The 125959-nt window shown below is 51.3% G+C and overlaps 4 protein-coding genes, 1 long non-coding RNA gene and 1 pseudogene across 8 annotated transcripts in view; 1 reads left to right on the top strand and 5 right to left on the bottom strand.

Moving 5' to 3' along the window:
- Positions 1-1068, bottom strand: part of LOC139599683 (vasotocin-neurophysin VT-like) — a 3478-nt gene extending 2410 nt beyond the window's left edge. The window contains exon 1 of the mRNA XM_071447186.1: positions 592-1068. Coding sequence (XP_071303287.1) covers positions 592-711 — 120 coding nt within the window. The 5' untranslated portion in view covers positions 712-1068. The remainder of the gene's footprint in view (positions 1-591) is intronic.
- Positions 1069-8346: 7278 nt separating this feature from the next.
- Positions 8347-26720, bottom strand: UBOX5 (U-box domain containing 5). Its single transcript, XM_071447222.1, has 5 exons — positions 26615-26720; positions 17259-17355; positions 14871-16047; positions 11657-11818; positions 8347-8705 (listed from the first exon to the last, which is right to left on the bottom strand). Exons 2-5 carry the CDS (start codon positions 17310-17312, stop codon positions 8494-8496), a joined length of 1605 nt encoding a protein of 534 aa, XP_071303323.1. The 5' UTR covers positions 17313-17355; positions 26615-26720; the 3' UTR covers positions 8347-8493.
- On the bottom strand, positions 19326-26691 carry FASTKD5 (FAST kinase domains 5). 2 transcript variants are annotated; one of them, XM_071447220.1, is made up of 2 exons: positions 26615-26691; positions 19326-21922 (listed from the first exon to the last, which is right to left on the bottom strand). In XM_071447220.1, the coding sequence occupies exon 2, from the start codon at positions 21881-21883 to the stop codon at positions 19514-19516; it is 2370 nt and encodes a 789-aa protein (XP_071303321.1). In that variant the 5' UTR covers positions 21884-21922; positions 26615-26691; the 3' UTR covers positions 19326-19513. The 2 variants fall into 2 exon arrangements, with proteins under 2 accessions (XP_071303321.1, XP_071303322.1); XM_071447221.1 differs by lacking the exon at positions 26615-26691 and adding an exon at positions 26488-26606.
- LOC139599830 (5S ribosomal RNA) lies at positions 26356-26464 on the bottom strand (annotated as a pseudogene).
- A 105-nt stretch (positions 26721-26825) lies between the features above and the next one.
- LOC139599822 (uncharacterized) lies at positions 26826-28147 on the top strand. The gene is made up of 2 exons (XR_011682313.1): positions 26826-27305; positions 27769-28147. It is a non-coding gene; the product is annotated as an uncharacterized lncRNA (long non-coding RNA).
- Positions 28148-29686: 1539 nt separating this feature from the next.
- Positions 29687-85152, bottom strand: LZTS3 (leucine zipper tumor suppressor family member 3). 3 transcript variants are annotated; one of them, XM_071447483.1, is made up of 4 exons: positions 84965-85152; positions 41664-42155; positions 39322-40152; positions 29687-37880 (listed from the first exon to the last, which is right to left on the bottom strand). In XM_071447483.1, the coding sequence occupies exons 2-4, from the start codon at positions 42114-42116 to the stop codon at positions 37167-37169; spliced, it is 1998 nt and encodes a 665-aa protein (XP_071303584.1). In that variant the 5' UTR covers positions 42117-42155; positions 84965-85152; the 3' UTR covers positions 29687-37166. The 3 variants fall into 3 exon arrangements, with proteins under 3 accessions (XP_071303584.1, XP_071303586.1, XP_071303585.1); XM_071447485.1 differs by having other exon boundaries at positions 39322-40083; XM_071447484.1 differs by lacking the exon at positions 84965-85152 and adding an exon at positions 53738-53864.
- Between the last annotated feature and the right edge of the window lie 40807 nt (positions 85153-125959).

Raw genomic sequence — 125959 nt, 5'->3', positions numbered from 1 at the left:
CTCTGCTGTGACCAAGCCTGAGCCTCGTCTCCAGGTGCCAGCAGCACTTTGGAGCTGCCACTCCTCCACCACTGCCCCATGGTGTGTCCCCAGCCACCCCAAAAACCCCTCTGCCCCTGAGAGGGTGGCACAGCCAGCGGTGACACAGAGCCAGCAGTGCCCAGAGGTGACAGGGACCCCCAGAGCCACTCTGGGTACAGAAAGCAGCTCCCCAGCAGCTCCTCTTCCTACTCCTGGAGGTGCCACGCTGCCACCAGCACTGGTGACCTCGTGTCCCTGCTTTGGGGTGCCCCCATGACCTCCCTGTCCCCATGACCAAGGTCCCCATGACCTCCCTGTCCCCTGTCCGTGCTCTGTCCTGTCCTGCTGCCCCCAGCCCAGCAGGATTCTCTGCTGTGGCCAAGCTTGACAAAAGGACATCAGCCTCCAGGTGCCAGCAGCACTTTGGAGCTGTCAGTTCCCTGCCACTGCCCCATGGTGTGTCCCCAGCCACCCCAAAAACCCCTCTGCTCCCGGTGATGGGGGGAGCACCCCCGAGCCCCCGTGTCCCTCCCGGAGCTCCACGCGTGTCCCCAGGCTCCCATCCCGTACCTGCCGCAGGGCTGTGTCCGCCAGCGCCCGCTTCCCGCCCCGGGGGCAGTTCTGGATGTAGCAGGCGGAGGACAGGGCGAGGAGGCAGAGGAAGGAGAGGGGCAGCGAAGGCTCGGCCATGGTGCCAGGGGAAGCTGCTCCGGCTGCGTCTGGCCCCGTGCTGAGAGAGCCGCTATTTATGCTGCCATCACCCCTTCCCAGGGGAGGAGGAGGAGGAAGAAGAGGGGTGGGTTGGGTTTTTTTGTTGTTTTTCCTTTTTTTTTTTTTTTTTTTAATCCCTCTCTTCTTCTTTTTTTTTTTTTTTTTTTTTTTTTCCTTCCCCAAATCGCATCCAAGCAAATCTGTAACTGAGATGATTCAGAGCAGCAGCACTGGGGGCTGGTGAATCCCACCCTTGGCTGCTCCAGGGGGCACGGGCCAGCCCTGGATGGGCTGGGGGAGAGTTCAGGGATTCAGGGAGAGGTGATCCTTCAGAAGGTCTGGTTTGGGGAGGGATGGGGGTTTGGAAGAGGCATTCTGGGGAGGGACGTGGATTTGGGGACAGATGTTCATTCAGGAGATGTGGGTTTGGGAAGGATGCAGATTTTGGGATGCAGTCTGGGGAGGGATGAGGGTTTTGGGGACAGATGTTCATTCAGGAGATGTGGTTTTGGGAAGGATGCAGATTTTGGGAAGGGTGCTGGTTTGGAGGTGATGCTGGCTTGGGATGGATGCAGATTTTGAGAGGTGCTGGTTTCAGAGGATGCTGCTCTGGGAGCAATGCTAATTTGGGGAGGGATGAGGGTTTGGAAGGTGCTGCTTTAGACAGGGTTGTTTATCTGGAGGATTCTGGTTTGGGATTGATGCTGGCTTGGCAGGAGGCAGATTTTGGGAGAGGTGCTGGTTTGGGAAGGGATGCTGCTCTGAAGGGGTGATGGTTTGGGAAATGGTGTTTGTTGGGAGCATGCTGGCCCAGGAAGGATGCTGCTCTGGGGAGGGATGCTGATTTGGGGATGCTGCTTTGGGGAGGGATGCTGCTCTGTGGGATGCTGGTTTGGGGAGAAATGCTGATTTTTGGGATGCTGCTTTGGGGAGAAATGCTGATTTTTGGGATGCTGCTTTGGGGAGGGATGCTGCTCTGTGGGATGCTGGTTTAGGGAGGGATGCTGCTTTTTGGGATGCTGCTCTGTGGGATGCTGGTTTAGGGAGAGATGATGATTTTGGGATGCTGCTCTGTGGGATGCTGATTTGGGGAGAAATGCTGATTTTTGGGATGCTGCTCTGTGGGATGCTGGTTTGGGGAGAAATGCTGATTTTTGGGATGCTGCTCTGTGGGATGCTGGTTCGGGGAGAAATGCTGATTTTTGGGATACTGCTCTGTGGGATGCTGCTTTGACTGATGCTGCTCTGGGAGGGGACACTGGAGGGCAGTGATGGTGTTGGGGATGGGAGAGAGCCCTGGGTGCACACAAACGCCCCAAAGCCAGGGGCTGGGCTGCAGCACTGGGGTGCAGGGCAGGACTCTGTGCCCAGAGTGATCCATCAGTGCCACCCACAGCTCTCCTGCCTCTTCCCCCTCCTCTCCAAGGAAGCAGAGGGCAGGGAAAGCACTGGGAGAGGGGGAGACCAAAAGAAAAGGCACCTCTGGGGTTGGCACCAGCACATCCACGTCACCCATGGGCTGTCAGAAACATCTGCACAGGAAAAACACCACCCACAGCCCCCTGCCCCACCCAGCCATGAACATCCCTGCTGTTCCCAGATCCCTTTTCCAGCTACACCCAGGGCAACCTCAGCAAAGTGGAATTAATGTGCAGAGAGGAATCTGGTGCCTGTGAGCATCCACCCTCTGCTTCTCCCCCCCTCCAAACAATGCTGGGACTGGCTCACAGGGGTCAGGAGGGTCTGTCTGGGGAGGCTGGGAGGGGCTGGACAATGTGGGGGTGCTGCCAGCTGTGGTCCCACCTCTGGAGCGGTTTCATCTTCATCTTCATCTTCACATAAGGTGGGGAATTGAGGCAGAGAACCATAAAAATCAGTCTGGACATCACTTGGGGTGGCTGAACATGTTTTCCCCCTTGCCCTCATTAGTTTCCCTCATTTTCTCCCCTCATTAACCTCCCTTTTCTGCTGGACAAACACCCCAGCCCCAATGAGAGGCGCTGCCCTGGGTGGGGAAGGGGCTGCTCTGCCAAAGGAAACGTTGATCCCACTGCAATCCTCCCTGGAAAACCTTGGTGTTTGTACCACAGGAAGCAATGCTGGAGGGGGCTGAACCCCAGAGCACCCCCCAGGGGAAACTGAGGCACACGGGGAAGCATTTAATGCATCAGTGCTGGGGCTCCCAGCTCCTGCCCGGTGATTTTAGAGCAGGGATCAACCCGGGGGGTGACAGTCCCGGGCTTTGGGGCTTTGCTGGGTGCCACCAGGGCCATTTCATTTTGTCCCCCTCATTAACCTCCCTTTTCTGCTGGCCAAACACCCCAGCCCCAATTAGAGGCGCTGCCCTTGGTGGGGAAGGGGCTGCTCTGCCTGAGCATCCCAAAGTTGATCCCACTGCAGTCCTCCCTGGAAAACCTTGGTGTTTGTCCCAAAGTGCTTTGAAAAGCTCCACAGGCAGCGATGCTGGAGGGGCTGAACCCCAAGGGAAACTGAGGCACGCAGGGAAGCATTTTCTGCATCGGTGCTGGGGCTCCCGGCTCCCGCCCCGTGATTTTGGAGCAGGGATCAGCCCGGGGGTGACAATCCCGGGCTCTGGGGCTCTGCTGGGTGACACCAGGGCCATTTCCTCGCCTCGAGGGGGCTGAGGGTGGCCACAGCCCCTGACTCAGCCCTCGCTGGGACCGAGGGAGCGGCGAGTTCCCAGATTTGCCCCGCGATGCTGAATCACCCCCGTGGGGGATTTAACACCGGCATCATCACCACCATCCTCATTTCCCCATCCAAACCCATCCCTGCACAGCGGGAGCCCAAACCCTCTTACGTTGCAGGGCCGAGCAGGACGCAAAAAGCCCCCGGCTGGGAAAACTTTTCTTTAAAAGAGCCCCAAATGTCAGCTCTAAATTGGGTGTTAGGGGCTCGTGCTCCGTCTCTTCATTACTGTATCGTAAAATTACATTAGCCGGGAACGATCTGCATTCAAATGACTCTGTGTCTGGAATGATAACGCAGGAATATGAGATTAAAATGTAATTATGCTCTTTAAAGTCAAGGAAGGTTAATAAAATGTTTTTTCCGAGTTGCAGAGGCTCCGCAGCCGCGGAATCACTTACGGGAATCAAGGGCGGGATGAGGTGGGAAAGGGGAGGGGGAAAGGGGTGGGAAACACAAAAAAGGGGCTTTGGGAGGAAAATATTGGGGTCACCTGGGGTGAGTGATGGGATTAGGGATGCCAGGGGTGGGCAGAGCCAGCCCTGCTGGGCTGTGATGCTCCCTGGTACCCTGGGTACTGCTGGGCCCCCGTCCCCATCCCCATCCCTGCTCCCAGATGGGACCTTGGGGGTGCTCAGAGTGTGACCCCAAATCCTCCAACAGCAGCCCCAGGGTCCCTGCTCTGTGTGTCCAGCGTGGATTTGCTCTGCCACGTCCCTGCTCTTGCCCAGAGGATGCTCCTGCTCCCCTAAGAGCCCCCAGAGGCTCAGAGTGACACAACAGGGTCAGTGGCTGCCATCCCCATCCCTCGGGAATGAGGGAAATCCCAAAGGGGTTGGGAATGGGGCAGCAGCCTCAAATCTGCCCCCTTGCTCAGCCAAAACACGGCCCCAGCTCTTGTCCACACCAGCAAAGGGGCTGGGGCTGCCAGGGGGGCTCAGCCATGGAGATCATGGAATCTTTGAGGCTGGAAAAGCTCTCCAAGATCATCCAGGCCAGCCATTCCCCCAGCACTGCCAAGGCCACCCTCCATGTCCCCAAGTGCCACATCCACAGGGCTTCTAAATCCCTCCAGGGATGGGGATTCACCCTGGGCAGCTGTGCCAGGGCTGGAAAACCCTTTCCATGAAGGAATCTTCCCAATTATCCAACCTGAACCTCCCCCTTCCTTCACAAACAGCAGGAGCTTCCCAGAGAGGTTTTGTCTCCCTTTTGGAGGCAGGAGAAGGGATGGAGGTGATGGAGCTTGGCTGCAGCAACCAGAGCTCCCAGGGCCAAAGTTTCACCAGGATAAATGAGAGTGACAAACCTGGATAAACCTGGAATGTTGGGAAATGGGGTGAATTTCACCGATTTTAGTGACAAACATTCCATCAGGATAAAGCAGAGAAATGATGGAAAATGGGGTGAATTTCACTGATTTTAGTGACAACATTCCATCAGGATAAGCCAGAGGAATGCTGGAAAATGGGGTGAATTTCACTGATTTTAGTGACAACATTCCATCAGGATAAGCCAGAGGAGCGTTGGAAAATGGGGTGAATTTCACTGATTTTAGTGACAAACATTCCATCAGGATAAAGCAGAGAAATGCTGGAAAATGGGATGAATGTCAGTGATTTGCAGTGACAACATTCAACCAGGATAAAGCAGAGAAATGCTGGAAAATGGGATGAATTTCACTGATTTTAGTGACAAACATTCCATCAGGATAAGCCAGAGGAATGCTGGAAGATGGGAAGTAGTGACAAACATTCCATCAGGATAAGCCAGAGGAGTGTTGGAAAATGGGATGAATTTCACTGATTTTTGCATTCCCTGCCTCTCTGTGGCTGGAGGGGGATGCAGCAGGGAAGGAGAAGCTTCTTGAAGGCGTCACATGGAGAGGGTCAGGCTGGCAAGGGAGAGCTCCCTGCCCCTGCCTGGGGCTCTAATGCTCCTCAAATACATCTGTCACTGTCACCCTGGCCCCGTGGCTGATGGAGGGGGGGATCCTGCCCCTCCTCCCCTCACAGCACAGCTCAAGATGCTCCTCTGCTGCCCTGACAGCTGGAAAACAGCTCTGATGCCTCTTTAAAGGCAGCACAGGCAAAGTCAAGATTGGCTGGGGCACTGCTTTGATCATTTCCAGGGCCAAATCCATCCTGCTGGGCTCTGGATGTCACACAGGGAGGTCACTGACCAACAAGGGATGGATTTGTCCAAAAAAAATGCTTGAAGGGACAGCATTAGAGGAAATTGCTCAGGCTGCAATCAGTTCTGTTCCCCAGCTCCCAGGGAGAGCACAGGCCTGGGGCTGGCAATAAAACTGCTGGTGGCATCCATGTGGGAGACCTGGGGAGGAATGCTGGGTTGGGGGATGCTGGTTTAGGGGATGCTGGTTTGGGGGATTCTGGTTTGGGGGATGCTGGTTTAGGGGATGCTGGTTTGGGGGATGCTGGTTTAGGGAAGGATGGTGAATTTTGGGATGCTGGTTTAGGGAGAGATGATGATTTGGGGGATGCTGCTTTGGGGGATGCTGGTTTAGGGAAGGATGATGATTTTGGGATGCTGCTCTGTGGGATGCTGGTTTGGGGAGGGATGCTGATTTGGGGGATGCTGGTTTAGGGAAGGATGATGATTTTTGGGATGCTGGTTTAGGGAATGCTGCTTTAGGGAGGGATGCTGCTTTGGGGGATGCTGGTTTACGGAAGGATGGTGAATTTTGGGATGCTGGTTTAGGGAGAGATGATGATTTTGGGATGCTGCTCTGTGGGATGCTGCTTTAGGGAAGGATAGTGATTTTTGGGATGCTGGTTTGGGGAGGGATGCTGCTTTAGGGGATGCTGCTTTGGGGGATGCTGGTTTAGGGAGAGATGATGATTTTGGGATGCTGCTCTGTGGGATGCTGCTTTGGGGAGGGATGCTAGTTTGGGGGATGCTGCTTTAGGGAGAAATGCTGATTTTTGGGATGCTGCTCTGTGGGATGCTGCTTTGACTGATGCTGCTCTGGGAGGGGACACTGGAGGGCAGTGATGGTGTTGGGATGGGAGAGAGCCCTGGGTGCACACCAAGACCCCAAAGCCAGGGGCTGGGCTGCAGCACTGGGGTGCAGGGCAGGACTCTGTGCCCAGAGTGATCCATCAGTGCCACCCACAGCTCTCCTGCCTCTTCCCCCTCCTCTCCAAGGAAGCAGAGGGCAGGGAAAGCACTGGGAGAGGGGGAGACCAAAAGAAAAGGCACCTCTGGGGTTGGCACCAGCACATCCACGTCACCCATGGGCTGTCAGAGCCAGGGCCTGCTGTGGGTCCAGGCAGAGCAAACTCCTGGCTCTGTGTCAGCACCACCCTGGGGTGCAGAGAGGTCCCTGCTGCCCACAGGGGTCTCAGTGCCCCAGGATCTGGGGGATTCACACCCAGCTGGGGCAGGTGATCCTTCCCTGAGCTCCAAAATGTGGGTGCAGAGGGAGAGTAAACCCTGGATCCCCTGCAAGGGGGGACACAGAGGGTGAAATGTGCTGCCAAGGGTGCCAGAGGGTTAAGGAGGAGGAGCTGGGGGATGAAGGCTCTGAGAACCTGCAGTGAGGGGGAGATGAGCCCTGCCCTGATGTCCCAGCACAGCCCTTCCCTTCATGTGGCTCCTGTCCCTCCCTGCAGAACAGAGGGAGGAAATTTGGGCTGGAGGAAGTTTGGGATGGCTCCACCTGGATCCCTGCCCACCTCGGGACACCACCAGGAACTTTTGGGCACTGCAGGAGCCTGTCAGAAGCGGTGGCTTTGGAAGCATCCAGGCTTTGCTGGCTCTGGGGATGCTCCCCCTTCCCTGGGGGAGGTGTGAGAGCTGAATCAGCCCGGGATGGCTCACAGCAAACACGGCACCAGCACTGCAATGGAGGGCATTTACTGCCTCTGAATCGTGGGGATTTTAGGAATTCTGTGCCTATTTTCTGACTGTTTATTATTTTAAGAAGTGTGATTTTCTATTTTTGCAGGGAATGGAGATGGGCTGTAAAGTCCTGCTGATGCAGACAGGGTCAGGATCAGCACAAAGCTGAGCCCCAGGCATGAGCAGCTCCTTCCCAACACCACAACTTTGCTCAGGTGCCTCTTGAGAGCAAATAAAGGTGTGCCCAAGGTGAGCTGAGCCAGCTGGAGGCTCGTTATGGCCCAGAACTTCAATTAAGTGGCACCAGCAGGGGGTTGTGGAGGTGACAAACCCTTTGATGTCGCCTTACCCCAGCATATCCAGAACAGAAAACATCCAAGTTGGTTTTTCCTGGCTTTTTTCTGAGCAGCTCTCTGAAGCCCCCACGGGTTCAGGTGTCTGAGTCTCATCCCTGTGATGAGGCTGCTGCCAGAACCCCTCTGAAACCCCCTGCCTGCAGCTGCCCCGTGCTGCTTTGGCTTTTTCCAGCCGATTTCCTCCTCTGCCAAGGGATTCACTCCATGACACCATTAAGGCTCAGGATGAAACCAATTAGGAGCCAGAGAGAGAGAGAGAGACAGAACCTGACTTTAAACATTTTATTAAGGCTTAAATGTCAATCAGCCAGCCAGGAGCTGGGCTGCTCACACGACATAAACCGAGTGGGTGGGATGGGATGGCTTTTCTACAAGAGTTGGATGAGCAGGGTGAGATCACTGCCAGCTCCTCCCACCTCAGCACGGCCCATTCCGGGGTGAGAGACGCTCCCGGCAGGGAGGGGAGGGCCGGGTGGGGAAGGGGAGGAGGTCAGAGGAGGGAATTTGTGTGTGCTGTCACTTTTACCTGCTCCACAACCGGCTGGCTGCTGGTCAGACGTGGCGTGAACTCGCAATGAGGGGGGGGAAGCTGAGCTGGTCCAAAAGGCACCTGTGCTAAACCTCTGAGCCCCGGGGCAGTGCTGCAGACCAGTCCTGCATAAATACATATTCCTCCATAAAGAAGCTATGGCTTTTGTCATCCTCGGGCTCGAACCCCCCCAAACCCCCTCTAGACCGAGTCCTCTCTCCTCTCCGCGGCTCCTGGGCGGCTCCTGGGCGGCTCCCTGTGGACGCGGGGCACAGCAGCAGCTCCTTCTCGTCCTGCTGGGGCTCAGAAATGAACCCTCCTGACGTCGTGAGTGGCTGCTGCCCTCTTGCAGCTCCCGCAGTGGATGGGGGATGCTGGAGCCCGGGGCTCGGCCAGGCAGGGCCGGCACAGGAGGTGCCCGCAGGGGAGCTGGTACACGGGCTCGGCCTTGAAGTAGCAGGAGAAGGATTTGCCACAGGAAGCACAGCCCTGGCTCTGGGGGCTCCTGCCGTGCTCTGCAAAGCCAGAATCACAGAATCAGAATCACAGCAGGCTGGGAAAATCACAGAGTCAGAATCAGAATCACAGCAGGTTGGAAAATCACAGAATCAGGATCAGAGCACGTTGGAAAATCACAGAATCAGAATCAGAGCAGGCTGGAAAATCACAGATTTAGAATGACAGCAGGTTGGAAAATCACAGAATCAGAATCGATTCAGAATAAGAATCAGACAGAATAGGTTGGAAAATCATAGAATCAGAATCAGAAACACAGCAGGCTGGAAAATCACAGAATCAGAATCGGATTCAGAATCAGAATCAGATAGAATAGGTTGGAAAATCATAGAATCAGAATAGGTTGGAAGATCATAGAATCAGAATCAGATCAGGTTGGAAAATCACAGAATCAGAATCACAGCAGGCTGGAAAATCACAGAATCAGAATCGGATTCAGAATCAGAATCAGACAGAATTGGTTGGAAAATCATAGAATCAGAATCAGAAGAGGTTGGAAAATCACAGAATCAAAGTCAGATCAGGTTGTAATATCACAGAATCAGAGTCAGAATCAGAATCAGAGCAAGGTGGAAAATCACAGAATCAGAATCAGAGCAGGTGGGAAAATCATAGAATCAGAATCAGAGCAGGTTGGAAAATCACAGATTTAGAATGACAGCAGACTGGAAAATCACAGAATCAGAATCGGATTCAGAATCAGAATCAGAATAGGTTGGAAAATCATAGAATCAGAACCTCAGCAGGTTGGAAAATCACAGAATCAGAATCAGAAGAGGTTGAAAAATCACAGAATCAGAGTCAGAATCAGAGCAAGGTGGAAAATCACAGAATCAGAATCAGAGCAGGTGGGAAAATCATAGAATCAGAATCAGAGCAGGTTGGAAAATCACAGATTTAGAATGACAGCCGGGAAAATCATAGAATCAGAATCAGAATAGGTTGAAAAATCACAGAATCAAAGTCAGATCAGGTTGTAATATCACAGAATCAGAGTCAGAATCAGATTCAGAGCAGGTGGGAAAATCATAGAATCAAAATCAGAATCAGAGCAGGTTGGAAAATCACAGATTTAGAATGACAGCAGGCTGGAAAATCACAGAATCAGAATCGGATTCAGAATCAGAATCAGACAGAATAGGTTGGAAAATCATAGAATCAGAATCAGATTCAGAGGAGGTTGGAAGAAACTTCACAGATTACTGAGTGAACCAACAGCACCATGTCCAGGCTTTCCTGGAGGTTGCAGCACCTCCCTGGGCGGCCCTTTCCAAAGTCTGATCCTGAAGCTTCCCTGGCACAGCTTTGAAACCAAGGGACAGGAGAAGTGGGTGAGGCAGGGAATGTGACAAGTCCAGGCTGTGCCCCAGGTGCTGCAGACTCAGGGCACAGCTGTGACTCAGGACTGTGTCACCTCCCTGTCATCACCACAAGGAAAGGGAATGCTCCAGCTTCCAGGGCAGGCTGTGCTCAGAAAGGGATGGATCACATCAGCACTGGCACCATCAGGCTTTTAATTGAGGACAGATGACTGTAAAAAAGGGCTTTTCACTTTTACTGAGATGAAATCAGCCTCCCTGCAGCTCCTGCACAGCCATTCCCAGGTGGAACAGCTGAGGGGTCACTTTGCATTCCTGTCACACAGCACCCAGCCAGGGCTGCTCAGCTCTCAAACAGCAGCAAAAAGCTCAGGAGCTGAATGTCACTGTGAAACAGCAAAAGCTGTTTGGGGAGGGAGAGAGAGGGAAAAACACACAGGCAGATGGATGGACAGACAGACACAGCCCTTCTCAGGGTCCCTCTGAAGCCCCCACTCAGCCATGGGCAGGCAGAGCCTCAGCCAGGGGAAGAGAAACCAGGACATCTGAAGGTTCAGAGCTTCCCTGCAGCCCAAATGCAGGAATTTGGGAATGCAGGCACAGCTGGAAGGGGGACAGGGCAGCAGCTGGGGGGGTGTGGCAGCCTGGATCAGGGACACCCAGTCCTGGTGGGATTCTGGGCACACACAGACCTGGCTGGCCTGGGCTGCTGCTGCTGCTGTGACCTGCTCCTGCTAAGGGTGGATGTCACAGCAGGTGTTTCCAAGAATCATGGGATGGTTTGGGTTGGAAGGGATCATAAAGCCCCCATCCCATCCCATCCCATCCCATCCCATCCCATCCCATCCCATCCCATCCCATCCCATCCCATCCCATCCCATCCCATCCCCTGCCATGGCAGGGACACCTTCCACCATCCCAGGCTGCTCCAAGCTCTGTCCAGCCTGGCCTTGGGCACTGCCAGGGATGCAGGGGCAGCCACAGCTGCTCTGGGCACCTGTGCCAGGGCCTGCCCACCCTGCCAGGGAACAATTCCTAATTCCCAATATCCAATCTCACCCTGCTCTTTTAGTTCACAAACATTCTCCCTTGTCCAGTCTGTATAAAAAGTGACTCTCCCTCTTTTTTCCAAGGCCCTGCAAGGCTGCAGCATTTGCTGGATTTCCAGCTCTCCTGCTGCATGCCCACACCAGACTCATTCTCCACCCACGTGCAGCTCCCCAGCTTGCTCCATCCACACAGCTCACAGGCACCACTGAACCTCTCAGCCCAAACTGCAGAGCTCTGAGAACTCTCTGAACTGAGCTGGAGCAGGCTGAGCTCTGTGTCCATCCCAGATCATCCTGGGGCAGCCAAGAACACAGGAACATCACAGCACTGCTGCCACAGCCTGCTCTGACCCTGGGCATGGGTCATCCCCCCCCTTGTGGGCTCAGCAAGGTCTAACCTGCCTCAGTGGGAGAATAAAGCAGCAAAACTGCCGAGACAGAGGCAAGGACTGTGAAGTGAAGCTTGCTGGGAGACAATGAAATATTTTTCTATGGAATAAATCATAGGCTGGGGTCTGAACAAGACTCCCTGTCATCCCAACCCCAGCTCCCACAGGTGCTCCAGGGGTGCCTGTTGCTCACCAAGGGCTGTGCCCAGGCTCCAGGAAGTGCTGCAGCCCCCCTCTCCTGGAGCCTGCTGCTGGCTCTTCATCAGCTTGGCTGTGAAGGAGGGCATGGAGCTGAGAGCTGAGGTCAGGGCAGTGTCCAAGCTCTCCGACAGCTTCTGCTCGTGGGACACCAGCTCTGCAAGGGAAACAGAGAAACCAGGTGTGCAAAGGGAAACAGAGAAACCAGGAGTGTAAAGGGAAACAGAGAAACCAGGTGTGCAAAGGGAAATAGAGACAAAATCTGCAAGGGAAACAGAGAAACCAGGTGTGCAAAGGGAAACAGAGAAACCAGGGGTGCAAAGGGAACACAGAGAAACCAGGTGTGCAAAGGGAACACAGAGACACCAGGTGTGCAAAGGGAACACAGAGACACCAGGAGTGCAAAGGGAAATAGAGACAAAATCTGCAAGGGAAACAGAGACACCAGGTGTGCAAAGGGAAACAGAGAAACCAGGGGTGCAAAGGGAAACAGAGAAACCAGGTGTGCAAAGGGAACACAGAGACCAAATCTGCAATGGGAAACACAGAGAAACCAGGTGTGCAAAGGGAACACAGAGAAACCAGGGGTGCAAAGGGAACACAGAGAAACCAGGTGTGCAAAGGGAACACAGAGAAACCAGGTGTGCAAAGGGAAACAGAGAAACCAGGAGTGCAAAGGGAACACAGAGAAACCAGGTGTGCTAAGGGAACACAGAGACACCAGGTGTGCAAAGGGAAACAGAGAAACCAGGGGTGCAAAGGGAACACAGAGACCAAATCTGCAAAGGGAAATGGAGACCAGGTCTGGAAAGGGAAACCCAGAGATCAGATCTGCAAAGGGAAACAACAAGGATCAGGTCTGCAAAGGAAAACAGAGACCATGTGTGCAAAGGGAAATGGAGACCAGGTGTGCAAAAGGAAACACAAACACCAGGTGTGCAAAGGGAAACATGGACCAGGTCTGCAAGAAAAAGATGGAGAAGCAGATGCTGGGAGAAAGGATCTGTGATGCAAACACAGCCTTGGCTCTGAACCTTGGAGAATTTTAGGAGCCCTGCCACTTGTTTTGTTGAGAGGTGTCTTTTCCCCACCAAGGGGCTGAGATTTGGGGTGGAGTGCCTCATCTCCTCTGGGTCCTGGAGGTGGGATGCCCTATGGATCACCACCATTCATGTGGTGTCCCAGAGCCAAGTTATACAGGACCAGAATCATTTAGGTTGGAAAAGTCTTCCAAGATCATGGAGTGCACCACTAAATCATGTCTCCATGTGCCACACCCTCGTGGCTTTCAAATTCCATGATGGTATTTAAATCAGGATGGGCAGCCTGTGCCAGGGCTGGAGAACCCTTTGCACAAAGGGATTTTCCCTGATCCCACCCCAAACCTCTCCTGGCACACCCTGAGGCCATTTCCTCTTGTTCCCTGGGAACAGAGCCTGACCCCCACCTGGCTGCACCTTCCTCCCATGGAGCTGTAGAAGTTGCAAGACTGAAAAAGGGCCAAACCCCAAATAACCCAGGAAGTTGTTTTTCCCTGAAACCCCTCAGCTGGATCCGAGGATGCCAGCCCAGCGCTCCCAGCCTTGCTCCATGCAGCTCACAGAGAACATTTAAACCATTAATAAAATCTGTGGGACTTGTTTTTCCCTCTCTGTCCCAGTTGTGAGGCACAGGGCAGGGCTGGACCCTCCCTGCAGGGCTGCCCTGTGCAGCACCGACGGCGCTAATTAAGATGAAGCATGAAGAGAATGTTGTCTGCATCACTAATTCTGTGAAATCCAGCTCCCAGAGGAAAAGCTCACAATTGGTGCTGCACATTTCCTCCACCAATCAAGGCTGATGATCCAGTGAAGCATGAGCTCCATGGGCTGAGCACTCTGCTTTTATTTATGTATGGACACGGCTGCCCCCGGAGCTCCAGGACCCACAGGGCAGCTCCTGCTTCTGTGGGGCTGGGGCACATCCTGGTGGGAGCTGGCACAGCCAAAATAACCAAAGATTCCTCCTAAAGCAGGGAATGAGCTCTAGGCCGAGGGATCAGAGCAGAAAGGTGCAGTCTGACTTCTCCCTACTCTTCCTGGTACCACCCCACACCAATTATTTTCAAGTGAAGAATTGATTTAAAATCAAACAGCCACCTAAGCTTTGTCCTCAAAATGTTTTTGGGCAGATTGAGAGAAGGGTGAAGGCAGTGACAGGTGCCAGCAGCTCTGGGTCACCTTTTGACATGTCACAGACCACACTGGCTTAGAGCAGAGCAGACTGAGCTTACCTGACCAGAGAGCCAACCATGAAATACCCACACCTGGATTTACACCCTTTGTCCTCAGCTGCCACATCCTCCTGGCTTTTAGATCCCTCCAGGGATGAGAACTCCACCACTGCCCTGGGCAGCTGTGCCAGGGCTGGACACCCCTTTCTGTGAAAGAATTGTTCCCAATATCCAACCTAACTCTCCCCTTGTTCCCTCTGTCCCTGATCCCTGGGAGCAGAGCCTGACCCCCACCTGGCTCCTCCCTTCTGTCAGGGAGGTGTTGACAACAAGGTCCCACCTGAGCCTCCTTGTCTCCAGATTTGCAGGACATTTGGCATTCCCAGCACCACTGAGAAAAGGATGGATGAAGGGAAAGCAGCACCCTTTCCCTTTCCCTGCAGCCATAAGTCTCATTTCTTGTCTCATTTAGCCTCTGAAGCAGGATTTCTGCTCTAACCACCCACAAATTCTGTGCAAGTCTCTCTCCCAGGCTGAGCTGTCCCTCCTCCCTGCAATTCCCTTGCTGTGGTTTGTTCTGTGTCCCATTCCTGTTTTCCTTCCCCCTCCCTCCTCATGATGAGCCAGGACTCCCTGTGCCATCACCACTGCAGCACCAGACATTTCTTTTCCTGTTTTTGCAGGACACAATAAATCCTCCTGGATAAAGAAACTTCAAACCAGGCTGGTGAGGAAAATATTGCTCCCACAGGGAAGGAAGAGAAAGGGAATCCAAACTAAAAGGGGAACAGGGTGACCTGAGCAAACAAGGGCTGTGAAACACTGAACAAGGAACATGGGAGGTGGATGAAATGACCCAGCTCCACCAGCCAAACCCAGCCTGGAAACTTTCTAGAGGTGTGATGGGAACTTGCACTGGATTTGTCCTGGTTTGAAACCCCAGCCTGGGGCTGTCCCAACACTCAAGGAACAGAGGTGACCTGGGGAGCCACCATACCTGTGGAACAGTCCATCTGGATCAAGTGGGAATCACTGTCAGTTTTCATTTTTTTAGCACTGTTCTCTGAGGTAGAAGTGACAAGTAAGTTTGTAGCAGAAAAATAGGGCGGCTGCAGGGAGCCCTGATCCATGCAGTCCATTTTCCTTTTCAGAGAGGACATGGTGATGGAGGAGGGCACCAGGCTCTCCGAGGAGTGAGCCCTGCCCAGCAGGTTGGTGCCAGGGATGCTGTGCTGCAGCAGGAAGTGGTCTATCCTGGCCTTGAGGGTGGGGTGAGGTAGGGGCTGGGAGTGCTGGCTGAAGGCCACGCCCGTGAAGGGATCGCTGGGGACGCGGCCCCAGGACGCCTCGCTGCGGTTGCACTTCTCCAGGGTGCTCTGGTCAATCACCTTCCCAGAGGGCAGGAGCATGGGTAGAGTCATGATCTCCAGAGTGATGGGGTCCAGGAATTCTTCAGGGATGTCTTGGACAACGTCCACCAGCTTGTGCAGGGTCTGCTGCTCGTTGGCACTGAAGGGGACGCAGTCGCTCTCCATCGGCGTCCACAGCTCCGGCTTGAGGCTGCCGACGTCCTGGGCCAGGAACTGGGAGGCCACCTGGAAGACCCCCTCGATGACCTCCTGTGGGCAGGACTTGGCAGGCTGTCCCCACACCTCCAGCCTCTTGATGCTGGGCAGGCCCCCCCCGGCCACGTGGGTGATGCAGATTTTCAGGTGGGACACGTTGCTGAGCGAGGCCGGCCCTTTGTTCCAGAGATCTTGGGACACCGAGCCGGGGTAGGAGAAGACATTTTCCATCTGATGGAAGGGAGGCCTGGGCTTGAAGCCTCTGTGGCCAAAAGTCACTTTGCTCTGATTTTTTAAGACAGCTTTGCCCACCAGGGTGAAGGTGTCCTTGTCCGACACAGGCTGCCCGGCCAGACCTGAGCACTGCCCCTCAGGGCTCTGCCAAGAGGTTTTGTTGCATGAGGTAGAGGTGTAAATTTCCAGGCCAGAGAAGGTCTGGTAGCCCCCAGAGGAGATGTCAATGTTGATCCTGCAGATCTCCACGTTGAAGGGGAAGGAGATGGTGACGTGCACCGGGGGTTTGATGAAGTACTCGCTGCGGAAACCGCGGTTCCTCCTGGCCAGGTCCTCGGAGATCAGGTTCTCCACCTCGTAGCCATCAGCAGAGATCTGTGTGCCAGAGCAAAACTGGGGTCAGGATGGAGCAAGGAAACACAAGGAAGGCAATTTCACTTCCAGAGATTCTCAGGATGACACTGACCAGGAGCCAAGGCTGAGGTTTCTGTGCAGCTCAGACCCTGCTGTAAGGCAGAGCAGACCCACCACTCCTTCCACTGCCACCCTCCTCCATCCCCTCTTCCTGCACCCTCTGTGTCCATGGGCAGACTTGACTTAACTGCTGGAAGAGTGGAAAATTCGGGAGAATTCGTGGTTTTGGTGAGATAAGTCAAGAAGGAGGGGGTGGCTGGGAGCAGAGGATGAGCGTGTCTCCTCTCTCAGTCTCCCTTTTCAGCTGGGAGTCTCCTGATTTTCTTTGTGCCAACTTATCCACGTGGAAATGCACTTGGAATCACAGTTACATGGTCCCAGAGGAACTCTGCATGTTAATCAGTCTCTGGGAGCCACCCCAGTCACCCCTGAGGGAGATCCATCAAACCAGGCTGGGTCTGGTTTGGAACATCCCATCCCACCCTCTGCTCTGCTCCTGGGCAGCCTGGTTCAATCCATTCCCTTTCCTGAATGCCCCAGACCCTGAGAAATCTGCAGCACTTGCTGAATGGACAAATACCAATGAGGAAAATCTATTTATTCCACCTGTTTAATATGGTCTTGATCATGACAATCACACCCAAACTCTGTGGCATGGCTGGGTCTCTCCACAAAAAACTTCCAGCACTGCTGCTTTTGCAGCACAGAACTTACAAAGCCAAGGCTGTCCTGCATTTTGGGCTGAATTGGTGTGGAAATTGACAACTGAAAACCAGATTTGAATGAAAACTGAGTTTCTTAAAGAGATTCTGATGTGCTGAGTGAAACCGGAAATACTTGGAAAGGAACTTCACCGAGTTATCATTTCACAATGTCACATTAATTGATAATTTCACATTATCAAGAGCTGTGAGTTCCAGTGGGCAGAGGGAAAGCTGGAATATTGCAGGGAAAAAGGGATCTCAAGCCAAAGGCACCTGGAAGCACATCATGCTGTCTGGTCATGAGATCCTGCAAAATTGGGGCTTTTCCCTCAGGTATTTAGTGTGTGCCACATCAGAGCAGTGATGCTGATTATCCCAGAGGAGCAGTGAACCAGCTCCTCCCCAGGATAATTCCACCTAATCCCTGCATCCCTCCCTCTCCCCAAAACCCCCTCCTCACTGTTTTACCTTGTTGCAGTGAATTCTTGGCTTGAACTGTGGGAGACAGACGTTTATTACCATCTTGGCAGCTGGAGAGAGGTCACTTGCTGAGCATCAGAGTCAGCTTGGAACAAAAAAAAATTAAAAACAAAGGAAGTGAATATCCATGAGCAGTGAAAGGATCTCATGTTTTGGGTGGGTTACAGGCTTAGGATTTCCTAAAATGCAGCTCAGATCTGAGTCCAGGAGGTGAAGCCAATATAAACCCAAATGAATGTGGTGGAGAGATGAGATTGAGGGGAAAAAAAAATCACATTAATATTAATTAGTGAACCTGTGGAGAAAAAGCAAAAAGAAAATGGCTATTTTAACTAAAACCACCTATGAACAGAGCAGCAATTAGACCTGAAGGTTTATCAAAGATTGCAGGAGTTCTGTAGGTGTAGGAAAGCACCAGCACAGCACAGGAGACTGTCACAGTGAGTCAAGATTAACCACAAATATTAATAATTGGTGTTAAATAACTCCAAGGAGCAGAGGGCACAGAATAGCTCTGAGGGAGATGTCAACACCAAATTCTCCTGCCAGCATTCATTAAAGAAACTGAACACACCTTCTTTCCCATTGAAAAATAAAAGTGACTGGAATTGGCTGTCTCAGATCCCTTTTAAGAATGAAATTATGTGTGAGGTGAGAGCTTTAACCTCATGTTAACCCCAGCTTTAAAATGTCACTGCCCTGGGCAACCTTGCAAATCAGGGACTCGCTGCCTCCTTCAAGAACAAGCAGCTCTTTAATGATTTTCCACTGCTCTCGTGGTTCAGCCCAAATGAAATTGGCCTTCTGGGGGCACATTGGAAAGGCAGAGTTAATGAGCTGCCTGTGCTGCATCTGCAAGGAGAAAGGTGGAATTCAAAGCACAAATCCCCCCAAAAAAACCCCAACCCAACATGGAATTGACACCTGCAGAGAGCAGGGCTTGGTTACAATGCCCTGAAAATGAAGCAGGTGTGAACCTTACAAGAGGAACAGGCACTTCTATCCCAAAATTTGGTCTGGCACCCATCAGGAGCAGGACAAGCACACACCACCTCTCCTCCAACATTACCTTCCTGCTTTTCTGAGTCTGAGAGGTTTCCAGAACTGGGCTGCCAGTGGGGAACTGTTTAAACTGGTCTGACTTTGGCACTCACATCCTGCAGGAGACTGAGTTCAACTACAGGCTGTGCCTCAAAGCTGCTCTTTCTGCCTCATTTTGAACCAAAAGTGGTAAATTCACTTGGCCCTCAGCACTGGTGCTGTGACAAGTGGCAAACCAACTCTCCTTGCTCCCTTCTTTGGGAAAACTCAAGATTCTCCCCCTGTTCTATCTCTCCTCTCTTTCCTGGGCTGAAGACTTCTCCTGCAACATGGAGAGCTCTGTATGGCTATTTTATAGGATTTGTGACCTTGAGAACTTAACTCAGGTTAATTTTTCCAGTCTCAATCCCTCAGTGAGAAAATGGATTATTCTGCATTTCCAAGTCACTGCACTCCCTTCTGCTGAAAGACTCTGCTACAAATCTCATGCCTAAAGCTGAGTCACTGAGTTGCTTTTACCCATGGCTGGGCTTTTTTTTCCTCCTCTATCTTCAGTGTGAGGATGAAAAAAAAAGCCCAGCCTTCCTTAAGGTGAACAAAGATCTTTGCACTGAAGCACTGAAACACAGACCTGAAAAAAATCCTCAGTGGTTTTGAGCAAGGAATTTTAAACCAGACTGTCTGGAATTTGTCACCACAACTCTTCCTGGTGTCCTGTGTGGGATTATGGAGCTGCTGCATTGTGGACACGAAATAAAGTCCTTGGAGCATGAAATGAATGTCCTGAGGTCAGAGCACCCCAAGCCTCAGTCCCACTCAGTATCCACATTCCATCCTAATGGAGAAACCCAGGCTGAGCCCTCAGCCCCAGCCCCATGGGGATGGAAACACGAGGAAACATCTCTGTGTGTGTTCCTGGCACCCAGCTCAGCCTCATGACTAAATACCCTCACAGAGGCACCAAATCCAACCACTGTAATTTAGGGCCAAGAAAGAAGCAACCACAGAGAAAAATGAATCATTAGGAGCTTTTATTTGTGGTGGAAGCATTTGAGGACCCAGGTACAAAAGGACAGCACGGGAAATACAGGTATCACCAGAGCAGAAGCGGCCTCACAGAGCACAACTGAGCCACCACCCAGAGACCATTTCATCCAGCACCCAGCCATGGAGATGCACTGGGGAGAGGCTTTTTTCCCCCACTAGGCAGCCCTGGTGAGCAGTGCTGGGCAGAAGACTTTGTAGTGGAGGTAGCTGAGCTTCTCGGAGCGCGTGCGCTTGAGCAGAGGGAACCACTCCCAGAAGGGCAGCTCCACCACGGCGTAGCCCAGCAGCCGCAGCTGCCGCCGCTTCAGGCAGTGCAGCCCCAGCAGCCGCCTGGAGCCGTAGCAGAAGTGGTTCCTGTTGGACACCTGCAGGGCCAGCCTCACCTCCCCAGGCTGCCAGAGCCCTGCTTTAGGCTCAGCCTGTGATGTGGCACCTGTAGGAAGGGCTCTGCCCATACCCGTTGTGTCCCCTCTCTCCTGACTGGGAATCCTGGATTCATTCCCCACCTCTGTGGGACTCTGGTTATGAGCTCTCCCCTGTATGAGCTGAGACATTAAATCATCTGTCAGATTAACTCCCATGTCTCTCAGCTTCCTGGCTGCCACAGGGTCCTTGAAGTTGAAAGGGATGGGACGTCCATCCACGGACAAGCGCACTTCCAGGTCGCTGGACCTGGTGTGGGGCAGGATCATGTGGTTCTTCACATACTCAGGGCCTCCCAACATGCTCTCCAGGAGGGATGTGGCTTCCACAATTTCAGGCCTGACGTAGATTTCCCTCTCTGCAAAGCTTGAGACCATCTCAGTGAACTCCTGACAAAGCTGAGGCGTGAGGTGGCTGCCTTGGTAGGTGGGGCACTCGATTTCAACGCTCTTACCAAGGGTGAACAGGTCCTTGTTGAGCTCATATTTGCTACCTCTGGTTTTCTGGACAAACTCCTCCCTCAAAGCAAAGTCTATCAGCTCCTCTGGGAAGCGTTTGACAAAAGCCAGGCCAAGCAGAGCAGTAAGGAGATGCTCTGGAAACTTGCTAAACTCGTGGAGTTTTGCATGCAATTGCTTTATCAGGCTGGAGTAAAACTCCTCCTCGTTGGGAGGTTCATAGTCCAGGCACCCAAACGACCACAGGAATTTGGCAGCGTCCTTGCTCCGGCAGTAGGACACCTTGGAAGGCAACGAGGTGGCAACAGCAGCCAAAACATCCTCATCAAAGAAGTGCAGGGATGAGTAGGTGAGAGTGATGTGCATGATGCCCTGGATGTTTGTGGCAGGGATCCGAGCAGGAATCACCCTGCCCAGCTCCCTCATCAGGGGCAGGTGGTCCATGCGGGTGTAGCGCAGCATCTTGAGCACGTTCACCAAGGCGTAGGTGCTCATCTCCTCCATCTGCAGGGACACCCTGTCTGCCATCCTCCTCATGACGTGCTCAGAAATCCCACTGAGGGACTTGAAGAGCCCCAAGCAGATGGCACCCAGCTCCTCCAAGGTGAAGGAGTCCAAGTGCTTCAGGATGGTGCTCTCCACTTTCTGTGCCAAGTCCGCGGGCGACCTCCGGCCTTCGCCGATGATGTAAAGGAGCTGCACAAACTGGGGCAGGGTGAGGTCCTTCCAGTGCAGGTTGGCATAGCTGAACAGAATGCCCAGGTAGGAGGGCACGCTGCGGTCCAGGCAGCGCCAGCAATCCGCCACCAGCAGCAGCTGCTCCAGGCCCATGTCCCACGCCCGCCGGCAGAACTCGGCCTCGCACGCGTTGAGCAGGGGGTGGGAGGCTGGCACGGCCAAAGGGACACAAGCCTTTAAAACGTGGATGAGATCTGGGGTGCTGAACAGCCTGATGGAGGTGACAGCTCGGCGACACAGGGCGCTGAACCCGGCGTCCGACCCCAGCGCTGCGCGGCGCTCCGCCGGCAAACGGCTCAGCTTGAGGAAATAATCTGTGAGAAGCCCAGGGCTGCCCTCACAGCCAGCCACACTCTGTAAAATCCAGTCCCCTTCCTCTGCAGGGAGGGGCTCTGCTGGCTCAGTGCTGTCACAGGTGAGAGCTCTGTACTCAGGCCTGCCCTTCTGGAACGTGCGCGGGTCCTCCTTGGAGTCGTGCACTTCCCGCTTCTCCTTCTCTGCTTCCTCCTTGTACAGCCTGCTCTGCTCCAGGAGCACGGACTTGGACTTGGGCAGGGCACTCCTGACAGGTGACAAAGCTTGGGAAGAGGCAGTGGGGAATGTCTGTGGAGCCTGTGCAGTGCCAGGGCTGGTGAACGTGTCACCCAGGGCCTGGCTGCTGTCCCTATCCCCGTGCTGCTGGGAGCCCGCCCTGCCTTTGGCATAGGCAGCTGGATTGTACAGCACTCTGTAGTCCTGTGGCTTCAGCAGCTGGATTGTAGCCCCTGATTGAGTCCCAGTCTTGCCTGCTCCTGGTTTATCTCTCTTTTCCTTCTTGCTTTTGCTGCTCCCACGCTTGGCTGTGGTGGAAATCGCTGTCACCCTGCTCAGCCTGGGCAATCTTCGGCACATTAGCACCGTAGCCATGGGTCTCAACTTAGTGGGGCTCAGAACTGCTTCCAGGTACTGAAAAAAGGGCAGACGGAGAGTCAGTGGCCTCCACTGAAATAGGGGTCTCCTTGAGCCAGCTCTCATAAGCTCTTGGAGATCTATTTCACACCCAAGAGAGCTCAGCTACCTTAGAAGGCATAAAATCAGCAGGATGGCTTCTGTGGCAGTGTTGGAAACAAAAAGGTTTTAATAAAAGGCAAAATAACAAAACTCTTTACAGAGAAAAACCGAGCCAGGTGCAAGAGGCCCTCCTTCCCCTGGTAAAACACCTCACAAAAGTGATTATTTCCTTTTATTCTCTTCTTTTTCTAGTAAATTGCCAGGTGAGACTTTCTGGCTCCTGTCCAATTGGCTATCCTTAAGTATGAGGTGAAATCCCTGGGTCCTATAAGATGCCTTTTTCACCTAATGGAACAGAGAAACTTCTAAGCTTATTTCCTTTTTAAGGAGACAAAAGATAGTTTTGTCAACAAAGGGCACATTCCTGCACTGCACCTCACAGGCAGCACCTTTTGATCAATCCTTCAGCTACCCAAAGGGAGCTGGCACTGCTCAGGGCAGCTGGTCCCTGCAAAGCCACCATGGAATGTCACCTCATGCAAAGGCAGCTCAGGATGAGCACCCAGGAGAGCTGGGCTTGGAGTAGAAGGCAGCCAGGCATGACCTGCTACTCAGCAGATACAAGAAACCTGGCACAGATTAGGAGAGTTAAGAAAAAAATCATTGTTTTTTTCATTTTTAAGAGAGCCAAGCTGCTTTTTCTTTCATTCTGATCAATGAAAATGTGTTTTTGTAGAAGAGCTGCAGCTTCAAGAGGCTTTGTGTGTTCAGACAGAGCATTCTGCTGCTTTGGTCATGGTGCTCTGAATCACTGACCACTTCAGAAGTTGTCCAAATATCCAGGGTCCCACACTGCCCTTTGCACCTGGAGACAGGATGTGGAGCAAAGCCTCCACAGAACCAGAGCAGAGAGTGAAAACTGGCCCAGAACCTGCAGATGGAGGTTGATGAGAAATGAAGAAATGTGGGAGAAGAGCAGGGGAGAAGTAACACAAATCATTACGTGATGCCACATCCCAGGAGCAGAGCTTTGAGCTTCAGATTTTGAGAGCATTTCCAAGAGTTTTAGGGTACAGGAGGTTTAAAAATGGCTGGTGCCTTCCTAACTCCTGCCTGAAACAGCTACAGCTTGGAGGGTGAGGATGAGAAATCCGTGGGAGTCCAGCTGGGTGCTGCCAGCCTGCACTGAGCCCTGTTTACCACCCTTGAAATGCTGATTAAAAAAAAATAAAATAGAGCACCAGGTGTCAGATTTTTCCCTCAGTTCCTTATCTCACCCAAATATCCATGACACAGGTGCTGGATAAAAACCCCTCAGTCCCACTTGGAGCTGGGCAATCAGGAAAGGCAAAGCCTGGCAGAGATGTTGCCACTGCAAAACATTTTGTGCTCCCCACACACAAATGGAGATGAATCCTCAGGGACACCCCTGGGAGCTCTGCTTGGATCCACAGCTTCCTGATCAGGGATGGAGCAAGATGTGGCATCAGTGCAGGCAAACTCAGATTTGCAGCAGCAAAATGGGCACTCTGGGGCACAAGAGGAGGGTTTGGGGTGTGTGAGCAGCACAGTGCAGCTCTGGCTGAGCAGAAACTGGGGTTTTTTGGTGTGTAAGGATCCCCACGTTCCCCATGATTCAGGGACAGCTTCCACTACCCCAGGCTGCTCCAAGCCCTGCTCAACCTGGCCTTGGACACTTCCAGGGATGGGACATCTGCTGCTTCTCTGTGCCACTGAAGCAGATGAGGACATTTTGCATCCTCTGCTCCATGGGCAGAGCTTGGAGGCAGCAAACAGCAGCCAAGAGGGAGGAGAAGCTGCTGGAGCAGAAACCACCTCAGCAGAGAGGTGAGAAAACCAACTGGGCTGGGGGGAAAGGAAAGGCAAACTGAAATGTGGATTTGTGGGGGGAGCCATGCAAGGAGGAGGGTACAAGAGAGGCCAATGTGTTTTTAGGATGATCTGTAAATATTGTGAGCTGCTCAACAACCCCCTGGGCACCTTCTCTGTACTTCCAAACACCCTGAGGCAGCCCCAGGAGCAGACCAGGCTCTGTCCCACAGCCCCCAGGCTGTTCCAAGGCTGTGACTGTCCCATTCCAGCATGAGGAGTCAAATCCTGCCAGGCAGGAGAGGCTCTGCCCCTTCCTGCCTGTCTGAGGGGCAGGAAATGGAAAAGCCTCCTCAGAAGCTGGGCAGGAAACACAAACCAAGAGCTGGATTTCAAAGCTCTCCTGCTCAGCTCAAGGAATGTCTGATCAAATGATCATTCCTGGCTGTGGTGTCCAGCCTGAAGTGGCCTCAGGGGACAGATGCTGGAGACAGGGGACAGATGCTGGAGACAGGGGACAAAGCTCAGACTGCACCTGCCTGGAGGAAGGAGAAATCCCTCCAACATCTCCTCCTCAGCACCTCACACAGCCTGGAGCATTAGAGAGGCTGGATCAAGCTCCAAAAATCATCTTGAACAAGAGGAGGTTGATCCAGGTGAGCCTTTCCCAGAGATTCCCAGAGATTTCCAGAGATTTCCTTGTCTGACTTGACTTTTGAGTGTCTTCATCCATTTTTCTGCTAACAAACCCCAGGTTATTGATATAAACCAACTCCTCCCTGCTGTCAAAGGTGATTTTCCCCAGGAAACCCAGCCCTGCTGCTCCCAGAGCCCCTCCCAACAACAACAGCCCCAGTTCAAAGCCAGGGAATCAATCAAAGGCCTGGGGAAGGCTCTCAAAGTGCTGCTAAGAATATCCTCCAGGGACTGACTGTGGAGCTGTGACACATTTGGGAATCCAGGCAGTGCAGAGGCTGCTCCTCTCCTCCTTTGCTCCAAATCCAGCCAAAAAGAGAAGACCACAAACAGCTGAGCCAGGCTGGGATGGGACAAGGCAGTTCCAAGGACCCTCAAGGGCAATGGGGCTGCTCCATGTGATTTTTCCATGATTTCTCCCACACCTGGGCAAATCTTTGTGATCTTTCCAGTTTCCAGCCCATTTCTCTTTCAGTTCCACCCACACTTCCATGGATTTACCTCTTTTCACCTTGAGCAGTCCTTTCCTTTTCTTCCCTTCCCTTCCTTTCCCCTTCCATTTTTATAGGCTGTTTTTTTTTTTTTTTTTTGTGAGAGTGTAGTTGGTTTTGGATTTTTTGTAGCTTTGACTTTAAAATTTTAAAGTCAAAGCTAAATTTTAAAATTTTGTTGGTTTCAAGTCTCCCCAGGTAATTTTTGTTAAAGGTTTTAGGATGAACTATGGTTTTTGGTTGTAGAGTAGATTTTTTATATTTGGTTTTGTTTTGATTGGGTTAAGAGTTATTGTATGAGTGATTCTTTTGTTTGATTTGGGTAAAGGTTTGTTGTTGTTTAGGGTTTTAGTGGAAAGTGGTTTTTTATGGGTGATTAGGTTTACAATTTGGTTGTATTTAGGAATGTCTACTCCTTCCTCCTCACATCCCAACTCCTCCCCAGCTCTGGGCAGGTCTCTGCAGAATTTTCCCTTCCAGCAGCCCCAAGGAGCCCAGGGAATTTTGGAGCTGGGCCCAGCAGGCTGGGAATGCCCCTGGAGGAGCTGCTCAGGCATGGAAACACCTCGAAGTGTCAGAGCTGGAAAAGAATATTGCCAGGGGAATGCCACCCAGCCCAGGGGCTCAGCTCTGTGCAAGGGGGGGTTGGTGCATCCCAAAAATTCCCTGTGTCCTGTCCCTCCATCCCTTGTCCCCAGTTCCTCTCCAGCCCTCCTGGAGCCCCTTTAGGCCCTGCAAGGGGTTCTGAAATCCCCCCTGGAGCCTTCTCCTCCCCAGGTGAGCACCCCCAGCTCTCCCAGCCTCACCCCAGAGCACAGGGGCTCCAGCCCTGGAGCATTTCCATGCAATTCCCTTCTCCCAGGGCAGGGCTGGAAGCCCCAGTGCTGTTGCTCACCCCTACAGCTGCAGCTACACACACATAACACACAAACACACACATAACACACAAACATTAGCACACAAACACAGATATATATACACATATCACAGAATAATCACAGAATGATGAGGTTGGAAGAGACCTCTAAGATCATCGAGTCCAACCTGTGCCCTCACACCTCAACCAGACTCTAGCCCCAAGTGCCATGGCCAGGCTTTTTTAAACACATCCAGAGATGGTGATTCTACCCCCTCCCTGGGAAGAGTATTCCAGTACTTTATTTTTCTTTTGGTGAAAATTTTTTTTCTAATACCAAACCTATACCTTCCCTGAAAAAGCTTGAGACTGTGTCCTCTGGCTCTGTCAGAGACCGACCCCAGCTGTCCACAGCCTCCCTTCAGGAAGGTGTAGAGAGCAATAAGGTCACCTCTGAGCCTCCTCTTCTCCAGGCTAAACAACCCCAGCTCTTTAAAACGGTCCTCTAAAACAAATGCCTACAGCCCCCGGTATTCCCAGGCGGTCTCCCATCCAAGTACTGCCCGGGCCCGACCCTGCTTAGCTTCCGAGATCAGACGTTCTCAGGGTGGTACGGCCACGGGCAATACACCTATATGAATACACACCTATAGCCATGTGGGGCCATGCAGCCCAGGGCAGGACGCGGGCGGCCCCGCCGGCTGAGGGGGCGGCTCGGGGAGAAGGGAAGGGGTCGGGGAGCGGGGATGAGCAGGAGAAGGGGCCGGGACTCACCGGGGCCGCTCCAGCGCCGCCGCCGCCGCCACCTCCTGCCCCCTTCGCCTCCTCCCGCCGCTTCCGGTCGCGCGGCGGTGACGCCACTTCCGGTTCCCGGCGCGGGCGCGCGCGCGGCCTGCGGGTGGCGCCAGTGGCGCGTGCCCCCCCGTCCCTTCATGGTCACGTGACGCAAAATAAATCACGTGACAGCCCCGAGTCACGTGGGGCACAGTGGGCGCCGCCATGACGGGCCTGGGGCCGCTCCGAGGCCCCGGGCGCGGCCCGAGAAGCTGTGGCTGCCCCTGGAGCCCTGGCAGTGTCCAAGGCCAGGTTGGACCGGGCTTGGAGCAGCCTGGGGCAGTGGAAGGTGTCCCTGCCATGGCAGGGGGGTGGGATTGGATGGGCTTTGCTGCCCCTTCCAACCCAGAGCGTTCTGTGGCTGGTGGCATTCACATTTTCTGGAAAAATCCCTTTATCCAGGATTTTTCTCCTGGGAAGCTGAGAAGCCTCAGAGAAAAAGGAAAACAATATTATCTGATTTGCTTCTCCTGGGTTTTGCTCCTTTGGAATGTGGGGATTGTTTACCCATTGGTGATTGTTTCATTGGTTTCACGTAAATTGTTTTGACTCATTGGCCAATCAGTGCCAAGCGCTGTGTTGGGACTCTGGAGAGAGTCAGGAGTTTTCATTATTATCTTTATACCCTTCTGTAAGTATCCTTTCTGTATTCTTTAGTATAGTTTAGTATAGCATTCTTTATTATAATATAGTATCATAAAGTAATAAATGAGCCTTCTGAGACCATGGAGTCAGATTCATCATTCCTTCCTTTGTATGGGGGCAACCCAAATACAGTACTGTCTCTGTGAGGCTGTGGTTGCAGAACACAGAAACTTGCTGGGTACCTGCACACCCAGAGATGTCCTTTCTGTGTTCCCAGTGTGAAAAATGCATATTTTATGATTGGCTTTTCGCAAATATGAAAATTAATACTATATGTGTTGTGTTAGAAAGTTATGCTGTATTAATTCTCTTAAGTGGTGTGTTAAATATAGTTTTAGGTTATAACATAGTGTTAAAATAGAAACTATGTTATGTAAGATACTTTTTTTAAAGAGGGGAATGAGGTACTTGTGCTGAGATAGCAGCCACAGGACACCTGAATCTTTCAGAGAAAAAGAATTTATTGCTCCCTTATCAGAAGAAACGAACTTCTTCCCACCTCACTCAGCCCTGAAGAGCTGTCAGGATTAAGAGGAAGAAGCTGACACTGACCTGACAGAATCCTGTGTTTGAATGGAATTTATGCATCATGTATGAGGTGTATGAATATGCAACAGGCTGTTGCTTTTAAGGGTTAATCCTCTGTTAACGTGGGTCCTTTTTTGGGCTTATTTTGCCCAGAAAGAGGTACCTGGACTGTCCATAACTCTTTGCTTTTATTGTCTTGTATTGTCCTAATTCAAATTATCCAAATTATTATTACTCTAATTATATTGCTATTTTAATAACCATTTTATTACTATTAAACTTTTAAAATTTTAAAAACAAGTGATTTGCATTTTTCACACCAGGGAGGCACCAGCCCCGTGCTGCTGTGGGTTGGGGCCATGTGTGGGGTGTGTGGGAGGCTCTGTGTGAGCTGACACCCTCACTGCAGCTGTCCTGAGAGAACAGGGGGATTCTGGAGCTGTGGAGCTCTGCCCTGAGCTCCTGCCCCAGCAGGGCCACCCACAGCCCCTTGGCCAGGGCTGTGTCCTCACAGATTTTGAGTATTTCCAATGATCACGGCTCCACTGCTGCCAGAAATCTTTCTCCTGCCCACTGCAGGCTTTCAGCACTGGCAAACTGTTTAAATATTGCCTTAAGCCTTGCTTAGCACTTGTGTACCTTCCTGATATTTCCACCAGCTTTGCTCCGTGTCCACCTCTTCCTTCAGATGAGGTTTTGTGCCCTGGCGAGGGAGAAAATGCCGTTTTCAGGAGAAAATGCCGTTTTCAGGAGGAAACGCCGTTTTCAGGAGGCCCCAGTGCTCTGGAGGAGAGCCACGCTGGCTGAGGGCACCTCTCAGGCTCTAAACCTGAAGGACCTCCTGGAATCCCTGCCTCACCTCTGTCACCAGAGGGCAGGAGACCTCTCTGATAAAGCTGCTGACATCGGGAAAGGGGCTGGAACTGCTGGGGTTTTAAAGAAAAACAGCGATTATCTGTTGCTTTTAGTGAGGCTGACAGAGTTGGGTGGGATTGAGTTGAGTAAAAACCTGCAGGAGGTTTTGGATGTGGTGTTTCCTCTCTGCTTGAGGGAAGGTGGATCGACCTTGGCCTGGGGTCCTCACCCCCAGCATCTGGGATCCAACATGAATTTGATGCATTTTGAGTTTGTCCCGCTCCTTCAGCCACGTGCTGGGGAAGTCGGGGATGCTCCAGTGGGGGATGTGGTTTTTCCAGGAGAGGGAAGGGGAATTGCCTTCCCACTACTGCAGCTGGGTTGGAATGTGCTGATTCACCCAGGGTGAAGCTTTCCCCCACAACTCCCCATCCCAGCTGTGGATCCATCCCAAAATCCCCCTGGCTCCTCTAGCTGTGGATCCATCCCAAAATCCCACTGGTTCTGCCCAATTCTTCAAGCTGTGGGTCAATCCCCAAATCCCCGTGGTTCTCCCAGCTGTGGATCCATCCTAAAGTCCCCCTGGTTCTCCCTCCTTCTCCCAGCTGTGGCTCCATCCCCAAATCCCCCTGGTTCTGTCCTCTTCTCCCAGCTGTGGATCCATCCCAGAAATCCCCCTGGTTCTCCCTGATTCTCCCAGCTGTAGATCCATCCCCCCAAATCCCCCTGGTTCTTCCAGCTGTGGATCCATCCCAAAATCCCCCTGGTTCTCCCCAATTCTTCCAGCTGTGGATCCATCCCCCCAAATCCCCCTGGTTCTCCCAGCTGTGGATCTATCCCTAAAATCCCCCTGGTTCTTCCAGCTGTGGATCCATCCCAAAATCCTCCTGGTTCTCCCCAATTCTTCCAGCTGTGGATCCATCCCAAAATCCCCCTGGTTTTCCCCAATTCTCCCAGCTGTGACACACACAAACCACGCAGTCCTGTTTTTAAAACGGGGCCTTTCTCCATTTTATTTTTGCCCAATAAAAATCCTTCACAGTCAGGTGGAGAGAGGAGAGCTGGAGATACGTATACATATAGATCTGCATGTCTATTTATATATATACATACCTCTGTACAGATATATTTATATATTTATTCACTGTAGAAAATGGCAAAGGCAGGAGCTCTTCACATCTGGATAACCCAATGGGAACAGACAACAGGCCAGCAGGGAATTGGGAATTGTGGTGGAGTTTTAACAAGAACCTCTGAAACAGATACACCTTTGCTGTACAAAAATCCCAGAATAGTGAGTGTTACCTCTTTTTTTCTTTTTATTTTATTTTATTTTTTTTTTTGTTCAACCTTTTGTCTTTAAACACACTTAACCAGAGGCAAAGTCAAGACAACAGTGTTTGGAAGTGACCAAGTGGACAGGAGAGACACCCGACTTTATGGAGTTCTTTTTTTTAAATATTTTTATTATTTTTTTCCAAGTATATATATATATATTTATAAATTTTAATTTTTTTTAGAATTTTTAATATAGTTTTTTAGATTTTTTTTTTAATTTTTAAATAATTTTTTTAGGTTTTTTTTTTTAGACTTTTAAAAATTTTTTTAAGAACTTTCTGAAGTTTTTTTTTCAGATTTCTTTTTTCGATTTTTTAAAGTTTTTTTTCAGGGTTTTTAAAAGATTTTTTTTATTTTTTAAAGAATTTTTTTTTTACCTTTTTCAGATTTTTTTTTTTTTAGATTTTTAAAAGAATTTTTTTACCTTTTTCGGATTTTTTTTTAGATTTTTTTTAAGATTTTTTTTTTTAGATTTTTTTTAAGGTTTTTTTTTTGAGGGTTTTTTTTAGATTTTTTTGGGTTTTTTTAATGCAAAATCCTGTTTAAACGCAGTTCGGAGAACCAGCAACAGTCGACGCAGAGACAGAACAGTAACAGAGTCGGGTTCAGAACACTTCTGGTTTGAATTCACAGTCAGAGAGAGAGAAAAAGAGAGAGGGGAAAAAAAAGACAGAGGGAGCCACCGAGGCATCAGAAAACGAGAGGGAAGAAAAGCACAAGGCTGGGGCTGGAGTGACACTCGGGGAGTGCGGGATGTGTCCCGCAGGAGCTGCTGCAGTGGGACACGGCCAGCAGAGCTCCTGTTATTGCTGGTGAGGTCGGACACCCCCCCGGGGCAGCTTTGGGGGGACAGCTCTGCATCTGCTGCACTCAGCCACGTCTAAAACGGGTTTGGGGTGAGGGAAAACCTCCCTGGGGTGGTGCCCAGTGCGGCTCCTCTGGGCTCACAGCGATTTCCAGGTCCTGGAGAGTGCAAACGAAGACACCTTGGAGGAACCCTGGGCTGGGCTCTGCCTGGGAAGGGACTGCATAGACACATCAGCCGGGGGTGCAGCATTGGGTGGTGCTGGGATGCTCCTGCCAGCTCTGCCAGCCCCTGTTCTGCTCCTTTCAGTCATGGGGTGAAGGCATCTTCTCCTCCCAGCTTGGCTCTCAGGAATGGCAGAGCCACAGTGTCCCACTGGTTGTCACCGAAGGTGGCTCCCACGTGGAGAAGACCTGCTGCAGGGACCCAGTGACAGGATGGGTCACACCTGCTGGATGTGGGAAGCTTTGGGCTCTCCGGGCCACCAAGTGGTTGTTTAGAGCCAGACTGGACCTTGCATCCCTTTCCAGAGGAGTTGAGGCCAGGGCTGGAGCTCTGAAGGTACTCATGGGAATGTTGGCTGGCCTGCAGGTGTCAGAGTTGGGAAAAGTCCCTTTGAAATCTCCCTGGAAATTCCTATTGCTTTGGGACAGAAAGCAGAGACTTCCTGCTGGAGAAAACAGATTTGTGAAAGAGCTGTGGGGACACAGCCTGGTGGTCCAGGCTCCAGAGCTGACACAATTCCCATCACTGGGAGAACCAGGGAGGAGGATTACCCTGAAAATACAGGAGCTTGGTGCTGCCAGCATGGAACATCCTCTTGGGTGTGATCCCAACCCCCTGATCCACTGCAGGGTCCTGTGTGCCCCTAAGGACCTCAGAAACCCCTCAGACCCCTGTTTTTCCAGAGGGTGGAAGGACCAGGGAGCTCCAGAGCTGGTGGTGAAGTTGTGAATCCCCGTGCAATGATCCCACAGGATTGCAGGCCATGGGAATGTCCTTCAGCAGGAAGCCAGATTGTCCTTGGAGGCAAAGCAGGGCTGATGGAGCTGCCATGGAGATGCCAGAGAGGAGAGGATCAGTGTTCTGGAAAGCTCCTGAGAGCAGGGTTGGGATCACCCATTCCCAGTGGGGGCTGTAGCTCCAGCTTGTCCAGATGCACCTGGGAGAGCACTGGGAGAGGCCCTGACTGCTCCAGTGGGATGGGGATGATCTGAAAGGAGGCAGGAGAGCCTGGAGAGCTGGGGCAGAGGAGCAGCAGGCCACACATGGACAGATCTTTACAAGGGGTCTTGGTGAACAGTAAATATAAAGGGGTTTCAAGGCTTAAACTGAAGGTTTGGGTTAAATTAACAGCGAGTTGGGTTCTCTTCCATCCCAGGGATGGAGTGGAGAAGGCTGAGAATGGCTGGGGAGCAGAGGCACAGTTGAGAGGCATCTGCCCAAGGCCCAGACCCACCTGAACACCCACCTGCAGGAGCACAGCTCTCCCAGTGGCCTCCTGCCAGGTCTAGGAGCCTTCCTGGAGCAAAGGTGGGTGGAGATGCCTTCAACACCCCAAGCAGGAGAAGTGAAGATCACTCTGCCTTCACCTGGGAGTTCAGTTCCTTGGTGAGGAGGGTGCTGAGAATGCCCTGGGGTGAGCTGTGGAGAGGACACCAAGGGGGCAGCCAGCAGGACCACCAGCTCTCAGGATGCTCCTTTTCCTGGACAATTCCCACTGAGCCAGAACAATTGACTGGACCCTGTAGTGGTGTCTGCTGCTGACCTATTGCTCTGAAGATGAGAGGCATGAAGTTGCCTGAAGACAAGAAGATGCATGACTTGGTGTGCATCCTCTCTTCTCCTCAAGAAGAAAGGGAATGGCATCCATCCCAACTCCTAGGGACAGCCCCTGGTCCATATTCTCCACGGGAAATGTGTGGAGCTAACTGGTATGGCTGTGAAGGATACTGGTGTCACCAACTGGGGATGATCACCTCACCCAGGAACTCCTTTCTATCCTGTCCAATCTCTCACAGAGAAGGCCCTTATAGACCTGCAGACATTCCTGGGTGGGACACAGGGAAATCAAGTCCCAGCTCTCATTCCCCTTTTCCAGCCCCCACCAGCCTCAGGTCTCTGCAGGAAAGCTGGGACACAGCCCCAGGCATGGAGCCCAGCGCTCTCCAGAGATCTTTGGTCATGTTGCTCGTGAGCTTGCTGCCTTGAGCGAGCTATAAAGTGCCACTGCAAGGGGCAGGAGGGAGCAGGATGGTCCTTGCCATGGGCAGAGCTCAGAGGGACACTCTGGCAACCATTGTCTGTGTGGAGTCTGGCTGTGACACCAGATGGGCACCCTTAACCGGGGGGCCATTGCAAACCTGGCTGAGGGTGACAGCAAGCATCAGAGCAGGACAGAGGGACACCAGGCTGAGCTAATCCCAAGTGGATTGCTCTCCTGGGAGGTGCTGCAGCCCAGATTGCCAGTGCAGCCAGGCCCAGGTCGGGGTGCTGAGCACCCTGTGTGCAGCGCTCGGCCCCGCTCGCCAACAGAGAAGCCACAGAGCCTTCTTGTCTCCTTTTAATCATCAACACACAGATCTGGGCTCTTATTTACATCCAAATACACTTCTCTCTGTTACAACAGTGTTAGAGCAACAATTCTGTTCCTCTCTGGAGTGTGGAAACCCAGAGGTGAGTGACCACCACCAGTGACAGCAGGATTGGGGCCACCAGCTGCCAGCAGACAGTGGTAGGAGCTGAGTAGGGCTGTGTGAGGCACAACAACGTGCCCTGGTTGTGGTGATCACCCTGGGGGTGAGAGGGGAGTGCTGGCATCAGCCCAGCTGGGTTGCTGGGACACTGGTAGCAGCCAGCCTTGGAATGGTGGTGGAGCAAAGCAGCCCTGCTCACTGCAGAGTGAGACCTTCCCTGGCACCAGGACAGCCTGCTTACCCACATCCTCATGGGTGGAAGCCTCTGGAGCTGATCAGTGTCCTCTGTTTGCTGTGTGGATGTGCCTGGAGCATGACTGGGCTCTCTACATGGGGGGCCTGTGACACCAGAGCTGCTCCAGGACTGCCACCACTGGCCTGGCTCTCCCAAAAATCTTTGCTCATGCATGTGTTGGGTATCCCAGATATCCCAGATACCCTTGTTGACCCCATGTGTGGGCAACTGAGCTGAGACCCTCACGGCCACAGCTTGTGGTGGTGGCCAGTGGCAGGTTAGAGAGGATTTTGGGGGCAGCACTTGGAGAATGACACGAGAGCCAGGATGTCAAACTGAATTCCACTAGCTCCAAGGTGCAGGAGACAGCTGGGGGATGATCAAGCCCAAGCTCTGGGTGGAATTCCATGGGACAGGAACAATTCATCAGCCCTGCCTGAGCCTCCAAGAACATGCTGCCAGCCTCCTTGGCCATTCCCAGGACATGTCACCCAAACACCAGCCTGGCACCCCTTGGCTGTCCTAACCCAGGGCTAAGACCCCAGAGCCTCAACGAAGCTTTTGATGGGAGATTTCATCAACTTGTGGAAGTGTAAAAGGAGCCAGGTGAGCTCCACCTGGGCACAAACAAGAGGAATCCAGGTGCCTCACCATCATTTTGCTGCATCTCTGTTGAGCAAAGGGCTGGCACAGGGGAGCAGCACATCCAATTGTGGGGAGGAATCCTGAAGCACAGGAATCCTTTGTGGCAGTTTGGCTTGCAAAACCATCTGTGTTTTCTGTCACCATTGCAAGGGTGGGATGGTTTCTGCAGGACAGCTGGGGGTGCTGCTTGGGGCATCCTGGGAGAATCCCAAGAGAGGGAAAACCAGCAGCAGAGTGTCTTAGTGGGTGTCTGGAAGGCTCTGTCATGCAGGGAATGTCCACAGTCGAGGTCTCAGATCTAGATTGAAGCTCTGGATCCATGTGATGCAGTGAGGAAGGTGGAGGGAGGGGGCCTTTCCTCCTCCAAGGTGAACAATCTTCACGAGAGCAGACACCAAACATCTGCTTTGGGAGGTGAGACACCAGATCTCCAACCCTGCCACTCTGGGGTGTTTGGTTCTGTCTGGAAGGCCTGGAGTAGGACATGGAGGAAGCTCTGGGATTTCCCTGGCCAGGTGCATGTGGATTTTGCCCTGCCATGGCAAAGTCTGCAGCTGTGTGGCACTGGCAGGCAGCTGCACTCCTTCCTCGCTGGGCTGATGTCCAAGAGTGCTGGAGATCTTCAGGGCTTGCAGGAGGACTCTTCCCCACACCCATCAGTGGTCAGACCTGACCTAACCTCCCTTTTATGGCTGGTCCAGGGAAAGGGGCTTAGCCTGAGCTGCCCTGGTGTTTTCCATGAGTTGTCTTCTTCCAGCTCCAAAGACACGGGCAGAAAGTGGTGGGAAAAGACAGGAGCTGTCAACTGGGATCTTGAAATGCCCTGATCTTGGCACTTTTCCATTTTCAATGGTTGCAGGGATGTCTGGCAGCCACCACCACCTCCTGGCTGGTAGCACTGTCCCATGCCTTGGGCTGGTGGGACTAACTGCAGTCTCCACTCTGCTCAGGCTGGAGCTTATCATAACAGTGTTTGTTCTCAAACTGAAGGTCACACCTGGTCGTGAACAGGAGAGCTTTGGGGAGACAGAACATGGAAAATGTGCAGCTTCAGGGCTTTTGTTTGGAAGGTCTTCGGTACCTCAATGCCTTCAGGTTCTTCCTTGGTGTGCACATGAAATTTAATCTGGCCAAATTCGCCCTGGAGTCACCTCACAGACATTTCAAGACATCCCAGTGCTAATCCTAACTTTTCTCTTCTAGCTGCTCCCCAGGGCAAAGAGCCAAAACCCCCACTCCTATTGATCCTTTGGCCAGTGCAAACTCCACTTTGAAACATTTTTCTTCTCTTTATTGTGACTTGTGGTAAAAAACTGTCCATGAAGGAAGAACTGAGCTCACCTTGCCCACCTCTTCAAGCAGAATGCCAGGTGTTGCTGCCTCAGTGACTGTGCACGTAGGATTTGGTTTATTATTCTGCCAGGGCATAAGCACTTGCGTGATCTTAAACATTTTCCCCCTCTTATGACTTCTTTCATGCTCAGAGTTAGTAGCTGAGTATTTTCTTGAGCTAGGCCTGTGAGTTGTTCTCTCCATCCCTGGGGTGTGGGATGGCTGTGAGTGCTGTTTGGAATGGCAGAACTGAAGGCTGACCGCTGCAATCCAGCTGTGATGCTGCTGTGCCCCCCCTGCAACTCCTGAGTGAGGCTCGAGTGCTGTTTTTAAGCAGACCCTGGCCCAAGAGAGTGCACCAAGGTGTCACTCGTTTGGGGACAGGGTGGCACAATTGCCCACTTCTGGGGCAGATTGCTAAAGCTTCAGTTTGCATAAACATCCCATGGGTTTGGAGGCTTCCCCAAACCTTGATTCCATTGACTTTGGGAAGTAAGAGGGCTGTTGGGAAGGGAAACTAGCTCGGATTTCCAAGCTTTTTTCTTGCTGTAGCCAGCTTGGGTACAGAGTAAGGGGGCCAAGGCAGAGGTGGGAGGGTGTTTCTGCTCCCAGGGTTGGTTACAGCCTGGGAGAGGAGTGGAACTGCAGGAGGAAACCACAAGGAAGTGAAAACGCAGCATTTGTTAAGCTCTGCTGAGCCTCCAGAGAGGCTCCTGCTGGGACATCATTCCTTGTTGGCTTCTCTTACCAGGACAGGCTCATCCTACTCCTCAAGGATGTCCTAACCTCTTGCAGCCAGGGCAAGAGGGAGTTGTCTGGTAGAGATATGTCTGGTTTCACTGAAATCAGTGGCCAAGCTCGCACTGACTTCACTAAGACCACCGTCTGGACAGGATACTTGATGCAGAACACTTGAGTTTGCTCATGATCCCAAGAGCTTCGCTCCATTAGCCAATGTGGCTAAAAATGTCCTGGAAAAAAAAAAAACAAACCCAGAAAACAACAAACCTGCCACTTTGAACTGTTTTGCTGCACGTAAATACTTGGAAAACCAAAGAAACCAAATACAACCCTCCAAAACAACCAACCAAAGAAGGGTGAATTGTAGGAGAGGGGGTGGCAGCCTCTAGTGAAGTAACAGTCAGGGCAGATTACAAAAGAGCCAATTGACCCTCACCAGCTGTACTAGGAAAAATCCCCAGCCGAGATGTGGCATTGCCGATAGAAAACCAACGCACATCCACAGTTATTGTACCTACAGAGCACAGAAATGGAGAGTGAGGGTGATGGAGCCTGGAGGGAGCACGCTCACACCGCTCCCACGGGAGCGCATTATCCTTCGGAAGATCTCTGGCTTGAGTAGGTAGTACATGCACAGCAATAAAAAATTCTGTCGTGTCACCTCGGCCCCCCTCAGATCTCGGTGGACTCTATCCTCTCGAGCCTGGAGGGAGTCCATGTCTTCTTCTCCTCGGTGTGCGGGGGGCTGGTGGCCTTGGTGTTCATCTCGTTGACCTTGTGCTCCAGGAGCTGGTTCTTCTGGTACATCTCCACGTAGTTCAGCTGCAGCTGCTTCTGGTACTTGATGACCTTCTCCTTCTCCTCCTGCCACGTGCGCCGCTCCTCCTCGAAGTCCATCACCTGCTGCTCCCGCTGCTGCCGCTCCAGCTTCAGCTCTGTCTGCAGCCTCTCCACCTCCCTCCTCAGGCTGTTCACGCTGTCCTCGCTCTGCCGCTGCATCTTGGCCTCGTCGCTCTCGCAGGCCAGCGGGTCTCCCCGCAGCTTGTCCCCGAGGTCCCCGCCAAAAGACCCCGCGGGCCCCATGCTGGCAAGTGTCCGCTTCAGGCCGGAGACCTCCAGCTCACAGTGGTTCAGTTTTTCCCTCAGCACCTGGACCTCGCTCATCTTCCTCTGCAGCTCGCCCTCGCAGATCTCCAGGTTGACACTCTTGGAGCTGTAGGAGTCCTTCAGGGTGAGGATCTGCTCCTCTTTCTCCCGTAGGAAGTTCTTGCCTTCCTTGAGCTGCGACCGCAGGCCCACAATCTCGTTGAGCTTCTGGGAGACGTCGGCTTGGGAGTCCTTCAGCTGCTGCTTGAGCAGGGAGATCTCACCTGCCTTCTGGCACACCTGTGGGGAGAGCACTCGTGAGGCTGTCGGGTGGCAGCGAGGAGCTGCTTGTCCCCTGAACTGCCCATGAAATGACCCTGCCCAAGGACCCAGCCTTCACCGTGCCACAGACCCTGCCCAAGGACCCAACCTTCACCGTGCCACAGACCCTGCCCAAGGACCCAGCCTTCACCATGCCACAGACCCTGCCCAAGGACCCAGCCTTCATTGTGCCACAGACCCTGCCCAAGGACCCAGCCTTCACCGTGCCACAGACCCTGCCCAAGGACCCAGCCTTCACCGTGCCACAGACCCTGCCCAAGGACCCAGCCTTCATTGTGCCACAGACCCTGCCCAAGGACCCAGCCTTCACCATGCCACAGACCCTGCCCAAGGACCCAGCCTTCACTGTGCCACAGACCCTGCCCAAGGACCCAGCCTTCACTGTGCTACAGACCTAGAAGTTGTCCCCACCTCTGTGTTTTTTCCCTCAGGGACCTGATGCTGTTCCCAGCTGGAGTTGCCCAAACAGCCAAGCCCTGTGCTGTGGTCCCCACCAGCGATGCTTTGCTCCTGCCTTCATCTTCCCCTCCCACCCACAAACCCGCGGGGCTCCATCCCAAACCTTCTGCTGAACATCTGCAAACGGCACATTTCAGAGCCTAATTAATCCCAGCTTCGTTGACTTTCCATCAGGATTAGCAGAATAAGGTCGTCTGGATTCTAGAACTATGTTTTGCCTCTGCACTCTTAATAAATTTAAAGTTTCTAGCCTGTGCATGGAAGGATTAAAATTCTTCACATGATCAAGCTGAAAAAACGGTATGTTAGCACTGGCTATACAAACAGACCTTGATAAAATGTTCTAAAAATAGAAACAGTAGGAAAAAGTTATGTAGGACTCAACAGGAGAACTAGAAAGAAGAATGTGTCTTTCAGCCTTTTAAGAGAGATCAACTTATTAACAACCAAATAAAGTATGTTACAATGGAAAATGTGAGGTAAACATGGCTCTATCAATGTCATTCTTAGCTCAGTTGCTTTTATATCTTCAATTTTAAAAAAATCAAATACCTGAAAACCGGTTTCAAGGTTTGCCCAAATGCAAATGGTAAAAGAATTTAATTAAAATAGACTTAAGCCCATTTTTGGCAGGCACAAGTACCTGTGTGGAAAGACCTGTATTCCGTGAAACTGGATTTGAATGTCACGACTTGGAGTGACCAGACTGTGAAGTCAAATTATTAACCAGCACAGGAGGGTGTGCACAAAAAAGTTGTGCTTATTTTAGCTTAATTGAAATCAGCAGGCCTGGGACTCAGAAAAGTGAGGTGACAAGTGTCACCTGTTACCTGGAGGTCACCAACCCACGGCTGTTATCTGTGGGCATGTGGGAGGAACTTTGGGTCACCAGATCCCACAATGGATCCACATTTATGGCCTGTTACAACAACACTCTTACCTCCCACTTGGTCTCTTCAATCTTTGGGAGAAACTCAGCCTGCTCCTTCTTGAAAGCCACAAATTTCTTCTCCAGCTCCTCTCGCTGCTGGAGGATTTGTCCCATGTCATCCTGGAGTTTTTTTTTCTCCTGCTGGAGCTTGAAGATTTGGAGCTGCAGAGCCTGCTGAGCCCGCTGCGCCTTTTTGGAGACCTGCTGCAACTTGTTGGCATAGTTCTGCCTCAGGTCCTCCATTTCCCTCTCCCAGATCTTCTGCTTCTCCTCGAACACCTGGAAGATGGCCGCCTCGCTCTTGTCCAGGTTCCTCCTCATCTGGAGCACCTCCTGCTCCTTCTCCCACAGCCTGTCCTCCAGGTCCTGGATGATGTCATCGGTCGAGGGCGAGTGGAAAGGCATGGTTTCGTTGAGATGGTTCAGCCTGCTGAAGGACGAGGTGCTCTTGCTCGAGGACCGCCCGCTGTCTGAGGTAGATATCCCGTTGTACCCCACGATGTTCTTCTCCACGTAGGTGGTCCCGATGCGGTTGATGTGGCTGGTGGAGGCGCTCATGGGGCCCACGTGCTGGCTGTAGCCCGTGCCGTAGGTGGGCAGGCTGGTCAGGGAGTTACGGCCCGAATCCGAGAGCCCCCCGCCCTGGTTTGTAGTCCTGTTAAGGCTGCTCTTGTCGAGCCCGCCCTTGGGCGCGGACGGGCTATTGCTGTTGGCGTGGTTCAAGCTCTTTCTGTTCTCTGCCATCCCGTTGCTCTGCGGCGGGCAGAGGTTCTGCATGGAATGGAAGTTTTTAGGAACTACTGGTTTAAAGGCTGAGGGTCTAACTAAGGGCTCATTGCTCTGCAAAAAGGAAAAAGGAGCAGGCATCAAACACGGCAGGAGGCTCGGTAGCAACACACAAAAGAGACACATCGGCTCAGGGCGGGGCTCATGCAGCTTGGGCTGGCTCCTTATCCCACCTTGTTACACATTTGGGGTTGCACATGAGGGACCTATGGTCACTCAAAGGGCAACACTGTCTTCCCTTCCTTCAGATGAAAAGAAACAATCTTTTCACCCCAAACCTGCATGACTCACCCCAAACCTGCATGATTTTTCTCTAGAATACTCCTTGGGTTCTCTTAGTGCTTGTCACAAGGAGGGCTGCCCCTTGCTTACCAGACCTGACCAAAATAACTCTAATTTTTGCTGATTATATTTCTAGCCTTGAGGTTGCATTGCCCTTTTGCTGAAAGCTGAATTGAACCCTTGGATTAGCAGCCCTCAGGAGAATCACATCTCCTTCCTGCCAGCAGTGACCTGTGCCTGTGGGGACCTCATGTCCTGCTTGTCCTCAGACAGGAGCAGGTAGGAGCTGTGACAGCAGTGACACCAGGCAAGGAACATGCTGGAGCTGCTCTTCATTTGAAATTTGTGTTTTCTGTGGCATAAGCAATGCTGGGGAACAATAGACCATCACTGTAAGGGATTTAGAAAGGATTTTAAAGCCTTGCACATTCCTCACCCCATCAATGCACCGTTAGAAACAAAATTGTCCTCAAAAGGGGATTGAGTCTCCCCCGTTGCAGATTGGATTTTAGGTGAAAATTAAACTGCAGGAAGCAAAGGTATTTTGAAAATGCCTTTTAGGAGAAACAGAATAAGCCCCACTGAACAGGTTGGAGGCTGGAGACCAAGTGTGAGCCTGAGATGGATTGCAGGGGCTCTTGGATTAACAACCCAGGAGAAAAGACCCCCAAATGCTGCACAAATAATACTGGACACAAATTGTGGAAGTCACTGGAGCAGAGCAGCAGGCAACATAAAGCACTGCTGGGGCTCTGTCCCTCCAGGCCTGGGAGATTTTGCTCCCTGAAGCCAGTATGAGCCATGAAGATGGGCTGGGCTGGGAATAATGTTCCCAAGCCTTTTCCCTCACAAGGGGCACTGGGATTGGGAACAGATGCTCGTGGCTGCTTTCAAACATCAGCTTTAGGTGTCAGTGGGTGGTTGGAAACTGCCTATAAAAGGCACAATACACACAAAAAAAAGAGTGGGACTCAGATGCTGGACCTACAAACAGGGGCCAACTCCAGCTCCCTCCCCATCCTTCAGGAAGGTAGGCACAACATCTCAGGGAAGCTGGAATAGCCAATGACTTAAATGAGCTGTGTGTGGAAGACCTGTGGTCATGCTCTTGGGTTCCTTGAGAACTAACAACACCCCTGAAAGATGTAAGAATTATCTCATCTCTACATTAAAATGTACAAAACAAAAACAAGACCATCAAGACTGCCCCATCACCCAAGGCCTCCTGGCCTGTGCTTCCAGACAAGTGCCACGGCCACCCAGCTGCTCCAGGAGGTGCTCACCTGGTCCAGTTTGCCAGAAATTGGCAAAATCTTTGGTGGGTTACCGGGCTCTCGGTACTGGGGCGGCGGCGGCGGCAGGTTCTTCTCGTTGTTGGCGGTCACGTTCCCGCAGATGTCCACCTTCACCTTCTCGCTCTTGCGCGCCTCGCCGTTGATGTAGAGCGAGTTGGAGACTTTCTCCGACTTGTAGGTCTTCTCCTCGCCCGAGTAGCGGTGGGGGATGTCCCGCCCGGAGTAGCCGTTGCGCGGCCCCTCGGCGGGGCGGCCGCCGCTCTGCGTGCGCGTGCCCACGCTCTTCATGGCGAACTCCTGGTCGTTGGCCACGCCGCTGCCCACGCTCCCCATGGCGCTCCGGGGGATGGTCTGGGAGTAGCGCGGGGCGAAGCCGTGGAAGCTCTCCGGGCTGGGGTAGGCCGGGTCACTGAGGACGGGCAGCGTCTCTAGCGTGGCCATGGCAGCGTAGGGGTGAGGTGGAGGCGCAGCTCAGTGGCACTGGGAGAAGGAGGGGGGGGAAAAAAAGGGTTGTTAGAGAGGTGGCTTTTGTCTGCCGTGCCCTTCTGCAGATCAAAATTAAGTCCTGGTGATTGTCCCTGTTTTCTGAAAAAAAAGTGCCGTGCCCTTTGCAGATCAAATTATGTCCTGCTGATTGTCACTGTCATATTTTCTGAAAAATCTCTTTGCCCAGGATTTTCTCCTGGGAAACTGAGAAGCCTCGGAGGAAAAGGAAAAAACAATATTATCTCATTTTTTCTCTCCTGTGTTTTTCTCCTTTGGAATGTAGTTTGGAGATTGTTTATCCAACATGTGAATTGGTTTTTACTTAATGACCAATCACAGCCAGCTGTGTTGGGACTCTGGAAGCAGTCAGGACTTTTTAATTAGTATCTTGCTAAGCCTTTTGTAAGATCCTTTCTGTATTTTTTAGTATAGTTTTAGTATAATATAATGTAATATAATGTAAATATAATATAATGTAAATATAATATAATATAATATAATATAATATAATATAATATAATATAATATAATATAATATAATATAATATAAATTAGCCTTCTAAGAACATGGAGTCAGATTCTCAATTCCTCCTTCGTCCTGGGGACCCAGCAAATACCACAGCTGGGGTTCTCCTCTTCTGTGGGAGCCCCAGATGCCTTGGAGGAGCAGCATTCCCCAAACTCCACCCACTGTTATCAAAGAGTTCCTAATCTCAATCCAAGGGTTGTGGTTCCCAGGGAAGTGAGTTGCATGGATTTTAACAGGCACAGCTCTATGGCACTGGTGAGACACAACCATTTGCTGTGCCCAAGCTTGAATTATTTCTGTCACTTTTCTGAGGTTTGAGTAAGTTTTTGTTCCCATAGGGATGGAAGGTCTCCTGGTCCTGGTTCATACATCACTCCCTCCAGCACATCCCTTAGGGATGACACCACAAGGTTTAAGCAACACAATTTCCATCTCTTTCTTGGGATTGTAGCTCACCTGAACTTGAGCTTTTAAAAAGATGCTTTTGAGCAGGTGTCATCCAAAATTTTCTTTGAAATCTTTATTCCCCTTCTCCATTTGATTCCTTCTTAGGCTGTGCCTTGGGTTGGCCAAAACTAGGCCATGGGACATGGATAACATGCAAATAATGGTTTCAAAAGTTGTCTTTCACTAGGGTTGTCCTGGGACCAGTCATCCTTGGGACCAATTCTCAGCTATCTAGATGCTCTTCATTAGCTTTTACACAAAGGTGTAAAATCTTATTTAAGGAAATAAAAGACCCACAACAACCTTTTTTTTTGTTGTTGCCTCATTGAATAATGGAGAATTTGAACCTGCACCAGCCAAGGATCTCATTACCTGAAGGAAGGGAGAAGGTGCATTTCAAATTTTGAGTGATTGAACCAAACCTGGAGGAGCAAGGCCAGTGGCTTGTGGACAGCTGTGGCCACTCAGCTGACCATTGTCCACCTGCCCTACTGAGTTCATTGACTCAGTCCCCATGGGCCAGAATTGATGCTTTTCTTTTGTCTCAGGCACCCTCAGTTCCAGGATTTCCAGGATAATCCATCCTGACAGCCTGGAGACTAAAGCAGGACTTAAGGGCAGCAGAAGCTGCAGGTTTCCCTGTGGATGGGATAAAAATAGTGATGCCCTTTGGAGAAAGGCTCAGGGATGGCAGCAGTCAGGCAGGACCAGCAGGAAGGGGAGATGGAGAAAATCCCCATTTCAGTGGGGTTCTCCCTCTCCTTGGGGTAGGGATGCTCATTCAGCCCTCCCTGAGTAAAGCAGAGCTGGGTTTATTTCCCTGGAGAGCAAGCTGAGGTCTGGAGCTCAGCTCCCACGTGGTGTCTCACAGGGCCTTGCTATTTGCACTAATAAAGGAATGGAAAAAGAATTAAAAAGGTTAAAGCACGGGGGCTGTGCTGCTCAACTTTGCTTTTATTAAACTGCATTTCTGGAGGCTTCTCCTCACCCTTTCCCAGCACCCTGCCCTGACCAAAGTACAGCCTGAGTGGCAGATGTGGTAACTGCTGTGCCAGAGGGAGAGGACACACAGCTGTTGAGATGGGATTTAAGGTCCCTTCCAACCCAACCCAGCCCATTCTGGGATTTTATGATTATTTGTAATCCCATTTCTGGGATTTTACGATCAACAAGCATTAAGTGGGCACTTTGTGGTCCCTGCTGAGGACACCCTGCATTTTGCACCTCTGTCCCCAGCAGATGATCTCATGTCATTCCCTGATCAAAGTCCAAAGACCAGGCAGTAAAGGAGGATCACACGAGCACGTGATCCCCCACAGCCAAAACGTGAGTATTTATTGGTAATAAGTGACAAAACCCCTGCCAGCAGCAAGGAGTGGCAAGGTCTGGTCGCGTATGAGACATGTGACATTTGGACACGTGCTCTGAGCAGCACTTAAAGGCTCATGAGCCCATCACACCCCTAAAGACACTTCCCAAAGAACATCAGCATAATTTATTATGATATGATGTGATATTATACTAAAACTATACTAAAGAATACAGAAAGGATCTTACAGAAGGCTTAACAAGATACTAATTAAAACTCGTGACTGCTTCCAGAGTCCTGACACAGCCTGACTGTGATCTGTTATTAAGTAGAAAAAATTCACATGTTAGATAAACAACCTCCAACCACATTCCAAAGCAGCAAAACACAGGAGAGAAAATGAGCACCTGGAGACTTGGTTGGGCTGTGGGGTGATGAGGAAGGATGGAGAGCACCCACCTGAAGCCACACTCAACTAACAGTGCCTTTGGATTTTGTGAGTCAAGGGAAGACTTGTTGTCCTCCTAATTTAGGAACAACCTGCTTTTCAGTGACTTTGGGAATCTTTATAGGCTGTGATTTCTTTTTATGGGACACCAGGCACCACGGGAGGGATGTGCTGGAAGGTCTCAGCTCCAGACAAGGAAGTGGCACTGTCTCCTTGCAGTGCTCCCCAGCCAGCCAGGGAGAAATCCAGGTTACTTTTCCCTCACTGGGTAAATTTCACGGTGACATTTGCACATTTACATTGACTCTCTGAGGGCAGGGATGAGGTCACTGGAAAGTTTGATCCTTCCAAAAGAAAAAAAAAAAAAAAAAAAAGGCCAACACAACAAGAAGCGTTTTCTTTTAACTGGGAATCATCCAAGAAAATATTCTGAAAAAAAAACCCCTTGTTCTTAGCTTGTGTTTACTGCAAACCCGGGATCTGATAAACAGAGCATACAGACAAGTGTTACAAATATGTTATTAGGGAGATTCCAGAAGTGCCAAGAGCTCCCTGACAGTACAGCTTTGTTTGCCAAAAAGGGCCATTTTTTGCCTGAGAACAACAACCCCTGGGTTTGTATCTTCTGGTCAGCTCCAGTTCCCAGTCAGGTTTTACATTGGTTGTTCCTCAGCTGAACTGTGAAATCAAATTTTGAGCACAGGAATAACATTGCCATGCTCCAGCACAGAACAGGAGAGTCTTTTTTTTCTCCTTCCAGGTATGGGGAAGTGTGTGACTAAAAACTTCCCCAGGACATTTCTTCTCCTTAAGTCTCATCATCTCTGGGGCAAGAGGACAAGGGGGAATGGCTTCAGACTGACAGGGCAGGGTTATGTGGGATATTGGGGAGAAATTCTTAACTGAGGGTGGGCAGGCCCTGGCACAGGGTGCCCAGAGCAGCTGTGGCTGCCCCTGGATCCCTGGAAGTGTCCAAGGCCAGGCTGGACAGGGCTTGGAGCCACCTGGGACAGTGGAAGGTGTCCCTGCCCATGGGAGGAGATTGGAACTGGATAATCTTTAAGGTCCCTTCCAAACCAAACTATTCCATGAGAACTGCCTCCCTCCCGTGGGAGCATGAACTGGCAGTTCATGTTTGAACTTTTCACAAACTTTGTTTGTGATTCCCAAGGGTGCTGAGCCTGTCCATGAGCACAGGGAGGCTGAGGGAAGCCAAGTGTTTGCCTTTACCTGTGACCGTGTTCACAGGGGTCTGAGGATGAGGCAAGAGATGAGGATCTCACTCCATGTTTCAGAAGGCTTGATTTATTATTTTATGATATATATTAGATTAAAACTATACTAAAAGAATAGAAGAGAGGATTTCATCAGAAGGCTGGCTAAGAATAGAAAAAGAAAGAATGATAACAAAGGCTTGTGGCTCGGAGTCTCTGTCTAAGCTAGCTCACTTTGATTGGCCATTAATTAGAAACAACTGCATGAGACCAATCACAAATTCACCTGTTGCATTCCACAGCAGCAGATAACCATTGTTCACATTTTATTTTTGAAGCTTCTCAGCTTCTCAAAAAGAAAAATCCTAAAAAAAAAGATTTTTCTTAAAAGATGTCTGTGACATTTACCAGCATTTCATTCCCAAGTCCATCCTTCAGGAGGAAAGCAGAGTCACCCTTGAGCATGGCTGGGTGACCTTCTCTGAGCAGGGACACTGGAATCCACACACTCCACATTGCAGCCCCTCCCCATCCCATCCAACTGCAGCTTTCCATGGCACCACCTCCCCATCTCATCCACCTGCTGTGGCCACTTGGCCTTTCCTCGCCTAGGAGGCAGCAATATTCTGATGCCTGATGCAGAAAATCTGGGCTGAAATGTCCTTTTCCCCAGCTGTGCCAGGCAAACTCTGCATGTCCAACTCTTACCAAGGTTTCCAGCCCTGCCTGCAGCTCCAGGACACTCCTGGATGTTATTGTAAATACAGAAATTTGTAAAATAACAACTTCACCTTCCAATTTGCTCTACCCAAACCATTCAGTGAATGCCTTCCAGTTAAGAAAGAAGAAAAATTGCTCTGAGATAAGCAGCTAAATGGTTAACCAAGACTAAATTATGGAGGCCTGGCTCTGTTGCTGCCTGAGGAGGTTAATTGTTAACACTCTCCTAACAAAGGCTTTGGGGAGGCAGACACACAGACACACCTCAGCACCATGCCAGGGGAGAAGGGAAGGGAGAAGGGAATCAGGGGAAGGAATCAGGGAAGGGAATCAGTCATGGCTCTTGGGCACCAGCAAAGGCCCCAGAGCAAAGCAGGGCTTGGCACCCGTGCCCATCCCAGGTGTGAGGTGCTGCCAGCACGGGCAACAAAGGCACCTGAAGGTCAAAACTTCCCTCTCTTGCCAACTTTGGTGACAGGTGTGCCCCTGACCTTCATTAGTCAGGTTTGTTTGTTTAACGAGGGAGCAATTAGTGACACTATGAACCCTGCTCTGTTGTTATTGTTGGGGTAGGGCTGCACCTGCCCTGTGTTTACAGCTCAGGTTGGCTCTGCCAGTTTGTTGGCAGCAGTGCCAAGGGGTTGGCTTGGTTTGGTTGGAGGAGAAAAAGTCAACATGTCCTGGGGTGGTGGAGCAGGTTGGAAAGGGTGGAAAAAGAATGGCTGTGATAATTTCACCTTGATCCAGGAGGAGATGTGGAATGGGAAGGGAGGGACAGGAATGGGTTAGCAGTGAGACAGACCCTGTAGGGAGCAAAGCCACCTGTGTCCAGTGAGGTGTTAACAAATAAACCCTGGGGCAAAACCACCACTGAAACCCAAGACTTGCACTTGTAGAATCATAGAATCACTGAATTACTCAGCTTAGAAAAACCCTCTAAGACTGTGGGGTCTAACTGCTCCCACAGCACTGCCAGGGCCGCCACTGACCGTGTCCCCAAATGCCACATCCCCATGGCTTTTAAATCCCTCCAGGGATGGGACTCCAACACTGGCCTGGACACCCTTTCCATGAAGAAATTTTTCTAAATATCCAATCTAAACCTCTCCTGTGTAGAGGCTGTTCCCTCTTGTCCTCTTAGTTTTTTCTCTTCCTCTCCCTCACCTTTTCTCGTACATCACATCCTCCAAAAAGGCCACTCAGCTGCTGCTCTGCCTCCCGTGTGTCACAGGCCATCACTTGCCACCTCCTTGTGGCTGTGCTGTCCCAAACCTGGCTGAGAGCTCCTCCACTGGGATTTATTCAGGAGGCAAGGACACCACAGCTCCCCTCCCACCTGGCTCCAGTGCCCAGCACCTCCTGTTCTCCTACACCCTTCTCAAGTTGCTCATTCTGAAGAGGGGAACAGAATGAGCTTTTCTTGTCTCTCACAGGCATTTTTTCCAGCCCTCAAGTAACTCTTGTGGCTCTTTTCTGCACCTCCTCCTACTCCTTTGCCCCCATCCTGGCTTGGTGGCTGCCAGGTTTTCCTCTGCCACAGGAACACACTTGAACCTGTCTGCAAAAACATGCAGATCTCCAGCTTTTCAACCACAAGCTTTTTCCACAACCAAAGGCCAAATGAACTCAGAAGAACAACTCCTGCTCCTTCCCCAGGTCACAGACCTCGCTTTTCCCATTTATCCCTGCACTGCAGATCTTTTTCTCCCCATTCAGAGCTAAAAATCAAACTCAGGAAGGCAGTTGGAGGGTCAAGTAGTGGCAGATCCTTGCAGCCACCCTCAGTCTCCTCTTGGGCTGTGGGGCTGCTGTGTATCTGCACATTTTCCATCTTTCTGTGCAAAGGATTTATGATTGGATTTACTTTTGGACACAATCCTGAGTAATGTGCCCTAGGGCACCCTGCTGGAGCACAGAGGTTGGACTTGAACTGCTCTGCATGGCAATCCTGCCTAGGAACATTTGGGAATGTGGGGACCCCCCCAGTTTCCAGCTGTGCCTGTCCCAGCACCTGAGAGCACTGAGGGGTCTGCACAGGGACCTGCAGCATCCTCTGGATAACTGGAAAGCTCCAAGTTCAAAGCCCTCAGCCCTCCCAGTACAATCCCATATCCCATATCCCAGTTCCTTGTTGCACTTTCTGACCAAAGGACATGGCGGGTACCAGACTGTCCCATCCCATATCCCATATTCCATATCCCATATCCCTTTTCCTTGTTGCACTTTCTGACCAAAGGACATGATGGGTACCAGACTGTCCCATCCCATATCCCATATTCCATATTCCATGTCCCATATCCCATACCCCATATCCCTTTCCCTGTTGCACTTTCTGACCAAAGGACATGGTGGGTACCAGACTGTCCCATCCCATATCCCATGTCCCATGTCCCATATCCCTTTTCCTTATTGCACTTTCTGACCAAAGGACATCCCATATCCCATATTCCATATCCCTGCTCCTTGCTCCACTTTCTGACCAAAGGACATGGTGGGTACCAGACTGTTCCATTCCTTATCCCATATCCCTTTCCCTGTTGCACTTTCTGACCAAAGGACATGGTGTGTATCAGACTGTCCCATCCCATATCCCATATCCCATTTCTGGGACAGGAGGATCACACTTTGCTTTTCTCTCCTGAAGAGAGGGGGTGGCAGCATTAGGGGCAGGCAGGTCCCGGTTTTGGGGGGGTTTTGGGGCGTTTTGGGGGCTGAGCTTCCTCGGGCTGCTGTGGGAAATAAAAGTGAGCCGGCTCAGAAGCATTTCCTTTCCTCCTGCTAATGAGATAATTACAGCCTTTTGTATTCTGGGAAACGACTTTCTCATTATGGGGGCCGCATCAGCTATTTACATAATAAGGCTGAAACAAAGGAGATGAGATGAAAAGGCCCAGGCAGCTCCTTCGGGGAGCTCTGTTGAGCTGCCAAGGGACAGCCTGGATGACAGATTCCTGCATCCCCAGAGCTCCTCTGGTCTGGAGTGGGTGGCAGCACTTGGTTCAGGATGTCCCCAGCATGGGATGCTCCTCACTCTCAGCTGTGAGGGTCCCCAGGGTCCTTCTTAAACCACTCACTGCAATTCTCGATGCCAGAGGGTTTGGGAGGGTGGCCAAGAACCCAGACCCACATCAAGGAGAGTCCTGGCAGGATTTGTGGGGCTCACAGAGGCACCTGGAGACCAGCAGAGGATGTCTGGTACCAAACTGGCCTGTCCCTTGTCCCATCTGCCGTGTCCCAGTTTCCTCCAGTTGTGGTCAAGGGACATTCTGGGTACCAGCCTGTCCCATTCCATATCCCATATCCCATATCCCTTTCTCACCAAAGGACATGATGGGTACCAGACTGTCCCATATCCCATATCCCTTTCCCTATTGCACTTGCTGACCAGAGGACATGATGAGTACCAGACTGTCCCATCCCATATCCCATATCCCCTATCCTCTATTCCCTATCCTCTATCCCCTATCCCATATCCTTGTTCCTTGTTGCACTTGCTGACCAAAGGACGTGATGGGTACCAGACTGTCCCATTCCATATCCCATATCCCCTATCCTCTATTCCCTATCCCATATCCTGTCCCACATCCCACATCCCATATCCCACATCCCATATCCCTGTTCCTTGCTCCACTTTCTGACCAAAGGACATGATGGGTACCAGACTGTCCCACACCCCTTTTCCCTGTCCCCCCAGCTGGCCAAGGGATGCATCGGTTACAAACCTGTCCCATCCCATTTCCATTTCCCATTTCCCATTATTTCCCATTTCCCCACCCCCACGGCTGTACCAACCTGTCCCACCCCCTGTCCCAGTTCCCAGCCCCCACAGCTGCCTAGGGGGACCCTGGCCACCAAACTGTCCCATCCCACACGCCAGGGCCCTGTCCCCCAGCTGGCCCAGGAACTCTCTGAGCACCAAACTGTCCCTGCCAGCCTCGCCACCTCTCTTCCCCAATAAAGGCCCCATTGTTCCTGACACAGCCTGAGCAGAGCAGCCTGCTCCACCTTCCCTGGCCCTCCCTCCCACTCTGCTATCAGTTTTCCTCCCCCAGTTGCTCGCTGTGTTTAAGGGACACAGTCCAGTGCCACCCTGTCCCCATCCCCCAGGACGTGGCAGGAGGGGGAATCGTGGCAAAGCACAGCCACAATCTGCACTGTGGCCTTGGCTCTGTGCCCTCCTGCTTGTCCCTCCTTCCCTCTCAGCTCCCTCAGGCTGTTCCTGGAATGGACACCCTGCCACAGCTTCCTGGAAACCTCTTTCTGACAGTAAAAAAAAATATCAGTAAATCAATCTGGGCATGGCTATTGCTCACCCTGAGCAAGCTGCTCCCCCTGTCCCAAGCCCACATCCTCCATCCCAGCTCCTCATCTCTGGGGGTTTTATCCCAGTTTTAACCCCCAGGATTTTCTGGATCTGAAAAAGCAGGCAGAGTGGAATGAAAAGCCAAGCACCTGGCAGACCATGCCTGTCTTGAGCTGTTTCAGTAAGGGAAGAAATCAAAAAGGGAAGAAATCAAAAAGGGAAGAAATCAAAATTATTCTGGAGGCTGCAGCAAGGTGGGCAAAGCCCCAGAGAAACCTCAGTAGGTGATGGGGAGGTGTCACAAGGCACATTTGTACAGTCCCAGGGAGGCTTTCCTGTCTCATCCTTGGAGGTTTTCAAGCCCTGAATGGACCAGGCAGGGTCCACCAGAAGCAGGATGGCCTGGAGGGCTCCTGGAGTCCTTTCCACCAGGAATTATCCTGCCATGGAGTTTTTTACAAGCCACACTGGACATCCACCAGCATTCCCCTGGCCAAAGTCCTCATTCTCAGGGGGATTTTCCTCCTTTTCCCCATCTGCTCTCAGAGCCCTGGGTTTGGATCCAGGCTGGCATCCTCCAGGATGCACCTGAGGGCAGATGGAAGGATTTTCCATGCCCTAGGGGCAGCAGGACAGGATGGTTTCAAGCTCAGCCCAAAGTGCCTTCCCAAATCCCATGTGTCCATCAGGAAGGGTTCATCCACGGCCTCATCTGTGACCCTTGTGACTGCCCCCAGAGGACACTCAGGGCCAGCTGTGTCATTGTCCCCAGTGAGGTCCTGATGGCAACCTCTGCCCAGGAAAGCACCAGCTTTGGTGACACAGGGAAAACTCCCTGGATTCCCTCAGGACAGGGGAAGGGCAGTTTGGTGGAGCAGCCTCAGTGCTGGCTGCAGCCCTGAGGGTCTGGGATGCCCCATTCCATGGGCTGGACTGCTTGGGGTCATCCCAGCCCCGTGTGCCTCAGTTTCCCCTTTGTTAAGGGGCTGCCAGTGGGAGCCAGGGTGAGATTTCCCCACCCTGAACAATCCATCTCTGTGCACCCCAGCTCTGCTCTGACCCCCTGGTGCAAAAACAGCAGGTACATCCCATCCCTAAAAAGCAACTGGAAAGCATCCCACCAGCTCAGCCCTGCCCTAATTACACTGAAGATCCTTTGGAAAGATGCCCTGGTGCAAAAACAGCCCAGCAGGTACATTCTATCCCTAAAAATCACCTGCAAAGCATCCCACCAGCTCAGCCCTGCCCTAATCCACTGAAGATCCTTTGGGAAGATCCCCTGGTGCAAACAGGGCCCAGCAGGTACATCCCATCCCTAAAAATCACCTGGAAAGGCTCCCAGCAGCTCAGCCCTGCACTAGTCCACTGAAGATCCTTTGGGAAGGTGGCTGGGGATGAGGTGATGCCATCTGAGCCTTTGGGACTCCCCAGCACCGAGATCATGGGGAAGCTCCTGGTGACCACTGGAAGTGTCCCAGCATGGAGCTACATCCCTTGCCTGGCTCCCCAGCACCTCCCTGAGCATCCTCACACATCCCCACGCCCCAAATCTCAGGGATCCCGATGTGATCCCCAGTTCCATGGCCCCAAACGCCAGGGGGGCCCCCCCTTTTTGCCACCAGCCCCCTGTAGATGGGATGTTGCAGGGGAGGGGGACCCAATCCTGCCCTTTGGGATGAGCCATCACCCCCAGATCGGTTCCACGGAGCCCTGCCTGACTCTGCCATCCCCAAACTCCACCCAAACCTCTGTCCCCGCAGGAAGGACGAAGTGGGGACCCATCCCCAGCCCGTGATTTATCATTAACTCGGCCCGAGGAATTTCTTGGGCGCGGAGCCAGCCCGGACACCGCGCTCGGAGCGAACCCCCCTGGCGGGTGCCTGGTCCCCACCGCTGAATGTGATCTGCTAAACCAGAGCGATGCCCTAAAATCCACCGGGCTGCAAGGTCTCGGTGCTGGGGGGGTCCCTGCTGGATCCAGGGGGGGTTTATAGAGGGGAAAATCGCAGTTTTCCCCACCCTCCCCATCCCTGACCCGCGCAGGAGCGCAGCCCGGTTATAGGAATGTGGTTTTGTTGACGGAGTGACGAAGCTGTTTTTTTGTCTCTTTAAAAAGGAAAGAAGCTTAGAGGTTTTTCTCTTCAATTAGGTGAAAAAGGCGTCTCATAGGCCTGAGAAACTTCACCTCAAACTTAAGGATACCTAATTGGACAGGAGCTGGGCAACTTCCTAGAAAAAGAAGTGAATAAAGAAACAAATAGCTTTTGTGAGGTGTTTTACCGAGAGCAAGAACTTCTTGCACCTGGCTCGCTTTTCCTCTGTTTATTTTGTCTTTCATTAAACCCTTTTGTTTCCAAGCGATCTTGCTGATTTTATGCCTCCAAAGGTAGCTGAGCTACCTTAAGTGTGAAATAGATCTCCAAGAGCTTATGAGACCCAGCTTAAAGAGGTTCCTACCTATATCACCCGGTGTGCCCCCCAAAAAATCACCTGCAAAGCGTCCCACCAGCTCGGCCCTGCCCTCATCCACCGCAAACCCTTCCCCAAACAAAGCCAGAGGGGGAAAGGAGAGGAAAAGAAAAATCCCACAAAAACCTGGGATTTACCTGGGCAACCCAGGGGTGCATCCTGCAGCTCCCCATCCTCCTCCGAGCGCGAAATTCATTGTTTCCCTGCGTGGTATCCCGGGAAAATTCCAAAATAATACCTGAGGAGAGCAACCTGCTGCTGGGCTGGGGCCAAGGGCTGCCCTTGGCTCGGTGGGATTGGCCACGGAGCCCGCAGGAGCTTTCACAATTAACTCTTTGTGCCCTCCTCCGGCTGGGCTTTGGGGACGGGATGGCTCCGTCCTCCGCCAAGGGGAATGAGGGGCTGAACTTAGCAGAAATGGGGACTTTGGAGTCAGACACTGGGTTTTCCAAAAGAAGGATTTGGAGTTTGCCTTTTTCTGTTTTCTGATGGGGATTTTGGGGTCTGATGGCTTGTTTCTGTACAAATACGGGTTTGTGGATTTGGGAGGTTTTGGGGTTTGCTCAAATAGAGATTTGTGGGTTTGGAAGGATTTGGGGTTTCCTGAAATAGGGATATGTGGATTTGGGAGGTTTTGGGGTTTGCTCAACCCCTGGCAGGGCTTTGGGGAAGGGATGGCTCCATCCTCCTCCAAGGTGAATTTAGGGCTGATGGTTTGTTTTAGCAGAAATGGGGACTTTGGAGTCAGACACTGGGTTTTCCAAAAGAAGGATTTGGAGTTTGCCTTTTTCTGTTTTCTGATGGGGATTTTGGGGTCTGATGGCTTGTTTCTGTACAAATAGGGATGTGTGGATTTGGGAGGTTTTGGGGTTTGCACAAATGGGGAATTGTGGATTTGGGAGGTTTTGGGGTTTGCTCAAATAGGGATTTGTGAATTTGGGAGGTTTTGGGGTCTGCATAAATGGGGATTTGTGGATTTGGGAGGTTTTGGGGTTTGCTCAAATAGGGATTTGTGAATTTGGGAGGTTTTGGGGTCTGCACAAATGGGGATTTGTGGATTTGGGAGGTTTTGGGGTTTGCTCAGCCCCTGCCCACCTCCAGCAGGGCTTTGGGGAAGGGATGTTCCCTCATCCTCAAAGGGGAATTTAGGGCTGATGGTTTGTTTTAGCAGAAATGGGGAATTTGGAGTCAGACGCTGGGTTTTCCAAAATAAGGATTTGGAGTTTGCCTTTTTCTGTTTTCTGATGGGGATTTTGGGATCTGATGACTTGTTTCTGCACAAATGGGGGTTTGTGGATTTTGGCGGTTTTGGGGTTTGCTCAAATAGGGGTTTGTTGATTTGGAAGGATTTGGGGTTTGCTCAAATAGAGATATGTGAATTTGGGAGGTTTTGGGGTCTGCATAAATGGGGATTTGTGGATTTGGGAGGTTTTGGGGTCTGCACAAATGGGGATTTGTGGATTTGGGAGGTTTTGGGGTTTGCTCAAATAGGGATTTGTGGATTTGGGGTTTGCTCAAATAGGGTTTTGTTGATTTGGAATGTTTTGGGGTTTGCTCAAATAGAGATATGTGAATTTGGGAGGTTTTGGGGATTGCTCAAATAGGGATTTGTGGATTTGGGAGGTTTTGGGGATTGCTCAAATAGGGATGTGTGGATTTGGGAGGTTTTGGGGTTTGCTCAAATAGGGATTTGTGGATTTGGGAGGTTTTGTGGTTTGCTCAGCCCCTGCCCACCTCCAGCAGGGCTTTGGGGAAGGGATGGCTCCCTGTTCCTCAAAGGGGAATTTGGGGCTGATGGTTTGTTTTAGCAGAAATGGGGACTTTGGAGTCAGACACTGGGTTTTCCAAAAGAAGGATTTGGAGTTTGCCTTTTTCTGTTTTCTGATGGGGATTTTGGGGTCTGATGGCTTGTTTCTGCACAAATGGGGATTTGTGGATTTGGGAGGTTTTGGGGTTTGCTCAAATAGGGGTTTGTTGATTTGGAATGTTTTGGGGTTTGCTCAGATAGAGATATGTGAATTTGGGAGGTTTGGGGGTTTGCTCAAATAGGGATTTGTGGATTTGGAAAGGTTTGGGGTTTGCTTAAATAAAGATATGTGGATTTGGGAGGTTTTGGGGATTGCTCAAATAGGGTTTTGTGGGTTTAGAAGGTTTTGGTGTTTGCTCAAATAGGAATTTGTTGTTTTGGGAGGTTTTGGGGTTTGCTCAAATAGGGATTTGTGGATTTGGGGTTTGCCCAAATAGGGATTTGTGGATTTGGGAGGTTTTGGGGTTTGCTCAAATAGGGATTTGTGGATTTGGGAGGTTTGGGGTTTAGTCAAATAGAGATTTGGGGTTCAGAGCTTGTTTTATCTCAGTCAGGGAATTTGGGGTCAGACCCTGTGTTTTTCTTCAAATGGGAATTTTGGGGTCTGACAGTTTGGTTTTGCACAGAGAAAGTTTTGAGGGTCTGACAGCTTGTTTTGCTTAACTGGAATTTTGGGATCTGACTGTTGGGTTCTCTTGATTTTATACTTTTTTTTTCTCAAATTGGGAATTTCAGGCTCTCAGAACTTGGTTTTTCTCAAATGAAGAGTTTGAGATTCAATTTGCTCAAACAGGGATTTCAGGATCAGACAGCTGGGGTTTGGGTTATTTATTACAAATATAGGGAATTTTGGGGTCTGATGACTTGGTTTTGATCAAATCAAGATTTTGGGATCAGGTAACTTATTTTGGCTAAAGGGGGATTTTGGGGTGTGGCAGCAGGGTTTTCCTCAAATAGGGATTTGGGGTCTGACTGCCTGCTTTGGTTTTTGTTTGTTTGTTTATTTGTTTTTCAAAAGGGGATTTCAGGGTCTGGGGGGGCTTGTTTGGGTACAAATAGAGATTTAGGGCTGGGCTTTTTTCAAATGGAATTTTGGGGCCTGACAAATTGGGCTTTTTTTTCAAGTGGGGATTGCTCAAAACACCTCATTTTCACTCAAATACCAATTTTGGGACCTTTCTATCAGGGGACCCAACTTTCCCATCCTTCTGGGGATGCTTCCCAGCTGTGTGGCTGAAATGAAGGCTGTGAAGAGCTCTGAAAGAAAGGCAGAGAATTGGACAGATGGAATCAATGGGATGATGCATCCCTAGAATGGATTGGTTTGGAAAGGACCTTAAACCCCATCTGATGGGGGTCTCACACCCACCATCCCAGGCTGCCCCAGGCTCCATCCACCTGGCCAAAAGCTGGCTGTGGATGCTGCCCTCTTTCCATTCCAGCATCCAGAGGATGGCCCAGAGCTCCTTTTCCCACTTTCCCAGTGGCAGGAGAGCAATCAGCCTTCCCTTGGGGGGCCATCCAGCCTCAGCACTTACTCTAGATTATTTGCAGTCGTGGAGGGAGGGAAATAAAAGCCACACAAAGCTAACCACTTATTGGAATGCATTTGCTGAGGTGAATTTTCTGTTGGCAGGATGTCTGGGGATCAAAGGAGTCGCCGGTCACGGGGCTGGTGTTGATGGGCAAACAACAGTGAGAGCAGTAAAACAGCAATAATGCCAAAATAATCACATTTGGGTTAATGTGCACTTAAAGCAGGGCAAAACACACTGCTGGGGTGCACTGGGAAGGTGTAAATTATACCAAAATGCATTCCTGTGGAGATTCAAACTCGCAATTTTGCCCTTAAGCTCCAGAAGCAGAGAATTCTGACAAATAGGTTGGGTTGGGGGAGTGTGTGCAGCTTGGAAGCAGCCACACAGACAGAGAGCCCTTTCCATCCCTGCTCTGGCAATGAGCAGAGGTGGCTGGGGGGCTCTGCTGGGACAGGGACCCTTCCACAGGGGTTTGGGGGAGCTGGCCCAGCACAGGAGGCTGAGGCTGCCCTGAGGGAGCTGCAGCAGTCGCGGTCTCACAGGAGACAGGCGGTTTCCTGACACTGCTCCTGCTGCCCTGGGGAGCTGAGCTATGTCTTAGCACTCCCCACAGATGAATAAATCATGAGAGGAGAGACTTTGGAGAAGGCTGGGAGATCCAGGATAACCCATGCTCTGAGGTGGGGTGTGAACTTTTGAACCCCCAGCTCTCATTTCTAGCCCAGGGCTTGGGTGGTTGAGCCAGGAACCTCTGTGCCCACCTCCAGCAAAGCCCCTCCATCACCTCTGGGAGCCAACAGAGACCCCCAGCTCTCACCCAGCACCCCTGTGTGCCAGGGCTCCTGCTGCACCCAGGCCGTGGTGCTTCCCTGTCCCCATGGGACACAGCCACCAGGAGCTGGCCCCAGCCCTTTGTGGGGTTTATCCTTCTCTGCTCTGCCCTTTTTGGGTGGCCATGGTCAAATTGTGTCACCCAGACCCAAGCAGCTGAGGTGACCTCCAGGGTTGGGTTTACCCACCTGAAAAACCTTCCCTACCCAGCATTTATGGCCTTGCTCTCTCTTGGGCTGAGGCTTTGAACATCCACCCAATGCCTTCTTTTTAAAATTTACTCTTCCAAAATCCAAACTCTTTGTTCCCATGTCCTTCTGTTTTCTTTTCCCTTTTCCTGGCAGCCCCCCTGGCTGGGTGATTTCCATTCCCTTGGAGCTGCTCCATTTCAAGATCCCCAAGCTCTCTGAGGTCCTTGGGGTGGTTCAGTGTTCTTTGCACTGATCAGAGAAGGAGCAAAACATCAGCTCAGTGAGGTCTGACGGAGCATTGAGGGGCCAGGACATTCCCCAGGGAACAGGGGTGGAAAGCCTTGATGGGAATGGGAGCAGAGACAGAGGCTCCCTGCACTGGGATTTCTTCCTGGAAACCTCTGGGAGCTCATTTTTGGTACAAGGCATCCCAATGTGAGCAAGAGCCTCCCTCCTCTCTTCACCCAGACTCCTTTATTTAGAGGGAAGATCATTTTCAAATTGAGGAGCAGAAAAAAACCCCTAAACAAGGATATCCTGGCTGTGGAACACACTTGGAGGCCATGAATGAAGTGGTGTCTCCATCCCAGCGTGTCTCAGTGCCTTGGCTGGGCAATGTCAAGGTCTGGTGATGGAGACAGTTCTGAATTTGTGCTGGAGGCCTCCAGAGCTTCCCAACCAGCACCACAACAACCTAAACCCAGCTCAGACCTCAGCTGTGAACTGGCTGTGCCTGTAAGTGCTTGACACCCTCAGGCTGGGCACTGAAAGCAGAATTCCTGCAGTACCTCCTTGCCAGGCTCTGCTTGAAGCTCTTCCCCCCTCGCTGCTGCTGAAGCAGAGATTTCCAGCCCTGTTTTCAGAGGAAATCCCCTGTTTTCTGTGACAATCAATAGGTGTGGAACATCCAAAGGCTTCCCTGTGTTTGTGGAGAGATTCTGCCTGGCCTGATTTGTTGTGAGTGATCTCAGGGACCACAGCCAAAGGTGCAGGATGGGGCTGGTAGGGGAGCATGACTGTGCCATGCCAGGAAATCCAACCTTTCTGCTGGGAATGCTGATGAAATCCCAGCCTGAGCAGGCTCCGTGGCTGAGCTCCCAGAAGAAATGAGCAGGATGGCACCCAGAGTTTGTTTCTCAGTTAACCAGAATAAACTGGTTGTGTGGTCAAACAAACCTTCTCTGCACCTGGGGGTCCACCAGCACAGGGACACCCCACTACTCTGCAAGTTAAACTGCTGGGAGAGGCTTTCCCTGCTCATTAAGTGGAATAATTTGAGCCTGTGTGAGACCCCCTCATAGCCACACAGAGCTGGGGATGGGAGAGCACCTTCTCCAGGCTGCCCCAGGGGGTCCTGAGGCTGGGTTGCCCCCAAAAAGCTGGGTTGAAGCCAGCTGCTGCAGTGGGGGACACTTCCCATCTCCAATCCATGACATCTGCCTGCTCAGCTGGAGCCAGCACGAGCGAGCCAAAGGACTCTGCTTGATGTCATCCAGAGGGATGGTTTCCTGTTCTGGGAAAAACATCCCTGCTGCTATAAGCTGTCTCCTCCTGTAGCAGCACAGAGCAGACAAAGCCTCACAGTGCTGGCAAGCCACAGCCTGGTGCATGGGCCAGCTCTTGCCATAAATCAGGAGAGGATCCAGCATCTCCACCTGTGGGTGCTGAAAGCCCAGAGTGGGTGCTGGGGGTCCTGGCCATGGGATTTGGGTCAGGTCTGAGGTGCCTGCAGGGAGGATGTGAATTCTCAGGTTTCCCAGAAAATGTCTATGCCAGAGAATTGTGGAATCTTAGAGTCATGGAATGGTTTGGATTGAAAGAGACCTTAAAGATCATCCAGTTCCAGCCCCCTGCCATGGGCAGAGACACCTTCCACTACCCCAGATTGCTCCAAACCCTCTCCAGCCTGGCCTTGGACATTTCCAGGGATCCAGAGGCAGCCACAGCTTCTCTGGGCACCCTGTGCCAGGGCTCCTCACCCTCACAGGGAAGAATTTCTTCCTAATATTTAGTCTAAATCTTTCATCTTTTAGTTTAAAACCATTCCTTATGCATCAGGTTGGATATTAGGAAAAAGTTTTTCACAGAAAGAGTGATAAAATATTGGAATGGCTGCCCAGGGAGGTGGTGGAGTCCCCATCCCTGGGTGTGTTTAACAAAGCCTGGATGTGGCACTGGGTGCCAGGGGTGAGTTGAGGTGCTGGGACTGGGTTGGACTCGATGATCTTGAAGGTCTCTTCCAACCTGGTCATTCATTCTGTGTGTCATTCATTCATTCATTCATTCATTCATTCATTCATTCATTCATTCATTCATCCTTGGGTGATTATCCAGAATGAAAGAAACAAATCTCCCATTCACAGTCCCAAAGCATCAGGCCAGGCCTAGCAAAAATAAATTGGAGCCTGCAGCCAGGAGAGCCAGATTAACACTGAAATCACCAGGTGCTCAAGGATCCTGCTTGGAAGTGTCCTTCTGTCCAAATCAGGAATTAGGGATTTGTCACAGCCCCCTTGGCTCAGGGTGGGAGGTGTTTTCCAGGAGGAACATCAGGCTCAGGGCTGAGTTGTGTGTGCTCATGTTGTCCCATCCACCTCCACCTCCATCTCCAATCTCCATTTCCATCTCCAATCTCCATCTATCTCCATCTCCACCTCCATCATCTCCATCTATCTCTATCTCCATTTCCATCTCATCTCCATCTCCACCTCCATCATCTCCATCTCCAATCTCCATTTATCTCCATCTCCAATCTCCATTTCCACCTCCATCATCTCCAATCTCCATCTCCATTTCCATCTCCAATCTCCATCTCCATCTCAAATTTTCATTTATCTCCATCTCCATCTCCATCATCTCCAATCTCCATCTCCAATTTCCATTTATCTCCATCTCCATCTCCATCTCCAATCTCCATCTCCATCATCTCCATCATGGCCAGCCCCTGCTCTGGGGAGGAATTGGTGGCTGAGTGGCCTCAGCAGAAGCAGAGGGATGAGAATCCTCAAGTTTTGGGGGAGATCTCCTGGAGGGGCAGTGGAACACGGAGCAGGAAGCCTGGAGCACCCCTGTGGTGGCTCCCAGGCCTCTCTGGGTAGGACACAAGGACCCAGGTGTCACAGGCCATGGAGCACAGGGAGGGATTGGGCTGAAATGCCCCCTGAATCCATGACCACCTGAAGGCCCTGGACTCCTGGGAATCTGGAATTTGCAGTTAATGAATGACCTGAGTGCCACAAACACATCCCCCAAGTCCTGCCTCCTGTGGCTGTTTGTCCTCAGAGGAATGTGGGCATTCCCAGCCCTGAGGACACATTCCTTGGCAGGCACTGGCACTGACCTGTGACTGGAAACCAGTTTCCCCAGTGGGTGAACCAGGATTTTGCCTCCAGTTCTGCTCCAGCCACCATCTCCCTGGCTTCCTTTCCTTTGGGCTGTGTTGCCAATTCCCCCATTTCCCAACTCTCTGGACTTCCCAGACACTGAGGGATTCAGCCTTGCTCATCTCCAGGCTCTTCCTCCTCAATCCATGCCCTGCCTCCAATGCCATGCAGGGAAAAAAAGAAAGAAAGGTCTTCAGAACCCAGATTTGCAACTTCAGTGGCATCAGCACATCACAGAGCACAGAATCACCCCTCTGCATCGCATATTAATCCTTCAAAACAGCAAGGAAGGATCCAGTTTGGCCAGGAAGAGGGATGGAAGAGGGTGGGACCACAGAGCCAAAATATGTGCTGCCTCCAGGCTGCTGACCAACCCTTTTCCCTGAATATTTGGGTATATATGGGTTTCCTGAACCCAAGGCAGGGTTTTCCTGGTCATGCCAGGGGATTGTGTCCCCCCTGAGCAGCACTGGTGGTGGGGGACACCTCTGTCCTGGAGATACCCATGGTTTGGAGCTCAGTGGGCTGTGGGACAGAGAGACTTTGAAGTGACAAAATGGAAAAGGTCAGACAGGATCCACAGGCAGAATGGAAATTCTTGGTAGGGATCCACAGGCAGAATGGAAAATCTTGGTAGGGATCCACAGGCAGAATGGAAAATCTCAGAAAGGATCCACAGGCAAAATGTAAAACCACAGAAAGGATCCACAGGCAAAATGGAAAATCTTGGTAAGGATCCACAGGCAGAATGGAAAACCTCAGAAAGGATCCACAGGCAAAAAGGGAAACCTCAGAAAGGATCCACAGGCAAAAATAGAAAACCTCAGAAAGGATCCATAGGCAAAATGGAAATCCTCAGAAAGGGTCCACAGGCAAAATGTAAAACCTCAGAAAGGATCCACAGGCAAAAAGGGAAACCTCAGAAAGGATCCAGAGGCAAAAATCCCTCTTGTGTTGGAAGCATTTTTGGCTGTGATGATGGTGTGGTTTTGCCTTGTCAGGAATTGCTTTGTAGGTCACCTGGGAGATCCTCCTGCATTCTGGAGCAAACTTTGGAGCACCTCAAGCATTTGTGACCCACCAAACCTTCCCCCTGCAGGGACAAACCAGCTTTCCTCAGCAGTTTCCTTGCATCCTCAGCATCCCCAGCCTGTTTTGGGGAGGGTGCTCCTCCTCATCAGGAGGATGGAGCTGTTGGCTCCTGGTCCAAGGCACAGGAGATGCCAGGGATGGGGGAAACCTGGCTCCAAGGTTTCCTTTTCCCAGCCCTGCCAATGCACAGCCATCAACTCCTTCTGCTCCTTCACGGAGGGATGATGGATGGGGAAACCCAGGAATGGCATTTCTCTGGAAGTGGTGGAGTCACAGCTGCCCTGTGGCCCTCACCTGCCACCTCCTGAAGGAACCACAGAGAATTTAGGGTGAGGAACAAAAAAAAAAAGGAGTTGAGGGGATGGGCCAGGGAGGGAAAATTTCCATAGCTGCATAATAAAGGTGATTACATAAGGGCATCCTGCGTCATCTGCGGCTGGCATCTCCGGAGAAGTAATTACATCTGCACCACACATCTAAAGAAAATATTATCACATTGCCTTCCAAATTCTATAATTAGCTCCTGCAAGATGTGTGTGCCAGGGGCTCGATCACTCCGTGTACGTTGGCTTCAGAGCCAGGCACAGACACGGGGAGGGGTTTTTTTTTTTCATTTGCCAGCTAGGAAAATATTTGGAGTTTAGTGAGGCAGCTGACCTGAGTCCCCCTGGAAAGGGCAGCTCTGAGGGTTGGTAAAGAGTGAAATATTTTCCTGGTCTCCCTCGGTGCCTGCCAGGCTGTGGGGATCCAGCAGAAGGGCAGGAATGGCAAAGCCAGAGCTTGGCTTTCCCTCCTCCTTCAAATACTCTTTGATTTCTGCCCTGATGCTCTGAACCCTTTTTTCCATCGTTTAATAAATGACCTGATTTGCAGGGAGGTGTTTGCCCTCACAGATTCCTGGGCTTTTCTGCTCTGTCACATAAAACAAACCCCAGCTTTGGACTTCAGAACCAACTCTGGGCTTTGAACACTTCCCCCTTCCCTCCAGATCCTCAGCAAAAGGAAAAAAAGAGGCTTTGAACTGGAAGCAGAGGCTGCAAAGCTCTTGGTTTGATGGAGGGCTTTTCATGTGGAGCTGGAGATGGCCACAGGACAAGCAGGCAGCACCAGGGACACAGCAAGGGCAGGGATGGATGGGAGGATGAATTTGGTTTCCTTCTGTTTCCTATTTGCTCATAACCAGCCTGGAAAGCACCAGCAGCTCTGCTGCAAACAAAACAGTCAGGAGATTTCTCCACATCTCCTCCAGCAACGACTTCAGCTGGGAAGTGGGGCTGTGCACGACCAGGAGAGTGGGAGGGAGTGCCAAAATCCCAAGGGCTTGGTGAGAAAACGGTTGTGTTGTGTGTGTGAGAGAGTGTGAGTGTGAGAGAGTGTGTGTGCAGCTTGGATAAAGCATCCCCAAGTGGGAAAACATCCTCTCTGTGCTGGCCTCGTGGGGTGGGGTGCTGACAGCTCCTCCCTGTTTCTCAGTTTGGTGTTGTTTCCACTCAGGAGATGCAGAGAACTGGAGGATGGGGAGAGAGGAGGAGTCCAAAGCTCAGCAGAGCCCTCGTTAGGGCCAGACCTAATGAAACCTGTGAGGAATGAATAACCCAGGGGACACGAGCTGAGACCTGCCCAAAACACCTTTTTGCTCCTGTTCATGACCAATCCCAGCAGCTGCTGGATGTGTCAGGGATCAGAAATGATCTTCCCAGGAGAGGAAAACCCAGAGTCAGAAAGCAAGCATGGGAAAAAAATCAATGGTGTCTCTGCTGAAATATCTCCAGCCCTTCTTCTGCTTTTCTCCAACCCCCTGTGATTAATACCAAACCTTTCTCCATGATTGATATCAAACCTTTCTCCATGATTGATATCAAACCTTTCTCCACTGCCCCAGTCAGCCTGAGGATCATCATCACCACTGAGTCACAGACTGGTTTGGGTTGGAAGGGACCTTAAAACTCACCCAGTCCCACCCCTGCCATGGGCAGGGACACTTTCCACAATCCCAGATTGCTCCAAGCCCCGTCCAACCCGGCCTTGGACACTTCCAGAGTTGTGACAGTCACAGCTTCTCTGGGCACCCTGTGCCAGGGCCTGCCCAGCCTCACAGGGAACAATTTATTCCCAATATCCCATCTAACCCTGCCTTCTGGCAGTTTGGACCCATTTCTCCACATCCAAAGTCCCTCTGCACCTCTCTTTTAGCTCCTTTAGGTGGAGAATTTGTGACTTTCACGGCTCACCTGAGGTTTTTTTTTTAAATTTTTTCGATGTGGCTCCCCAAAATGTGGAGCTCTGTTGTGTGGCTGCACCTTTGGGGACAAAAAGCTGCTGGCCTTGCCCTTCTGCCTTCACTCTGCTCATGTCTGGTTTTCACTGCTTCCCTCCCAGTGCTCCTGGAGAACCCTTAAAAAAAAACCCCAAAAAACAACAAAACAACCTCTTCTTTGGGAATTTTCCCTCTTCAGCAGAAGTGTCCCAGGGAGAAGGAGGGAGAAGTGGGACCTTGTGTGTGTCCATTCCCACCCCACAGGATTTTGGGTGGCTCTGGTTTGACTCCCACTCCCTCCTGCAGCTCCCAGTCCTCTCCCATCCCTTCCTGGCTGCCAGAGCTTTAACCCCACATGGGAACAATTCAAAATATCTCTCAAATACCCCAGTGACACAGCCCTGGGCAGGAGAGGGGTGGACAAGGGTGGTGTGGGAGCAGGGAGAAAGGGAAAACAGGTTGGTCAGGGATTTGCAGGAGAGAAAATGAGCTCCTCTGTGGTTTGGGTGGTTTCATGGTGAACATGGGGCTGCTGGGGAGGGGCTGGGAACACAAACCCTGAGAGGAACCCCTGAGGGAGCTGGGGGTGCTCAGCCTGGAGAAAAGGAGACTCAGGGCTGCCCCCATCACTCTGCACAGCTCCTGAAAGGTGCCTGTGCTCAGCTGGGGCTGGGCTCTTTCTCCAGGCAGCACTGACACAACCAGAGCACACAGCCTCGAGCTGCACCAAGGGAAATACAGGTTGGAGAGCAGGGAAAAGGTTTTTACAAAAAGGTGATAAAGTTCTGGAATGGCTGCCCAGGGAGGTGGTGGAGTCCCCATCCCTGGGTGTGTTTAACAAAGCCTGGATGTGGCACTGGGTGCCAGGGTTTGGGTGAGGGGTTGGGGCTGGGTTGGACTCGATGATCTTGGAGGTCTCTTCCAACCTGGTCATTCTGGGAATTCAGTGAATTCTGTGATTCTGTAAATTCTGTGATTCTGTGAATCCTGTGAATTCTATGAATTCTGTGATCCTGTGAATTCCTTGATTCTGTGAATTATGTGACTCTGATTCTCTGAATTCTGTGAATTCTGTGATTCTGTGAATTCTGTGAACTCTGTGCTGGGTTAATCCTTGGATGTGATGACCTTTAGAGATTCTTTTCAAGCTCCACCATTCTGTGATGTGATATTTCCAAAGGAATGCAGCAATTCCTAGTTGGGAAGGCCTTTTATTCCTCCTCCAAGCAATTCCTAGTTGGGAATTCCAAGTCCATCCACGCTGAGCCAGCCCAGAACCCGTGCCCCAAACCCAGGCAAAGATTCCTGGTGCTTTGTGCAAGGATTTGCCAGAGGAGGAGGCTGCAGCACCACCTGCTCTCTGCACTCCTCAGCTTTCCTCTCATCCCTACCTTGAGCTGGGGGAAGCAGAATTCCTCAGGCATGCATGGGAAATGGGCAGCACTTGTGAAACAAGCTCCAGAGGAGCTTGGCACATGTTCCAAGCTTGCACTTCATCTCTTTGGGACAGAGATCACCCTGGCACAGCATCCTCATTAATTTCTCTGAGCTGGGAGCAATCCCACAGCGTTCATCTCACCTGTGCTGCTGACAGGGGCTGCCCTGGGATCCGCCTGTGCACATTCCAGGAGGATTCCCAGCCTTTTTCCTCGGTAGTTTTGGGGTTTTTTTTAAATGAATCAGTGCTGACAAATTGCTCAGACATTCCCAGGGGGCTCTGCAGGAGCATCAGTGGCTTTGGGGCAGTGTTTCAACATGGCCAAATGACACACAGATGTGGAGCTGTATCCTTTTTTCATTTTTTAGCAAAAAAAAAAACAACCCATCAGGAAGAAGATGAAGGTGAAAATAAGGGAGAAAAGGAAGAACCCCCTTCCCCAGGCAGTGGTTGGTGGCCTGGAGAGCTCCCTGCCATTTGATGTTCAGTGTTTGAGGGGAAGCTTGGCAAGTTCATGGACCAGAAATCCATCAGGATGTGCTGTAAATTGCACAGGAGGCAGATTTGGGAGTGCATTGAGGGAATATAAAGCAGGCTGCCAGAGTGACCCTTTTCCACCTATCCCTGCCCATTGCTGATAGAATTGTTAAGGTTGGGAAAGACCAACCTGAGATCATTGAGCCCAAAAATTCCTATGGATTCTCATCCCTAAAACATTGAGTGCCCCCATTGTGTCCCAGGAATGCAACAGACTGTGCAGAAAGAGCTGTGAAAATTTGAATTGTTGTAATCTGAAGGTGCTTGGGTTCATGATTCCATAAAAAAAACCAAAACCTAACAGAAACACCCAAATCCCCAAAAAACCAACCAAAAAAACTTAAACAAAACCAAAACAAAAACAAAACAAAAAAAACCAAAAACCAAACCAAAACAAAAAACCCAAAAAAACCCCAAAATAAAACACCCAAAACCCCAAACAATAACCCCCAAATCCCCCCAAAAAAGCCAAACAAAAAAACTAAAACAAAACCAAAACAAAAACAAAAAAACCAAACCAAAACAAAAAACCCCAAAACCCCAAAAATAAAACACCCAAAACCCCCCAAAAATAAAACACCCAAAACCCCTCCACCCCTCCAAAACCCAACAAAAACCCCCAAATCCCCCCAAAAAAACCAAATAAAAAAACTAAATCAAAACCAAAACAAAATATAAACCAAACCAAAACAAAAAACCAAAAAAACCCCAAAAATAAAACACCCAAAACCCTCCAAAAACCAAAAAACCCCTCCACCCCCCCAAAACCCAACAAAAACCCCCAAATCCCCCCCAAAACAAACAAAAAACTAAAACAAAAACCAAAACCAAACCAAAACACAAAAACCCAAAAAAACCCCAAAATAAAACACCAAAAAAAACCCAAAAAACCCCCTACCCCCCAAAACCCAACAAAACCCCCCAAATCCCCCAAAAAACAACCAAACAAAAAAATAAAACAAAAACTAAAACAAAAACCAAACCAAAACACAAAAACCCAAAAAATTGCAAAATAAACCACCCAAAAACCATAAAAAAAATCCAAAATCCCCCCCCCTCCCCAAATAACAAAAACAAACCAAAAAAAGACCCAAAAAACCAAGTCCCCCTAACAATGCCAGCCACACAAACCACCAAACCCCTTCATATTTTGCTAAACTAAACAAAACTGTGGAGTTTTCCAGGCTGAGCATGGATCAGCTGTCAGGAAAGCAGCTAAATCTGCACGGTAGGACCAGAAATCCATCTCCAGCAGGAAGGTGGGATGGTGGGGAGGGGGAGATGGGGCTGATTTTTTGGGCAGGCTGTGGGAAGGAAGAGGCTGCACATCCCATGAGGAGATGCTGAAGGCCCCAATTTCTTGGTAAGGCCAGGAGCAGCAGCCTGGTGCATCCCAGGCCACCCCAAATGTGATTTCCCTGGACACAGGGAGGGGAAATGCTGTCCCTGGAAGCTGGAGGAGTCCCCTGGTGTCACTTTTGCAGGTGGAAGGGACGTGGCCACGCTGCTGTGCCCTTAAAGCCAGGAGGAAAGAAAACTCTGGGAAAGCTCTCCATGACTCGCTGAGGAGCTTTAAAGCTTGATCCATGTGCGTTTAGAGAAGGGGAATCACCCTGGGGCAGAGAGACCTCGGGGTGCCCGGAGAAGGAACAGGCAAAGCTTGGGAAAAACATCTGGAGGGGCTGGAGAGAGCCCAGGGGAGGGAACAGAGCTCTGGGGAAGGGTCTGGAGCTCCTGGAGGGGTTGAGGGAGCTGGGCAGGGGCTGAGCCTGGAGCAAAGGAGGCTCAGGGGGGCCCTTGTGGCTCTGCACAGCTCCTGACAGGAGGGGACAGCCAGGGAACAAGGATAGGATGAGAGGAAACAGCCTCAAGCTGGGCCAGGAGAGGTTTAAATTGGATATTTGGGGAATTTTCCACCCCAAAAGAGTGGTCAAGCATTGGCACAGCTGCCCAGGGCAGTGTTGGAGTGCCCATCCCTGGAGGGATTTAATGTGGATTTTGTCATGGACACATTTTATGAAAAATACTTTTGCTAGGATTGTTTCTCCTGAGAAGCTGAGAGGCCTCAGGAATGAAATGTAAACAATGGTTATCTGATTATCTGCTGCTGTGGAATGCAACAGGTGCATCTGTGATTGGTCTCATGTGGTTGTTTTTAATTAATGGCCAATCACAGTCCAGCTGTCTCAGACTCTGGTCAGTCACAAGATTTTATTATCATTCCATTCCTTCTTTTTCCTTCCCAGCCTTCTGATGAAATCCTTTCTTCTATTCTTTTAGTATAGTTTTAATACATCATTTTCTCTTAATATAATATATATCATAAAATAATAAATCAGCCTTCTGAAACGTGGAGTCAAGATTCTCATCTCTTCCCTCATCCTGAGGACCCTCAAACACCTCCACAGGAGGTGACACTTGGGGACATGGTCAGTGGTGGCCTTGGCAGTGCTGGGGGAATGGTTGGATGGATTATCCTGTTTTCCAAGCTGAACAATTCTGGGATTCTCTCTGGCCATGGCTTCTTGCTTTGTCTCTGTGGCTCTTGGCAGCCTCGTGCCGGTCCCCGTGATCCTCCCTCATCTCCTCATCCCAGGAAGCTCCACCCCGTGAGGCTGGCACCTGTTTGCCCTGGAAAAATTCTTTTATTCCTTCTTCAACCAAGGCACTGCTGAGATGCCTCTGGGGGAGGAGCAAGAGGGGTTAAACCCCTCCAAAATGTCACCAAGTGATCCTAAAAATAGCCAGGCTTTTCCTGCTCCCACTGACTCACCCATCACAGACCACAAAACCCTGAGGCACAGCAGGGCTCTGGGGGAACCATCCCTCCCTGCTGTGCTCCAAGCAGAGCTTGTCTGTGTCCAGGGTGACCCAGGGACTGCCCTGCCCTCCTGCAGGGACCAAGGGCTGTCCCCTCTCCAGCACCCAGATCCTCCTGATCCTCACCCAACATTCCTGATCCTCACCCAGCATTCCCAAAACTCTGCACCTCTCCCACCAAGAGGAAGGTGCACAAGGCTCTGCTCACACCTCCCTTGCTCAGTCCCATCAAAGCAGAGACCCCCATCCCACAGCTGGGCTCAGAGGAAAGGTTCCCACTGATATTTCCTCTCATCCCTTCCAGGTGCCAGAGCTTTAACCCACATGGGAGCAACTCCAAAAAACCTCTCAAAAAGCCTCACTCAGTGCTCCTGGCTAAAAAACAGAAATAAAAGGAAAAAAACCCTAAATTATTTTGGAGGTGTTGGGACTTGGGGTCTGTCCAGCTGCCTCTGGGGTCACAGCCAGGAGCAACACAACCTCTGAAAGCCACCAGGAGCCCTCACAGCCACCAGGGAAGCGGTGACCACAGGAAATGGGGCAGAGGAGGGGTCCCTGGTCCTTTGGTGCCAGCCAACCCCTTTTCCCTGCAGGAGCCATCCCACCAAGAGCTGTCCCCTCTCCAGCACCCAGATCCTCCTGATCCTAACCCAACATTCATGATCCTCACCCAACGTTCATGATCCTCACCCAGCATTCCCAAAACTCTGCCCTTTGGTCACCTCCCACCAAGAGGAAGGTGCACAAGGATCTGCTCACACCTCCCTTGCTCAGTCCCACCAGAGCAGAGACCCCCACCGCACAGCTGGGCTCAGAGGAAAGGTTCCCACTGATATTTCCTCTCCCATCCCTTCCAGGTGCCAGAGCTTTAACCCACATGGGAGCAACTCCAAAAAACCTCTCAAAAAGCCTCACTCAGTGCTCCCAGCTAAAAAACAGAAATAAAAGGAAAAAAACCCTAAATTATTTTGGAGGTGTTGGGACCTCGGGTCTGTCCAGCTGCCTCTGGGGTCACAGCCAGGAGCAACACAACCTCTGAAAGCCACCAGGAGCCCTCACAGCCACCAGGGAAGTGGTGACCACAGGAAATGGGGCAGAGGAGGGGTCCCTGATCCTTTGGTGCCAGCCAACCCCTTTTCCCTGCAGGAGCCATCCCACCAAGATCTGTCCCCTCTCCAGCACCCAGATCCTCATGATCCTCACCCAACATTCCCAAAACTCTGCACCTCTCCCACCAAGAGGAAGGTGCAGAAGGATCTGCTCACACCTGCCCTGCTCAGTCCCACCAGAGCAGAGACCCCCACCGCACAGCTGGGCTCAGAGGAAAGGTTCCCACTGATATTTTGGGAGCTGTTTCCTTCCCCTGCCCTCCTCCAGAATAGCTTTTTGTCTTGGGGTTTATTTTCTTTGTTGCCTCATAAAGGTTTGACCCTGGCGTGTTTTGAATGGAGCCGGAGGCAGCATTGAATTCCTCCTGGGATGTGGCTGCCTCGGGCAGGGCAGGGAGGAGGGAATTTCATTGTGTCCAAATTTCATTGTGTCCAACCCCGCAGACCTTCGGGGGAGGGGGGAAACAGAGAATTCTGAATTCTCCTTCTCCTGCTGCGGTTTCTGCCAGCTCCTCCCCGGGCTCAGCCCTTCCAGCCACCTCCACTTGTGTCACTTGTCACCCTCACTGGGTGACAGCTCCACAGCACAGCTCCTGTGCAGTGGGAAATTGGGATTTCCATCCCCTGGCCGGGTCTAACCCAGCCTCTTCACCCCTCTGATCAAAGTCACCACAAAATCCCCCCATGGACCCCACAGGTGGAACCAGCTGCTTCTTGTGTGTTTGCAATGTCTTAAAATAAAAAAATAAAATAAAATAAAGTAAAATAAAATAAAGTATAAAATAAAATAAAAATAAAATATAAAATAAAATAAATCAAAAATTAAAAAAATAAATTAAAAAATAAAATAAAATAATTAAAAAATAAAAATAAAAAATAAAATAAAATAAAGGATAAGATAAAATAAAAATAAAAAATAAAATATAAAATAAAATAAATCAAAAATGAAAAAAAAATAAAATAAATCAAAAATAAAAAAAAATTAAAAATAAAATAAAATAAAATAAAATAAAATAAAATAAAATCTCTGGTTGATCACAGAATCACAGAATGTCCAGGTTGGAAGAGACCTTCAAGACCTTCCAGTCCAACCCAGCCCCAACACCTCAACCAAACCCTGGCACCCAGTGCCACATCCAGGCTTTGTTAAACACACCCAGGAATGGTGACTCCACCACCTCTCCAGGCAGACAATTCCAGAACTTTATCACCCTTTCCATAAGAAACTTTTTCCCTGATATCCAACCTGATGTGGCCTCCTGACCCACCAAAGGGTCTTGCAGAGCTCAGTTTTCATTTGGGCTCTCTCTTTCCCACCCAAAATGCTTAAGAACCAACACTGGTAACCAAAACTAAACTTAGTGGCATTCTGGCTCAATAAAGCTCTGGAATTTACTCCACAATTCAGTTTGCAGTTGGCCATATCAGGTCTCTCCTGGACATTCACAGATGACAGGGAGGAAATTAATTTTAATTTGATTTTACAAAATTAAGAGGAGCAAAACAACAGCAGCAGCATTGCCTGTCCTCAAGCTGAGGATCAGAAAATCGCTGATACCAACGAAGGAAAAAAAAAAAAACAAAAAAAAAGCTCAATAATTTCTGTTCTGGCTTTGAAAAAAACAGGCTGATGTTCTCATATTGCACAGGGACAAGGAAGTGCTTTCTAGTCCATTAGTAACCCAGGAAGACACTAAATGGCATGGCCTGAGGAGAAACATTTTTAAACAGCAGGTTCAGATTAATTTGCTCCCAAGAGCCCCGTGGAAGCAGGACAAGGAGAGGTCTGGGCTGCTGCTCATCCTCTCTAAGAAGCCCTGGGATTTCTCTGAGATCCCAGAAGGGTGGAAAGATGATAATTACAGGGCAATATTAAAAAAAAAAAAAAGGGGGTGAGGAAAGGAGAATTGGGATGATGCAGCTTAGCCTGGCAGAAAGGGATGCAGGATTAGAGGGATGGAGCGTGGGAAGCTGTCAATATAAATAGATGGCTCCTAAAAAACCAGCATTTCACAGACTCCTTCAGCCTCACCAGGGGCAGGTTTGGAGCAGGGGACCCCAGCAGCAGCACAGATGGAAATGTGCCCCTGTGAGGAGCTTTGCTTTGGGGTGTTGTTTAAAAAATGAGTTATTCCAGAAGCATGGAATGGTTTGGGTGGGAAGGGACCTTAAATCTCATCCCATTTCCAACCCCCTGATGTGGGCAGGGACACCTCCCACTATCCCAGATTGCTCCAAGCCCTGTCCAGCCTGGCCTTGGACACTTCCAGGGATCAGGGGCAGCCACAGCTGCTCTGGGCACCTGTGCCAGGGCTCCTCACCCTCCCAGGGAAGGATTCCTCCCCAGGATTTAAGGTAAATCTGCCCTCTGGCAGTTTCAAGCCATTCCCTTTGTCCTGTCACTCCCTACCTGCCCTTCCTGTCCCTCTCCTTTTGTCACTGAATTTCACAATGGGCAGTGTTGGGTCCTGACTGGATCCCCTGGCACAGGGATGATCCTCCCTCCTCCCTGTGCAGCTGCTGCTTGAGGAAAAGGGCTGGGAGGATGAGAATCTCACTGCTCCCATCCCAGAGCTTCTCAGGGATGTCTCCCACCCAAAGTTGTCTTTGGATCCCCCCAAAGGTTTGCTGCCATCATTGGACACTGTCCCTGATACTGCCTGCTCTCTCCTTGCTCACTCGAATGCTGTTTCATCCTCCATGAATTTGTGGCAGGGAGTTTCCAGAAGGGAATTGTGACCTCTGAGAAAAGCTCCTTCACTCGGTTTGTCCTTAACCCAGCGTTTGAGTCATCCCCAGCTGCATTTTGAGGCAGAGTGGAGTCACATCCCCTCATCCCTTCACCCCAGGAACAGGAACTTTAACCCATTTTAGCTACTCTGGACGTTTTGGTGGCTCTGAGGCACTCCAGGAGTTAAAAACCCCAGCACCAGGCTGTGGTTCCCCTCTGGAAATTCCTCTGCAGCTCCAGGAATCCCCGGGCTATCTGCAAAAGGTGTTTCTGGAGCAGGAATCACCTCCCTGCTGCCATTCCCACCTCTTTGGGACATGTTGGCCACTGGCCACTCCCAGGGAAGCAGAATCCCCCAAGGTAATTCATGCCAATTACTGCAATCAGCTAATTAGCAAACAAGATCGATTCAAATGAAGTTGAGGTGTCAACAGCTATTATGCAAGCTTGTGTTTGCCGGAGGAAAGGCATCCAGAGAGTCAAAAAGCCCTCGGGACTGAGAATTGAGGAGAGGTAAAAGGGATGTGGGGGGGAGCAGGGAAATTAAGGGGGAAAAAAAACCCCAGCGCTGAGACAAATTAAGGAGGAAAAGTGTTGGGAATGGAAAGCGAGGCAGTAATGAATTACTTGTGAACACAAAAGGGGTGATGGAGAGGGGGGATTCCCAGCAGCCAGGCTGGGGTGAGAAGTCAGATTTTCACTGGGGAATTACCCGGGCTCCTCTCTAGGGATCCCCCAAAGGTGGGAAGCGGGGGAGCTTCTCCCTGCTGGAAAATTCCAGGGAAAAACCCCCTGTGACCGTGTTCACAGGGGTCTGAGGATGAGGGAAGAGACGAGGATCTGACTCCATGCTTCAGAAGGCTTGATTTATTATTTTATGATATATATTAGATTAAAACCATACTAAAAGAATAGAAGAAAGGATTTCATCAGAAGGCTGGCTAAGAATAGAATAGGAAAGAATGATAACAAAGGCTTGTGGCTCTGACTCTCTGTCCGAGCTAGCTGGACTGTGATTGGCCATTAATTAGAAACAACCACATGAACCTATCACAGATGCACCTGTTGCATTCCACAGCAGCAGATAATCATTGTTTGCATTTTGTTCCTGAGGCCTCTCAGCTTCTCAGGAGGAAAAAATCCTAAGGAAAGGATTTTTCATAAAAGATGTCTGTGACAACACCCTGGGAAGAGCTCTGTGCCACAGGACACCCACCAGAACCAGCTCTCCGGTGAAAACTGATGGCAAATTTTGGGAGCCAGTGGCCAGCCTGGGCTTGCCTGGGATGCAGCAATGTCCCGAGGGCAATTCCAGCCAGGCTGGCTCCATCCATCACTTCTCCTCCGGGAAGCCTGAAGCTGGATGAGGGTGGGACACCCTGGTGGGAAGCCTGCAGAGACATCTGCTAATCCTCCCCTAAGCCCCTGGGATGGATTTAAAGGGTGTTTTTGTCGCTCGCCCCGGGATCAAGATCCTTAGAGGATAAAGCATCAGAAGGAAATGAAGGGATTCTTATCCCCCAGCGGGGCATGAAAGGGAGACCCTGCTCCCGCTGGGATGTCCCCAGGAGGGGCGGGTGTCACCTCCCCCGTGCTGCCCCTCGGATGCTGCACCAAGAGAAATACAGGTTGGATAGCAGGGAAAAGCTTTTTACAGAAAGGGTGATAAAGTTCTGGAATGGCTGCCCAGGGAGGTGGTGGAGTCCCCATGCCTGGGTGTGTTTAACAAAGCCTGGATGTGGCACTGGGTGCCAGGGTTTGGGTGAGGGGTTGGGGCTGGGTTTGACTTGGTGATCTTGGAGGTCTCTTCCAACCTGATGGTGATTCTGTGATTTCTATGATCCTGTGAATTTGGTGATCCTGTGAATTTGGTGATTCTATGATTCTCTTATTCAGTGATCCTGTGAATCCTGTGAATTCGGTGATTCTGTGAGTTCTGCAAATTCTGTGAATTCTATGATTCTGCGAATTCTGTGAATTTTGTGATTCTCTGAATTCTGTGGATTCTTTGAATCCTGTGATCCTGTAGATTATGTGGTTCTGTAAATTCTGTGATCCTGTTTTTCTGTGATTCTGTGATCCTGTGAATTCTGCAGGTTCTGCAAATTCTGTGATTCTCTGAATTCTGTGACTCTGTGCATTCTAGGATCCTGTGATCCTGTAGATTTTGTGATTCCGTGAATTCTGTGATCCTGTTATTATGTGAATTCTGTGATTTCTGTAATTTCTCTGAATCCTGTGAATTCTGTGATTCTAAGGCCGTGCTGGAATTCAGGCAGGAGGTGGGCTGCCCGGCTCAGGAGCTGCCAGATGCCCTGGTTTTATCCCAGCAGCTGGCCCAGACAAACATTATCCAGCAGCCCAAATCTCTGCCTGCCTTTTAAACCCTGGAGGGGTGCAAAATCGCTTTGCACTCCAAAGGCAAGGGTGGAGAGCTGGAGGAAAGGGTTTCCCCTGCTTTTTTTCCTGGTCAAAGCTGGGATTGAGGCTGTAACACTGTGTCCTGCCTGTTCTTAGCTTTTCTTCCGAGGATGAGAGGGAAAGACAACAATGGATTGATGGGAAGCTCCATTAAAGAAGGAAAAATCGAGTTTTCCAGCTGTGAGGAATAAGCTCTGAGTGGTAGATGCATCCACACAAGGGCTGGGATGGCTGTGTCAGGAACGTGGGCACTCAGGGATCACCGGGGTGACTTGCAGGGCTTGTTTTTAAAACAAACAGATCCCTTTTATCGCCTGAAATGCCTCACCTCTGCCAGGAGGAAACGTGTGGAACAAAGAAACGCCACCATTAATCAGCTCTGGAGCTCGGGGCTTGGCTCAGGGAGCTCTTCCCAAAGCCAGGTACCCACCTCCCAGAGTGCTGGGCACAGCCCAGCCCTGCCTGGAGCCTGGCTGGCTGCTCCTGCTCACCCTGACATGGCACAGAGAGGGGAAGAATGGAATAATGGCTCCTTTCTTTTCCAGCTATCAGGAATGCACCACACCTGGTGCCCCTCGGGGAGTGTTTGCTGTCCCGGCGGGCGCCAAGGCCGGATTGTTTGCACGGGGATTTATTTATTTAATCTTTTTTTTCCTAATGAAATATTATTATTAAAAGCTAATTTGGGCCCCTGAGAGCGTGGAGGGGAAGGCAAAGCTCTTGGCTGGCACTGAGGAATGTCAACAGGCTGGGTTTGGCTGGTCCCAAAGCCCTCCTGAGCTGCAGCAGATGAGTTTGTCTGGGCTCTGCTGGGAAACAGACAGGGGGATTGCCCACCCCAAACACCTGCAGCCACAAGGTCTGGTTTGGAAATACCTCATCCTAGTCCCCAGATTGGCCCCCAGTCTGTACAAGCCCTTGGGAGGCTGCAGAGGGAAACTGAGGTTGAGGAATGCGCCAAGGATAGCACCAAGTGCCAGCAGCAGGGAACAAAACAGATTGAAAACTTTCCACTTGGGATTCAATGGCACTGAAACCACTCCTGCATGTTGGGGACACCCTGATCCCCAAAGAGAGCAGGTCCTGGGGTCTGGGAAAGCACCGGGAGGGAGGAAGAGTGGGGCAGGTGGGAGGAAGAGCACAGGAGAGGAACAAAGTCCTGCTGTGCAGGGGCTGGCTGGGCACCAGCTGGGCAGCAGTGATTTATTTATTTACATTGCTGGAGGAGCTGGGCCTCCCTGAGCCTGGCACTGTGCTCAGCCTGCTCCTGCAGACAGGTGTTTGTGTCCTTGCTGAGCTGCACTGAGTGGGGATGTGGATTTTCCTAGCAGAGACCTTTTGGGAAATGTGTTTGTTGGAGGAGGGAGAGATTTGAGCCAAGAACAAATCCAGGTCTTTCCATAGCCCCCCTCCCCTGGGCAGGGACCACCAGGAACCCCCTCCCCTGGGCAGGAGAGCCTTGGGGTGCAGGGGCCTGTGGGGATGCAGCTCTGCCCATCTCATCCCAGCATCCCTGATGATTTTGGGGGATGTTTTCATCCTCTCCTTTCTGCCCTGGTGTCTCTGAGCTACCTTGAGGAGCCAATCCCCACAATGGGAACAGCCTTTCCTGTCTTCCCATCCCACACTGGTGCACAGCCTGGCCAAAACAGTCACCAGCATGTGCCTGTCTACAGGAATGTTTCCATTCCTACAGCCAAAAATTAAACTTTTTCAAATCATATTCCTTTCTCCTCTTTCCATTTAGATACATAGAAAGGGTGAGATGTAGGAATGTACCCCCTGTTGATGGAGTGACAAAACTGTCCTTTGTCCCTGGAAAAAGGAAATAAGCCCAGAAGTTTCTCTCCTCAATTAAGTGAAAAGAAATCTCATAGGACCTGGGGAACTTCACCTCAAAGTTAAGGATAGCCAATTGGACAGAAGGCAAAAAGTCCCACCTGAGTAATTTACTAGAAAAAGAAGAGAACAAAAGGAAATAATGGCTTTTGTGAGGTGTTTTACCAGGAGCAAGAACCTCTCGCACCTGGCTCCGTTTTTCTCTGTAAAGAGTTTTGTTATTTTGCTTTTTATTAAAACCTTTTGTTCCAACACTGCCACAGAAGCCATCCTGCTGATTTTATATCTTCTAAGGTAGCTGAGCTCTCTTGGGTGTGAAATAGATCTCAAGAGCTTATGAGAGCTGGCTCAAGGAGACCCATATTTCACCTGTCCCTTGTCTCCTGTCCCCTGTCCCCTTGCCATTCCTGGCAGTGCTGGAGGCAGGGACTGCACTGCAGGGGAATGTCTGAGGTGAGGCAGCCACTCCTGCCATGCCAGATCTCCTCTGGGATGGCTTGGCTGCTCCTCCAAGAGCTTGCCAAGGGCAGAGCCAGGGCTGGAATGAAGGCAGCAGCCCGTGGGGAGTGAAGGAGCCTGTGCTAGATCAGCTGATATAATTAGAAAGCAGGGCCAAGGAGATGAGCTCCTGTGCCCAAAAAGCTGGGCTGCTTTTCCCAGCTCCAGCAGCTGGGCTAAGAAAAGCTCTGACCTCCTCCCCCGCTGTGCCTGGGGGCACTGCCATGGTTTGGGGTACAGGGAGGAGCTCCCACATCCCAGCTTTTCCAGGGATGGGGCATCTACAGCTGCTCTGGGTGGTGACAGCCACCACCATCACCTCAGCCAGTCAGGGTCATGTCACCCCCTCAGCTAGGCCCACAGGACTGGGCCCAGACAGGCCCACAGGACTGGGCCTAGCTGGGCCCACCAGGACTGGGCCTAGCTGGGCCCACCAGGACTGGGCCCAGACAAGCCCACAGGACTGGGCCTAGCTGGGCCCACCAGGACTGGGCCTAGCTGGGCTCACAGGACTGGGCCCAGACAGGCCCACAGGACTGGGCCTAGCTGGGCCCACCAGGACTGGGCAGTGTCTGCCCCCCAAAACCACTCTCCAAGCTGACTTGGCCAACCAGCTCCATGTCCAGGTTGTGTCTCCTCATGTTGTGGTTCAGGTAAGAACCCCTAAATTGCCCCCAAATTGCCCCCATATGGGCCCAAAATTACAACTTGCTTGCAAAACCCCCAGGCCAAGGCCTTGGTGGTGGTGGGGAGATGGTGGATTTGTATGGGAACATCTCCACCAAATGAGGTGACAGACTGGGAGAGCTGGGGGAGTTCAACTTGGAGAAGAGAAAACTCTGGGGAGATCTTCCAGCACCTTCCTGTGCCTAAAGGGCCTCCAACAGAGCTGGAGAGGGACTCAGATGGGATATTAGGGGAAAATTCCTCCCTGTGAGGGTGGGGAGGCCCTGGCACAGGGTGCCCAGAGAAGCCCCTGGATCCCTGGAAGTGTCCAAGGCCAGGCTGGACAGGGCTTGGAGCACCCTCGGATGGTGGGAGGTGTCCCTGCCCATGGCAAAGAGGTGGAATGAGATGGTTTTAAGGTCCAAACCATGAAATCCCAACCCCACAAGTCAGAGTTTCCCCATGGAAGAAGGAACTGAAAATCCATCTGTGAACCCACCTGGCCTCCTCTGGCAGCAGTGACCCTCCCCAAACAACTCCCAAAACCTCCAAACTGACCTCACAGCAGGGATTTAATAGGATTTAGCACCAGGGGAACCAAGGCTGGCTGTCTGGGCAGTGCAGAACACATCTGGGAAGGCAGAGAAATGTCAGCAGGCTGGGTTGGGCTGGTCCCAAAGCCCTCCTGAGCTGCAGGAGATGAGTTTGTCTGGACAGACAGGGGGATTGCCCACCCCAATATTCCTGCTGGATTTCTGGGACATACCCAGCTGCTAAGGAGAGGAAGGGATGGACTCCTTTCAAGGCTGGAGGGAACGTGGAGAACAACAACAAGATTATAGAAACAACCTTGTACAACAAGAAATCCTGAGCCTACAGAGAAGATGAGTCCTGTGGGTGTTCAGAGAGACACAGGGTGCAGGATGAGACCCAGCCTGGTGCACTGGGTTCATTCTCACCTCCCCTCCTAAATAAACCCCCCCAATCCCATCCTGCTCCCAACTTTTGGCATCGCTCCCCAGACCTTCCCAGCAGGAATTCCCTCCAGAGCTGGACAGACAGGCAGTCACTGCTTATCCCAGGTTTTCATTCCTGCTTTGGATCATTCTTTTTATTGCTGGTGCTGGGCTTCCAGAGGAAAGCAGCTCTTTGGGCCACACACCAAGGGATTTGGTTAATTCCTCACCCACAGAAGCACAGATATTTATTTAAAAGCTCCTCTTGTTATGTTACTTGGCAACTTCTGAGCCCGTGTGTGTTTCTCCAGCTGATAAATATTTGTGAGGTTGGTTGTGTGAAGAGCAGCATGTGTTAATGATCTGATTGCCTTTTTCCTGGGCTCCCTGCAAAGGGAACAGGCTCTGTTGCCCACTGGTGACACAGGAGCTGGAGGTGCTGGGGCTGGACATGAGTCCAGGTGTGCTCAGGTGGGCAGGAGGCCAATGGCACCTGGAATTTTTCAGGTTTGAGGTGTCAGGTGTCCCCTGTGCTGGCTTTGCTGGGGCACCTCCAGTGCTGGGGAAACTTCTGGGCCTCTCACAATAAGATCTTAAGGGGCTGGAGAATCCAGAGAACAGAGCTGGGGAAGGGTCTGGAGCCCCAGGAGCAGCTGAGAGAGCTGGGCAGGGGCTCAGCCTGGAGCAAAGGAGGCTCAGGGGGGCCCTTGTGGCTCTGCACAGCTCCTGACAGGAGGGGACAGCGAGGGGGGGTCAGGCTCTGCTCCAGGGAACAGGGACAGGAGCAGAGGGAACGGCCTCAGGCTGGGCCAGGGGAGGCTCAGGGTGGACACCAGGGAGAGTTTCTTCATGGAAAGGGTTGCTAAGCATTGGAAAGGGCTTTCCAGGGAGGTGGTGGAGTCACAGTCCCTGGAATTACCCAAGGAATGAGCAGATGTGGCACTCAGAGCTCTGGTTTAGTTGGGGTGGTGGGTGGTGGTGTTGGATCAAAGGCTGGTACTCAGTGATCCCAGAGGTGTTTTCCAGCCTGAGTCTGGGATTCTGGGATTACACCTGTCTGGACCTGGAGCATCCTGCTGGCTCTGGAGCCTCTCACTGGCCTGTGATGAGGATTTGGCCCTGAAGGAATAAGAGTGGCTCATAATGAGGCTCAGACAAAACTCATCCTTCTGCCTGAGGAAGCAGAAAAAGCCAACAGGACCCACATCTTCATGGCAAACCCCCCAGTTTTGTGAGCTGGAAACTCAGCCACAATCCCTGAGAACCTGATCCCCAGTCCTCCAGCTCCTGCATGGCTCAAGGGGACTTTCAGCTCCCTCTGCCAGGACAGCCCTTGGCTCCAGCCCAGATCACAAGGCAAGAGCCATCCCAATTTCCTGAGAGCTGCCTTACAGTTACCTTTGCTTTCCTTGCTCTTCAGGGAGCTCCCTGGACCTTCCTCCCACCCATGGTGGGGCTCAGCCTGGTCCTCTCTCCCCCATGGGGGTGCCTGGGGCTGTGGGGTGAGGAAGAGCTGAGTTTTGGATGCTTTGGGGAAGCACCTGGATTATTGCAGGATCTCAAGGTGCTTGATCCACCAGCACCTCCAGGATGGAGCATCCCAGCCTACCTATGGCTCCTGGTGCCACCTTGTCCTGCTGGAACCCTGGAATGGTTTGGGATGGGAGGGACCAGGGGTGCCACTCCCTAGACCTTGGAAACAGCTCCCACAACCAGAGGATGAATCCAGGGGCTTTACCCAGGATGGAGCAGAGGTGTGGGGGAGCCAGAGGGGCTGGGGGGTCCCTGTCTGCTCCCCAATCCCAGGGACAGGGATGTCTGGGCTCCTGGCCTCGTGCCTCCATTTCACTTTCAGATCCCTCAAATAATAACCGTGTTTGCCAGCTCCTGTGACAGGAATGACTAATGGGAAAGATCCTCTGTGAAGGGAAACAAGAAATCTCCTCATTTCACCCTTTGTTTGCTGGGTTTCTCTGACAGCCCCGGGAGAAAGCAGATTTTAAACCCTTCAACAGCTCCAGCAACACCCTCTTAACTCTTAACCTTCCCTGTCAGGCTGAACTCCCTTCAGAAACTTTTTTTGCAGCCAGTTTATCCACATTCCTGCTCCATCCACATGGAGCTCCGACAGCTGATGCAACGTGGTTTTCACAGTGCATGTGTGGAAAACACCCTCCCCATCTGCCTGGGTTTTTTTTTTTTGCAAGTCAGGGGACCTGTCTTTCTGTCTTTCTGCCTTTTTTCCCGTTTTTTCCCGGGATGGGTGATCAAAGGTGCTCTTTTCATGGTGATGGAAGCAGCAGGGGATGCCCGGGGCTGATGCTGCAGCCCCCAGGGACGGGGGGCTCTCCAATCCCCACTCTTTCAGGACAAGCTGCTGCTCTCTCCCAGATACCCACAGCCACATGTGGGACTTTCAGATGCTCATTTTCCATCTGAGGGGGCTGGGAGCTGATCCCTGGGGACGCCAGCAAGGAAGAGTTGGAGGAGGAGGAGGCAGAGGAGGAGGAGCGGATCCCTTCCCTTTATGGAGAACTGAATCCACACAGGCACCGCGCTGTGTTTAAATGCCCCAGCGAGCCAGCAGGGCCAATTTCAGCCCCTCCACCACCCCTCCTCTGCCCTGCTGCCATCACAAAGGCGACACCGGGGACAAGGTGCCCGCTGCCCTTGCAGCCAGGGCATCATCGCACGGCTCCGGCATTTCCACGCCTGTTCCCAGCCCGTTCGCCTCGCAGCCTTTGCAGAAAATAAATTCCCCAGCCAGGCTGAACTCGGATGACAGCATCGTTGCTATATTTAGCCACGCCAGATCGCCGCTCCAACCAGGGCCACACATAAACAAACCGAGCCCGCCCGGAGAGGGCACGGCCGGGGGATGGAGCAGCCTCCCGCTCCTGCCTGCCCCAAATTTGGGGTGCCCTGCGTTTCCCCGTCATGCCAGCACCTCCCTGGAGGGCTCAGCGCTCGCACAATCCGCTGCCCGAGCAGCTTTGAGGTGAAGGATGTGCCGGAGGGTGTTAGGAGCAGAGGGAGATGCCAAAGGTTATCCCGCGGGGCAAGCAGCATCCCCCGGCAGCGATTGCACCTCTGGCTCCCGGCTGGAATTCAGGGAGCTGTCGGCATCTCCCCCCCGTCCCTGGGATTGTGCTGTGGGGCAGAAAATGCCAGAAATGCCCCGCTAGAGCCGTGCCCGCCCTTCCCACCTCCACTGCTCATCTCCCTGCAGCCTTCCTGCCTGCTCCCCTCCCTGTCCGAGCCTCTGCCGTGGAGCACGGAGCTGCCCTGGGATCCACGGAGCTGCCCTGGGATCCACGGAGCTGCCTGGGTACCCACGGAGCTGCCCGGGATCCACAGAGCTGCCTGGGTACCCACGGAGCTGCCCGAGCATCCACGGAGCTGCCCAGGGGTCCACGGAGCTGCCCTGGGATCCACGGAGCTGCCCAGGGACCCACGGAACTGCCCTGGGATCCACGGAGCTGCCCGAGCATCCACGGAGCTGCCTGGGTACCCATGGAGCTGCCCTGGGGATCCACGGAGCTGCTCGGGGTCCGTGGAGCTGCCCGGGGGTTCATGGAGCTGCCTGGGGCTCCACGGGGTGTGGAGCAGAGGGAAGAGGTTGTGGATGGGCAGCAGGGTCTGTGCCTGGCTCACTGGCAAGGCCTTGTGCTCCCTCCCCAGCTCCACACGGGGGGAAGGGGATGGGGATGCTCAGGGGATGCTCAGGGGACGTTTAAGGGGATGCTCAGGTGGTACTCAGGGGATGCTCAGGGGACGTTCAAGGGGATGCTCAGGGGGGAATGCTCAGGGGGTACTCAGGGAATATCCAGGGGGATGCCCAGGGGATGTTCAGGGGGTGCTCAGGGGGTACTCAGGGAATGCTCAGGGGGTGCTCAGGGGGTACTGAGAGGATACTCAGGGAATGCCCAGGGGGATGACCAGGGGATACTCAGGGAATGCTCAGGAGATGCTCGGAGGGTACTCAGGGGGTGCTCAGGGGACGTTCAAGGGGATGCTCGGGGGGGAAAGCTCAGGGGGTGCTCAGGGAATGCTCAGAGGATACTCGGGGGATGCTCAGGGGATACTCAAGGAATGCCCAGGGGGATGCCCAGGAGGGTGTGGAGCATCCAGCAGCCCAACACCCTCCTCTGAAGCAGAGGAACCATGTGGCCCGGGGGGGCCGCTGGCAGCCACAGGTCCCCAGGCTCTCTCCTCTGCTCTGAGGAGGGCTCGGGGTGGCAAAGGGGGTCCCTGCTCGCCCCGGGCACACCCAGGGGCGCGGATGGGGCTCTGTGCTGCAGTGCAGCAGCTCCAGCCCCGCTGTCTCCCGGGGTGGGAGGTGGCAGAGGGGATGCCCACCTTCCCCTCCCCCTGCTCCGAGCGGGATGAGCCCCCGGGAGCGGCCACAACCCGGGGGATGGAGCCCGGGACCCCCAGGAGCAGCGGGGCGGGCGTGCACCCATGGCCTGGGGGCCGCTGTTGCATCCCTGCCAAGCCTCCTGGGGTGATGTCCCAAGCGGGGATGGGGAGGAACGCTGGGTGCCCGCCGAGCCGGGGTGAAGCCTCAGGCGGGGAGCCCCCTGCCATGACGTCCTCCCTCCGTCCCTCCCCACCGCCGCTGCTGGGCGAGGGCCACCCAGCACCGAGGCAGTGACATAATTCCCAGCAACTGCACGTTAATCACCCGGCCGCCAGCAACCCCTCCGTGCCTCCAATGCAACCCCCGGCCCCAGGCACCGCTCCCCTCCCCGACGGCAAAGAAATAAAGAAATAAATGAGAAAAGGCGAGGGAAAGGTGACGAGGGGGAAGAACCCGGCCCTGGCACTGGCACACGAGTCTGTCCCTCCTCCCCTCCCCTCGCCGCTCCTCCCCGCCTCGCACTCTATTTTTGGGTGCTGTCACATCCCGATGGCCCCGCGGGGCCAAATCCGGGCAGCTGCGACTTTAGGCACAAACACGGCTCCCTGGCCTCCATCACACCCGAAATCGGCGCTGCCAGCCCATCCTCCACCCCACCCCCTCCCCAAAATCCTCCTCCCCTCCCCCCTCCCCAAATCACATCTGGGTGGGTGGTTCGGGCGCGCCAAGCTCCAGCATCAGGTCCCCCAATAATAATCAGATCAAACCTCTCCCTCCGTGCACCCCACCCCCGGGAGACCCCCCCCCGCCCCTCATCATCACCCCGCACCCCATCCCACCTCCCCCCCTCTCCCAGTTCCTCCCAGTCTCTTCCCAGCGCCCAGCCTTACTCTTGGCGGGGATGCCGGGCAGCAGCGATGGGGCCGGGATCAGGGGTGGCAGCAGCCGGGCGGCCGCTCCCGTCCGAGGGGTCTCATTATCTCATTTCGTCCTGTGTCACCAACACACACTCACGCACACACTCACACACATTCGCAGCCACGTTTCCCCCCCCTTCTTGCGGCAAACGGCGGCCAGCCCCGACCCCACCCCCTGTCACAGCAGCAGCCTAACAGCGAGCACCGGCAGGATGGAGGAGGATCTGCTCGCCTTCCCTTTAACTCTTCCCTCGCCACCCCTCAGGACAGGGCTCTGTCCCCGCCGACCTGCCTGGGGATGCTGGGGGGATGCTCACACCTCGCTCGCCGCCTTGTCGCTGTTCCCCAACAGGGCTCCGGGATGTTTGGGGTGTGTTGGTGCCCTGGCTCTGTCCCCTGCAGGCTCCTGCCCCCCAAAAAAGAGCCCCCGAATAGAGCTGAGCCCCGGCAGTGGGGCAGGGGGTGTCTGGCTGGGGTTGGAGGGGCAGGAGAGCCCCGGGGTGGGAGCCAAGTCTGCCTGCCTCGATCCACCATGAAAATCCCATTTTCCCCCCATTTCCAGGAGCAGAGCCCTTTGGGGTGGAGGAGGCACAGCCTGGACCCCCGGGGGTCTCTGATGGGGATGTGAGGTCAGTGTGGGGGACAGGAAACAACTTCTCCCATCCCACGGAGAATCCAAGGACCTGAGCTCGCAGGGGGTGGGGAAAATCTCCCCAAATTCCCCCTTACAGGGATGAGCTGAGAAAGGGACATCCAAATGGGCAAGGGCTGAAGGCAGGGCAGCTCCTGACTGTGACACTGCACTGATTGTCTTCTCCAAGGAGAAATGAGAGGTGCCAGAAGGGAAAGGGAAAGGGAAAGGGGAAGGGAAAGGGGAAGGGAAAGGGAAAAGGGAAAAGGGAAAAGGGAAAGGGGAAAGGGGAAAGGGAAAGGGGAAGGAGAAGGGGAAAGGGAAAAGGGAAAAGGGAAGGGGAAGGGAAAAGGGAAAGGGAAAGGGGAAGGGAAAAGAGAAAGGGGAAAGGGAAAGGGGAAGGGAAAGGGAAAAGGGAAGAGAAAGGGAAAAGGGAAAGGGAAAAGGGGAAGGGGAAGGGAAAAGGGAAAGGGGAAGGGAAAAGAGAAAGGGGAAAGGGGAAAGGGGAAAGGGTAAGGGAAAGGGAAAAGGGAAGGGGAAGGGAAAAGGGAAAGGGTAAAGGAAAGGGAAAAGAGAAAGGGGAAAGGGAAAAGGGAAAGGGAAAGCAAAAAGGAAAGCTCATGGTGCTGCCCATGGAGGGGTTGGTGGCACAATCTCCCAGTTCAGGTCCTGTAGCACACTCTGCTTCCCCCCTCAGCTTTTCTATGGATAGATGGAGGTTAAACCCCTCCTGCTCATCTCTCAGGAGTCCCAGGAGGGAGGAAAGAGGCAGGAAATTGCTGCCACTGAATTCTGCAGCTTTCCAGTGAAATAGCAGGGCAGGTAATTAATTATTCCTGCTAATGGTGCTGGCCAGGCCCTCGGCTGCTCCCCCAGAACCTCAGGCTGTGAGTATCTCCCTGCACAGGTTGTTGCTGACAGCTCCAGGGGCTGTGTGTGATCCTGCTGGGATGGAAAGGGCAGCTGAGGCTCCCTGATTTACTTACAGCCTCTGAGGACCAGGATTAGACTGGCTGGGCAAAGCCACCTCTGCTGTGGGTGGGACTCTGCTGCTTCCCACCAGCACTGCCAGGCAATGGAGCAATTTAAATCCTGCATGGACAACTGGGGGGAGTCTGTCTTGGCCTTCCTGGGAAGCCTGGTCTGCTCTGAGCTTGGCAGTGCTGCCTCTTTTGGGAGTCATGCAAGGGTAGGAGGTGTCCTACAGGAAGCTCATGGAGGTTTTTGTGCTGCTCCAGATGAGCCCTGCTCCAATTGTCACCCCAGCCCACACCTCCAGGACTGAGCACCAACCTGGAGCTGCACCTGATGGGAGATGAGCTCCAGCTGCCCTCTGCAAGGGACACTGCAGTGCTCCTGGACACCCTGAGGGAGCCTGCACGTGTGCCCCTACCCAAAATGGGTCGTGCCTAGGCTGGGGCATGCCCACTTTTGTAGCTGAGAATCAGAATCACAGAATCATTTAGGTTGGAAAAGACCCCTAAGATCACTGAGTCCAAAAGTTAACCCAGCCCTGCTAAGAGGAGATGCTCTGGTGGTGTTACAGCTCCACCAGGCCAGCCCAGCATCCTGTCCCCAGCTGCAGCTGCCCATGGAAGACCAAAACAGGTCAATATTTCCTCTTGGCATTCTCCAGCACCTCCAAGGGAGAAGTTTTTGCCAGGTCCAGACATCCCTGGGAGCTGAGAAGCCTCAGGGTGCTGTGAGTCCATCCCCACTGCAAGGTGCTGCCTCCTTGGGTGGGTTGAAGTCCAGAGCCTGTAGGACACCCCCATTCCCTCCCATTCCAATCACTGAGCCTTTTCACAAGGATTATCCTGGGACCAGCACTGGGGCTGCAGGATTTTCACTCTCCTGCTCTATATCAATCCCTCTCCCAAATGCAGATTCCCTGTGGCAGGCTGGGATGAGCTCTCTCCCCAGGGGACAGCACTCTGCCCCCACTCCTCATCCTCATCCTCATCCTGGCCCTGCTAAAACCCCAAATTTGGACTTGGTTTTCCCTTATTTGCTGAATGTTTTGTGTGCAGGATTTTAATTCTCCTCCTTTACACCAATCCCTACAAGGGCTTGCAGATGCAGATTCCCTGTGGCAGGCTGGGATGAGCTCTCTCCCCAGAGGACAGCACTATGCCCCCACTCCTCATCCTCATCCTGGCCCTGCTAAAACCCTTAGTGGACTCTGTTTTCCCTTATTTGCTGAGTGTTTTGTATGAAGGATTTCCACTCTCCTCCTTTACTCCAATCCCTCCCCAAGTGCTTGCAGATGCAGATTCCCTGGGGCAGGCTGGGATGACCTCTCTCCCCAGGGGACAGCACTCTGTCCTCACTCCACATCCTCATCCTCATCCTCATCTTCATCCTGGCCCTGCTCAAATCCTGAGTGGACTTTGTTTTCCCTTATTTGCTGAGTCTTTTGTGTGCAGGATTTTAATTCTCCAACTTTACACCAATCCCTCCAAGAGCCTGCAGATGCAGCTTCCCCGTGGCAGGCTGGGATGAGCTCTCTCCCCAGGGGACAGCACTCTGCCCCCACTCCTCACCCTCATCCTGGCCCTGCTCAAACCCCGAGTGGACTCTGTTTTCCCTTATTTGCTGAGTGTTTTGTGTGCCTTGCTGTGGTGATCATGCTCCAGCCGTCAGCTTGCAGCGAGTCCCCGGGAGAAGGTGCCAACTTTAACATATGCCTGAACAGTTCTTTTCAGACATATACAAACTGGAACAATGCCTCGCTGGGAATATGCTTGTTGGTGCAATTTGCCAACTGTGGCTTCAGATCTGCTCTTTTCAGCACGCACCAACTATTTGTAGACGGTGCAAAAGCCGGGATCGCCGCGCACGGATGGATGGGGTCTCTTCTGGAAGGCTCTCTTCAGGCATGCAGGAACCAGCAGAGAGGAGAATCAAGGGCTGGGCAAAGACCTCTGAGTATAATAAATAATAATCAGATCAAACATTTGGCTTCTGAGAACCTCAGTCCTTTTTCCCTCTGCTGTAGCACTGATTTCTGCCCTCCCTGAGCCATGAGCTCGTTCTCACCTTGTGCAAGCAGGACTTTGCTCAGCTCACCCCATTTCCTGGGTTCACACATCTCCCAGTGCTTCCTCCATCACTGATGGTCACCTCCCAGGTAGGACATCATCAGGATGTGACTCTGGTGCCACTCAGGGTGCCACCACTCTGTTACACCCTCGGAGAAAAGGGCTGCCCAACCTTGGCTGGGCATTGCCCCAACTTCTTCCCATGGGTTTGTAGACACCACGGCAATGTTTGAAGGAAATCTGGGAAGATGATAACAAAGTGGGGCTGGGGTTGTGTCCAGGGAGATGGCCAGGCTTTCCAAGTGGGCAGTGAAGGCCCAGTGGTGATGAGGAGGAGGAGGAATTTTCTCGCCTGCGCTGATGAGGATGCAGCTCTGCCCTTGCCCACGTGCCAGCCTTCATCTTGCAAATTCCCAGGGCAGGGATCACTGTGTCCTGTTCCTTGCCCATGGCACAATGGATGTGGAGGGCAGTGCTGAACTGCCTGTTCCCCATGGAGCACTGCCAAAGGCAGAAGAGTTTGAGACAGCAAATCATCAAGGGACCATTGTTCATAGCAGCCTTGGTGGAAATATTTGTGTGTGTGTGTGTGTGTGTGTGTGTGTGTGTGTGTGCTGGCATCCAATTTGGCAATGGTTACTCAGCACAAGTGGGCGGCCTGTCCCTTTCTCTCAGCTGGAGCCTCCTCCTCCTCACAGGGACCCAGAAGAGGGATGAAAGGAGAGCAGATGGTTTGGGGGTGCTCAAAAATACCAGTGCCAAGGGCTGTCTCATCATGGCAGGCTGAACATGCTCAGGAGCAAGGAGGTCTCTCCAAGTATTGGGGAGATGCAGGAGGTCTGTGAACAATCCTTGGGAATATTGATGGTTTTGCTGGATTTTGAGGAGAAGGACCAAAAATTGAGATCTTTGGGGTGTCATGCAAAGAAGAAGAGATCCTTGGGGTATGGGGGTCTGTAAAGTTCTCTTTAATTCTTCTTCTCTAAAGGAATTTGAAGAACTGATGCTGGAGATGGATTTTGGGCAAGGGCCTGGAGTGACAGGGCACAGGGAATGGCTTCCCTCTGCCAGAGGGCAGGGATGGATGGGATATTGGGAAGGAATTCTTCCCTGTGAGGGTGGGCAGACCCTGGCACAGGGTGCCCAGAGCAGCTGTGGCTGCCCCTGGATCCCTGGAAGTGTCCAAGGCCAGGCTGGAGCCACCTGGACAAGTGGAAGGTATCCCTGCCCATGGCAGCAGTTGGATTAAATGACCTTTAAAAGACTCTTTGCAACCCAAACCAATCTGTGATTTTATGCTGGAGGGACACTGCTGGCTTTGCTAGGAAGAAGCCTCAGGGCTTCCTCCAAGTGAGGATGCAGGGCTATGAGCCTGGTGAGCTGGCCAAGGCAGGCAGGCTGCAGGTTATCTCCTCTTTCAGCACCACACCAGATCTGTCCCGCTCCTTTCATGGAAACATTCCCATTGAAAGCTTCACTGCTGCTCTCTCATCCCTGCAAAAGTGAATGGAGAGATTTGTCCTGACCTCCATCCCCCTCCACAGCTCCTGGCATTTCGCTTTTCTCCAAAGCAACGCTCTGCTGCTAGAATCAGCTGAGATGAAACTGAGCTGGCTCCTACACACCTTGGAGCTCAGGCAGGGCTGCTTCCCACACAGTGTCTTTCACCCAAATTAAACAGCTCCCAGCTGAGCCCTGCCATCCATCATGCCAGGCTGCAGGCACAGCTCGGGTTTGGCAGCTTTTACACCTCTGTGGGTTCATGTTTAGTGGGGAAAGAGCAGGGAACTTTTCTTTGGGAGTGTGTTCCATGGGGTGTGCAGCCCTGGAGGCTGCAGGGCATCCTTGGGATCATGCTGGAGTCAGTGGGAGCTGATTGTTGTTAAAGATAGCAGAGACCTGGGCACTGAGGGCTGCACTATTGGGAAGGAATCATTCCTTGTGAGGGTGGTGAGGCCCTGGCACAGGGTGCCCAGAGAAGCTGTGGCTGCCCCTGGATCCCTGGAAGTGCCCAAGGCCGGGTTGGACACTGGGCCTTGGAGCAACCTGGGATGGTGGAAGGTGGAAAGCCCCAGGTTGGGACTAGATGGTCTTTAAGGTCCTTTCCAGCTGTGACTCTATGATTCCCTGATGTCCCAGATTGCAAGGCAATGTGTGTGCTCTATTCCCATCTGTCAGAGGTGGGGCAGTTCTCTTCTGTTCATTGGGCAGTTTTCTTTATCTCTCTCACACCCAATCCTCCCTCCAGGAGATCTCTGCTGTTCATGGGCCATTCATTATTAATTACCTTCTGTCCATGGCCAGTGAGTGTCCCTGCAGGGCTGATCCAATTCCATCATCCCATGGGGAGATGCTCTGCCCAGGGGAGGAGCCAAGCATTCCTACCTGGATCCAATCTGAGGTTTGGGACAGCACAGCAGCCTTTGCCCAGTGCATTGCCAGAGGAGCAGCTTCTGCTGCCCTGCATGGCCAGAGGGAGCCCAGGCCCATCTCCAGCAGCCCTGGAGCTGCAGAGGAAAACTCCCCCCTTGTGCAGGATCCCTGCTCCAGCAGAGCCACAGCTGGCACTGCAGGAGGGCTGAGCCCCCATGGGATGGGGCTGTGCCACCCCCTGACACACAGGGGGGCAGGTTGTGTTCTGAATCTGTCAGTGTTTTGTATTTTTATTTTATTGCATTTTTATTTTATTTTTATTTTCTTCCCTAATTAAGAACTGTTATTCCTGGTCCCATATCTCTGCCTGAGAGCCCCTTAATTTAAAATTTATACCAATTCAGAGGGAGGGGGTTTACATTTTCCATTTCAGGGGAGGCTCCTGCCTTCCTTAGCACACACCTGTCTGTTCAAACCAAGACCCCTGACTTTCAGGCTGCAGTGCTGGACATTCCTGGCTGCAGCCTGCCCACTCCTGGGGCTGCCACTCCTCGAGGACACAGCGCTGACCACACCTTGGTGTCCACACCAGTGCCAGGGGAGCAGCAATCCCAGCTCCTTGTCTGTGTTGGTCTGAGCTCATTTCAGTTTTCCAAGTGGTGTCCAAGAGCTCTGTAGGTGTCCCAGAATATCTGAGACACCTACCAGGAGGAGGCAGCCACAGAACGGAGTCTCCATTGGCATCACCTTGCTGGAGATAACACTGCCTGTTTTGAGGTTGAGCTCAAAGCCTCACTGAGTTAAGGTTTTTGTTGGATATTAGGAAGAAATATCCTCACTGAAAGAGTGGTTAATCATTGGAACAGGCTCCTCAGGAAGTGGTGGAGTTGCCGTGCCTGGAAGTGTTCAAAAAATGAGATGTGGGGCAATGTCTAAGTGGGAGTGGTGGCAGTCAGGGCTTGATCTGGGAGGTCTTTTCCAGCCTGAATGATTCTGTGAGTCTAGGACAAGTCTAGGACAAGTGTTTCCATCTATTGAGGTGGGAAATGGAGTTGGGGCCATCTCAGCTCCCTGTGCCCATATCCACACTCATGCCAGATAGCCACAACCAGTTTTCCTGTGGACCCCCCTGCAGAGAGGATTTCTGGGGTCATTTTAGCACCTGTCCCCACACATCTGAGTGGCAGAAGAACATCTTCCAGCTCCTCTTAGTGTAGGCTCTGGGCTCTCCAGATCAGCCACTCCAGCAAGGTGGGAATCTCTGCCTCTTTGCCACAGAAAGGCTTCAGGGCCTTTGGTCCAAACATTTTGGTCCATCTGGGCCTTTGGTCCATCAACATTTTGGTCCAAAACCCAATCTTTACCCTGTTTCTCTGCAACATCTGTGTGTCGATTGCAGAGATGTTCACTCGTCTCTGCCGACATTGCTCAAACACTTTCAGATTTTATAAAGTTCTGTGTTTTAATTTCTGCCAATTTTTAGATAAGCTCTGATAAATCCAAACTGATTTCAAGTTACAAAGATGATTCAAACTTTGAAAGCACCCTAAAACACACTCCAACAAATAATTCCAACATTGTTATCCTGATTTTTACCTTGCTTCCTTGGCTGGCAGATCCTCCAGCCCCTCACAGTCTGCTTGCTGGAGAGCAGCCTGGGGGAATGACCTTGGCCTGAAATTCCACCAGGAAAGGTCCTTGTAGAACAAGGCTGTTCTCAGAGTCACAGTTTACAGGCGTCCTAGGCAACCGCCTTGGGCTTTTTCCAGTCCTCCAGGGAGAAGCACAGCCCCAGAAATCAATAACTGAGCTCTTTTGAAAGTCAGCAGGGCTCTAGAGGGATCCAAACCACCCTCTCCAGTGCTTTCTCTCTGCTGAAGGCAAAGGAGGGGTCCCTGAGTGAGAGCCCTGGGCTGAAGGGGAGCAGCCCTGGCCCCTGTCCCATCCCCAGGGGTTGCTTTGCTCAGTGCCCACTGTGTCCCATCCTCCTGGGCACCGGCTGCCCAGCTCCCCCCAGAATGGAGCCAGGCAAGGGGAGCCAGGCAGGCTTTGAGGGAAAAAAACTTCGTTTTTTAGTGGAAACAGCACTGTGAGGCTGTGCTGAAGCAGGGGGAGCCAACCCCTCCTTGTGAGCCCCCAACACTCATTTCACCTTCAGACATTCTCCCTCACTCCCTTTAAAACTGGGGTTTCTTTCCTGACTCCAACTGCTCCTTATTGAACATGCAATAACCACACAGACTCTCCCCCATCAGTGTTTTGCCCTCCCCCAAACACCCACAACTTGCTTTATATTAATTTTTATTTTATTAATTTTATTTTTATATTAATTTTATATTTTTATATTAATTTTATTTTATTAATTTTATTTTTATTTTATTAATTTAATTAAAAAAAATTATTTAAATTCCTCTCCCAGCAGTGCTTTCTCCACATACCTGGACTACAAGGCTTCGATTACTGAATTGGAAAGTCTCATTCTCCTGCCTCATTCCCATCCTGCATTTCCCAAAAAAACCCCACCATAAAACAGCAGCTGAGGACATCCCTTGGTGCAAAGGCACCTCCTGATGCTGGGGCACCACAAAATCAGAGCTTGGGCTGACACATTCTCCTGCCCAAGGACAGGAGCTGGGCTTGGAGCCCAGAGAAGATGTTTCCCTCCCATTAATGGGATGAATTCATGCAGAATTGTGTAGGATACACCTTGTGAACGAAGCCAACCAAGAGGCTGAGGGATGCACCAGCACAAGAGCTCCACATCCCACCAAAGGTCACTCCTGCATCCCCCTGCTGTGCCTGTGCTCCTGAAGGAGCAGAGAAAAACTGGGAGAAGCTCAGGAAAATGTCACATTTTTAATGAAAGAGGGAAAGCTGACTCATGGCCAGAGATGCAGAGAGGTCAGATGGGTTTGTGCAATAGGGGGGAAAGGGTGAGTGGCTCAAGGACTGACCCCATTTGTGCTGTGAAGACCTTTTGGGGGGTTCATGGCATTGCCAGAGGAGCTGGGAAAAGGCACAGGGAGAGAGGCAGGGATGGGGAGATGGAGCTGCCTGAATTCCCAAGTTCACCCGTTTTTTTAGCAGTGAGGGTGTTTTACCAGCTGGACAACTTACAATTGGATCCTCTCCCAGTCTTTAAACTGAGCCCATCTGTGTTTTTAAATACTAAGTTTAACCCCAGAAATGATGATACAGACAGAAAAAACCCAGCCTATTAGCCACTTTCTGGAAAGGTCTGCATCCCTTGCACTCCATGACCCCTTGGAAAACACAAGGAACCTCTGCACCTCTCAGAAACAAACTCCAGGATGTTTGAAAATCTGTTTGTGCTGCGTCCAGAGCGGGGTAGCAACAGCTGAAGGTCACAAGCAGTGCATAAATAGAAGGGAGGGTTTGTTGTGACATGTCCATCCGGAGCCATTGCTCCTGGGGATGCCATCTGGGATGGGAGCAGGAGCCTGTGCGTCCCCACTGCAGGAAAGAGGAAGGGATTCTGTCCTTGCAAGGATGATGCCATGGAAAAGGGGGGTGAGAACTATGAGGTTGTAACTTGGCTCCTAATTTTACTGATTTTGGAGAAAAATCAGAGGTGCGATGGAGCTTTGGAATGCAAATTCCTCCTGTGGGGTTTCAGTCAGGTACCCAAGCAGGGAGAAGGAAGTTTTTACCCAGGGAGAGCATTTTCTGCCTGGGGAGTGGTTTGCAGTGATTGTCCTCATTTGGGAACCTCAGTGTCCCCATCAGAAGGGGTGAGAGGGGCTCTCTGGCGCTGATAGGATTTTATTCCATGTGCTAAAGATCTTTTCTGGACAAAATCCTGCTTAATTCCATCTCCCAGTTCCATCCATCAGCTCCCTGTGCCTGACATTTGCCTCCCTCATGTATTTGGGTGATAAATTCTGCATGGTCTGGAGCTTGGTGCAGAACAAAACCACCAGGAGGTTGCCTGAAACCACGGGTCATGATGGCTCCAGCAACACCCTGTGGATGTCAGGAAAGAAGGGCAGAAAGCCATGGGGGAGAAACCTCTGGAATCTTGGTAAAACCAGAGGCAATGAGGCACTGGGATGGAAGAGCTTGAGCCAAGGAATGTGGCTGGCCAGGTGAAGGTGTTTGCTGATGCCATTCCTGCAGCTCTTGAGGCAATGAGAGAGGAGATTTTGGCTTTCAGCACTCAGAGATAACTCCTGGTGCTTCAGGAAAGCACTTGGAGAGGGACACAGTCTGTAAAGTTCAGACATCATGGCTGGATGGTGGCCAGAGAGTGTCTCAGCTCTGCTCCGAGGCTCATCTCATCAGGGAAGAGCAGTGTCCTGTCCTGTCCCAGCACAGGTGAACCCCAGTGAGACCCAGGCTGGGGACCAGAGAGCTGGGAGTGCTCGGTGAGGGCCCTTTTTTGGGGAACCTGACCCTCTCTTGGGGGCAGATCCTCTACAGCTGCCCAATTCTGCCTCCTGCTGCTCCATGATCCCACTCTTGGGAGGTCTCTTTTAGCCTCAAATACAGACCAGGAGCAGCACCCTGCCCCCAGGATTCCCCTTTCCCAAGATCCAGGTTTTCTACACCTCTTTGAGCAGGAAAAATGAGGATAACTCCCCAAATTACCAATTCCTGCTGCTGCTGGCTGGAAGGAATTTGCTGATCCAAGGAAGAGCTGGAGGTCAGGGATGCCAGAGCCATGGCAGGGTAAATACAGGGCTTCAGCAGCACAGATGTGCTCCAGCTTCTCCCACTCCAACACAGGCTTGCTGGGTCCATTGTTATCGCCCACAGGATCATTTTTACCAGGTGATAAGGATGGGATCTGGAAGTCTATTGAAGCACCTAAAAGTGGCTTGTTGGAAACCCATGGGAATGAAAGGAGGAGAATCCCAGCTTTCCTTCTCATCTTGGAGGGAATGAATGCTTCTCTCCCTCCTTGGAGGACAGCTGGGTGTGTGGCATTGTGACCACAGAGAGGAAAATCTTTTCTGTCCCGCTCTCAGTGCTGCTCTGGTATTGGATTGTGTGATGGGTCACACCTATTGATCACAGCAGGCTAAAAAAGACACAACCCATAAATAACTCCTGACGTCCCCAGCTGGGCCAGAAATCCTGAGCAAAGGGCTCTTGGGAGAGCTGCTGTTGGTATTTCTCTGTCCTTCTCCTCTGGGAAATGCTGGGGACAGGTTTGGCTTGAGCCAAAATGGGCTCAGAGCAATGTTTTTGCAGGAGTTTTCTTAGCAAGGCGTCTTGGTTTGGAAAGCCAGGTGTGTGCTAAGGAAGGCAGGAGCCTCCCCTGAAATGGAAAATGTAAACCCCCTCCCTCTAAATTGTTATAAATTTTAAATTTAGGGGCTCTCAGGCAAAAAATATAGGAGCAGGAAATAACAGTTATTTAATAGGGAAGAAAATAAAAAGATAAAATAAACAATGCAGTGAACTAAAACAACGTTGACAAGGTCAGAACTCAACCTGACGCCCTGTGGGTCAGGGTGTTGGTATCAGTCCCATTGGAATTGTGGCTGCAGCCCTCCTGGAGAGTCAGGGGTGGTTCTGCTGGAGCTGGGATCCTGGAGAAAAGGGTGCAGCCTTCCTCTTGTGAGAAACAACTGCTCACTTTGGAAAGTTAAAAGGTTTATTAAACCTTGACAAAAATACAACAAAGGACTACATAAGGAAAAATTTGCAGTGCTGGGAGCTGCCCCTCACAGATACCACGTGGCCAGTGCATCTTCAAGATGGATGCTCAGTCTTTTATACCCCTGGGGGCTGCATCAGCCAGCCCTGGCCCCTCCCAAGGTCTGTCAGTCAGCTCTTCTGTGCCATTTATCAGTGCAAACTGCTTTCTTGTCCCTGGATTGGAGCTCAGGTGTTGCCATGGCTCACCCCCTCAGCACCCCCAAGCTTTTCCATTCCCAACTGCCCCATGCCAGGGACGCCTGTGCAGCTTCTTTGTACCTGTCCTGGACAGCCCAGGCTGTCTGATGGCAACAATACAGGGGGGAAAGGGAGCTATGGGGAGAGCAGAGGACATCTAAACCACAATAACATAACCATGCATCACTAAAGCTTTTCTTAATAGTCACACAAAGTCATCCCTTAATTGTGAGAGCCAATCATCTCCTTATCCATCTGTAACACTCTGAAGATGCAGTGGAAGAAGAGGCAGCTGCTGTTCCTCTGGGAATCCAGTGGAGAAGCTGTGCTGCTGTTCCAGCATCTCCAGATTATATCCAGGTAGGAATGCTTGGCTCCTCCCCCCGGGCTCACATCTCCCAATGGGATGCTGTAGTTCTTATCAGCCATGCAGTGGCATTCAATGGCTGTTATCAGCAGGTGTCTCCCCTGGAGGGAGGAGTGATTGTGGAGGTGATAAGGAAAACTGCCCAATGAACAGAAGACAGCTGCCATGCAGATGCCAGAACACAAATAAAAATAGAATATAAAATAGAATACAATTTGCTTGGCAATCCAGGCCACAGGGACTGGGTTACCTCAGTCCCTGACCCAGCCCTGCTGGCAGAGCCTCAGCAGCCAGGCTGGAGTGGGGCACTGCTGCTGCCAGCACTGGGTTAAGGCAGGAAGGCAAAGGTGGCTCTGCTCTGCTCTCCCTTCCCCAAAATGAGTCATTGTGAAATAGAGATTTTTGGAGTTCACTTGAGGAAGCAATATGAATTAAGCATTTAAAGCTCAGCTTGTAGAATTATGTGAATTTTAACTTTTTTACTCAAGAAACTTCTTCCATGGTACGAAGGGCATAGGAAAATGCAAATTTCTGAAGCTTCTTGCATAAAGAAGGATACTAGGAGAAGACTAAAGGATGCAAGGAACACAGATAAAGGGGCTCTTTTGTGCTCAGCCTGCCCTCTGAACCATGGAATGCATAATTTTGGCACAAGGAGCTGTAAGAAACACACAGCAGGGAGACCAGAGTGGGGGGATCAGATTGTGCCCCCTCAAGGAAACAGCCCCACATGGTTCTGGGGTGGAGGAGCACAGCCTGGTCCCTGCAGGGCACCAGGAACCCACCCAAAATCCAGGCCAGCACCTGGCCACGGCCGGGGGGACAGCAGCAACCCCCTCCTTAAAGCTCTCCCTGATGCTCCACCAGGTCCCACGTGCTCTGTGTGGCCTGAGCACGGTGAGGGACACGTGAGGAGGGGAGAGGACACAGCCTGGCACCGTCCCTCTCCCTCCTCCCTCCCGTTCCCTTGTTTTTACACCGCTGAAAAACACAAAAAAGCATTCCCCACATAATGATGATTTGGCCAGCAGGTCAAACCAAGCATGACAGAGCTCATTCTGGAGCTGGGGTCAGGCAGTAAATTCCCTCAGTGCTGCTGGCACTGAGGAGCCATTGGGGTCCCCCCAGATCCTCTGGCTGCTCACACCCTGGGTTTTTGGGGGGCTGGGGGGATCCAGCCACTGTGAAAGAGACTTTGGGAGCAGCCCCGTGCTGGTAACTCCCAGCCTTGGGGCATTTCCCACTTTATCAGAGCCCATGGCAACATTTCTGCCTGATCCAAGAGTTTTCTCAGCTTCCAGCATTTTGCAGGGCACGCTGTGTCCTGCATTTTCCTGGCAGTGGGGAGGAGGAGGAGGAGGAGGAGGAGGTAGGACATGACTCTGCTGGAGCAGGAGAGCTCCAGGGGCAGCCAGGAGCTGCAGGTGCCTTGCAGGGAGCCAGGCTGGGGCTGAGAAAGCTCCAGAGGCCCTGATGCAGAGCCCAGGGAATAAAATCCATCCCGTTGCAGGGAGATGGAGAGCCAGGCAGGGAGGGGAAGGTTTATTTAGAGAAAGAGCCGTGGGCTGGCAGCCCACAGCAGGCTTTGAGCTGCTGATCTGCACGTGCCACGCTCGGGGGTGGCTGGGGGAAGGAGTCCACTATTAAAAGCCTGGCAGAAGCTCTGCTGAATCCTGCTGGAGCTCAAGGAGGGCCTGATCCAGCAGGATCCCACCTCCAGTGTCACCTCATCTGACCCCGGGACCGAAGCAGAGACAAATCCAAGCCCGTCCTCTTTTCTTCCAGGGGTGCACCTGGCGCTGGTGGGGAGCACCAGCAATTCCTGAGTTCTTTAAAGGATTATCTGAGATTTGAAAGGTGCTCAGAGATGCACATAAACCCTGAGCATCTCATGGGAGAGGCTGTGCTGAAGGGAAGGACGCCCTGGAGAGGATGGAGCTGTGCAGATTCCCACCCTCCTGAGCTGGGTGCAGCCTGGAACACCAATGATCCTTGGCATTAATGGTGATCCGGGCACTGAAGCCATCCCCTTTCCACTCCTCATCCCTCCAGACGCCTCCCAGCACAGGATAATCCATCTCCTTCCCTCTCCATTAACCAAGCCCTGCTCCAGGGAGGGCTCTGTCCGCAGTCATTAAGGTGGAAATTCCTCCTGCAGCCAAGGGCACTTCCCGGCTCATTAACACCCGGCAGGAGGGAAGGAGGGCACGGGAAAATCATGCTGGGTGTACCTGGGGGTGCCATGGATGGGGACACGGATGGGGACACAGTGCTCAGAGGTTTTGGGATCTCAGGGTTCGTGTTTTGGGGTCAGCCCCATCTGTTTGCATTGGAACAGGGGGGAATCAGCTCAGAATCGTGGATTGGTCACCCTAAAGGACTTTTGGTTCTGCCATGGGAAGGGAACATCCCCTGATGCCTTGGGAAGGCTGACCTAGAGCAGAGGCTGGACAGAGCTAAAGAATAAGCAGGGATTTATTAGGAGGCCTCAATGGATGCACCTTGGGCAGCACAAGAGCCTAGCCAGGGCTGCACCCAAGATGAACCACAATGGTCACAAAATGAACTCAGGATGAACCCCAAAATGGTCACAAAATGAACCCCAAGTGGTCACAAAGTGAACTCAAAATAAACCCAAAATAAACCCAAAATAATCAAAAAATTAACCCAAAATGGTCACAAAATTAACCCAAGATGCACCAAAATGGTCACAAAATGCACAACCAGTCACGGGGTCTCTCACTTTGATCAGTTCTGCTCCATTTGCATCTTGGAGTTCATTGTCCAATTCCAGCTTTAGCCCATGCAGTCCCATCCTTGTTTTTCTCTCTCCAGCCCATGATGTTTGTGCTCTTGGGCTGAGATTTGGATCATTTGTCCTTGGTGCCCAGCTGGAGCAGGAATTGTTTTGTCTCCCTGCTCTGTGCACAGAGCTCACCATCCCCTCATATGAAACCCAGACCCACACACTAAAGCAGCACAGAATCTGGAAAATAGGAAAGCCAAAACCTGAGGCATCACCCTTATCCCAGATTGCTCCAGGCCCTGTCCAAGCTGGCCTTGGGAAGCAAGATGAGATGTGAGGAAGGAATTAACACCCTCAGGGATGCCCAGCAGGGCCAGATGGGCTGCAGCAGGACCAGAGCAGGAGCCCACCTGAGCACATCAACCTCCCCTGGACAAGGAATTCTGACACAGCTCAAAGTGGCCATTTCTTGCCCCAGGCACTCACCTGGCACCTGCAAAACCCATCCCAGTGGTGCAGAAGCAGGGAGTGCTGCTGTCAGGGATCAGGCAGGTCCAGGGCTGTGTTTTTGTGTCTCTTGGAGCTGCTCCTCCTTTCTCCTCACAGCTCAGGTGTTGTATTGTGGGGTGCCCCATGGCAGGAAGGAATGATGAATCTGACTCCATGTTCTCAGAAGGCTAATTTATTATTTTATGATACTCTATTATATTAAAGAATACTAAACTAAACTATACTAAAGAATACAGAAAGGATACTTAAAGAAGGCTAAAAAGATAATAATGAAAACTCCTGACTCTCTCCAGAGTCCTGACACAGCTTGGCCCTGATTGGCCAAAGAGTGAAAACAACTCCCAGCAGAATCCAATGAAACAATCACCTGTGGGTGAACAATCTCCAAACACATTCCACACATGAGCACAACACAGGAGAAGCAAATGAGATAAGAATTGTTTTCTTTTTTCTCTGAGGCTTCTCAGCTTTCCAGGAGCCCAATCCTGAGCAAAGGGATTTTTCCAGAAAATGTGACAGTGACACGCTCAGGAGCTGGGGGGAGGATGATGAAGGACCTGCCAGCCTCACCCCACGGGGCTCTCTTGAATCCAGCAAGAAATCATTGGAAATTCATTAAAGGGACAGTTTGCCACAACCTTTCCTTCTCAGTAAGGATACAGGTGCTTTTCCTACTCTGAGTTTACCTGCAGGAGGTGACAAAAAGGAAAAAAATCCACCCAAATTTGTAGTGTTTTCCCTGAAAACACAAGCCCTGGTGCAAACCCCACATTCTGGATGGTCACTCCTATATCCACTGCACCAAAGAGCAAATCTGGTCCTTCAGCAGGGACTCAACCCCAGAATCTCAGACTTGTCTGGCTTGGAAGGGAGGGACCTTAAGGACCATGCAGTGCCACAGGCAGGGACCATCCCTGTCCTCCTGCCTCTCTCACTGTGATGTGCTGTGCCACAACCTCCCAGCAGCCACCTGGGATGGAGGAGGGGAATCCAGGGTCATTAGTGCAAAGAGGAATGAGGCCAGGAGGGCTCTCATGCCTCAGCATCTTAATTGAAATGGGTTTCCCATCCTCCTCCCCTGGCTCCCAAGCCCAGGCTCCTTCAAGGGCATCTCCTGGCTTGGTGCTGTGCACTCTGCATCCCCCATGAACCACTCACATCTCTTTAATTAAATGTCAAGATATTCAGGTTTTGTTTTTTTTTTTTTACCTTTTAAGCGCCCTCTGTTCAGAAAGATTAATGGAGAGCTCAGTTACTGTGTGGGTGGGAAAACTGTGGGGAAACTGTGATGACAGCCAGGCAGGATCCCTGAAATCCTTTGGGGTGGTTATTTGAAAGGCTGGGGATCAGTGAAAGATTCTTTCCCCAAGGAATGGGCACAGCCCTGAGGCTGCCAGAGCTCCAGGAGGCTTTGGACACCACTCCCAGGGGCAGGGTGGGATTGTTGGGGTGTCTGTGCAGGGCCAGGAGCTGCTGGATCAATGATCCTGGTGGGTTCCATCCAGCTCAGGAGGCTCCATGGTTCTGTGATGTACCAAACACAGCTTGGGGTGCAGCTCCTCCACCTCCAAAGCCAGGGCTGGTCCTGGGGCATCACTCCTGGGGGAAGCCAGTGCTGTCCTGAGCCACTGTGGGACATCCTGAAGGACCCAAACTGCTTCCCTGCAGCAAAGGGCAGCTTGGCATGACCCTCCATGTCTGGGGACATCATGGATTCCCAGAATCCCCAAATCCCAGACTGGTTTGGGGTGGAAACAACATTGAAATTCATCTCATTTTCCCTGCTGCTATGGGCAGGAACACCTTCCACAGTCCCAGGTAGCTCCAAGCTCTGTCCAGCCTGGATTTGGACACTTTCAGGGATGGGAATTGAGGTGCTTCCAGCCTTTTTTGTCTCCACACTGAGTCCTCTGGAGTCTCCTCCTCCCCTGTGTTCTTCCCTGTTCAGATCCCCCTGGGGGAAGCCAGTGCTGTCCTGAACCAGTGTGGGACATCCTGAAGGACCCAAACTGCTTCCCTGCAGCAAAGGGCAGCCTGGCATGACCCTCCAGGGGTCTGGGGACATCATGGATTCCCAGAATCCATAAATCCCAGGCTGGTTTGGGATGGAAATAACCTTGAAGCTCATCCCATTCCACCCCCTGCCATGGGCAGGGACACCTTCCACCATCCCATGTTGCTCCGAGCTCTGTCCAGCCTGGCTTTGGACATTCCAGGGATGGGAATTGCACAGCTGAGGTGCTTCCAGCCTTTTTTGAGTCTCCACACTGAGTCCCCTGTGTGCTTCCCTATTCAGATCTCCCTAGGAAAGGCGCAGTGTCTGACATGGAGAGCTGCCAGATGCTCTGCTTGCAGCTGATGGAGGGCTGCATGCCGAGTGCTGGCACTCCCAGAGGATGTTTCTGTACAGTTTGTCCTCCCAAGGAGAGCTGGAGATGAAGCAGGAGAGGAGGGAGCAGGGCAGGAAGCTGCAGGCAGGACACATTCATCACCTCCATCCTCCTTGGCCAAAAACCCAAAAATGGCTCCTGTCCCAGGCCACCCGCATCCTGACCTACCCTGGACCAACTCCCTCTGCTCCAGGTCCCTGTTCCAGCCTCAGACCTGGCCAGGGTCAGTGTTTCACCTGGGAAAAGCCTTTTTAAATCCCAATGAAGTTTTAAATCTCAGTGTAAATCCTGCAGAGGTGACAGCAGGATTTGGGATGAGATGTGGTTTTGTCACCTTCTAGGGAGCCCACAGTGGGAGCCAGCTTCAAATCAGAGAAATTTAGTGCTTCAAACCAACCATAATTTCTGCTGGAAAGCAATCAGGGAGGCTTCTCTGGTGGTGGTTGAGGAAGGTAATGAGGCTGCTGGGGGGCTGGGAACACAAACCCTGAGAGGAAGCCCTGAGGGAGCTGGGGGTGCTCAGCCTGGAGAAAAGGAGACTCAGGGCTGCCCCCATCACTCTCACAGCTCCTGAAAGGTGCCTGTGCTCAGCTGGGGCTGGGCTCTTTCTCCAGCAGCACTGACACAACCAGAGCACACAGCCTCGAGCTGTGCCAAGGGAATACAGGTTGGAGAGCAGGGAAAAGGTTTTTACGGAAAGGGTGATAAAGTTCTGGAATGTTCTGCCCAGGGAGGTGGTGGAGTCCCCATCCCTGGGTGTGTTTAACAAAGCCTGGATGTGGCTCTGGGTGCCAGGGTTCAGTTGAGGGGTTGGGGCTGGGTTGGACTCAATGATCTTGAAGGTCTCTTCCAACCTGGTATTCTGTGATTCTGTGAATTTTGTGAATTCTGTGAATCCTGTGAATTCTGTGATTATGAGCAGGCAGCTGACTCCAGCCTGGACTCCCATCCATATCCATAGTCTGCAGTGGGAGCTGACACATTCCATGTGCACAAACACCAGAATTCAGCTGAGGAGAGACCAAAATATGAGAAGAAATGGTGCCTGTGTCTGGGTGGGAGGCCCATGGCCTGGAGAGAAAGAGCCTGGAGGGAAACACATCCCATCTTTGGTGAAACCCTTCAAAATGCCCAAATGCTTGAAGATAAAAGTTTCAGATTCTAGAAACTGCTTAGGTGGGCTGCCAGAAGGACGTGGGCAGTGTCTGGACTCTCAACACTGGTGTGTTGGTGTCACCCCCGTGGGAACCACGAGCTCCCCTGGGATGCTCAGCCTCGGTGGGGCTGTTCCTTCTCCCCAGGGCAGTTTGGGGACTGGGTTGTCTGGGAGGCATCACAGTTCCTCTGGTGGTGGGATCTCATTATGTGATGAGCTGAACATCTGGATTAAAATAGATCAAATAGTCACTAAATCCTAAATAAGCCTGGGAGCTCAGTGGCAGCCATATGCTTCCTACTGACAAGCTCAAAAAAAAACCCCATCTCTCCTTGCCATTACCTCACACTGCAGCAGAGTTTTATCCTCCTCCAAGCCAGCTCAGGGACAAACCTCCCTGCTCTGGCCATCCTCTGGACCAGCAGCCTGAGGCTCCTTTAGGAAATGATGCCTGGAAATGGGAACTTACCCCTCTGTGCAAAAGGTCTGGTGATGGGAATGAAAGGAATAATATTCAAAGGAAGAAAAGCAGAGCTTTGTTGTTTAGCGTTCAAAGGGTGCTAAATGCCCCTTAATGTTTGGAAAATCCTGTAGGAGCACAGTGAATATTGATGTTTTGTTGTCTGCATCCTTCTGGGCCCAGAGGAAAGCGGAGGTCAGGTGGCCTCCAAGAGCTGGAGGGAGAGCATGGAGGGTGGGATGGACCCAGGGCTGCTGCAGGAGGATGCAGGACTCATGGAATGGTTTGTGTTGAAAAGGATCTTAAATCCCATCCCATTCCACCCCTGCCATGGGCAGGGACACCTTCCACCTTCCCAGGGTGCTCCCAGCCCTGTCCAGCCTGGCCTTGGGCACTTCCAGGGATCCAGGGGCAGCCACAGCTGCTCTGGGCAACCCAGAGCCTGCCCACCCTCACAGGGAAGAATTTATTCCCATTTATTCCCCTCTAAATCTTCCCTTTTCAGGGCAGGCTTGAGGGAGGACTCAGGGATAACAAATCACAGCACTGCCTTTACCCTCTGGGAGCACAAAAATAAAGGGTGGCCACTGCCTTTAGGTCATGCTCCACACTCAGCTAAGCAAGACAAGGGCCAAGGTCCTGGGAGGCCTTGGCAGGCTTGTCCTGGAGCTCTTTTTAGCCCTTTTCAGCTGATTTTAGCCAAAACAGCACATGGCTTAATGGTCAGATGAGCATTGCTGTGGCATTCACATTCCCTGAACGTGGTTGCTTCACCCAGGGTTTTTCTCCTGGGAAGCTGAAAGGCAGCAAGAGAGGCCTCAGAGAAAAGGAAAACAATTCTTATCTCATTTGCTTCTCCTGTGTTGTGCTCATGTGGAATGTGTTTGGAGATTGTTCACCCACAGGTGATTGTTTCATTGGATTCTGCTGGGAGTTGTTTTCACTCTTTGGCCAATCAGGGCCAAGCTGTGTTGGGACTCTGGAGAGAGTCAGGAGTTTTCATTATTATCTGTTTAGCCTTCTGTAAGTATCCTTGCTGTATTCTTTAGTATAGTTTAGTATAGCATTCTTTAATAGAATAAAGTATCATAAAATAATAAATTAACCTTCTGAGAACATGGAGTCAGATTCATCATTCCTGCCTTTGTCAGGGCTCCCTGCAAATACAAAACCACCCCTCTGTCACCATCACATTTTCTGGAAAAATCCCTTCACCAGGATTTCTTCTCCTGGGAAGCTGAGAAGCTTCAGAGAAAAAGCAAAACAATATTTATCTCATTTTGCTTTTCCCTGTGTTTTGCTGCTTTGGAATGTGGTTTGGAGGTTGTTTATCCAACAGGTGGTTGTTTGATTGGTTTCATGTGAATTGTTTTTATTTAATGACCAATCACAGCCAGCTGTGTCAGAACTCTGGAAGCAGTGAGGATCTTTTTAGCCTTTTGTAAGTATCCTTTCTGTATTCTTTAGTATAGTTTAGTATGGTATTCTTTAATATAATATAGTATAATAAAATAATAAATTAGCCTTCTGAGAACATGGAATCAGATTCATCATTCATTCCTTTGTTGGTGGCCCTGCCTTTACAATAAATTGCTGGTGTGGCAACCAGTCAGGTCACCAGATCTCACCAAGCCTTTTGCAACTGCATTGTTTCACCCTAAAAACATCCAACCAGCCAGTGAGGGCCTGACTAAAACTAGGGTGGGTTCTCTGAGCCAGCAGTGCTTCTGCAGGTTGTTGTGTGGGGTGTGAGAGTAGCACCAACCTCAACCCTCACCCCCTGCAGCAAAAAATCTGCACTGCTGCTTGTGGAAACCCAGGGCACACAGGGAATATTTCTGTGTCTGCTCTGGGGTGCCCTGACCCCCAGGGCAGCACTGACTCTGACCCTCATTCATGGAGAAAGTTTCCCAGGCTTCAAGATAGACTGGAACCCACAAAAGTGTGAAATTGATTATAGAGAGTAGTGCAGGTGTATCACTTGGTGAGAAATTGAGGTTTTGGGATTTTTAGTGTGTTGTGGATGGAAGCAAGATGGAGGGCACAGGGTGTCATCCTGGGCTTCTTTTTCCTCCTTCTCCATGGGTTTGGGTGGCATTTTGTAATTGGGCAGAAAAGTCTGCATTGTGGGCTCTTGGGGATCAGTTATTGGGTTAAAAGGGAAAATAATCCAGGTGTCAGCTCTTAATTGGATAGTTTAGCTTTAAAAGACCTTGTACCAAGAGATTGTTGGACATTTTGTGCCTTCTAATGAAAAGCTGCAGAACTCATGGTTGTAAGACCATGGGATTTTGGGGGGTTTTTTTTGTTTGGTTTTTTTTTTTGGGGGGGGGGGGGGGGCGTGTTTTGTTTTGTGGGTTTTTTTGGGTTTGTGGGGTTTTTTTTGTTGTTTTTGTTTTGGTTTTTTGGTTGTTTTTTTTGTTGTTTTGTTTTGGGGTTGTTTTTGCTTTTGGTTTTTTGTTTTTGTTTTTTTGTTTTTGTTTTTGTGGAAGGGGCTGGCTGTTTTACTGATAAGAAGTAATAAACGCCCGAGTCCAAACATGAAATATTATCTCAAGTGCCTTCAATCCCGACCCAGAGAAACCCACAACTGGTACCACCACAGCTGGTCACTTGCTGTGCTGACTCCTGAGCACAGGAGATGCTCAGAGGCCTGTGTGCACCCACCATAATTGCATTATTGATGGGAATTAGCAGTAATTGGATAATTGGGGAGCTGAGTGTTGGATTTGTTCGAGCAAACCCCGACAGAAATGTTGCGGCTCGTTGTGGTTTGCTGGTTAATGAGACCAAGCTCAAACTCCCTGCCCTGTGCACCAGGGCCTTGCTGCCTTTTTGCCTTCTAAATTGTAACACTTCAAAGATAATCATCTGGAAATGGCAGGGAGAAATCAGGGCAGGCCGTGACCTGAGCGAGCTGGAGAAATTCTCCTTCCTCCTCTGGCTGGAGGGAGAGGAGGGTGCTGGTGGCTGAGCTGGATCAACCTTTGATTATTGATTGATAATGAGATCAAATGGGAGCACAGAGGCGTCCCTGGGGTGTCCCCTTCTCTCCATCACCCACTGCTGTGCCCGGGTGAATGAGGCAGCCCAGGGGCAAGGATTCACAGAGCCCAGATCCTGCTGGGAAAGGTCCAAGGGCCCAGTTTGGGCTCCTTGGTGCCTCCCAGCAGAGGGAAGGACCAGACTGTCACCTCTGGGATGCACAGCCTGAAGGAACCAGCTCTCCATTTGCAGACACATCTCCCCAGATTCCTGGTTTTCCTCTGAAAAGTGTTGTGGTTTTTTTTTTTTTTTTTGTGTTTTTATTTTTTTTATAATTTTGGTGGGGGTTTTTTTGTTTGTTTGTTTGGGTTTTTGGAGGGTTTGGGTTTTTTGGGGTTTATTTTTGTTTGTTTTCTGGTTTATTTTTTTTTGGTTTGGTTTGGTTTTTGTGGGTTTTTTGGGTTTTTTTAGTTTTTAGGTTTTGTTTTCGCATTGGTTTTTTGTGGGTTTTTTGTTTTGTTTTTTGTTTGGTTTTTTTGGGTTGTTTGTTTGGGTTTTTGGAGGGTTTGGGTTTTTTGGGGTTTATTTTTGTTTGTTTTCTGGTTTGTTTTTTTTTTGGTTTGGTTTGGTTTTTGTGGGTTTTTTGGTTTTTTTTAGTTTTTAGGTTTTGTTTTCGCATTGGTTTTTTGTGGGTTTTTTGTTTTGTTTTTTGTTTGGTTTTTTTGGGTTTTTTAAAAGTTTTTTGGTTTGGTGTTTTTTGTGGTTTTTTTTTTGTTGTTGTTGTTTTTTTGTTTTTTGTTGGTTTGTTTGTTTCGGGTTTCTTTTAGGCTTTTTTTTTGTGGAAGGGGCTGTCTGTACCATGGCAATGTGTGATCCACACCCTCCTTTTCCCTCCTCTCCAACACCTCGTGATTTCCCACCTGATATCTCCCATTTCTTCCAGAAGGGAAACGAGTGGGCAGGGGTAGAAATCACACCCCCAGGAGGAAAACCACTCGCCGAACACCCCCCTCCGGCTTTATTCCAGCTGTGACACACCTGGTCCCCATTCCCCTGTCATTCCCCTGCCTCCTTTCCTCCCCGCACCCTGGGCAGAGGCGGAATTTGGGGCAGGGATGCTCCTCCCGCATCCCTGCTGCCCGTGGCGATCCGTGCCGTGCCGGGTGACGGTGATGAGCAGCGACACTCGGCCGTGCGAGCGGGGACACGGCAGCCCCCGCTGCCCCTCCCGCAGCCGCAGCCCCCGGCAGATGCTCCAGCAGCACCCGGTGCCCCCATCCAGCCCCCAGCCTGGGGCAGGGAGGGCTGGGCTGTGCTGCAGGGAGGGGTAAATGGGGAAAAGGCTCCAGGGAATTGCTGGGAGAGAATTCACCACACCCAGCCTCTATTTCTCCATCCCCAGCCTCCCCTTCCCCATCCCCATCCTCCCCATCCCCACCCTCCCTTTCCCCATCCCCATCTTCCTTTATCCACTCCCATCCTCTTTTTCTCCATACTCAGCCTCTATTTCTCCATCTCCATCCTCCCATTCCCATCCTCTCCCAGCCTCTATTTCTCCATCTCCCTCCTCCCCTTCCCCATTCCCATCCTCTCCCAGCCTGTATTTCTCCATCCCCATCTTCCCTTTCTTCACCTCCAGTCTCCTGTATTTATCCCGTCTCCGCTTCTCTATCCCCATCCTCCCTTTCCCCATCCCCATCTTCCTTTATCCACTCCCATCCTCTTTTTCTCCATACTCAGCCTCTATTTCTCCATCTCCAGCCTCCCCTTCCCCATCCCCATCCTCTCCCAGCCTCTATTTCTCCATCCCCATCTTCCCTTTCTTCACCTCCAGTCTCCTGTATTTATCCCGTCTCTGCTTCTCCATCCCCATCCTCCCTTTCCCCGTTCTCATCTTCCTTTATCCACTCCCAGCCTCTATTTCTCCATCCCCATCCTCTCTTTCTTCACCTCCAGCCTCCTGTATTCATCCCCATCCTCCCCCTCTCCAGCAGCACCCGGTGCCCCCATCCAGCCCCCCGGGCTGGGCTGTGCTGGAGGGAGGGGTAAATGGGCTGGGGAAAAGGCTCCAGGGACTTGCTGGGGGAGAATCCACCCTTGGATGGGGCTGGGTCAGGGGCAGGAGGATTTTTGGGGTCAGGGATTCAGCTGCCTTGAGGATTGGGCTGATGGGATGGGGGAAATGCAGCCAAGTGGTTGGGGCTGCTCAGTCCTCCTGCAGCTCCTCGTGGTTCAAATGCAAGCAAGGCTGTCCCTTCCCCATCCCCATCCTCCCTTGTCCCATTCCCATCTTCCTTTTTCCACTCCCATCCTCTTTTTCTCCATCCCCATCCTCCCTTTCCCCATTCCCATCTTCCTTTATCCACTCCCATCCTCTTTTTCTCCATCCCCATCCTCCCTTTCTTCACCTCCAGCCTCCTGTATTCATCCCCAGCCTCCCCCTCTCCATCCCCAGCCTTTCTTTCTCCATTCCAGCCTCTCCTTCTCTCTTCCCAACCTCCCCTTCTCCATCCCCAGCCTTTCTTTACCCATCCTCATCCTCCCAGCTCCTTCTGCTGCTCACCCTGAGCCTGCCCCTGGCTGCCCTGGGATTGACCAGGTCAACAACAACAACAACAACAACAACAACAACAATAATAATAATAATAATAATAATAATAATAATCCCATAAATATAAAAAATAATAATAATAATAAATCCCAATAAATATAAAAATACAAGCCCTGTGCTGAGCTCAGGAGCATCACTCTGCCTCAAAGCCTGGAGCCAGGAGCAGGATGAGGGGAGCCAAGTCCAACCCTTTCTTTCTCCATTCCCAGCTTCTCCTTCTCTCTTCCCAACCTCCCCTTCTCCCTCCCCAGCCTCTCTTTACCCATCCTCATCCTCCCAGCTCCTTCTGCTCACCCTGAGCCTGCCCCTGGGATTGACCAGGTCAATGATAATAATAATAGAAAAGGAATAATAACAATATAATAATAAGTATAATGATACACATAATAAATATAATAATATATAATAATAAATATAATAAAATATAATACTAAAATATAATAAATACAATAAGAAATATAACAATAAATATAATAAATACATTAATATATTTTAATAAAAGATAATAAATATAATAACAAATAGAATAAATAGAATAACAATAAATAATAATAAAATACAATAATAATAATCATCATCATCATCCCAGCCCTAAAAACCCAAGCCTCAGGAGCATCCCTGTGCCCCAAAGCCTGGAGCAGGACGAGGGGAGCCAAGTGCAGGGCACAGGGAAGCTCCAAGCAGCGTGAGGCACAGCCCTGGTTTCTCACCCCGGCTCAGGCAGACACAGGGACATGACCCAGTTATTTGATGGCAGCGTTTAACATTTCCCCTGCAAGGCAAAGCCAGCCCGGCTTCCTCTCCCTCCCTCCCTCCTTGTTCCAGGCAGCCCGGCCTGGATCGCTGCCTTCCCGGGGCTTAAGAGCTCAGTCGGGCTGGGATGGAGGGGAAAATGTGACAGTGCAGCCTCGGCAGCAGCCCAGATGTGCTGCTGATTCATCCCAGCATTGCGTAACCCCGGCGGCAGCGCCGCTCCAGCCGGGAAGCAGCAGCTCCCCCCAGGCTGTGCCCTGGAAAGGGGAGGTGGGGGGACCCCTCCGGAGGGGGCAGAGTGCTCAGGGTAGGGTGCAGCACCCCAAAAACTCTGCAGAGAGGTGAAGGAGCTGGGAGAGGCAGCACTGTCATGCTGGGAAGGAGGTGAGCAGGGCCAGTGTAGCCATGATATTTTATGAAAAATCCTTTCCTTAGGGTTTTTTCTCCTGAGAAGCTGAGAGGCCTCAGGAACAAAATGTAACCAATGGTTATCTGCTGCTGTGGAATGCAACAGGTGCATCTGGGATTGGTCTCATGGGGTTGTTTCTAATTAATGGCCAATCACAGCCCAGCTGGCTCGGACTCTCTGTCCAAGCCACAAGCCTTTGTTATTCATTCCTTCTATTCCATTCTTAGCCAGCCTTCTGATGAAATCCTTTCTTCTATTCTTTTAGTATAGTTTTAATATAATATATATCATAAAATAATAAATCAGCCTTCTGAAACATGGAGTCAGATCCTCGTCCCTTCCCTCGTCCTAAGACCCCTGTGAACACCGTCACAGTCCAGGAGTGCTCAAAAAAGGTGCCCCAAGGTGGCCAAATCAGCCCTCCCATCTTCCTATTCAATGTCCTGAGGGTGTTTGGCCTCTCTGAGAGATCCAGTGGCTCCAGTGTCCCTCCTGAAGGGACGAAGGACAAATCTCTCTGGGGTGCTCTCCATCTAAAGCAGGTGAGCATATCCAGGAGTGGTTAAAAAAGGCAGCCCAAGGTGGCCAAATCAACCCTCCCACCTCTCTATTCAATGTCCTGAGGGTGTTTGGCCTCTCTGAGAGATCCAGTGGCTCCAGCGTCCCTCCTGAAGGGACAAAGGACAAATCTCTCTGGGGGAGAGAGATGCTGTCCATGTATAACAGGTGAGCATATCCAGGAGTACTCAAAAAAAGTACCCCAAGGTGGCCAAATCAGCCCTCCCATCTTTCTGTTCAATGTCCTGAGGGTGTTTGGCCTCTCTGAGACATCCAGTGTCCCTCCTGAAGGGACAAAGGACAAATCTCTCTGGGGTCCTGTCCATGTAATGGTGTGGATATAATTTGATTATCCCTTCCTCCATGTTTAGCATCACAAAGGGAAAAGCTGCCCCGGGCTGAGCCCTTGGAGCCACCACTCTGGGGCGGGTCTGGGGGAAGAAGGGCCTGAAACTGGGCTGGAGGAGTTGCAGAATTTGGGGAGGCTTTCAAAATGTCCTGCCCCAGTCCCAGCTCCTGGCTGTGCCCATGTTCAAAGGCATTTGGACAATTCTCTCAGGCATGTGGTTTGATTTTTGGGATTGTCCTGTGCAGGGCCAGGAGCTGGACTCATGGTCCTTGTGGGTCCCTTCCAGCTCAGCAGATTCCATGATTCTCCCAGCAGCCAACTGGTCGGGCTCTTCTGGAGAGGATACAAAGGTTTTGTTCCAGAGCCCACAAAAATTAATTTACTTTCCAAAAAAAGACACAGACATTGATAAGAAAGACATGGATAGACCAGGGCCTCTACAAAGTCACCCTGAAGAGCAAAGAGGTTTCAGTGAGGCCCCAAAACTCCTGATCTGCCTGAGCAAGGGGAGTTTAGCCAGTGAGATTTCACAGAAAATGTGTGTGTGTGTGCATCTGCTGAGTGTGTTTGCACACAAATAACACAACAGAGGTTCTAGAGGACAATGTTGCACAAAGCAAGAGCAGGACACGTTGTGTTTTATGCAAAATCCCCTGGCTGAGATGAGTCTAAGTCAGAAAAACATCCAGGACCTTGTACGGGACTTCAGTGGCTCCTGCACACCCATTCCCACACCCAGCCTGGGCTGCCGTGTACCTCTGCAAGCTGGGGATTTATTTTTGGGGGGAGATTTGGCAGGATGGTGTTTCTAAGGATGACCAAGAGTTTGGCCAACCCTTTAAGGAGGCCACTTGAGCATCTCATGGGCAGCAGGTCCCAAATCAGAGTCACCACACTGGGGAGAAACCACGAAAATCCTGAATCCAGTAAAACAAGAGGGGGAAAAAAAAACCCCTTCAGTGCCAGAGGTGGTGGGTGAGCACATGGAGAAGGGGGTGGTAGAGCCAGTGTCATCCTTTTGGGATGCTGGCAGGAGGGGGGAGGCTTTTTCTTGCAAGGAAAGCACTCAGTGAGTCAGCAGGAGCAGAGCAGAGTCTGGCTGAGCTGGGGTTTAGCGCCTTCCTAAGCGGCTTTGGGAGCCGCGAGCGCGGGAGGAGCGCGCACGAGATGAGGGTGGGGAAAGAAAAACAAACAGTGCCAGTGGTTATGTAAGGGATCAGAGGCTGCCCATGTGCTCCCTGGAGTCCTCCACCCACCCTGGGAATGCTCTGATGGGTTTGGGTTCATCCTGATCACCCCTGTCAAGAATTTTTGGGGAGGGTTTGGGGAGTTTTGTATTTGTGGGGACCCTCATGGCAGGCAGGAATGATGAATCTGACTCCATGTTCTCAGAAGGCCAATTTATTATTTTATTATACCATATTATATTAAAGAATGGTATACTGTACTAAAGAATACAGAAAGGATACTTACAGAAGGCTAAAAAGATAATAATGAAAACTCCTGACTCTTTCCAGAGTCCCGACACAGCTTGGCCCTGATTGGCCAAAGAGTGAAAACAACTCCCAGCAGAATCCAATGAAACAATCACCTGTGGGTGAACAATCTCCAAACACATTCCACATGAGCACAACACAGGAGAAGTAAATGAGATCAGAATTGTTTTCCTTTTTCTCTGAGGCTTCTCAGCTTTCCAGGAGAAAAATCCTGGCTGAAGGGATTTTTCCAGAAAATGTGAATGCCACAGTGGAGGAGTGAGGGAAGGTGCAGAGATGTGATAGCTCCTGTTGGTGGGGTGACCAAGGAGGATTTGAATGGGATTGAAATGAATTAAAACATTGAGGGTGGCTGGGAAAAGGATGTGGACAATTCCTTTCTGGCTCCTCTGTCAGGACATAGAACTGGGGACATAGGAGCAATCAAGTGACACTTGGGTAGGACAGGTCAGACAGAACAGAGCCCTGCTCCCCATCATCTGCACAGCTAAACAAGGAATTACTGCTGTGGGATGCTGCAAAGATAAAATACCTACATGGATCCCAAAAGTTTAGCACCTGATAATCCCAAAAGACTCTTCCAAAGATTCAACTTCTGGCTTGTGAGAAAGAGGGAGAACAACTTTTTACATGGGCAAGGACAGGAGGGAATGGACATAATTAACTGATGGAGGACAGGGTTAGATGGGATATTGGGCAGGAATTGTTCCCTGGGAGGGTGGGGAGGCCCTGGCACAGGGTGCCCAGAGCAGCTGTGGCTGCCCCTGGATCCCTGGAAGTGTCCAAGGCCAGGTTGGACAGGGCTTGGAGCAACCTGGGATGGTGGAAATTGTCCCAGCCCATGGCAGGGGTAGGATTGGATGGGCTTTAAGGTTCTTTCCAACCAAACCAAAACCATCCCATGATTCTGTGGGATTTTGTTCAACAGCATCAACCCCACCCTGAAATTAATCAGTCAACACCCTCTGCAGCTTGATTAAAAACATCCCTGAATATTCTGATACTGGGGATGGGTACATGGGGTGGATCCTGGTGGTTTTTAGGGTTTGTTTCCCAAGTGAGAGGCTTCCTGGCAATATTTGGCCAGCTCTGCTCACTCATATCCCCACCAGCACCCAGGATGTGCAGATGTGAACAATCCTGGATTTGGGAGAGCCTGGAATTCCTGCCTCCAGTTTGAGCAACAGCAGCTGGAGCTGGGAAATACTCCTGGGGAGCAGAGTGACCCCAGGCTGCCCTCACTGCCCACAAATTCCAGCAGCATCAGCAGCTGGGAGCTCATTCCCAGCCACAGGGGCTGCTCCAGTGCCAGGAGAGCAGGGAAACCTCTGCTCAGGGCACAGATACCCAGGGCTGGAGGGAGCAGAGCACAGCAGGACATGGGGACACCGCGGGTTTCCATGACAACCAGGCCAGGTGTCACTGATGCAGGGATGCAGGGGGGATGCTGCAGTGCCAAGGATCTGCATTCCCCAGGGAATGGCAGCTCTGGGGCTGGGAATCTCCTCTGGGAAACGTCAGCAGAGCTGGGGATGGCCTCATGTGGCGATAGGACACGAAATGAGCGACACTCACACGCTGAGATGTCCAAGGCTGTGGCGTTTGCTGGGCCCCCAGGACGAAGGAGGAAATGATGAATCTGAATCCATGTTCTCAGAAGGCTGATTTATTGTTTTATGTTCTATATTATATTAAAGAATGCTGCACTAAAACTACACTAAAGAATACAGAAAGGATACAGAAGGTTACAAAGAATGATAAGGAAAACTCGTGACTCCTTCCAGAGTTCCAACACAGCTGGCTGTGATTGGTCATTAAATAAAAACAATTCACATGAAACCAATCAAGCAACCACCTGTTGGATAAACAATCTCCAAACTCATTCCAAAGCAGCAAAACACAGGAGAAGCAAATGCGATAATATTGTTTTCCTTTTTCTCTGAAGCTTCTCAGCTTTCCAGGAGAAGAAATCCTGGCAAAGGGATTTTCCAGAAAATATGATGGTGACACAAGGCAAAAAAGGCACCTTTATTTCCAGACCTTGATATTTATAGAATTCCAAAAGTGACCATGGATTGGAGGATGGAATTGCCACCTCTCCAACCACACTGGTCAAACAGTCCATCAGTTCTCTCCTCCTCCAGAGAGGAAGGCAAAACAATCCTCATTTACATGAAAAGTGCATGAGAAGCTCCATTACAGAGATGAGAACATCAGAATGCTTGGGAGAACTTCAGAAGAACAGGGTGGCAGCTCATGCAGCCTCTTGTGCTTGGCTCAGGTCCCTGCAGGGCCCAGATGTGACAGCAGCTGGGTGGGCACAGGGGCTCTGCTGCTGGTGTCCTTCCCACTGGGGACACCCAAATCCCTGCTGGGACCTGCTGGGCCCTTGGTGTCCTCCCTTCTCCATCCCCAGGGCTGGCTCCAGCTTGTCTTTCTTAATAGTCTCTTAATAAGGTGCCAAAATGTTTTCCCAGCTGCTGGCACACCCAGAACCTTTCTGAGGAAGGTGGAGAGGGAGGAGAAGTGAAGCAGGGACACTTCAGCCTCCAGCACAGCCTGAATGCCCCTGAAACCTTCTGTGTCCCCCTGGATCTGCCCTGCCCTTCTCCTGTCATCATCTGCTCCCAGAAATGTTGGAGAATTCCCTCCTCTACCCAAGGGACCTCTTGGATTCTGTGGTGGCACAGGTCACTCCCACTCTGATTACGTTATTTTTATGTTAAAAATACGTTTTTATTTAAAGCTGTTGGCAGGGGAAAAGCCATGGGAGCCCAGCTGCAACCACTCCACTCAGTGGAGGATTTTTCCTCACAGAAGGTGTCTGGACATCTTAAGAACATGCCAACTTCAATATCCAGAGGTGGAGAGGAGGGATGTGGCCCCTGACAGCCCAATTTAAGCCTTGCAGAGGAAGAAAAGCTCCTTTTTCTCCTTTTTTTTCCTGGCCTTGGCTCAGAACAGGCTCCATCAAACTCCAGGTTTGATGTTCCCTGTGGAGCTTTGGTGGTTGGGAGAACAACAGGACTCCTGGCACGGGTCAAACCCTCTGGAGAGGACCCTTGTGCCACATTTCTGTCCAAGATTATTGTCTGGAGCATGCACAGGGCTTGGGCTTGGGAGGAAGGGTGGAGAAGCAGAGGCTCTGGTAAAGCCCCTGTGGTCTGTGAGGGAGGGAACCCCTGGTCCTTGCTGCAGGTGATCCCTGGGTATGTGAGATGTGGGGTGACCCCATTTCCTCCCTACAGAGCTCCATGAGATCTTCGGGGGGTGTTTTTGTGCTGGAATTTTCCCTTCTCTGCTCTTGCCCATGAAGAGGAGCCCCACAGGCTGAGGGGATGTGCCAGGTCACCTCCAGGGGCCACAGCTCCCTCAGCTCCAGAGCCTGGGCTTGGACCTTGGGTGGGCTTTAAGGACAGGACAAACAGCTGGGCTGCCCTGGCTGTTTGTGAAGGATTTATTGTATTTGCAGGGATCCCCATGGCAGGGAGGAATGAATCTGATTCCATGTTCTCAGAAGGCGAATTATATTATATTATATTATATTATATTATATTATATTATATTATATTATATTATATTATATTATATTATATTATATTATATTATATTATATTATATTATATTATATCATATCATATCATATCATATCATATCATATCATATCATACAGAAAGGATACTTACAGAATGCTAAAAAGATAATATTGAAAACTCCTGACTCTTTCCAGAGTCCCAACACAGCTTGGCCATGATTGGCCAAAGAGTGAAAACAGCTCCCAGCAGAATCCAATGAAACAATCACCTGTGGGTAAACAATCTCCAAACACATTCCACATGAGCACAACACAGGAGAAGCAAATGAGATAAGAATTGTTTTCCTTTTCTCTGAGGCTTCTCAGCTTCCCAGGAGAAGAATCCTGAGCAAAGGGATTTTTCCAGAGAGTGTGAATTCCAGTGTGAAGCTCCTCAGAGATTAGAAGTGAAGCTCAGGCTGCTTTGAGCAGCAGGCTGGATGATTTTCCTGGCATACTCAACCTTCCAGCAGAGAATACCAAGGTCCTTTGCAAGCATCACTGGTGCTTTGTGCTATCTGCACAAGCAGTTTGCTTTGCATTCTGGCTTCATTCTACTCCATTTCAATTTACCCAAAATATCTTGGCATGCTGGTGAGTGGCAGCTCTCTGGGATGAGTGTGCATGTGAATGTACTTCTGCTAAGTCAGTGTGAATCCTTCCTGCCAGTCAGGCAAATAATGACAGCAGGGAAAATTAGCAAGGGGAAACAGAAGACAGAGACATGCAGCATCTCTCCAGCAGCCCAGGAGAGCTGACCTGTGCCTTTCCCACTCTCCTTGAGCAGGTTCTGTGGAGCTGGGCAGCCCAGCTGAGCTCCCTGTCCTGCCCCTGTGCCATCCTCCTCCACTCCTGGCTCTCCAGACCTTGGGGACATGGCCTGGGACAGTGCAGGGATTGTGTCCTTGGGGACATGGCCTGGGACAGTGCAGGGATTGTGTCCTTGGGGACATGGCCTGGGACAGTGCAGCTCACCCACAGCTGAGCTGCTAACAGCTGCAGCCCTTCAGAGCTGCTCAAATTCTGAAATAAGTCAGGGAAATTCCCAAGAAAAACAGGCTTAATCCTTCTAGAAAAGAAACCTGAAACTGGACAAGAGTGCAGATTCCTCAGGATCCCAAAGGCCTGATGATGACGATGATGATGATGATGATGATGATGTGTGTTTTTCTGTCTGTGTCTGCTGTGTCAGTCCCTCTCTGGTCAGCAGGGCTGGCACAGCAGCAGGGCCGTGTCTGCTCCTGCTGTGTCAGGGCCCAGCAGGGTGACACCAGCACTGTCAGCACCTCTGGCTGGAGCTGAATGCCAGAGGGAAAGATGGAGCAGCTGGAAAACAGCCCCAGGACAGGGTCTGTACTGTTCCTGCTCTCCGCTGGGGGATGAACCAGCTCCAGGGCTTGAGCCAACAGGGGAACAAATCAGGGGGGCTGGGTGATCCCCCCAGTGCTTGGGTGGGGTTGGAGGGGATCTTAAACCCCTTTTCATTCCAGGGACACCCTCCACCATCCCAGGTTGCTCCAACCTGGCCTTGGACACTTCCAGGGATGAAAGCATCAGATTGAGCAGACAAATGGAATTTAGTGACTCAACAGAGCAGCCTTGAGAACTTGAAACACCCTCTTCCAAACACTGCCCTTGCCCTCCTTGAGCAGCACTTGGAGCTGTGCCCTGACTCCAGGGAAGGATGTTGAAAGTGGGAATGGCTTCCCACTGCCAGAGGGCAGGGATGGATGGGAGATTAGGAAGGAATTGTTCCCTGAGAGGGTGATGAGGCCCTGGCACAGGGTGCCCAGAGCAGCTGTGGCTGCCCCTGGATCCCTGGCAGTGCCCAAGGCCGGGCTGGATGGGGCTTGGAGCACCCTGGGATAGTGGAAGGTGTCCCTGCCCATGGAATGAGATGATCTTCAGGGTTCTTTCCCCCCAGATTCTGTAATTCTCTGGGAAAGCCCTCCCCTGGAGCTCTCCAGCACAGCCCTGAGCTGCACCCCAGAGCTCCCCACCTGCCCAGGATCCCAGAGCTCATCACCTGCCCTGCTGGGAATGGCATTGGCCACAGGTGGAGGGCCAGGTCCCCGGGGACAGCTCAGTGTAATGTCACACCTGATTGCCAAAACCTCTCCATGCAACCCCGCTGGGTGCTCTTTGCTCTCGAGGCTCATTAACAATCACTAATGAGCTCCCAGCATCACACCTCTGTGCTCAGCAGCTTCCCCAGGCTGGGGGATTGGGAACAGCCCTTTCCAAACCCTCTGGAACCTCTGCTCAGCAGCAGCAGCAGCATCTAAACCTGTCCCTGTCATATTTTCTGGAAAAATCCCTTTGCCCAGGATGTCTCTCCGGGGAAGCTGAGAAGCCTCAGAGAAAAAGGGAAACAATTCTTATCTCATTTGCTTCTCCTGTGTTTTGCTGCTTTGGAATGTGTTTGGAGATTGTTTATCCAACATGTGAATGTTTCATTAGATTCATGTGAATTGTTTTGACTTTTTGGCCAATTGGGGCCAAGCTGTGTCAGACTCTGGAGAGAGTCAGGAGTTTTCATTATTATCTTTTTAGCCTTCTGTAATTATCCTTTCTGTATTCTTTAGTATAGTTTAGTACAGTATTCTTTATATAATATAGAACGTAAAATAATAAATTACCCTTCTGAGAACATGGAGTCAGATTCATCATTCCTTTCTTCATCTGGGAACCCCACAAATACAAGATAAACCCTCAAAGAATTCCCTGCTCCCGGCCTGTTCTGATGATGCTGCACAGCTTTTGGGGCAGTCCTGCCCTTTTCAGTGCATCCAGGAGTGGTGTCATTCCTCTCGTGGCTTTTCCATCCTGCTAAAAGAGGTAAAACTCAGCAATTTTGGTTAATTTGGCCCCAATATCTCAGTTGTAACCTCAATGTCACAATGCTGGGTGAGGAGCAGAGCCCCCAGCCCTGCTGAGCCCTAGGAAGCCAGGACAGGGCTGAGATGTGTAGGGAAGGATGAAAGTTTGACAAGAAAGTCTCACAGATATGTGTGTGCTTAGCTGAAAGATTTTGGATGTAGAATCTGAAGAAGGAATAGAGATGGAAGCAAGTTTTGATAGAGAAGAAAAGAATTGCTGAGCCAGTCTCACTGGATAACCAAGGAGGCAAAGGGTGTGTGAGTTACAAGGGGTTTGCATGGCTTAGAGCAAAGGATAAACCCACCCCAAACAAGAAGATGTTTTTACCAAGCAGAAAGAGAGCACAGGCAAACAAGGCAGCAAATGGTGCAAGTGGAAAAAAGGTCTCAGAATTTTCTACTGCAAGAAAACTGAAAAACAACTTCTAGCTTAAACTGTAATGCACTAACTTATTGGAGAATAGTGACATGAATATGGTAATTACAGTAGTTATGATAGGCTAGAGATAAAAGTTAAGGTATAGATTGGTTCTACTGGATGAAGATGCTCAGCAAAGAAAAGGATACAATGCATTGTGAGCAAAAGAAAAATATATAACATATTGTGACCAAAAGAAAAGTCTATAATGCATTTATAACCTAAACTCAGGGTCTCCAGGCCTGCCTGCAGCTGGAGCTGACAGCTGTAGGCACAGGCTCTGTCACCCACAGCCCTGGATGTAATAAACTGCATTTTGGAGTGCCACATCCCTCATTCAGCCCCTTACAGAGATGATAAGATGTCCCCAGCTTTGCAGTCGCCCCTCCAAGCTCTGGGGATGCTCTGGGGGATGCTTGGCTCCCGTTGCCATGGAAACGCGCGCGGGAGGGGGATGCGAGAGCTGCTGCTGCCATCTCCTGGAGCAGCCGGGATAGCGAGGGGGGGTTGGAGGAGCTCGGTTAAATCGGAGATGTCCCGGGCAGAGCTCAGAGCAAACCCGGCAGGGACATTGGCACCGAGGGGTCCGGGCACAGCAGCGCTCAGCGGGGCCACGGGATGTGCTGGCAGAATGTCACCCTGAATGTGAGGGCTCTCCCAAAAAAAACATTAACTATTCCAATCAATGGCCATGATCCCAAGTCATAACGTCATTAAAGTTTGGAAAAGCCCTCTGAGATCATCCAGTCTAATGATGAACCCAGCACTGCCAAGGTCACCACTGACCATGTGCCCAAGTGCCACATCCACGTGGCTTTTAAATCCTTCCAGGGATGGGGACTCCACCACTGCCCTGGGTGGAGTCCCTTCAACACTTTTGGTGAATAATTTTTCTGAAATATCCAATCTAAAGCTCCCCTGGCCCATCCTGAGGCCGTTCCCTCTGCTCCTGTCCCTGTTCCCTGGAGCACAGCCCGACCCCCCTGGCTGTCCCCTCCTGTCAGGAGCTGTGCAGAGCCACAAGGGCCCCCCTGAGCCTCCTTTGCTCCAGGCTGAGCCCCTGCCCAGCTCCCTCAGCTGCTCCTGGGGCTCCAGACCCTTCCCCAGCCCCTCTGGAGCCCCCAAAACCACCCCCAGCACTGGAGGTGCCCCAGCAGTGCCAGCACAGGGGATGCCCTGGCCCTGCTGCCACCCCAAAGCTGGGACACACCAGGATCATGCCCACGTTTCTATTTTGGGAGCTTTGGGCACATCCAGTGCTGGACTGGTCTCCCTGTGAGGACCCTGAAGATCTGCTGAGGTCAGCCCCAGGATGGAGAGGGGCTCAGAGGTGGCTGCTGCAGCAAGAGCCCTCCTGTCAGAACCCAGGACATTCCTCTGGCTGCCCTGGAGGACTCCAGACCCTGGCAGGGGGCTCAGAGACCTTGGCACTGAGTCGAAACCACCTGTGCCTTTGATCTTAGCCCATGGGAAAAGTTACCAACCTTATATGAGGATTCACAAGCCACAAATAAGTAGAATAATAGTTAGTTTATCACTAACTATTAGGGTGAGATGTAGATTTTTGGGGTTTTTAGAATGGGGGTTCAGGAGGCAAGATGGAGGAATCTGGGTGTGTCTTGGCCTCCATCTTCTGCTGTCATGGTGGCACTTTTGCATTGGTTTAAAGTAGAAGCTCATTGTCTAACATAGGTGATAGGTATTGGAAAATTATTGTAAATAAAGTACATGTAGATTTTAGTATAAAAAGATAACACTGCCCCAAGGGTGGGTAGTGTGCCTCAACCCAACCTGCCAGAGAGACCTACAGCAGCTTGGAGAAAGAATGTTAGAGATAACAGCAAATAAACAACTTGAAAACCAGAACAGAAGAATCCTGACTCCATCCTTGGCTGCTGGGCTGGGAAAAAAAGACAAAAAGACTCTTTAACACATCTCGGGGTCGTCCTGACCACAGAGAGCCCTGAGACACTGTGAAGGAGTTAATGCCACCCTCAGTGCCCTGATGGAAGCAGCAGCAGTGAGCAAATGTGGCAGCACAGGGTGCAGATGGCAGAGGGTGGCTGGGAGCCTCCTCTGCCTGTGTGGAGGCACCGCAGGGAGCGTGGGACGTGCTGGAGCTGCAGCTCAGCCTCGTTTCTCAGGGTTACAGCCAAGAGCTGCAGCTTTGCATCTATCCCTTTACCATCCCATCCCATCCCACCCCATCCCATCCCATCCCATCCCCTCCCACCCCATCCCATGGATCCCATCCCATCCCATGGATCCCATCCCATGGATCCCATCCCATCCCATGGATCCCATCCCATCCCATCCCATCCCATGGATCCCATCCCATCCCATCCCATCCCATCCCATCCCATCCCATCCCATCCCATCCCATCCCATCCCATTCCATGGATCCCATCCCATCCCATCCCATCCCATCCCATCCCATCCCATCCCATTCCATGGATCCCATCCCATCCCATCCCATTCCATGGATCCCATCCCATGGATCCCATCCTATCCCATCCCATCCCATCCCATTCCATGGATCCCATCCCATCCCATCCCATCCCATGGATCCCATGGATCCCATCCCATCCCAGCTGTCAGCAGGAGCTCATGGATCAGGGATCCCATCCCCAGCATGGAAACCTCAGCTCCTGCTCGTGGAGGTGACACAGGACACGTGCCAGGCTGGCACTGTGGGGCAGGAGATGGGACACACAGAGTGGATTCCTGGGATTGGCCATTTTAGTGACAGTGACAGGAGCTGGAACATGGGATTGCTTGTGCTAAAGGCCAGAAACACTGGGGTATTAAATGGTTTTAAATGGGGCAGCCTCAACCTGTGCTTGGTCACCATCACCCAGGGAAAAGTGTCCTCAGGAGCTGCCAGGCTCCTGTGGATGTTCTTGTCCCACCCTGAGGTTTGTTTTTTTTTTTTTTTTTTCTGTTAGGTTTTTTGTTATTTAATTGTTTTATTTTGTTGCGGGTTTTTTTCTGGTTTTGTGGGTTTTGGTGGTTTTTTGTTTGGTTGGTTTTTTGTTTGTTTGTTTTTTGGTTTTTTGTTTGTTTGGGTGTTTGTTTGTTTGTTTTTGTTGTTGTTGGGTTGTTTTTTTTTTTAAATTTGTTTTTTGTTTTTTCCTCCAATGCTCCTGCACTGGAGCAGATGAGAGAAATTCGGATTATTGCTGCTGCCAGCTCAGCTCCAGCAACAGTTGTCCCATCCCCGCCTTCTCCTTGCTTGGACACCCTGGCCTGTGATCCCCCTGATCCCCTCAGACACCTGAGCCCTGCCCTCCTGCCAGGGGGGAGAATTCACACAGAGCATTCCAGAGGAGCATTTTCCTGGCAGGAGGATGGGGAAAAACCACAGCAGGGTCCCCCAGCTCTTCTGGCTGTGGGAGATGGCCCAAAGGCACCAGCAGAACCAGGAGAGATCCAGGCCCTGCTCCTGTGGCATCCACACTCCTGACCCCAGAGTCCCCTGCCAGGCCCAAGCAGGGCCAGTTCTGCTCTGTCCCTGCTCCTCATTCAGTGCTGGCAGGAATTTCCCCCTGACACAAACCTGAATCTCTGTCCCCTGTGGGGACCTGGATCCACCTGGCCAGGAGGGGTTTAAGGAGGTGCCCACCCTGTGGCATTCACATTTTCTGGAAAAATCCCTTCACCCAGGATTCTTCTCCTGGGAAGCTGAGAAACCTCAGAGAAAAAGGAAAACAATTCTTAGCTCATTTGCTTCTCCTGTGTTGTGCTCATGTGGAATGTGTTTGGAGATTGTTTACCCACAGGTGATTGTTTCATTGGATTCTGCTGGGAGTTGTTTTCACTCTTTGGCCAATCAGGGCCAAGCTGTGTTGGGACTCTGGAAAGAGTCAGGAGTTTTCATTATTATCTTTTTAGCCTTCTGTAAGTATCCTTGCTGTATTCTTTAGTATAGTTTAGTATAGCATTCTTTAATAGAATAAAGTATCATAAAATAATAAATTAGCCTTCTGAGAACATGGAGTCAGATTCATCATTCCTGCCTTTGTCAGGGCTCCCTGCAAATACAAAACCACCCCTCTGTCACCATCACATTTTCTGGAAAAATCCCTTCACCAGGAATTCTTCTCCTGGGAAGCTGAGAAGCTTCAGAGAAAAATGAAACCACTAATTATCTCATTTTGCTTCTCCTGTGTTTTGCTGCTTTGGAATGAGTTTGGAGATTGTTTATCCAACAGGGGGTTATTTGATTGGCTTCATGTGAATTGTTTTTATTTAATGACCGATCACAGTCAGCTGTGTCAGGACTCTGGAAGCAGTCACAAGTTTTCATTATCATTGCTCTTAAGCCTTCTCTCTGTATCTTTTCTCTATTCTTTAGTATAGCATAATATATAATATAATATAATGTAATGTAATGTAATGCAATATAATATAATATAATATAACAATAAATTAGCCTTCTAAGAACATGGAGTCAGATTCATCAATTTTTCCCTTCATCCTGGGGACCCAGCAAATACCACATCCCTCCTCCAGCTCACATCTGAGCACACAGCAAGATCCCTCTGCAACCATTCCAACTCTGCTTTTAGGGCATCTTAAACAAATGTCAGGCCACTAAAAGGTCTGAAAAAGAGACAGCAAGGGGAATTGTGTCTCTCTGGTGCTGGACTGTATCCACAGTGCAGCTCTGCACAGGACCTGCGGGTTAGCTCAGCTGGTTCACTTCAGAAAGGGAAGGGCAGGTCCTTGACTCAAGAGAGAAATGAACTGGATTATTCAACAATGAATAAATCTGGAGCTGTTCCTCTAATCTCATCACCCCAGTATGAGAAGCCTTTTGAAGAACTGTCCCAGACTGCAAGGCAAGATGAATTCTGTTACCATCTGCATGGCAGCTGTCTTCTGTTCATTGGGCAGTTTTCCTTATCTCTTCCACACACATTCCTCCCTCCAGGGAGACACCTGCTGATAACAGCCATTGAATGTCCCTGCATGGCTGATAAGAACTACAGCATCCCATTGGGAGATGTGAGCCCAGGGGGAGGAGCCAAGCATTCCTACCTGGATATAATCTGGAGATTCTGGAACACCAGCACAGCTTCTCCACTGGATTTCCCAGAGGAACAGCAGCTGCCTCTTCTTTCACTGGATTCCCAGAGGAAGGCTACACCCTTTTCTACAGGATCCCTGCTCCAGCAGAACCACACCTGACTCTCCAGGAGGGCTGCAGCCACAATTCCAATGGGACTGCTACCAACACCCTGACCCACAGGGTGTCAGGTTGAGTTCTGACTCTGTCAGTGTTGTTCTGGTGTACTGCATTGTTTATTTTATCCTTTTATTTTCTTCCCTATTAAAGAACTGTTATTTCCTGCTCCCATATTTTTGCCTGAGAGCCCCTTAATTTAAAATTTATCACAA

This window comes from Agelaius tricolor, unplaced genomic scaffold (assembly GCF_023055355.1).
Source record: "Agelaius tricolor isolate 1412-34295 unplaced genomic scaffold, bAgeTri1.0.p SCAF_24, whole genome shotgun sequence".
Taxonomy (NCBI): domain Eukaryota; kingdom Metazoa; phylum Chordata; class Aves; order Passeriformes; family Icteridae; genus Agelaius; species Agelaius tricolor.
The sequence above is the reverse complement of the archived record's forward strand: the minus strand, read 5'-3'. Positions and strand labels throughout refer to the sequence as shown.

What these genes read in the sequence shown, in the direction of transcription:
- FASTKD5 (XM_071447220.1), bottom strand. Translation starts at nt 21,883, where the DNA reads ATGGCTACGGTGCTAATGTGCCGAAGATTGCCCAGGCTGAGCAGGGTG.
- LZTS3 (XM_071447483.1), bottom strand. Translation starts at nt 42,116, where the DNA reads ATGGCCACGCTAGAGACGCTGCCCGTCCTCAGTGACCCGGCCTACCCC. An exon ending in TTTCTGGCAAACTGGACCAG is followed by an intron (nt 40,153 to 41,663) that starts GTGAGCACCTCC and finishes TCCTTTTTGCAG; the next exon opens with AGCAATGAGCCCTTAGTTAG. An exon ending in TTGAAGAGACCAAGTGGGAG is followed by an intron (nt 37,881 to 39,321) that starts GTAAGAGTGTTG and finishes CTCTCCCCACAG; the next exon opens with GTGTGCCAGAAGGCAGGTGA.
- UBOX5 (XM_071447222.1), bottom strand. Translation starts at nt 17,312, where the DNA reads ATGGTAATAAACGTCTGTCTCCCACAGTTCAAGCCAAGAATTCACTGC. An exon ending in CCAGATGGACTGTTCCACAG is followed by an intron (nt 11,819 to 14,870) that starts GTATGGTGGCTC and finishes TTTCCCTTGCAG; the next exon opens with AGCTGGTGTCCCACGAGCAG. An exon ending in GAGCCTGGGCACAGCCCTTG is followed by an intron (nt 8,706 to 11,656) that starts GTGAGCAACAGG and finishes CTGGCTTTGCAG; the next exon opens with AGCACGGCAGGAGCCCCCAG.